The sequence below is a fragment of the Tubulanus polymorphus genome, chromosome 5 (genome assembly GCF_964204645.1).
Source record: "Tubulanus polymorphus chromosome 5, tnTubPoly1.2, whole genome shotgun sequence".
Classification (NCBI taxonomy): domain Eukaryota; kingdom Metazoa; phylum Nemertea; class Palaeonemertea; order Tubulaniformes; family Tubulanidae; genus Tubulanus; species Tubulanus polymorphus.
Genome location: NC_134029.1, coordinates 4,790,918 through 4,913,044, shown reverse-complemented (window position 1 = coordinate 4,913,044; position 122,127 = coordinate 4,790,918). Strand labels below are relative to the sequence as shown.

The 122,127-nt window shown below is 40.1% G+C and overlaps 13 protein-coding genes and 2 non-coding genes across 24 annotated transcripts in view; 9 read left to right on the top strand and 6 right to left on the bottom strand.

The window, feature by feature from the left end:
* Positions 1-4,458: 4,458 nt before the first annotated feature.
* Positions 4,459-6,029, top strand: LOC141905442 (monocarboxylate transporter 14-like). The gene is made up of 4 exons (XM_074794308.1): positions 4,459-4,670; positions 4,741-4,881; positions 4,952-5,743; positions 5,833-6,029. The coding sequence occupies exons 1-4, from the start codon at positions 4,466-4,468 to the stop codon at positions 6,027-6,029; spliced, it is 1,335 nt and encodes a 444-aa protein (XP_074650409.1). The 5' UTR covers positions 4,459-4,465.
* Positions 6,030-7,012: 983 nt separating this feature from the next.
* On the top strand, positions 7,013-8,675 carry LOC141905439 (monocarboxylate transporter 14-like). The gene is made up of 4 exons (XM_074794305.1): positions 7,013-7,316; positions 7,387-7,527; positions 7,598-8,389; positions 8,479-8,675. Exons 1-4 carry the CDS (start codon positions 7,112-7,114, stop codon positions 8,673-8,675), a joined length of 1,335 nt encoding a protein of 444 aa, XP_074650406.1. The 5' UTR covers positions 7,013-7,111.
* A 983-nt stretch (positions 8,676-9,658) lies between these two features.
* Positions 9,659-11,441, top strand: LOC141905944 (monocarboxylate transporter 14-like). The gene is made up of 4 exons (XM_074795062.1): positions 9,659-9,962; positions 10,033-10,173; positions 10,244-11,035; positions 11,125-11,441. Exons 1-4 carry the CDS (start codon positions 9,758-9,760, stop codon positions 11,319-11,321), a joined length of 1,335 nt encoding a protein of 444 aa, XP_074651163.1. The 5' UTR covers positions 9,659-9,757; the 3' UTR covers positions 11,322-11,441.
* A 303-nt stretch (positions 11,442-11,744) lies between these two features.
* Positions 11,745-11,817, bottom strand: Trnar-acg (transfer RNA arginine (anticodon ACG)). The gene has a single exon. It is a non-coding gene; the product is annotated as a tRNA-Arg (tRNA).
* Positions 11,818-12,722: 905 nt separating this feature from the next.
* Positions 12,723-17,664, bottom strand: LOC141905852 (ADAMTS-like protein 5). The gene is made up of 10 exons (XM_074794917.1): positions 17,373-17,664; positions 15,965-16,147; positions 15,757-15,865; positions 15,513-15,640; positions 15,083-15,203; positions 14,589-14,672; positions 14,303-14,466; positions 13,763-14,057; positions 13,621-13,689; positions 12,723-13,297 (listed from the first exon to the last, which is right to left on the bottom strand). Exons 1-10 carry the CDS (start codon positions 17,421-17,423, stop codon positions 12,993-12,995), a joined length of 1,509 nt encoding a protein of 502 aa, XP_074651018.1. The 5' UTR covers positions 17,424-17,664; the 3' UTR covers positions 12,723-12,992.
* On the bottom strand, positions 13,440-13,512 carry Trnak-uuu (transfer RNA lysine (anticodon UUU)). Its single transcript has one exon. It is a non-coding gene; the product is annotated as a tRNA-Lys (tRNA).
* A 300-nt stretch (positions 17,665-17,964) lies between the features above and the next one.
* Positions 17,965-19,079, bottom strand: LOC141905937 (uncharacterized). 2 transcript variants are annotated; one of them, XM_074795050.1, is made up of 2 exons: positions 18,927-19,079; positions 17,965-18,544 (listed from the first exon to the last, which is right to left on the bottom strand). In XM_074795050.1, exon 2 carries the CDS (start codon positions 18,528-18,530, stop codon positions 18,201-18,203), a length of 330 nt encoding a protein of 109 aa, XP_074651151.1. In that variant the 5' UTR covers positions 18,531-18,544; positions 18,927-19,079; the 3' UTR covers positions 17,965-18,200. The 2 variants fall into 2 exon arrangements, with proteins under 2 accessions (XP_074651151.1, XP_074651152.1); XM_074795051.1 differs by lacking the exon at positions 18,927-19,079 and adding an exon at positions 18,627-18,798.
* A 1,850-nt stretch (positions 19,080-20,929) lies between these two features.
* On the top strand, positions 20,930-32,194 carry LOC141905414 (glutamate receptor-like). The gene is made up of 18 exons (XM_074794271.1): positions 20,930-21,026; positions 25,005-25,160; positions 25,777-26,037; positions 26,552-26,748; positions 26,889-26,942; positions 27,034-27,198; positions 27,607-27,804; positions 27,985-28,092; positions 28,224-28,340; positions 28,510-28,731; positions 28,999-29,354; positions 29,635-29,833; positions 30,078-30,328; positions 30,689-30,803; positions 30,892-31,029; positions 31,123-31,239; positions 31,349-31,384; positions 31,738-32,194. The coding sequence occupies exons 1-18, from the start codon at positions 20,930-20,932 to the stop codon at positions 31,810-31,812; spliced, it is 2,862 nt and encodes a 953-aa protein (XP_074650372.1). The 3' UTR covers positions 31,813-32,194.
* A 1,722-nt stretch (positions 32,195-33,916) lies between these two features.
* LOC141905413 (uncharacterized) lies at positions 33,917-34,858 on the top strand. The gene has a single exon (XM_074794270.1). The coding sequence runs from the start codon at positions 33,917-33,919 to the stop codon at positions 34,856-34,858; it is 942 nt and encodes a 313-aa protein (XP_074650371.1).
* A 369-nt stretch (positions 34,859-35,227) lies between these two features.
* On the bottom strand, positions 35,228-41,390 carry LOC141906375 (uncharacterized). 2 transcript variants are annotated; one of them, XR_012619322.1, is made up of 3 exons: positions 41,226-41,390; positions 36,208-36,255; positions 35,228-36,050 (listed from the first exon to the last, which is right to left on the bottom strand). XR_012619322.1 is itself a non-coding variant. In XM_074795628.1 (2 exons), exons 1-2 carry the CDS (start codon positions 36,278-36,280, stop codon positions 35,755-35,757), a joined length of 369 nt encoding a protein of 122 aa, XP_074651729.1. In that variant the 5' UTR covers positions 36,281-36,388; the 3' UTR covers positions 35,228-35,754. The 2 variants fall into 2 exon arrangements, 1 of the variants encoding a protein (XP_074651729.1); XM_074795628.1 differs by lacking the exon at positions 41,226-41,390 and having other exon boundaries at positions 36,208-36,388.
* Positions 39,240-42,869, top strand: LOC141905299 (polymeric immunoglobulin receptor-like). 4 transcript variants are annotated; one of them, XM_074794133.1, is made up of 6 exons: positions 39,240-39,465; positions 40,079-40,387; positions 40,656-40,925; positions 41,359-41,676; positions 41,792-42,124; positions 42,242-42,869. In XM_074794133.1, exons 1-6 carry the CDS (start codon positions 39,255-39,257, stop codon positions 42,322-42,324), a joined length of 1,524 nt encoding a protein of 507 aa, XP_074650234.1. In that variant the 5' UTR covers positions 39,240-39,254; the 3' UTR covers positions 42,325-42,869. The 4 variants fall into 4 exon arrangements, with proteins under 4 accessions (XP_074650234.1, XP_074650232.1, XP_074650233.1 ...); XM_074794131.1 differs by having other exon boundaries at positions 42,239-42,866; XM_074794132.1 differs by having other exon boundaries at positions 40,659-40,925; positions 42,239-42,865.
* Positions 42,870-44,436: 1,567 nt separating this feature from the next.
* On the top strand, positions 44,437-46,415 carry LOC141906131 (chromaffin granule amine transporter-like). The gene has a single exon (XM_074795340.1). The coding sequence runs from the start codon at positions 44,516-44,518 to the stop codon at positions 45,629-45,631; it is 1,116 nt and encodes a 371-aa protein (XP_074651441.1). The 5' UTR covers positions 44,437-44,515; the 3' UTR covers positions 45,632-46,415.
* Positions 46,416-47,344: 929 nt separating this feature from the next.
* On the top strand, positions 47,345-49,018 carry LOC141905409 (chromaffin granule amine transporter-like). Its single transcript, XM_074794263.1, has one exon. The coding sequence runs from the start codon at positions 47,345-47,347 to the stop codon at positions 49,016-49,018; it is 1,674 nt and encodes a 557-aa protein (XP_074650364.1).
* Positions 49,019-50,865: 1,847 nt separating this feature from the next.
* LOC141905408 (neuronal acetylcholine receptor subunit alpha-10-like) lies at positions 50,866-88,029 on the bottom strand. The gene is made up of 5 exons (XM_074794262.1): positions 87,838-88,029; positions 59,877-59,921; positions 56,972-57,081; positions 54,396-54,931; positions 50,866-51,647 (listed from the first exon to the last, which is right to left on the bottom strand). The coding sequence occupies exons 1-5, from the start codon at positions 88,027-88,029 to the stop codon at positions 51,091-51,093; spliced, it is 1,440 nt and encodes a 479-aa protein (XP_074650363.1). The 3' UTR covers positions 50,866-51,090.
* A 20,143-nt stretch (positions 88,030-108,172) lies between these two features.
* Positions 108,173-122,127, top strand: part of LOC141905196 (uncharacterized) — an 18,941-nt gene continuing 4,986 nt past the window's right edge. For 2 of the 5 annotated variants that reach the window (XM_074793996.1, XM_074793994.1), the window contains exons 1-6: positions 118,116-119,166; positions 120,312-120,379; positions 120,476-120,602; positions 121,133-121,299; positions 121,512-121,585; positions 121,688-121,776. In XM_074793996.1, the coding sequence (XP_074650097.1) occupies positions 118,375-119,166; positions 120,312-120,379; positions 120,476-120,602; positions 121,133-121,299; positions 121,512-121,585; positions 121,688-121,776 (1,317 nt within the window). In that variant the 5' untranslated portion in view covers positions 118,116-118,374. Of the gene's footprint in view, positions 108,821-113,090; positions 113,221-116,733; positions 117,185-118,115; positions 119,167-119,709; positions 120,174-120,311; positions 120,380-120,475; positions 120,603-121,132; positions 121,300-121,511; positions 121,586-121,687; positions 121,777-122,127 lie in introns of those variants that run through there. The other 3 variants (XM_074793995.1, XM_074793998.1, XM_074793997.1) reach the window with 3 other exon arrangements.

The window sequence follows — 122,127 nt, the reverse complement described above, 5'->3', positions numbered from 1 at the left end:
GTGACAACCGGTCTATACTTGAAAATCATATTTTTATATCCCATCTTCGATATTTGCCAGTAAAAACGATCGATAAGAAAAATTGATTCGCAAACAATAAAAACGCTCACGACAGTGACAACCATCCGCATCACTCGCTGTTCTTTCGTGCCCGATTCTGTTTGGCTTTTCAACGTTGACGACATTTTACCGCGTGTTTTCCTCTTAATAAGTAAACTGATAATCAATGCCGCATTTGTTATGCATAACGACGTTAGTGGAATTAAAACAGCTATAATGTATTCATTCCATTGTAAGATTTTCTTATTCCATAAACTTAGGAAGGCACGGATCTGCGGATTCTTAATGAGTGGAACCCCTCTGTTTACTGTAACAGTTGGCCCATATTCACCACATGGCTTAATGAACACAAAGCGCCCCCTAGGAATAAAGTGGGGTAGATATATCGCTACTGCCAATAGGTGTATGAAGATAAGTAATGAATTGACGACATTTCTCGACCAAAATATTCGGGATTTTAGCGGAAACATTACAATTATCAACCTTTCACAACTCAACAACATAACACACCAGTTACGAGTTAGTAGGAACGTGTAATAGCCCCCGTGGGAAAACTTGATGAACGCTTTCCCAAATAACCAGTCATCCAAACGAAAAACAATGTCGCCTAAAAGCCGATAGACATGGGCTGTTCTCAGTGGGTACATGACGAACACAAACAGTGAGTAGAGCATATCATTGATAGACACGGCTTTAATCAGATAATAAGAGCGGTTTCTCATTTTATCCAAAACGGCAACAGTCAGGGCATTCGAAACGATGCCTATGATTGTTGCCGGTGCATAGAAGTAGACGTAAATGAAGACGCTGAACTGATGATTCCATCTGATAGGTTTCAATCGCCATTTGTCACAGTCGGTAAGTTTGATAAGGCTCGTCGTTGTATTTTGCATTGTTTTCTGTTACGGCTTCGTGCAAGAGGGAACGGCGTCTGAGTTGAAAAAACTACTCAACGTGTTTGAAGGAGGAGGCTGATACCCGTGCGCGGTACGAGCCAATCACAATTCAGTCCCAAAAACACTCACTCCAACCTACGAGCAATAGCTCCGACTAGCAATGGCATCATCGCTCATAGCGCTGATCATCAAATGAAAACCACCAGAATAAATCTTTAATGATCTAAACTATTAAACAAACTGCAAGAAGCAGGAATTACTATCTAGTTCCTTGCCTATTTTGCTGCATTTTGTAATTATCAAAGCTATCTTTTTTGTAGATATCTATGAAATACAATTCAGTTCAACGGTTATGAATCAAAGTTAAAAAGTTCATTTTTGAAGACGAACCAAAATGGATCTTATATCATTGCACTCGAATAAAATATTTCAGTTTGAGTTGTTTTTTTATATTTTCGTTCGACATTTTACGTTCGCTCAATGTAAGTCTAATAGATTTAATTGAGTTGATTATTTTGCTGGACCAAATTATCCACAAATTACCGATTAGATACCTGACGTGTCCTTTTCTGGAAACTGCAAAATGTGGGTCAATTTGATAAACGTTGAAATCGTCTTTTACTTTACTCGTATGGCATGACCTAGCGCGATAAAACACAAATTGGAAATACGTTTAGATTATTTTGTCAAAGGATAGAGGCTTTACAAAATAAATCATATTCTTCTTAACTGACACATATTTATACCGTAAAGCGTCGCACATACAAAATTAACAATTATGGCCGACAAACCAGTAGAAAATGAGAAATCAAACCTGTTAGAAACAGTTATCATCATATCTGCTGGTTTTGTCTCTTCGTTCCTCATCGGAGGTAATTACGTTGATGGAATTCTGGTGGCGGAATGGGTGAACTATTTTCACAAGGAAAGCGGTGTAACAGCTTGACTCGGTACGGCTATCATCGGAATCAGCTGTTGTGGGGGTAAGTTCATCTATGATGGTTAGCTATCGTGGACATATTCTCTCCTTTTGATTATTTACTTTTCATATTCAGCTCCCATCGCAAATGTATTGGTAAAAAGATTCGGTTTTCGCAAAGTGTTTTTCATCGCTTCAACGATCAACGCATCTGCCATAGCTGTGACGTCATTTACATACAATATCTACCTCGCAATAGCATTACGATTCTTAGCAGGTAAATTTCAGATAAAAGGCGTTTTTATGTAAGAAACTTGTATCAACACGGAACAAATCGTTCATTTATTTAAGCAACGCACCTACAACAACTTGCTATAAGTTGGTCGGGGTAAAATATCCATTTTAATGCATTTGCTCTCTATTTTAGGATGTGGCTTCACTATTCATTTTTGTAGTTTAGGACCATATCTAATATACAGATTTCCAAAGCAGGCAGCACTTGTGCAAGGTATAAGGGCAACTAGTGGTTCGATCGGAGTTATTTCTTTCCCGTTTATCATAAACTACTGTTTGAAACTGTACGGTTGGCGCGGATGCTGTATGATTCTTAGCGGAATAGTGGCTCAGCAATGCGCGATAGGACTCATATTTCGTCGCTGGTCCAAAAAACCGCTTCCAGAACTCGAGGAAAACCAAGAATCGCTATTGCGACAGAAGAAATGCGAGAAAACCAAAAGATTTCGCGATCTTCATCAATTGGACCTTTTTCAAAATAAGTTATTCGTAGCATTTGTTACACATATATTTTTGTTATATGGAGGATTGTCGATAGTATATGTGCATATCGTGTCTGGAACTAGAGTTTTATTGGAAATATCCCCCGAACAGGCGAGATTTACTTTATCAGCGCTTGGTCTATCGTCACTTTTTGCGCGCATCATTGTTTCACTTCTGACCAAACATCCCAGGATCGATACCTTTACCGTCTACATGATTCTGAACACGTTATTCGCGATTCAAGTCGGTGTAATACCATTTATGAAGGGTTACGCTGCAGCCCTGGCAGCTGGTGCTTGTATCCGGGTTTTATTGACTGGGTATGGTTGTTTATATATGTTGTTAATCCTGGAACAATTTGGAAGGGAATATTTGTACATGTCATATTCATATAGTGTGTTTTTTGGGGGATTTGGATATTTGCTCGGTGCTCCAGTCGCTGGTAGGTCTCACCATACGTAAAAACCTCGGTCTCATTCCAGGTCTCATTACCACCGATTAAATCTATTTTACGCATGTTTTCTTTTTCAGGTTGGATTTACGACGCAACGGGAAACTACGCGATCTCGTTCTAATTCTGCGCCGGTTTGTTTTGTATTTGCGTTGTGATACTGATTCCAGATTGGATCAAACATATCAAACAGAAACCAAAACAAACTGATGAAATTAATAACGAGAAAGATAACGCTTCTTTGAATTATGTAGCGAGTATTCAAAGTATATCATAGATACCTCACATTAGCGTTCTTTCTGGTTAATCTTTTCTAACAAAAGGCAAAGATTTACATTTGATCTTCCCATCTTATTTGTTATACAACATTTTGTCAACAGTGTCAACAGTGTAGGACAGCCGCGATAGAGTATGTTAGCCGTGTAAAGACAGGCATCGGTCTACTTGTGGATATTAGCTGGAAACAAATTACTTGATCACCATTGCATAGTGTATTTGAGTCGCCTAACAAGATTAAGATGTATCCATCTAGCCTAGTTTTATGGTGGCTGATTCGGGCCGTACTAAAAAATCCTTCTGTACGGTTAAAGCAACGACAAAAAAACTTCCACAAAAATAGCCCGTTTTTTTGGGGTTTTTTTCGCGTGAGAATACCAAACTTTTTGGAATCGCATGAAAAAAATATGCTTGTCGTGTGAAGGTAGCTTTTGGCCACGCCATGCTAAGAAATATTCCTGAATATCATTGGAGGCTACCAGTTTGTTAACCACTACAGGGCCAAGATAGAGCCATATCCTAGTGAAATTTGCGGTCAGTTTGAAGTGAAATGCATCATTTTATTTGTCATATATCTACATCACTTTTTAAGAAAATTCTACATTTTGTGCTTATCCGCGTACATGAATTTATTTCTATTGCACGGGTTCTTCTAAAATGAACTACCGGTATTATGATACCAAATTCCTTTTTTACGTCTCCAAAAGCAAAGAATCACCCACAAATTTGCCATTCGATATCTACGTTTTTCCTTCTTGGAAACTGCAAGATCACTGCGTCTATTCAATAAGCGTTGAAAAATTATCTTTGACATAACTCGTATGACGCGACCTATACAGCGTAATAAAACAGAATCAAATATACGATTAAATGAGTGTGTCAAGGTTAGCGGCTGTACATATTATACATAATACTTTGGCTTTAAAATATCCATTGGTTTTGGAGAACATTTTACATGGGACTTTTTACATAATACAAGCTTATCACCAGGACAAGAAAGTCAATAGAATTCCGATCAATCGCTCAAAGGTCGTCTTTTTATTGATCGATATATCTATACCACAATGCGACGCATAAGATTAAGTTATGGCCGACAAAGCAGTAAATAATGAGAAGTCAAACCTGTTGGAAACAGTAATCGTCTTGGCTGCTGGTTTCGCCTCTTCGTTCATCAGAGGAGGTAATTACGTTGATGGAATTCTGGTGGCGGAATGGGTGAACTATTTTCACAAGGGAAGCGGTGTAACAGCTTGGCTCGGTACGGCTATCATCGGAATCAGCTGTTGTGGGGGTAAGTTCAGGGGTAAGTGTTAGCTATCGTGGACATTCTCTTCTTTTGATTATTTACCTTTCATATTCAGCTCCGATCGCAAATTTATTGGTAAAAAGATTTGGTTTTCGCAAAGTATTTTTCATCGCTTCAACGATCAACGCATCAGCCGCAGCTGTGACGTCATTCACATACAATATCTACCTCGCAATAGCATTACGATTTTTAGCAGGTAAACTTGAAATATGGTTCCTTTGTTAGATTGAATGTTCATTTTAATGCCTTTGCTCTTAATTTTTCAGGATGTGGCTTCACTATTCATTATTGTAGTTTAGGACCATATCTAATATACCGATTTCCAAAGCAGGCGGCACTTGTACAAGGCATGAGGACAACCAGTAGTTCGATCGGCGTTCTTTCTTTCCCGTTTATCATAAACTACTGTTTGAAACTGTACGGTTGGCGCGGATGCTGTATGATTCTTAGCGGAATAGTGGCTCAGCAATGCGCGATAGGACTCATGTTTCGTCGCTGGTCCAAAAAACCGCTTCCAGAACTCGAGGAAAACCAAGAATCGCTATTGCGGCAGAAGAAATGCGAGAAAACCAAAAGATTTCGCGATCTTCATCAGTTGGACCTTTTTCAAAATAAGTTATTCGTAGCATTTGTTATACACACATTTTTGTTATGTGGTGGAATATCGATGGTATATGTGCATATCGTGTCTGGAACTAGAGTTTTATTGGAAATATCCCCCGAACAGGCGAGATTTACTTTATCAGCGCTTGGTCTATCGTCACTTTTTGCGCGCATCATTGTCTCACTTCTGGCCAAACATCCCAGGATCGATACCTTCACCTTCTACATGATTCTGAACACGTTATTCGCGATTCAAGTCGGTGTAATACCATTTATGAAGGGTTATGCAGCAGCCCTGGCAGCCGGGGCTTGTATCGGGATTTCAATCACTGGCTATGGTTGTTTACATATGTTGATAATTCTGGAACAATTCGGAAAGGAATATTTGTACATGGCATATTCGTATAGTATGTTTTTTGGGGGATTTGGATATTTGCTCGGTGCTCCAGTCGCTGGTAGGTCTCACCATACGTAAAAACCTCGGTCTCATTCCAGGTCTCATTACCACCGATTAAATTTATTTTACGCATGTTTTCTTTTTCAGGTTGGATTTACGACGCAACGGGAAACTACGCGATCTCGTTCTATTTCTGCGCCGGTTTGTTTTGTATTTGCGTTGTGATACTGATTCCAGATTGGATCAAACATATCAAACAGAAACCAAAACAAACTGATGAAATTAATAACGAGACAGATAACGCTTCTTTGAATTATGTAGCGAGTATTCAAAGTATATCATAGATACCTCACATTAGCGTTCTTTCTGGTTAATCTTTTCTAACAAAAGGCAAAGATTTACATTTGATCTACCCATCTTATTTGTTATACAACATTTTGTCAACAGTGTCAACAGTGTAGGACAGCCGCGATAGAGTATGTTAGCCGTGTAAAGACAGGCATCGGTCTACTTGTGGATATTAGCTGGAAACAAATTACTTGATCACCATTGCATAGTGTATTTGAGTCGCCTAACAAGATTAAAATGTATCCATCTAGCCTAGTTTTATGGTGGCTGATTCGGGCCGTACTAAAAAATCCTTCTGTACGGTTGGAGCAACGACAAAAAAACATCCACAAAAATAGCCCGTTTTTTTGTTTTTTCGCGTGAGAATACCAAACTTTTTGGAATCGCATGAAAAAAATATGCTTGTCGTGTGAAGGTAGCTTTTGGCCACGCCGTGCTAAGAAATATTCCTGAATATCATTGGAGGCTACCAGTTTGTTAACCACTACAGGGCCAAGATAGAGCCATATCCTAGTGAAATTTGCGGTCAGTTTGAAGTGAAATGCATCATTTTATTTGTCATATATCTACATCACTTTTTAAGAAAATTCTACATTTTGTGCTTATCCGCGTACATGAATTTATTTCTATTGCACGGGTTCTTCTAAAATGAACTACCGGTATTATAATACCAAATTCCTTTTTTACGTCTCCAAAAGCAAAGAATCACCCACAAATTTGCCATTCGATATCTACGTTTTTCCTTCTTGGAAACTGCAAGATCACTGCGTCTATTCAATAAGCGTTGAAAAATTATCTTTGACATAACTCGTATGACGCGACCTATACAGCGTAATAAAACAGAATCAAATATACGATTAAATGAGTGTGTCAAGGTTAGCGGCTGTACATATTATACATAATACTTTGGCCTTAAAATATCCATTGGTTTTGGAGAACATTTTACATGGGACTTTGTTACATAATACAAGCTTATCACCAGGACAAGAAAGTCAATAGAATTTCGATCAATCGCTCAAAGGTCGTCTTTTTATTGATCGATATATTTATACCACAATGCGACGCATAAGATTAAGTTATGGCCGACAAAGCAGTAAATAATGAGAAGTCAAACCTGTTGGAAACAGTAATCGTCTTGGCTGCTGGTTTCGCCTCTTCGTTCATCAGAGGAGGTAATTACGTTGATGGAATTCTGGTGGCGGAATGGGTGAACTATTTTCACAAGGGAAGCGGTGTAACAGCTTGGCTCGGTACGGCTATCATCGGAATCAGCTGTTGTGGGGGTAAGTTCAGGGGTAAGTGTTAGCTATCGTGGACATTCTCTTCTTTTGATTATTTACCTTTCATATTCAGCTCCGATCGCAAATCTATTGGTAAAAAGATTTGGTTTTCGCAAAGTATTTTTCATCGCTTCAACGATCAACGCATCAGCCGCAGCTGTGACGTCATTCACATACAATATCTACCTCGCAATAGCATTACGATTTTTAGCAGGTAAACTTGAAATATGGTTCCTTTGTTAGATTGAATGTTCATTTTAATGCCTTTGCTCTTAATTTTTCAGGATGTGGCTTCACTATTCATTATTGTAGTTTAGGACCATATCTAATATACCGATTTCCAAAGCAGGCGGCACTTGTACAAGGCATGAGGACAACCAGTAGTTCGATCGGCGTTCTTTCTTTCCCGTTTATCATAAACTACTGTTTGAAACTGTACGGTTGGCGCGGATGCTGTATGATTCTTAGCGGAATAGTGGCTCAGCAATGCGCGATAGGACTCATATTTCGTCGCTGGTCCAAAAAACCGCTTCCAGAACTCGAGGAAAACCAAGAATCGCTATTGCGGCAGAAGAAATGCGAGAAAACCAAAAGATTTCGCGATCTTCATCAGTTGGACCTTTTTCAAAATAAGTTATTCGTAGCATTTGTTATACACACATTTTTGTTATGTGGTGGAATATCGATGGTATATGTGCATATCGTGTCTGGAACTAGAGTTTTATTGGAAATATCCCCCGAACAGGCGAGATTTACTTTATCAGCGCTTGGTCTATCGTCACTTTTTGCGCGCATCATTGTCTCACTTCTGGCCAAACATCCCAGGATCGATACCTTCACCTTCTACATGATTCTGAACACGTTATTCGCGATTCAAGTCGGTGTAATACCATTTATGAAGGGTTATGCAGCAGCCCTGGCAGCCGGGGCTTGTATCGGGATTTCAATCACTGGCTATGGTTGTTTACATATGTTGATAATTCTGGAACAATTCGGAAAGGAATATTTGTACATGGCATATTCGTATAGTATGTTTTTGGGGGGATTTGGATATTTGCTCGGTGCTCCAGTCGCTGGTAGGTCTCACCATACGTAAAAACCTCGGTCTCATTCCAGGTCTCATTACCACCGATTAAATCTATTTTACGCATGTTTTCTTTTTCAGGTTGGATTTACGACGCAACGGGAAACTACGCGATCTCGTTCTATTTCTGCGCCGGTTTGTTTTGTATTTGCGTTGTGATACTGATTCCAGATTGGATCAAACATATCAAACAGAAACCAAAACAAACTGATGAAATTAATAACGAGACAGATAACGCTTCTTTGAATTATGTAGCGAGTATTCAAAGTATATCATAGATACCTCACATTAGCGTTCTTTCTGGTTAATCTTTTCTAACAAAAGGCAAAGATTTACATTTGATCTACCCATCTTATTTGTTATACAACATTTTGTCAACAGTGTCAACAGTGTAGGACAGCCGCGATAGAGTATGTTAGCCGTGTAAAGACAGGCATCGGTCTACTTGTGGATATTAGCTGGAAACAAATTACTTGATCACCATTGCATAGTGTATTTGAGTCGCCTAACAAGATTAAAATGTATCCATCTAGCCTAGTTTTATGGTGGCTGATTCGGGCCGTACTAAAAAATCCTTCTGTACGGTTAGAGCAACGACAAAAAAACATCCACAAAAATAGCCCGTTTTTTTGTTTTTTCGCGTGAGAATACCAAACTTTTTGGAATCGCATGAAAAAAATATGCTTGTCGTGTGAAGGTAGCTTTTGGCCACGCCGTGCTAAGAAATATTCCTGAATATCATTGGAGGCTACCAGTTTGTTAACCACTACAGGGCCAAGATAGAGCCATATCCTAGTGAAATTTGCGGTCAGTTTGAAGTGAAATGCATCATTTTATTTGTCATATATCTACATCACTTTTTAAGAAAATTCTACATTTTGTGCTTATCCGCGTACATGAATTTATTTCTATTGCACGGGTTCTTCTAAAATGAACTACCGGTATTATAATACCAAATTCCTTTTTTACGTCTCCAAAAGCAAAGAATCACCCACAAATTTGCCATTCGATATCTACGTTTTTCCTTCTTGGAAACTGCAAGATCACTGCGTCTATTCAATAAGCGTTGAAAAATTATCTTTGACATAACTCGTATGACGCGACCTATACAGCGTAATAAAACAGAATCAAATATACGATTAAATGAGTGTGTCAAGGTTAGCGGCTGTACATATTATACATAATACTTTGGCCTTAAAATATCCATTGGTTTTGGAGAACATTTTACATGGGACTTTGTTACATAATACAAGCTTATCACCAGGACAAGAAAGTCAATAGAATTTCGATCAATCGCTCAAAGGTCGTCTTTTTATTGATCGATATATTTATACCACAATGCGACGCATAAGATTAAGTTATGGCCGACAAAGCAGTAAATAATGAGAAGTCAAACCTGTTGGAAACAGTAATCGTCTTGGCTGCTGGTTTCGCCTCTTCGTTCATCAGAGGAGGTAATTACGTTGATGGAATTCTGGTGGCGGAATGGGTGAACTATTTTCACAAGGGAAGCGGTGTAACAGCTTGGCTCGGTACGGCTATCATCGGAATCAGCTGTTGTGGGGGTAAGTTCAGGGGTAAGTGTTAGCTATCGTGGACATTCTCTTCTTTTGATTATTTACCTTTCATATTCAGCTCCGATCGCAAATCTATTGGTAAAAAGATTTGGTTTTCGCAAAGTATTTTTCATCGCTTCAACGATCAACGCATCAGCCGCAGCTGTGACGTCATTCACATACAATATCTACCTCGCAATAGCATTACGATTTTTAGCAGGTAAACTTGAAATATGGTTCCTTTGTTAGATTGAATGTTCATTTTAATGCCTTTGCTCTTAATTTTTCAGGATGTGGCTTCACTATTCATTATTGTAGTTTAGGACCATATCTAATATACCGATTTCCAAAGCAGGCGGCACTTGTACAAGGCATGAGGACAACCAGTAGTTCGATCGGCGTTCTTTCTTTCCCGTTTATCATAAACTACTGTTTGAAACTGTACGGTTGGCGCGGATGCTGTATGATTCTTAGCGGAATAGTGGCTCAGCAATGCGCGATAGGACTCATATTTCGTCGCTGGTCCAAAAAACCGCTTCCAGAACTCGAGGAAAACCAAGAATCGCTATTGCGGCAGAAGAAATGCGAGAAAACCAAAAGATTTCGCGATCTTCATCAGTTGGACCTTTTTCAAAATAAGTTATTCGTAGCATTTGTTATACACACATTTTTGTTATGTGGTGGAATATCGATGGTATATGTGCATATCGTGTCTGGAACTAGAGTTTTATTGGAAATATCCCCCGAACAGGCGAGATTTACTTTATCAGCGCTTGGTCTATCGTCACTTTTTGCGCGCATCATTGTCTCACTTCTGGCCAAACATCCCAGGATCGATACCTTCACCTTCTACATGATTCTGAACACGTTATTCGCGATTCAAGTCGGTGTAATACCATTTATGAAGGGTTATGCAGCAGCCCTGGCAGCCGGGGCTTGTATCGGGATTTCAATCACTGGCTATGGTTGTTTACATATGTTGATAATTCTGGAACAATTCGGAAAGGAATATTTGTACATGGCATATTCGTATAGTATGTTTTTGGGGGGATTTGGATATTTGCTCGGTGCTCCAGTCGCTGGTAGGTCTCACCATACGTAAAAACCTCGGTCTCATTCCAGGTCTCATTACCACCGATTAAATCTATTTTACGCATGTTTTCTTTTTCAGGTTGGATTTACGACGCAACGGGAAACTACGCGATCTCGTTCTATTTCTGCGCCGGTTTGTTTTGTATTTGCGTTGTGATACTGATTCCAGATTGGATCAAACATATCAAACAGAAACCAAAACAAACTGATGAAATTAATAACGAGACAGATAACGCTTCTTTGAATTATGTAGCGAGTATTCAAAGTATATCATAGATGCAAATATAAATTACACTTACAAAAAACATTTACTTCAGATCATCGTTCTTTCTGGTTAATGTTTTCTAACAAATTGCAAAGATTTGCATTTGATTTTCCAATCTCGTTTGTTTTACTCTAGTCAACATTTTGCAAACTTTGTAGGACAACCGCGATAGAGTGTTGCGTAAAGACATCGGTCTACTTGTGGATATTAGCTGGAAACACGTGGTTGTTCAGCTTCCAGCAGTTTTTGGAGACCCAGCGCAATGAACCAATATCGTCAGATACAGTTCGGTTGCCACAGACGACGCGAACTTTGGAAGTAGCGTCAAAACAAAATGTTTGTCTTATTTACATTGTCGATAAGATATGGAGCCAAATTTAACATTAACGTCTCCAGCATTATCTTGAAAACATAAAAAAATTTTGAAAAATAGTCGATCCTGCCAGGACTCGAACCTGGAATCCCCTGATTCGTAGTCAGATGCCTTATCCATTGGGCCACAGGACCGCTGTGTTGAGTTGCACAATCACTATGTATATATAGCTAGATCTTTACATACGTTACACACGCACGCGCGGCGCTTCAGTGTGTAGAGTGCATCCACTTGCTCTATGCTTGGACTCTTTTCTTTTTCGCTCTTTGGAGAAAGACTCGCGTAGTTTTTATATAGTTTAGGGAACCGAAGTGATTCGGACTGAGTGTTATTTCTAATGATAAAGGTCAATGTAATCAAAAGAAATAAAACAAATTTCAATAAATTAATAGATAATAATAATAAATCCTTGTGATCTCTCCGTGTAGCCCACATTTCTTGTTACATTTTTTTTCACTGTATATTATATAATATCAATCATGTAGTAATATAACAACCAAATGAAAATGAATACAATACTACTACTATAAACTAAAACAGCGGCGGATCCAGAGGGGGAGGTGTCGCACAGGGTATTTTTTTATGGACTGATCTTTTCGTGAAAACGAAGGCAAGCATGTGAAAAATCCCTGAAAATGCGTAAGCTTATGTCGTCGTGTACAATTACCAGCGCTTTTATACGACAGTCCTACATCGTTCATGAAAGTTGTGAAAATCACTATTCAAATTGCGAGTTAAATCGTACTCTGACCGTGCCAAGAACGCGTCTCCGCGCGTCTAATTTTGCGTCTAATTTCAAAAAATTTTCCCCCAGACCCCCTGTTTGGATTTGCGCACCCCCTCCATGAAATCCTGGATCCGCCGCTGTAAAAAGCGTAAAATTCTCCGGTGAATGGGAGCAAACCCGGGGCTACGGTGAACGACTATTTCTGGTCGTTTTCTTAACCTGTGGGCCTGCGACGTCAGAGTAAACATTTACTTCATAAATGGATTGTAGAAAAAAACATTTATTTAATTTCTTTAAAACTAACAAAACATGTTCAAACGAATTTCTATGATACATCTATTTCAGCAGAGCTCAGTATTCTGAACCATTGTCGCCTTTTGTGAGAGACACCGGCAAAAGGTCTTACTTGTCACAGCTTAGGTTACGGGATTCATAGGTCACGCTCATATAGATAAACATTAGCGTAACCCCAGAATTGGTTCCTAGAGGTCCCCGTGACTGCAGCTGTGTTTTAAATTGAATTTCCAATCCATTATAGCTTTCGCGTGATTTACATTCTTTTAAAACTGATTCTTGCAAAAATCAACATTTAAGTCTCGTTTTTAACGCTTTGGCCAGGTTTTCGCGTCTCGATGTCCATTTCTTGGCGTAATCACTTTTTTGTAATAGAAATATACCGCGTCGTTTGCTGGTGTCTGGGCGGGACGTGCCCATGATGATGTAGTCTTTACTCTCGTGCATGTACGGCACATCGCACGATGTAGCATCGCTCCAGATGAACATTTGACGCGTCAGTTGTACCCGTGTTCGAAATATCTGCCTTACTATCACTATATATCGATACAAAGCTCCATTCGTTGTCCTCGTCATTACTGTCACTTTGATGACTGCAAAAGAAATGCCAAATGGTAGTCAACCAGGAGCCTTTTGAAACACACGGCTAAGTCAACGAACGAATTCCAAGGCATTCGGATTCCATTAGTTAGAACAATAGAAGCATAAAATAAAAAATAGTAAAAAATAGTGAAACGCCCGGTATGGGACTCGAACCCAGGACCCTCAGGTTAAAAGCCTGATGCTCTACCGACTGAGCTAACCGGGCTACGATCAATCGATTGCCATGATCGATTCGATTCGATAAAATGCGAATATTGATTTCGACCTGATGTTTGATGACGAATAAACGGTTTTCATTACAGGTTGAACCTACCAAAATCGCTCTTACAATACTGATGTTTAGCGTGTGTTCTATTACCATTCCTGCGCGAGTTACGACGACCTACAAATTATAAAGTTGAAAAGGTAAATCCAGTTTTCGGGAGATTTCATTCACAATGAAATGAAATATTAACCTGACTTAGGTGGACAGTTTCGTCGGTCTGACTTTCCCTGTTTTCTATCGTCGTTGTTACTGTTTTTTACAAATCCTCCATCCTTTTGACGTCTGTTCGTCGTATTATCACGAGGCTTCTTACGTTTTCTTTTTTCGGATTTATCCGAATTGTTTATGACCGTCACCGTCGACGTGGGTTTTACTTCTCCTGGAGCCGGCGTCTTGTTCATCATCGGATGGCCACGTCTGCTCGCGGCTTGGGAGGACCACCAATATTCGTAGTTGATCACGATCGGTCGATTACGTTGTAAAACCTTCGAAAAGGAAAGCGGGCAAATAACGATATGTGATGCGTATTGATTAGATCGCTAACTGTATGCGATATCACTACTAAAAAGACACTAAATATATCTTGTGTGATATGATTCATATAGACAAGTACATCACTTTCTTATACCGCTAACAGAACAGTCAAGATAAAAAAATCGAGTTAGTTCCATATGCTATATTGGGTTGCTCAACACGATTAAGATGCATGCGTATAGCCCATTTACCTTACCATGACTTCGAGTTCTTCCACGGTAGGTCCGATAAGAAATATGTGGCCTCTATTTTCCGGTGTCCTGTAGTATTGTAAACCAGCCTTCGAAAGATGCGGAGAAGTGTCGAAATTATTCAGTCTGTACGCGTTCAATACGAGAAATGCCCCGGAATCTTCCAACGCTGAATAAGATTATTACACCAATGACAAAATAATATGTAAAATCAAATAAGAATTTTGAATTTGCTGGTCCTGACTTAAGTTTGTATACTGGTTGAAGATTGTTGTTCATGTTGGAACTCACCAATTACGTTGATGTTAATATCTTCTATCAAAACATTGGTCGACCCCGCTGGGATTGCTGTCACCTTCGTATAACCTATCAGATCTGAATAAACAGATTATATTATAGTGTATTTTCCAATGATTTTGCAACATTTCACTGCAATAAAAAAGCGAGTTAGGCATAGTTTATGCAAACCAAGTGGATAACCTAGAAATGTATTTTCATATGGAACGGACCTTTATGTGAAAATTATCTCAAAACGTATTTGCCTTTACATAACGGAACTAAGCATCACTTCATCTCCGAGATCGCTTGCATCGTCGAAGTGGTGATGTTTCAGATCTCAGTACCAGTTTAGTCTAGTTTTTCTTTTAGAATCGTAGGTCTAACGAAAACTTTATTATCACGAAGTATTGAATAAACCAAATGTTTCTTTTTTCATTGCTGTCGGTTTGTCACATGTCTTTGATGTAGGAACTGGTAATACATAATCTCTCTCCCTATACACGTACCTGGTCTGGTAACTTGTCGGAACTGATTGCTGTAGTATGTACACGATTCGTTTCTTCCTCCGCAGACCAGGCATTTATCCAATTGTTTCGTAGACGACGTCGTACCATCACAGCCGACTGCCTGAAATTATTGCCATCGGACGTTGCAGAATACATATACGTAGAATAAAGACGAACGTTAAATTCGTGTATCTTTACATTATACCCCAAACGTATTATCACGTTTTACATCGATTACCTCAGTGTAGAAGCGAATAGGTTTGCGTTGAAGATAACGAACACATTATAACAGGTTATAAAGAACTCGCATAGGAGAACGTGGTGTTTGGTACGTAAAAAGCTTGGAAGATTCTATCCGCCAGCAGCTAGGCAAATCGCTAAATCGCCACAGAGTTTGGCTTTCGCAGTGGGACGAGGGATGTTTCCTTACCACGCACATGGCGTTAATGCATACTCCAGATTTTCTTGGCCAACACACAGTACCGTCGGATGCATTACCGAAACTCCAGAATGAATTATAACCCTGTGGACTACAGAACAAGTCACACGGTCGAAATTCTGGAAATATAGTAACATTTTGAAAATCCGTTAATATTGAGATCAAACTTGATGATCTCAGTCATTTGTTTATAAGGAGATGTGAGTACGTGAAAATTGATTTCAGTAGAATTCACCTGCAACATACGAAGTCCAACGAGTATTTTTGTGCCCGAGTTGGAAGCGGTGATTTGTTTTATTGTAACATTGATATTCGCGATCATCCTGGAACTTAGCCATACACGGCTGAAAATGTATGAATATCAGGTGTAAACAGAGAGACCTTTACCGAATATCTACTGATAAATTCTAACTATGCAACGGCCGTATTTCAGTAGATTATACCTTCAGAGAGCAAACTTGATAGACATCTTTGTGACCTGTGCATCTGTCATGGTGAACTGGCCGGATGAGATGCAAATCTCGGTGGTAACATTGACGAGTCCTGTGACGTACACCAGCTCCACATGTGCGAGAACACCCTGACCATGGATTCCACGCGCCCCACAACGACGTGCAGTCTATCGTCTGTGAAAAAGTGGGCAAAAACATGACGAAATATCAGTTTGAGAACTAGTTTCCCAAAGACCATTTATTTCTATACCAATCGAACATTTTGACGAAATTTTATTTTCAAGAAGCTATCAGCAAGCTATCAGGAGTACGTACATGTTTAAGTTACGTCCCTATTTTTCAATTCAATGCTAAACAAACCTATCTAAATAAAACTTGATTGTGAATTTCTTTTTTTAAGAACTAGGTTTTTTGTAAATAGCTTTTTCAGTTTCTCTTTACAAACTTGACACGCACCGTTATTTACCAAAGGCACAGAAATTCATTGTGCGGATTCTCTTTTTCTAATAATGAATTAACTCGATCTGCGCTGTGTATTTACTTAAGGCAATGGTTTTTTTTTTATTTTGTATATGTGACATCGGACATAATAAATGTAGCAATTGTCATTATCTTTCTCTACCCTTGACCCAACTGTTGGCAAAAGGTAAAATATTACTGTAAGATTTAGTTGTAATGTTATAAGGTTACTGTAAGGTGTATTTTGATTGCGTTTTGCTTGAAGTTATGAACGGCTTCTTCGGTAATCAAAACCAAGCGTTCGAACCACTGAAATGCAACTTTTAGAATTCAACATTTTCTCGTTACGACTGAATCGTTAACCTGAAAATTTGCTTTATCCCCGATATCCTGCGGTACCAACACACATGATGCCAACTCGAAAAACTTTTACGCATCAGTTACCCTTTCAAGTGTTAACTTGAAAGGGTAACAACAGTGACTCAATCAATAAGTCCTAAACTACCTTCTTCCAATGAAATCTACTCCACGTATTAAAAACAAAAGCGTCCGTTTTCCTGGGAAATAAATATAGGCCCCATTGAATGTTTTTTTCCGACAAAAAAAGGATATCAGACTGCTGAAACCACTATTCAATTCACGGAATTGACCTCGTAACTCTTACATACGTTTTACCAGCAGATACATACGCGCAATAGAAGAAGCGATGAATACATTGAGCCTACTTTTTATAATCGGATATATGATACAATTAATCTATGCATACATTTATAATTGCACCAGATTTGGACGGATGCCACGGTATTTGCGACTTAAACGTTTATACATCACTTTATCCAAAATATAGTCGGAAGAATCACATATTTGATTCGGAATTTACTGCCCACTTCGCGTGCTCGATATTTTTGATGACCACGTGGAATTGAGAAAATCATTTTACCTGTATTATCAGAACTAGCGTCAGAAATCCGCAGTAGTCGGCTCGATCCATTTATAAAAACGTTTATCTTTTAAGCCCTCGAGAAGTTGATATCCTAAGTATGAACGATTTAATTAAGCACGGCTGTACGATTGCTGGCATTTTGCTCGCATGTACCTCGTATTTTGAATGGGGAAAAAGCTATAACAAGTTCAACAACGAGAGTTGTGTGTAACGGTAGTAAACAAGTGAATATGCCCCGCTATAGTTATTGTGTTTTACTACGCCTACGCTCTACGTGAATTCTTTTTTCTATTTCTCTCTGCAGTACACAGCCGAGGCTGGTTTTCCCGACATTTCTATGTGGCAGTTACATATTTTTCACCGACCAATCATTCGTTACGGAAAGTTTGCAAAACATCGAAGACCTGGAATCATCCTCATAATCATCCTCAAATAGATGCGTTACCACTCTTCTAAAATACACGTGTAACTCGTGGTAAACGTAAGATATTCTTCGGTAGAGAGTTGAGGTAGTAAGTTGAACGACCATAAAAGCGTAAACGCAATAAATCTCATCTTCAAATGAGTAAGCAAATTTATTTGATACAAACGTTTCCGGAAACATTTCCCCTCTCCGGGTATATAACAAGTGACAGGCAATGGATAACAGGTATTTGTACACATACTTGATAATAAATAACAAATTATTAAACATTAGATATCATAATCATCGCAATATTGAAAATCACATACTAAATTATATTTACATCTGAGTTTTATGTCCCAACGACAATACTTTCGTTTTCAGCAGAACGTGTAACAAGTCCGTGGATATTTTTGTACAGTTTATTCATGTTTAATTTGCATCATGTAGTTCCGCGATTTCTGTTTCACGAGTTGCTTTTTCTCTGGAACGCTATCTCGAGCTTGATCTTGGTTAGGTGCGCTCTGTTGATCGGAAGGCATAATCCTGACCTGTTGTTCATATCCGGGGTTCTCGTCCGCACGTCGAGAGCTACTGGTCGCCTCTGTCACTGGACTATCCCTACTCCGATAGGGGGCGTATACGTTGTTTCCCCAACTTCGTTGACGTATAACCTGGTGGTGCTCTGCAGGTTCGCGTCCTACTCCGGTTTCATAATGCCTATCGGATTCCGTGCTAGTTTGAGCTCCCATTCTGCAAGCGAAATCTGTAAAATAATGTTTAGATTTAGCTGTATCTGTCACGGGTACAACTAGTATAGTTTGAAATATGAAAAATATTTTGTTTACCATCCTTGCTGGCCAGAGTTTAATTACCGCCCGCCGAAGCTCACACCAACACAAACCCTGGCTGCAAACCCTTCATTAGTCTAATACATTGCCTAAGATTTCTCGGGCGGACAGGCTGCCGCTCAGCGGCCACCAGTCTATGTATCAAACCAATCCGATGAGTCGTTTTCACCAATATTTGTTTTGTGAAAATTTGTGGTTATTTTCACATGAAATATATTCTATTGGCTTTTATCGGCCTTAAACCCATCGGCGCCGACAAGAACCTATCAAAGCATTTCGCTAACCGTATTTACGTACCTTGTTATAGATTCTGCGCAAATTCTCCAAAAATTGCCGGTTCTAATTTTTTTGAACGTTGCCCGTCTTCGTTCCGAGATCACCTGAAGTCTCCAGACGCGACCGCGTGTACTTCAATATACAATACACGAACTTTTTGCGTGGTAATTTAATGGCTGAAATAATAAATTTTCGTACAGAATTTTCCTTATAAAAAAAACCTCAGTCGGCATGATTTAAGTTCCTGTTTTTGAAGCCCTGTAAACAATATTCACCCCGGTTTTGAATATCCGCAATCCAGTCGATTTTCTATACAATCTGGTTCAAAAGTTTTTTGCTCATTTGCGCTCGAATGAACGTCGCTTCGACGAATGCATTTTGTGGCATGTTATGACATTTACGAGTTCAAACTGAAACCTATACAAATAAAGGTATTGAAAAACCGATCAACCATTCCTGATGATCTAGACAGTCGCATAACCGTTAAAAACTCAATTTACCATACTTTCTATATTAAGCTAGTTTTTCGTCTAAATAATATATAACATGACATGTTTTTTCGACGGAACAATTCGTTGGAATATATCATAAATTCGGTTTTCTATTTATATACATGCATATTCCAAAAATAGTGTATACTTATATACCCTACTTGTATTTTCCATATAAGAGTAACGTATTACCTATCTCCAAATTATCAACATCGATTGAAAACGAAAGCAAATTTCTATTCTTCTCCCTGTAATTCGGGATTATTTTGATCGTGCGATTTATTTATTTTCTGGTTACTTTTGTTATTTCGATGACTCGTTTTTTGAAAGGCGTGATAAACGTGGGAAAAGTTGGGGGGAATTTTACGATCGATTGATAACGATCAAAGGCGGAAAGAGAGCTGGAAATATGTTCGTAACAAAAAGGTACACGAATAATAAAACAACTTGAAAACAAGACAACAATTTTTGTCAGGCATAGAATTCTTCCGCTTTCATATTAGATTTTGTTAAGCGTGTCCAAAAAGCACTTTCGTTATCAATTCGAATGTTATGATTCAACTTGTACTTTTTTCGACCAAATAGGTCGAAAAAGTCATTTTTATCTGATTCGACCAAATATTCCATAGGTTCCATGCAGATCAATAGATTGCTGTCGTCATGGACGTACTAGATTCGTCCAGGCTATCATACATTGGGAGTTTTTCAGTAGAAAAACGTTGCTTCAGTAGAAAAATAAGTCAGTGTTGCTTTTGGTTGTATTTCAAGCATTTTCATCTTAATGTATGACAGTTCTTTAACTTTACAGCGACGATTTTAGAATTGGCGATTTATTCAAATCAATCGATGATAAGGCGACGAAGTGAATGAAATCAAACCTTCTGAAACTAATCTAAACAACATGTTATGATCATCCCATCTCCCCATCCCCCCATTGAGTAGATACCCGTAATGAAGTCAATATCTGCAGTAAATTCGACAGGATATTTTATTCAGCGATGCTCGGTTAGATGAGATTTGATAGCTATTGATTGACAGCCGGCAGTAATGGAACGCGATGCCATTACTCCATTCTGAATCTTTGATGATTCCTTTCCCAGTAGAAGCGCCATGCCAGATCGCATACACCCGTATACTGAACGCATCAGTGATGCTGCTGCTGATGCTGCTGACGCTTGATTTATAGTCGTGTGTTCACTTCAGACTGGCTTCTTCCCTTATACCGACGACTCGGTATTGACGCTAAGAACCGCTCCCCGCGGATTCTATAAAATATATTCCTTCTCATCTCGTCGACCATCTTTTAGTGGCGCATGCGCGCGCGGTATATCCACATTATATCCAGTACATCTTCGCGGTTCGTCGTTGATTTTTTTTCCGATCAGTGATTGCGAGCGTTTTATCATGGTTTGGTGACGCGTTCACGAGGCGTGGAATAAAATCTTGGGAATCGAATGGAAACGTACCGTAAACGCTGATGGATCTATCGACATATTTCATCAAATCTTATGGAACCCGGTGACGGTGAGGGATATGGCTTCGTTGAGGTTAGCGTTTTACTTCATGTGCCACTATATAATGGTCACATTGTCGACTGTCTTTGCTCAAATACCAGAGAGGATCCCGATAGGTAAATATATAAATGCATGTGTGTATTTTGTGATGATACTAGATATTTTGAAAATAAACAACTCCAAGATTTTGATGCGTCAATGCTTTAGACGTGAAATAGGTCCCACATCAAAAGGAATTCGCTATTGAGAATTCAACGTTTCGGCTACACGCTATAGAATACCTGAACCGAAATTTCGCGTCGATGAAGTCTCAATCAAATTCATTTTTGGCGTGGGAACATTTCGTTATTGATATAACCGTTTACTTTGATGTTGTCAACATCCTCACAAAAGCTGCATAAATGAGAGGGAATCAACGATATTATGTATAAAGCATTTCAAATGTCAAAGCTGTTTACGGTATCGTTCTGGGAGATTAGTTGAACAGATCCGCACTTGATTTCCGTCGTGTAGAATTTAGCTGTGCCTGATACACTACAGATGAAAGCGATGTGATGTGAAATCTATACGGCTTACCTCTGCGTCAAACTCCTATCACTCAGAGACGGGACGAACACTGCGCAACTCGAGCGCAAATATGGCACGTGAAAATGCTTAGAATACATATACCCCACCGACCCCCAATCATTAAAACTAGTATTTGAGGTATTGAACTTCCACAATTATAGATTCTTTGAAGTGATTATTGAAGTTTCGGGGATTCGAATGCAAACCTGTGTTACGTATGAAACGGTCAATTCTCGCACCAACCATCGAGTCCCATCGAGATATGATTTCACTCAAAACGGCCTGAAAATGAACCATTTTTATTTGATGCATTCTATCTTGCCGTGTGTTGGTTTTCAAAGTGCGGTAGGGAACTGTCAGTTCTTTGTAATTGGCTTTTCGACGCAATATTTTGTAACTAAACATACCGATGATGTAGTCATCGATGCCTGGTTAATGGTGTGCGGGGATTGCATTATATTCAGCTGATATCCGTGATGGCTCTCCACGTCCTCGGCATATTCGGATTAAGCAATCTAAAGATGTCATTTTCGGAGAGCCATAATGCACACAGCGAAGCTTAAGCTTAACGCCGTTATCCCTCCGATAGTCGATAACATGACGAACGTATATATGCACAAAACTGCTTGCATTTACACGTTCGTATTAGGAACTGTTGTAAAAAGAAGTATCACGATATCTAAAATACCCTGCGATTTCGTCGTCGTCTTATCCGCTAATACATACACATCATTACTAGAAAATATATGATAGGACCGTTATGCTGATATGTATCATGACCCATTCCCGACAAGCCCAAACTATAAGACAAACTTAGATGGAAGCCTTGGTAGCCAAATCGGGAGTCGGAAAACTTTCATTAGATCTAGACATAATAATTATATACACACAGGTTTGTAGTATGTTTCGAAGGGAATTACTCATCGTTGTGTCGCGTGCGCGCGAAATAAAGTTGATTAATCCCGATGGAAGGAGTTAGACTAAGTGGCACTTTGCCTCGCTAATGAGGCAATACGTCGATCTGTCGTCAATCAATATATCCACCGATACAAATCGCTTTGACGACGACGATGGAAGAACAGGTAGAACAAGTGTCGCCGTAGCCATTTTCGCAGCGAAATATTCGATTAGGATATTAAGGCACGCACTGCCAAACTCAGGTCGCGCTAGCGATGTGACTGGGAGAAAATAGATTTTGAGGAACTAGAAGCGATTTCTCGGTGACCAGTCGCCCCAGGTTGGTTGCATTGACGCGTAAATCTCGCACCTATCAACGACTCATAGCGATTAACAGCTGCTATCATGGCTATAGTTGGATCAAGGCAGTCACAAGTAGCCATTTCTAGTTCCTTAAAAGTCTTAGTCGACTCGCGATCTGATAATGATTTGGAATTAATTTGTGACCCCATTGAGACGAAATACCCAAAAATGGACACAGTCAGACTGTCGCTGACTGGAATTAGCTGGTAGAGTCAATACTATCGACGTATACCTCCTACGCTATCGACATCACTGAACACACACTACCTTGACACCGTGACGTATCATCTCTATTGGAATTTCGATTCGATATCTTCCAGACAGCAGACCAAAATGATATTTCATACGTCGCTCTTAATCCGAAATTTGATAAAGATTAGCCGGTAACGTATGTCGCGTAGCAAGCCAGTACATTCTACTTTATCATAACCGGCCATCCCAAAGTGGTTTTGCTAAGCCAATTCGTTACCATGGCAACTGTTACTGGTGGCATGTAATCAACACAAGTGCGTTTTCCAGCTACGCTTTTGAAATATTAAAAAGTAGAAGCCTCGATCGTATTCGATTTATTCGACGTTCACGAATCTCGACAGTCAATCGGCTGCCATTCTGTTCTCGTGTAGCGCACATGACCTTCATTTAAATTTTGACCTAAACGAACGCGTTACGATTGGCTGATTGCTTTCTGATCACGTGGTTGATGTGATCGCCGGAAGCTGTTTTGAAATATCAAAGGGTTGCACATGAATAAGCGAATAATCATGTGGATCGTATCAACAAATCCGTAATGTATTGAGACTGAACAACCCGATGCAAAGATAACATTCAGTGGCGTAGGTTGCTAAGTTAATCTTTTACGGACTGGTTTCGCAATCCAGCGTTCATTAAACCCGATGGTTAAGCCTCTTAAGTCTCCCCTGAAAGGGAAAAAGCAAACTAGCTCGATAGCGTGGTACAATAATAAGTGCAGGTTGGATGGACTGTGGTAGTTACGTATCTAAATCTCCGTCCTCCGGTGTTTACTACGGCTTTCCAAGCTTTTTGCAACACATCACGTGTCTGTACGTGACATACATAGCACTGAGTCGACGGCGGCGCTTGGCGAATATTGTCAATCAATATTGAGCCGCCATTAGGATTTCATTTTCTATCTCATTAGATTTTTGCGTCGTCTTAAATCAGAGCGAGTTAATTGCCCGGGGGACACGTTTTATGTTCGCCAGTTGATCAATATTGATGCGATTAATTTATCTGTAAATTGAATAAACACACACGACACGACGCCGAAAACTCTGTTTACATGTTTTCTCTCTTTTCCTAGAACTTGCGGTTGCTGGAAGCGTCATTAGAGACAGTGACCTTCTGAAGTGAACGATGCGTTGACTCGTTACATTTGGGTATTGACTATACGGGTTTTTATTCTGCTCGCGTACTGGCTGTCCGAGCAAATTTCTCCTAATTGCTTTACGGCCATGTTAACGTGTGCAAGTGATGATTTGCTGTGGGCTTACCACTATATATACTCCAATTAGAGTAACCATTAGGTTGCGGAGGGATTCTAATGGACGTCGACACTAACGTTGTCGTATTCAGTGGCAAATCGGAACCAAATCCAAACAGTGCAATTGCAGTCGTGTATTTTGTAGATCCGTTCGATCTTGGGGGTTTCGGCCACTTGCAAATATCTCAATATGCGTGAAACTATCTCTGTATACTTAACTATGTTCCATTTTTTGGATGTTTCCACCGGGTGTAGAACACATCACACTTCATATGTTATAGTTTTAAGATGTTTTCGAACTATTCTTTATAAATGGTTGACGGTCTCATCTTTCGAATGGGTCTCGTAGATATTTGTTTCGTGTTTCGATATCACATACGGAATTGATAGTGTTCATCCCTGATAAACAAATGGCCGAATTTTCATTCGGCTGTTTGGTAATACGATTATAAGTGTCGGTGTATGGCGGATTAGATTAATGTCCCTCAGCGACAATTACGTGATTCATATAACATTGTACGGATCAGTTTGTGAAAGTTAGATAGATAGATATCCTTCGCATGTCTGGTCTGGTCTATCTAACATACGCGCATGATGTACCTTTTAGCTAATCAGAATATGCACGCGACACTTTGCACTTAGAGAAATTACAGGTCATCTCTAGCCGAAAATGATCGTATAATGAATATGGACCCTGTCGAACGTAACCGCCAGCTCTAGAATTTGATATCGTAGCTATAAAAATGTATACGTTTTCTTTTCACAGGTGCCATATTTGACCCGTTGTCCGAACAGGAACACACGGCATTCCGATTCGCCGAGCACGAACACAACAGCAACGAAAGTCAGAGAAGTTACAAAGTCTACTCGAATACATGTTTTAATATTGATATCAGTGATAGTTTTGCGCTTGCCACTGAAGGTATGCTAGAACTATAAACCAAACAACACTATGCCGAATAATCGTTATTTAGATATTAATGAATCAACGACTCCCGTGAGAACGAAAACCACAACACTGTCTACGAGTTACTACGCCATCACGATCTGTTCATCGTATCATACAATATGAGCCCCTTAATTTCAATGAGATACCGGCAACAGCAGATAGCGCAACAAAACACCGGGCCATTCGTAGTGAAAATCAGTTCATTTTCAATGAAATTTGATCTTGATTTTTGGGCTTCCAAATCTGGAAATTACCAAACGGGTCATCGGATCGATAGATATAAGATTCCCTTTCTCACTCAGTGTATTATTGATTTACTTATTCGAATTCGATTAAAAGAAGAAATTGAAGCGCGGTAACCCAGTGCCATTAGCGATCCTGGCGGATTATCACTGAATCCTCACTTCCCTCAGTAGCCTTGCCGGTATCCCAATAATTTTTGGAGATTCCACCAATTCTTCCACACTTAATAATGAATATTCTTGATTTGTGGTTGAATAATCGAAAATGCAACAACAAACATGAAATGTTTTTTTCTGCAGTGCAGAATCAGTTCTCATGAATTGGTATTCATTTCTTTGTTTTACAGTATGCAGCCATTTTTCTCGGGATACGTTCGCTATGTTCGGCGAGTTGAATATAACTGCTGGGAACACGATGACATCTTATTGCGACGCCTTCCAGATGCCGTTTATTACTTATAGCACGACCGAGGCGCGTACACTACACGATGCCAGCAACAGTAATTCATACGTCATCAACATGCTACCGCCCTATACTAACGCCTTAGTCAACCGGGTCCGAGGGAAAAAGTGGACGCGATTCTTTTATATATACGACACGGACGCCGGTAAGTTCAGCGTCGGGCCATTTCCATAAACCATTGCGGAGAATAAAAGCGAGAAAACCTTGAAAAATGAAAATAAATGGAAAGCATTAAATAAGGCGAAGGCTGGTGGTGAATGTTAATGTTAATCATTGCTGACGTTTGTGCGGCAGTGCAGGTATCATTAACTTCAATAAATCCGAAGGGACTCGGCAGACTCTGCTACCAAAATGCTCGCAGTTTATCTGCGTTTGTGTCACTTGCGTAACAAAACCGACCATAATTGATGGGCCGACGACAAAGTGGCAGAGTTCCAAACGGAGGGCACTTGTCGCCCCAGGACCAGTGATCAGACCCAAAAATGCTATATAACACATTATGGCCTAGTATGGCGTGAGCTCAATGCATCAGTAAGATAAAATCATATATATCTTGATTTCGCAAACGAATCGAACACGGCGGAATTTTCAAATATCTGTGAATCGTAAAATAAATAAGTCATTTTTATGGATATATATCGATATTATCTTTTCGAAAGGTTTAATTCGGATTCAAGAAATGAGTCGGCAGTTCCAGAATAAAGAATACCACGTGACGATGGACATCCGGCGCATCGACAGCACTCACAATACAACGAAACTCTTTCACGCTATCAACAGCATGGAGCCGGAGATACCGCGGAATATCATATTTGACATTGCAACTCGTGAAGATCTCATAACAGTCATCAAAATGGTACGTTTTCCTAGTTGTATCCGCAGAAGAAGTTGATTTTCGTGCAGACTGAAAAATACGTTGAAGGCAACGTAACTTGGGAGAAGAAAGGAAAGCCAGGTTGGCCACAAATTCAATTATACGCTTATTATATATTCCAGGCAACAAGTTTTGGCTTAAACAAGCGCAACTATGAATTTATAATAGCAACATTGGTAAGTAGGCATTCGTTTGGTTATCACTTCATAATGGGGGTAATGGCGTGCGTTCTGTTTATTCAAATGAACTGTCTTTTACCTCTAAAAGGGAATCAGAGAAGTCGATCTGAAAGCATTTACCAAAGGTGGCGCATCCGTATTAGGTTTTCAGTTGGTAGATATGGGAAATAAAACTGTCATCGAATTTATAAAACGGTGGAAAGGTTTGTCGCCGGGAAGCTGGCCCGGTGCCGGCCGAAACAGTGTCTTCAAGGTAGGTGGCGATGTTATCACGGTTTGTGAAAAGTGCATTTAGTCTTTGCTATGCAAACCACAGTTAACAGACCTGACCGAACATTTCGCTTCAGTCACAGGCCTTCCCTCAGTTCGATCGTATCGTCTGAAGTCATTTGGCAGACACCAACCCAAACCTTCAGGATATTGACTCTCTCCCAGCATTCATAGGACAGCTCAAGATATTTCTGTTCAAGTATCATATCACCTGGAGAGCACATTGGATAGTTCTACTCATTACAAGGCGCTATATGAATTCATTATCCTATCTATCCTATTTAAAATGCAGCCTTTCTCTCGCACGGAAGATCCATACAAAATGGGATAGAACTTCAACGGAGTCGGTTTACTGTTATAATAACTCACTTTCTTCACGTTCATCTTGTAGTACCAGGCCGCATTGGCGTGGGATTCATTCCAAGTATTCGTCCGCGCAATAGATAAAATTCTACGTCGGGAACCGGACAAATTCCGCAACATCATCAGTCGCGATATGAACTCCGACGAACAGAAAAAAATGAAGTGCAAAAATAAATTCTACCCGATTTGGATGCACGGCAAGGCGATTCTACAGGCGATACGCGAGGTATTCAATGTTCAGTAATCAGTAATATCGAAAAGGACGACGGATAAAGCGGGTCCATATCTTTCAGAAAACTAATCTAAAATAATTCCCAATACATTTTTGGTTTTTTTTACCTAATCTTTGACACGGAATCTACTCTTCGATGTTGTAACTTGATTATGATCATCGTTTGTATTCTAGGTTCGCTTTGAAGGTTTAACGGGTCTCATAGCTTTCAATCAGTTCGGTTATCGAGATGAGTATGAACTACAGGTTTGGGAGAGTACTCATGGTAAAGCATTCCGACAGGTACGCGTAAGATTTCATTTCAGACACAACAAAACATAGTTAGTTGCACAGTCTCAAAGTGCGGTGGCTGGAACCTAATGAAATGCGGGTGATATTAAGTCTCAGCGTTAATTCATTCTTTCTTCTTTTAGATTGGCAAATGGACGACGCTTACGGGTTATATGCAACCGAGTTTGGCTTCGGCAATAAACGGCGGACGACCGACCAATGAACATTCAAATAAAACCCGCATAGTTACCAGCATCAAGGTATCAACTAGTTTTGATAGAACATAAATATCTAATTTATAAGAGATTATTCAGCTGTTAGGTCTATCTTAAGCTACACAATATGGATATCATAATAACGTTTATTTTGTATACACGTGTGTTTGATGATTGCGTGTTTTTGTGATTTCAAAGACTCTTGTGTTCACAGGTAGATCCCTTTCTCATGGACCTGGTCAATAAACCAGTGGTGGACGGAATACCGCGTATCGGCAACCAACGATTCAACGGATACTGCTTAGATCTGACGCGGAAAGTTTGCGAGAGCATCGGTTTCGATTTCATCGTTAAAGTGGTCAACGACGGTTTGTACGGTGCCCATAACAAGAAGAATAACACTTGGAATGGAATGATAGGCGAACTCGTAAGAGGGGTAAGGCTTAGTTAGTGACATGAAGTTACACGATAGAAGACCACAAACTATGATGGAAATATGAGAGCGTTCGGCTAGTCACTCATGATCTTTTTGATCTTTCCTTCCTGCGGTCGTAGAGCAGAACAACAGTCACAGGAACAGCTAAAGAAAGGAAAATATGAAATCAGCGTCTTATTTCTTTCTGAAAATCCTAATTAATTCAAAGTAAAATACTGATTCGTTTATTTTCTTTTGTGGCTAAATCACACGTTTATTCTCATTCAGGAAGCAGATATGGCGGTCGCGCCGCTCACAATCACATCAGATCGAGAGAAAGTGGTGGATTTCTCGAAGCCGTTTATGAGTCTCGGCATCAGCATCATGATCAAGAAACCGGAGGAGAGCGCTACGAACTTTTTATCGTTCATGGATCCACTATCGTATGAGATATGGATGTGTATCGTGTTTGCGTATATCGGAGTCAGTGTCGTGTTGTTTCTGGTCAGTCGTTTCAGTCCGTACGAGTGGCACGTCGAGGAGTCGTCTAACAGCCCCGTCGCGAAAAATGACTTCACCATCTTCAACAGCCTGTGGTTCATTCTGGCCGCTTTTATGCAACAAGGCTGCGAAATTTCACCGAGGTTCGTGTCGTTTTTTGTATTTATCAGATCTTTGTACGGCAATGAACCTTTTCGAAACATGTCTGAGGACGTACATATAACAAAATCGAAGTTTATCCCGAGTTGTTCAAGTCAGAATAAACAGGTTATCAAGTTTGAAGTAAACTGGCTAACTGGTTTAGATACGTTTATTCCGACTGTTATCTTACTTGGAAAAATCTCGGAAATCTTGTTATCTTACAAATTCAACCCCGGGACGTTACCGAGTCAAGTTAAAGATCTGGTATTGTTCTCGTTTCAGATCAGCTTCAGGTCGAATCGTCGGTAGCGTGTGGTGGTTTTTCACATTCATAATCATTTCGTCCTACACGGCTAACCTAGCCGCTTTCCTGACAGTGGAACGTATGTCGACACCGATCAAAAGCGCTGAGGATCTGGCAAAACAAACAGACATCAAATACGGCACTGTCAAAGACGGTACATCGATGTCATTTTTTAAGGTATGAAAAAAATAAACTGATTGGAATGACTTTGGCTAGTGAAATGCACAGGCGATGGTGCTCACGCAAGCACCACGGCTCTGCCAGCCACGAACCAGTCATTTTCAGCCTTCGACTGAGGGTTAAGCAATCCCATCTGATTTACGCGGTAATTTTAGTTTCTGGAAGTAAAATAGATTATCAAAACGTGTCAAAGTACTGTAAAGCCTGCTGAAAGAATTGCTCATTAAATTACGTTTTTCAGTCTTCCCAAATCCCCACTTACCAAAGAATGTGGCAGTTTATGAAATCCCAAGAGGAATTCAACGTGTTCACGAAGACGACTAAGGAAGGCATCGAAATGGTGCGCAAATCCAACGGAAAATACGCGCATCTGCTAGAGTCAACGATGAACGATTATACGAATAACAAGTGGCCGTGCAATACGATGAAAGTCGGCAGCAATTTGGATTCGAAAGGATATGGAATCGCTACACCGCTAGATTCTGATATAAGGTAGAGGAACCCTCAATATTGTTTCTATAGTGTAGTCTTACAGTCGTGAGCCTTTCCTGCGCGACTGCTCGGTTCAAACGCAATAGGTAATTGGCGCGAGAGACCCTGGAAGTTTGTAAAGCCCATGGACCCAGTTTTATAGAATTGTATTAACCTTAACCTAACCCAATTCATTTTCAATCGAATTAACCACTGAGCTTAGGATGGCATCAGTCTATATAACCAACTCCTGATTATCGTCTGTTATGGCATCAGCTCTCTATGATGTGGTATATAGGTTTTGTACAGATACAATCCTTTGATTCCTTATACCGTTCATAAAAAGCGAACCGACCTTATACCAGCAAAAGGTTTTTGCAGGCATGAAGTCACCCTTAAAGTTCTCGAACAAATCGAAAACGGCATTCTACACACGCTGGAAGAACGCTGGTGGAGAGGGAAAGGCGACTGCAAAAATGAACAAAGTAAAACTACCGTAAGTAGCAATTTATGGCAACATTGAACATAAGCGATAATAAAGCACTATTTGATTCGTAAGTATGAGGATATGTTCGGTATTTCAGGAACCGGCTCAGAGCGCTCTCGATTTTCGAAATGTGGCCGGAATTTTCCTGATTCTCACTGGAGGCCTCGCCGCCTCACTCGTCACCTCAGTTCTAGAGTTGCTGTACAAAGCGAAAACCGATTCCAATCGTAAAAAGGTAAGTTTAGCAAATTGAGACAATTATTTTCGAGTTTCGTTATCCGTAAAAACTGGTGAAAAGTACGGTATTCTTTTTTAATCGATTCCGCAGATTCCGTTTATGACGTCGCTAAAAGCGAAAATGCATTTAACTTTGCACGGGACGCTGGATCCGAGACGCGACACGATGGAAACGGAGATAGCCCATCATTATAAACCCATGTCAACGGTAATCATCATAACATCCGCAAGGCCCATTTCTGCCTTCCGTTGTAATATCAGGAATTTACGGCGATGATTCATAATTTCTAACTATCGCTGTTTCGTTTTTCTTACAGAATAATTGCATTTTTGACGGAAACGACGACAAAGGAGTAAGAATTTCTTAATTACAGTCATCATATATTTGCTAGCATTAAAATCCCCTCGCTGTCGTATCTTACCGAAATCAACTCAGAAATCGTTCACGTTTATTTCGGGTTAATTTCTATCGTCTTTATCAAATTCATCAATTACGATAACAAACTCAGATTTACGATAAAAACATATTAAGCGGGTTAAGTATTCTCAAATCACACTCAATAGTGAATTACGACACGGCCACGCGTAATTACAACGATAATAGAATCGATTGAAATACTGTCAGATTTTACAAAATTCAAACCTCTAGTCGTTGCAAAATGAGTTTCGTAGTTGCTTATATACTTACTTCTGTCTATATTTACAGTACACATACAGCGGTCCATCTCAACTGATAGGAGTCGACGGCTACCCGGATACGAACGCCCATACTCAAGTGTAGATATAGGTTGATAGGAACATGACAAGACTTTTATTTCAGAAATATCAACGGTTGTCGCGCTACTTACAAGACGTTAATCTTTAACGAAGAAAAACGAAATCTTCTTAAGAATCTATATAGCAGGGCGTCAAATCGAAAGGTTTATTAAGAAAAGACGTCTCAGTGAGTTCTGTAAACGAACTGGTCAATCGAGCTCAAGTTTTTTTTACACTGGAATTATTTGATACAAGACGCATATGATATTGTTGACCCGGCGAATGTTTGCTATGGAACCTTCTACAAAAGATGGCTGATTCAGCATGCGTCCATCTTTTATGGCGTGATCTATACGAAATCACATGTCGCTGGTTCAGGTTGTACATACGTATACATACATACATACATACATACATACATACATACATACATTCATTGATTTTGACATTTCAGTGATACACGATAATAATGCTATATCGTCATACCGCGCTGGATGTAGTTAGATGTATGTCAAATATAGAGACGATCACATTTTAGTTTATTATGTGTAAATGCATTTAGACGCTACACAAAATGTAACGCAGACATCTGATCGCCGTATGGAAAGATGTCAGACATTGAGTTTGGCGCCAATGAAGTAATTGAATATTATGTAAAATGGAAGCTTTAAATTGAAAAATTTGGATATTTCAACAAAATAGAAGCTTACTGGATCGGATCGCTGCCGTAGCAGATTAATCTAAACCTACGGCTAACTAGCGTAAAACTAAAAAAAATGTGATTACATTATCATATTGGGGACCGTGGGATTTCTGATTTTCATCGTAACCACATCTAACGCATCTAGATAATCTAAGAATCAAAAAATGAGCAAAGGTCGCAACACAATAACCGGGACTAGTGGGAATGTTTGAAGTAGAAATCCTTTGAATGTACTAATATTTATGATATCCCCGCTCCGTGAGAAATGGAAAACGACGAGCTTTGTTTGAAGCAAAATAAACAAGACATGTAGTCAGCGGGACACACATTCATACGGTCGTCAGTTCTTGGCCGCATCTTAAACTTGATCAAAAATCGACGACATCTCTTTTTCCGTCGAAATCAATGAATATTTATTACGTAATTTCTGTGTAATACTTTTAACCCGTGTAAATTAATTAGATGGTATTAAAATCATATATCGAATGACGCCGTTTGCTGGGTCAGAGTTCTAAACATGTAAATACTTCTGTACATACGTCAACATTAAAATGATCGTTGTTTCGTGCATTTTCTGACTTATAATCGCTTTCATCTTGAGCGAAAATAAGTCGGCTGTCATAAAATTATAATCTAACTTCCATGAAGAACTTGAGTTTAGTAGATAATCATAGTATGTGAAATTTGAAATATCATGAGCTAATTTTCAACTGCAATATTTCCGTGTACGGTATTTTAGTATATGTCTTATTAAGTCTTGCTCCTTGAAAATGTTTAAATTTCAAAATCAAATGGTTGCACACATTCAGGAGATTTGGAAAGAGAACGGGTCTATATGCATAAACCCCTATATGTACATATAGAAGGAAGGAAGGAAGGCAGACATTTGTAGATCATTAATTTCAGATTTCCAGTTTTTTTTTCTATATTCGGGTTCCTTGTACTGAATAGCGAAAACTGTGCAAATTGGTTTTATGTCTACGTGTATATTCTATATTAACATACAACATTGTGGTAATGTGGTAATATATCAATAAAATCCCATCACAGTTAGGTATACTTAAATGTTGTTTGCTTCATCATTTTTTGGCATAGGACTTACAAATGTTTTTTTCTTTCGACTATATCAGCTATCATTATGATACTCTATCCATAGTTACTGAAATCACCCGAAATTGCAGCTATTATCTACAATTATCGAGACATTATCGAGACACAGCTGGATTTCTTAAAATTACAGTTCAATAACACGTTGCAGAACTTCTTTGATCGATATAGAAATCTCAGATTAAAACTCATCTATTGCTATTCGCCGAATGCAAGCGTACGTCATTGGGCAAGACGATATCCTGTTGGTGAATTTTGAGACGCTGCTCCTTATTTGACAGTTGCCAAGACCTTTGTCGAAAAAATAATCAAATTAATGATGAATACTAGCGAGGCAGAAGTTGGGCGGCCGTACCATTTATTCTTTGCGCTCTCGTCCATTACGGGATCGTCTGGTGGCATCCGTGTATTTCTACTCGTCACTTTACCGATCATCTTCGCGTTGGGATTGTTCGGCAACGTGTCCACGTTTCTAGTGATGTCCAGCAAACAGTTCCGGCGGCTTTCCTACGCCAATTACCTAGTACTGTTATCAGTAACCGATCTGGCGCGATGCCTCAGTCTCACCGGAATTCCCGTGTTCGAGGCCATCCTCGAAAGCGGCTTTAATACCGGTATTACCTTTTCGAGTCGCGTACGCTGTATCGCTTACGAGTTTACGTTCGAACTGTCGGTGTGTTATAGCTCTTGGTTGGTCGTAGCCATCACCTTAGAAAGGCTTCTAGTCGTCTTGTTTCCGTTCACATCTCGTCTGATATGCACGCCATTCTTCGCCCGTGTCGTTATGGCCGTCATGTTTATACCGAATACGATACTGTCAAGCTATACGTTGATGATTATGCAATATTCACCAAATCTCGGCTGCTATTTTACATTCGAGAATCAGCGAATGGCGTTCGTATTCACCGTTTCGTACATTCATTTCGTGCCGGTCATTCTGATACTGTCGTTCAATTCGATAATCGCCATTGCGCTGTACAGATCGCGAAATTTCGGTACGACAAAAGCAACCGACGGTAAAACAAAAACGAAGAACCTACGAACGACGACGATGTTGGTCACCGTTTCGCTGGTGTTTGCCGCTACGAACATGCCGAATACGGTGACTTCATTCATGGTGATTCCGGCGTATTTAACCGAGCGACTGCTCACGGCTTTCACAGTCGTCATTAGCGTAAATTACGCTATCAATTTTTACATCTATCTTTTATTGGGTAACGAAGTTCGAGTTTATTTCTTCAAGAAAATTCGCTGTAAGTAATACAGTGTATAAGATATACCGATGATATACCGATACACTGAACATAAAAAAATAAATATCTGGGTATGATTGAGTCATTGTATGTGCGTTTCATGTTTTCAAAACAGTGTATTCGGTAAACTAATCCATGTCAAGGTCATTGTTTGTAATCTGGTCCTCACGCAGAAATCATTTCCCGTATTCACTGATACGCGAATGCACGATCGAATCGATCTTTTCCAATACGAAATACATTTTTCTAAAATTCATTGGATAAAATGGCCACTACACTTCCAAAATCGAACTTAATGATGAATTATCATGTACATTGACCGAAAAGAAAAAAAAATGAAAAGGAATATCCTAAAATACATAACACGTTTTTCTTTTATTATCTCGCCTTTGACCTTGATTAACATTGTACCACACGAAGTATAAACCAAACATTTGATTTAAATTCCTGAACGATTGAAAAATCGCTCCTCGCGCCCTATTCATTATGCACCGAAAATTAACTGATAAATTACGATTTTGATAGATTAGAATAGCTCAAACTGTACACAGAACATCAATATAATATGTAAAACATCGAGATCGATAACAAGCCTCAGTGCTACTGTGACAGTGAGACGTTCCTCATCTGTTGAACCACACGATTGGTTCACATACACACGTTGATTTGATTACGACAATATGATAAAATTGCGTTTGAGAAACCAGTGTCAGATTATCTTAGACACAGAAAGAGGCCTAATCGACTAGAAAATGTGATGACCCAGATTGTCATTGCTACCTTGGTCTGACTTTGTAACACATAGATCGATAAATACTATACTTGTATACATTAAACATATCGAAGAATAAAACGAAAAAAATATCGTTCTCGATCTCCTGCACGATAATGAATATGAACTCTTTCACATTCTTTCGCAAATTACCTTTAGATAATAATCTCTGTTATCAGATTTGATCGAAATCATTCCCTTCGCAATTTCGTCGGGAATATCATTTTGTAACGTCGACGTGTCTTCTTGTGCGTTGTATATCAAATACGTCGCTCCGTTCGCTCCGTTCTTCAAATCGTCCAGCTGCTCGTCTGGAATGACGTAGATCTTTTTCGAACGACCGACGGTTGTGGTGATGAAAGCCGCGTGTATTATGGAATTGGAGTATTGCAAAAGGTTGAAGACGGCGTAGTCACCGATAGGCGCTCCTAAAGATGAATAAAGAAAATTCATGAATTACAGTCAAAACACGCTATAAACATGGTGAATATAGGGTATAAAACTGGCCTTAAAACATATTAATATCAAGAACAACATGCATAAAAATCTTAGCAGCTCAACAAAGTAGTAGGGCCTAGTACTTGCCTTTTTGCTCGTTTTCCCCGCATTGTCGGCTGGAGTTATCTGTAATCCCTGAAAATTTGAGTATTTTCTCCATTAGATAACGCAAGTTATTCTATTATGGTAGATTGAAATCTATTATTAACTGATCGACTCTTAACTGAATGACGAGATGTAGCATGAAAAAGTCTTCGTACAAATTATGGATTTTGAAGTTGAAAATACATAAAGAAAGAAAAGATGATGGACGATGTCTGGGAATTAATATCTGCACAACAACAAATGCACACACTGAAATTCGAACCCCTTTCATCCAAATTATGCAAAACACTTTGAGACATAATCATACTAGATACGCCGCGACCGTGAGGAGGCATCGACGAAGGTCTGCCCTGATGCTGACTTTAAGAGAATTTGAGCATTAAAGTTCACTATTTGGTGACACTTTTCCATTATTTCTTGTTCAAAATATGTTTCTAAACTAACTTGATTGGAGGTCAAATTGCAGAAATGTACGTAGCAAACCTTTCTCCGTTTTCACTCAAAATATGTCAGGAACCGTAGCATTACTCGCATTTGCATATAATTTCTATAAGCCTTCCGGGGAGCACTTTCAAATTACATGCATCACGAGAACCTTTCAAAAAGTCTTCTTTCGTAAAAATGCCTGCTAAGAAAACTTGTACAAACAACAATGTTGCCACGAGCACTATCTTTACCTCATCCTAGCAATATCGGGATTGTGAATGAATTCAAGAATTCCACGATACATTAAAAAAAACTAGCGTTGAACATAGGGTAAAAGGATAATGATGACATTTGAAACATCGAACAGACGAAGAGACACGATACATGAATTCGAAAGTAATAACACAACACATTACAGTACTCACAAAATCCAAGTGAAGCGTTGACGAGACACAATGCAAACAGTGTACGATACATCCTGAAATCTTTTCGACCGTGTCGTCCAGCAGTCACCAACTTAAACTATTGCACTACATCGCTTACCGGTTATTTATTGACAGAAACTGAACGCGGCTAAATTTAGCCCGTTAAAACAACGGTTAAAAGTTCATTAATTTCATATCTCGATGAATTAAGTGAGTTACAACATCCCACGTTTGTTTCAAAATACTCACAGCGACTTCGGCCTTTTTATGGCTTCCTCAAAGTAGTCAATTCGTCTCATTGTCGTGTCGTGTCATTTCTTCATATTTATAAGTGTGGAGCCACTCCCTCCACTTTCACGCGAAGATTCATTAATGATATTTGTGATAGATATTCAAAATAAGAAACTGTTGATGAAAGTCCAGACGAACAGCGTAACAAGTGTTATTTTAGTAAAACTGAAATTCAATGGTTTCGTCTCACATCACGTCTGATTCAGTTGGAAAGGTGTATTTATATATTTGCGCACAATATTTTTTTGGGAGTGACGTAAAACTGAAATATCCATAGTGAAGTTTGAGTAAACAAATATTTTTTCCAATTTCTAAGACTAAGACAATCGGAAATCGAAAGCGATGATTGGAAAATCGAATACAATTCTAGCAAAGATATCTCGAGCGGGTAAAATAAGTTTTTTTATTTTTCATTTTGTTTTCGTCGATTCGGCTTTCTATGCCTGTACATGTGAAATAAAGTTGTTAGTTGTTTAGTTATCAAGATAAGATCGATAGAAACCTCAAAAATACTTTGTTTATTGCTCCTGATTTTGAAGAAAAGTTAGATTTTCTCAAGGTAAGAACTATACAAATGAAAACGCGCCAGTTAGTGCCACGAATAAACTTATTGGCTAAATCGCTTTTATTTGCAGTTTATTTTACTTATCAAGAATTAAAATCGGATAAAAACCTTTCCCAACTCATTGTATATCTAAGATAAAAACCCACTATTTACAAATAAAAATAATTTGATGATCTCTAGGGTGAGATCGAAACGTCGCATTTTATATATTTCAGATTGTTCGAATAGATAAATTTCTTGATTTTAAAATACTTTTAATCTGTAGATAGTGGGTTTTTATCGTATTATCCGTTCACCACGTTTGAGTGTGGTTATCGTTCTATCATTGTATATCTATTTTGAATGAGACAATTTTCAAATCGACAACTGAACTATGAAGAGCTAAGTAGTTTCTTTCCTTCCATTTGATATAAGGAGATCAAGGAACTTTGATAAGACACTTAAGATAGAAAAAATGGCCATATCTAAATGATCTATTAGTTTCATTTTCAAATAGATGGAAATCAACGTATTTTTTTCTTCAACACGCGGCTGGGGAAAACGAGAACCGTCTGATATTTGATGAATTTAGTTGCGGTGTAATTTTGCAGTGGGATATCCCTCGAGCAAAAGCGTGTGTATTTTCATCGTGTATTTTTGGTAACGCTGTACAGACTATATTAATCACTTAGCGGCGAGGAAAAGCCAGACCCGGAAAAACCAACATCGAGATTCTTGGCAACTCGGTCGGTACTTAATCGTGTCGGGTTAATTTTCGATGAATTTCAAGAGTATGTGACTAATACATAGATTAAGATTACTATTAAGAGTTTAATTTCTAGCAGAGATGAAACTGCCCACGTCCATTGGTCCGATCCGTCCTTGAATAGTGGCCCAAGTGTTCAATAAATTGTACTAAGTGGATTGTTGTTATATAGTTAGTTTTTAAAAAGGTTCTCAAAATATCATTTATTACGATCTATAATACTTATTCCAATTTCACCAGAAACTGCGCTGACTAGTCAGTCTTATGCTTTGAAAAAAGACATTTGAACACATCGTGTATTTTTTCTAAGCACTCGACAAAGCTGGTCAATGAGGAGATGATTCGCTGTTCCCATTGAGTCCACTGCGGTTTTCTTAGCAACCCGGCAGCATGGCGGGGGTTTATTTAGGGTGCTCGAAATACGCTCATTCATTCACTCATTCATTCGGGTGACGAGGGGTCACCGAAATCGCGTGCGTTAGTCACGCATTAACTAAAATATGTGTGTCGTCGCGGAAAACCCAGACAGTCTATTTTCGGCGCTGCATCAATATAAATATCGCTTTATCGCCGAGAGATGGGCCAAAAAGCGAAGAACGGCGCAGAACTCGCAAGAAGAAGAGAACATTCTAAACAGCCGATAGTAAACTACAGAGTATTCGATCACAAAGAAGAAGCTATATTTCATATACAACGAGTGATGGAGACTACACAACAGTACATGTTATTTCTACTGGTGGCAGCAATGGTATCTACACGTCTGGTCACAAGCGCAGCCTCTATTCCTGGTAAGTTCAGCATTATATTTCATCGATTTTGCTTATTTCCGATCCGTCTAAGCTATCCTGACGATTCTAACGCATATTCAATAAAAACGTTTGCCATTTTCGTCGGCCGCGCTTTACTCTCATAATTGAACGGGAACTTTGAGCTTATCATAATCAACGAATATAGTTCAAAGTTCACCCAAATATACCGATAAATACTCGATAACTTTCGCAGTTATTGCTGTGTCATAAATGCGCAATCAGAAAGTAGTCATGAGCAAATAGTTTGATATTAACGGTCAAGGTTAAGAGGATGTTTATGAAGTGGCGGTATTTAGGCTATGCTGACTGATTTTTTTTTCATTTCTTCTAACACATTAACACACTATTGATGTGTTACCCAACCACCTAAAATTTAGAGGTATAGATTTATCTAGTAACAACTTTAGCCATTTCTTCCCAGATAATCGTTTGTTATGGTAGAATATGTTGTCATGTATGCTTGCTTTTATCCGTTAGTACTAGTTACTACATGTCATGTATAAAAACATCGAAATGATGGTAGTTTGAAGTTAAATGTTTTTGTTTTCCTTTTTCTGAGTTCCGTTATTTTTTTACTTTTACCGGTTTTCAGACAATATTAAAATGACCATATCGAGAACATCGGCCGGTAGAGGTGACAGTGTAGATATACTCTGCGAATCGGCGATGAGCAACTCGTTTTCACTGCTGTTAGAACACGGCGACGATATGATTTTATCCGGTCCTGATTTCGGGAATACCTACGGCAATCGCGTATCAAACCTGGCAATAACCGCCAGTAATCAGTGTACCCGTCCATCGTCCTGTATACACGTGCGATTATCGAATCTCCAATTGAAAGATGCCGGTGCTTATAAGTGCAGCCAAGGCCGATATTCTCAAATCAAACATCTGAAAATCGGTAAAAACTAACTCTATTTACTTTATATTTACCGAAATGTATTGTATCGTATTGAATGTATTGTATTTGTAGAAATTTATTGTAATGAAATTAAGCACAATGATGGTCTATTTGAAATTAACTTAAACTTAAACTTTCTTGAAAAAAGTTTTCTTGAACTTTGTATCATTTCAATAATCATTGCTTTAAGGAGATTTTTTAGTTAATTCTAATTTAATTCCGTATCCGATCATCGAAAAAACTGTCAAAATTCCGTTTTCTTTCTAAGTAGATTCGGTGCTGATTCACGGGCCGGATTCAGCTATTCCCGAAGGCGGAACTATCCGTATCAGATGCGAGATCCACGAACCAGTCATCTCGAAATACGTCATTCTCATGGGCAAGAACGGCATGGTACAAAATCGTCCAATAGATGTCACTAGCGATGATCGCCGAGTAGATGTTGAATTCAAAATTCCCAACGCCAAGCTAAACGATGCTGGTTCATACCAGTGTTTCCATAATAACCACTACAGCGGGAAAATTAGCGTACAAGTTGGTGAGTTTTATAGCGCTATTTGTTTCACGAACTATCGTAAATATAAACTAATTCTTATCGTTCGTAATGTATTTACCATGAAACCGGTAACAGTGATGTATTGCGTCTAGACTACTAGACTGACATTGAAAACAATTATCAGTCAATAACAACGAATACTTACCATAACTACGCATAAAATGAGTCACATCTTCTATGACAATGACAGGTTAAATTACTACTTCTTATTACTTACATTTATTTCATTCTGCCTGAAAAATGTTTTTTTTAAAATATGACCACTACTTACATACTACCTACTTTATAATTGTCAGCGTTGTAACTTCAAGTTGGTCAATGAAGTTAGAAATTATGTTGACATTCAATTGTGCTATTCTGATTACACCGTTGGGTTTGGTTATTATTCTAAAATGTCTTCTTTATTTCATTATAGGTATGTTCGTAGTCAGTGCCAATTATCTAGCTCCCCCTATCGGCGGTGCCGTAGATATATCCTGTACGAGGGTTGCAAATGGCCCCATAGACACGACGAGCAAGTCGTTGATGCTAGTCGGACCTTCCGGAAACCTGGTAGTTGACGGAACGTCCTGTATGACTTCAGATCCACGTGTAAACGGCGTTAGATGCGTCGCGGGGATGTATTTGCACGTGCAGATACGACAGTTCTCAGCCGCCGATCAAGGAGAATATTCGTGTCATTTCGGTAGATTCAAATCCGAGCCGTTGTCTCTTTCAGTCGGAAAACCAATAGGTAGGTTATTTTGATTCCGGTTATTACCCGAGTTCTCATATCGAGCGTTCGTACTCTAAAAGTTCTCGATTTAGCGTAATCTTTCTTTCTAAGACAGTTGTTATTCGCATTACAGCCGAGGTGACAATTGAATCCGACAGTAGGGTGGTCGAAGAAGGCGACAGCCTTGGTCTGAAGTGTAGACAGATCTCAGCGATGGTGAGCCCTGGACATCGTGAAAAATCGCCTATCGCCTTGTGGAGAAAAGACGGACAAAGCAAACAGCCATCTGCGACGATGTTCGCGTACGGTTGCAACCCGACCAAATTACGAGACGGTGTTCGCGTCACTAAATGCAACCATAAAAGCTTAGACCTTACAATTAATCACGTGACCCCGGATGACGCTGGCTGGTATTTCTGTAATGTTAATTCGCAGAAGGCGTGGACATACGTACACGTAATCAAAAGTAAGTTTAGCGTATAGCGACAGATTTTATTTCAGGCGTTTTAAATTCGATGAAGTAAAGTTTCACGTGTCAAAAATGTGCTTATGAGTTTTACGACTTATCTATTTTTTTTAGAAGATTTACAACAGCGCACTACTGAACCCACAACGACGAAGAACAGTGCAAGTTCCGCAACGGCCAGCGTATCCATCGCCAAGTGAGCGAAAAGCAGCTACGATTCATGACAATGAACGTCATATTTCCTTCCGATCTCTTGCATTTTCCTCGCATTTTCTCATTCTTTTAACATTGCCCTGATCTCTGTCTATGTGATGTAGGTTTGTTTGTGTTTTCTCTATATCACGTTGTATATAATCGGTATTCTTCTTCTCGATAGTAAACAGATCTCAGATCATATACTATTATATGATATGTATACTATCTTTAAGCGAAACTACCCCCACATCTTCTATGCTCTCACTGTTACGTCATCTGGAGGTCATGGCATTTTGTAAATAACTATTCTTGTAGGTTAATCATAAGATGTAACTTAATTTATTTCAACACATTACGAATATAATAATCTATTATACCGCTTACAATATGTATAGATATATAGAAATGATATCATAATTCAAATAAGACCATTTAATCTAAAACTTTATTGTATCAATGTATATAACGAATATCGTACGCAATTTAAATGCATTTCTTTCTAGTCTGTAAATATTTCAAATTATACATAAATTATATGTGTGTTTAAATAAATACATGGTTTTTTCAAGAAATTTCTATTAGTCTGATGTTGTTGATAAGTTTTGATACGACATAGTCTCTCGGTCTTACAAAGAAAACAATTTCCAACTTAAAATCGGACAAATCGGAAGAGGATTTCTCGTACTGACTGTCACTCCTCGAAGCCAAAGATCCTCAGGAAATATCGTATGGAAGAGTTACATTTGGAAATTCGATGCTTGAGAGGGACGTTTTTCTGGAAATTCTAAGGCAAAACACTGGTGAAATTCCGTAGATAGTGCATTAACTCAATTGATTTCCCTTCATTTTGTACTACGCAAAGCAGTCGAGGATCTTGCGCTGTCGGCCCTATACACGGCACATAAAGAACTTAAACCCCTTGTAGGTTAAGTTTAGTTTGTAGTTTAAAATTTGATAAGTGAGTTGGGAATCGTGAAAATTTTGTCAAAACGACGAAGAACGAAAGTCTAGACTATTCCCGGAAATAATTTCAAAATGAATGAATAAAACATCGTCATTTAATATCTATATAGCTCTGAATCATGGTCGCTTCTTGCAATACTATCATCACGAGCGTTCTCGAGTTTTCACCAAGGTGTTGACCAGTTAATCTGAAGACCTGTTGACTCAGCTCGATCGTAGAGCAGCAGCTGGACTCATTTTTTCGTTCGTTTTCTGGCGTTAAGCACATAAATTTGCCAGGTCGTGAAAATATATCGGCAATAACACTTACTTCCGTGGCAACATTTGTTCGGAATCGCTGCGAAATTCACGAGCGCGTGACTCACTGATGTTGGTAAAATTGCGACACGTAGCACAACTGTTAGATATTCCAGCTTTGCATTTCATCGGGAAAAGAGTGATATCTCGATTGGCTGCAGTTGAAATTCCATTTTGAGGATTTGATTTCGATTTCGCCGATCAACCTCGCTTAAAGAACGATAAGGTAGGCTAAGCTTTTTCACTTTTGTATCTAAAGGCCTTTGTTTCATTAAAACAAGGACGTGAAACAGTTTTTCGAAAAATATCATACAAATTTTCTGATTTCGTAGATGGTCAGACGTGAAACCGTCTTTCGAAAAATATCATACAAATTTTCTGATTTCGTAGATGGTCAGATATACATAAGTCTTGTATACACACGCCATGTACATTTCTAGATGCCGTGCTTTTGTGAACTAGCCCCTGTATATATTGTTCAATGCTAAATTGTGGCGTTGCATGTGAACAACAGTGGTAAAACAATCACCCGTATCATAATCGTTTCAGACTTTGCAATAAATTGGGTTCTAGTCGTTAGATGCGAAAATGGTGAGACATGTAATACTGAAGATTCGCAAGTCTCCATTGCTCGTTGTAGCGGTGACTTTCATCGCAATGTGCTTACATACGATGATCGACTCAACTTTGGTTCCTCTGTTGCCCGTTATTTTGCGCAAGTTCGAACTAGGCGAGACGAACCGATCGATTTTTGATTCGATCACCGAGGATGAGTTCCATAATAAAACGAACAACGGCATCAATGATTCAATAACGGACAGCGCCAACAAAATATCGACGCAATTGGGTTACGTCATAGCCGCTCGGCCGGCCGCTGAGGTATTCTTCAACGTAATAACGGGCTTCGTCGTTGATCGTCTAGGCAATCGTTGGCCTATGTTAATCGGAATGATTTTCAACGCCGGAGCCGTGGTTGGATTCGCTTTCGTACCGAATTTCGCCTGGTTGATCGTACTACGCGTGGTTGAAGCTATCGGGTCTAGTCTATCGGTCGTCTCGTGTCTGGCGCTGGTAGCTAGGACCTTTCCCGACGACGGCAAACGAACAAAAGCCCTGAGCACGGCGTATATCGGCTACTCTATCGGACTCATTCTCGGGTACCCGTTGGGACCGGTGGCTTTTGCTTTATCCAGTTTATCTACTCCATTTCTTATCTTGGCCGTGGTTACATTACTGGATGGAGCCATGCGACTGGTTATCATACAACCCGACATCGACCGAACTTCTTCAGAAAAAATCAAGTTCACCTACTATTTCTCGCTGATAAAAGACCCGTATTTCGTCAGCGCGTTGCTGTGCTGTTTTTGTCTGTATGTCGGGGGTGGTATATTTATGGCGACTGGACCGAATTGGATGATCGAAACGCTGAACGCCGAAATGTGGCAGATGGGTGTAATAATGTGCGTCAGTTTATGTTTCATGCTCATTGGTGAAGTCATAGTAGGTATATGTGGTACTAAATACCGCTGGCAGTTCACCTTAGCTGGAATGTGGCTGTGCGTGGTTGGGATGGCTTTATATCCCGAATGCAAAATGATCTGGGTTGTTATCGCTCCAGAATGTCTGTTCAGACTGGGAGCTGGTATCGTTATTTGCTGTGTCGGCACGGCTCTCAGTTATATTACCGATATACGCCATAAACCAGGTATTTACGGACCAACATTCGGTCTGCTTACTGCGTCTAATGACTTGGGATTCGTTTTGGGTCCGATCCTCGGCGGGGTTTTGGTAGATATCATATCGTTCGCGTGGCTCTACAGAGCGGAAGCCATGTTTATCTTTATCATTTCACTATTCGCACTGTCTCTTCGCAATATTCCGGAAAGAGTCAAACTTCCCGTGACAAATGTTGACGTTACCGGGGTTCAGATAACCAGTGAACCAGCATTAGATGAGGTTGCTTTGAATGACTCTGCACTGTTGAAACCCACATCAGACGAGGTTGCTTTGAATGAATCTGTACCATCGGAAGAAAATGCATTGGCCATTTGAAAAATAATAGAAGCGTCCGCTTACACTTCTATAGAAAAATATGACCGTCGTAATGTTTGTAAATGAATTAGATAAACACGGTCCATATACCAATAAATGTCAACAGTAAAAATATAACATATGAGACATTCTGTTCCGCCTGTAATTAGAGTATTACATAGGTTTTGATATTTACATGGATATGAGCGATGTTATTCGTAGGTTTTTCATTTTTTTCACAAATCACTTCACAACTAACTAATGAACTTAAGTTCCAGTAAATTTGTTACAGCTTTCCAATTAACGTATTCGTTTACGCAGAAAAGCGCACTCCTTTTTCTAAATTGTGCGTCTATTCTTGATTTGTACTGTTATTTCTTAAGTGATATAGATTCTTACGTATTTTGCGATCGGCTCTGTATACTTACATTTTGCAAAATTTTGTACGTTTTGACAAAAATACATATCTCTTTCTATCACGTATTGTTGGTTGACACGAAACAGTTTACAAGTGATATGAATTCTTACATATCATGCAATCGGTTAGATGAAGTTACATTCTGCAAAATCGTGTACGTTGAGACAGACATAATGTATATTCACTTTCTTTTATGTATATTTGGTTGAAACGAAATAATTTATATGTTTCTTACGCTCTATGTTGTGGTTTTCGTTTTTACGTGTGCCTATATCTCGATATGGTCATAACTTCAATCGAAAATTAATGGTAGTTTTTATGTGTTATATATCATGCATTTATTATGTAATATGTATTACGTATATTCTTTGTTTATTGTGCATAATTTCGTCACAAAATTTGATAATGAATTGATCCAACCGGCCAATTTTGGCATATAAGAGCGCATAAAATATCCATACGTAATCTATGTTTAAGTTCATTTAAACGTTTGTATGTTGTTACATTTCTTGTTCAATCGAGACGAAAAATAAAGGTATATTCATATTTATCCAGGTTTTATTCAAGAAAGTTACGTTTGCTTTGCTTTTAATTGTACGTTTCATTTTAAGGATTCGTTTTCGATTTCGTGGATCGAATTCCTCGCAGAAGGAGCGATAAAGAAGGCCACTTCAACTCTGTATCCACAGGCCTTTTTTAACAATAGAAAATAAGGAAAATATAAAACTATTTGTTCTAAGTGCTGATTTCGGCCACATTTTGGACGCAAGTCGAATATCTTCATACCTGCATCTACCCCTTTAAATGTCAAGCATAGACATGAGGCTTAACAAAATATCGGATAGTGTCAAACTCCACATAAATAGCAGATTTTGACAAAAGAACACACAATTTGGATTGTCAGTTTTATACATACAATTACAGTTACAGTTTCTCCACGTAAATAACATTCGCACAGAACAAAAAACAGGTTTTTTATTTACGCAGTCAATTCAGAAACGCAAACGGGTGATTCATGAACTTCAACTGGTCTGTCATTCATTGTATCTGACCACTGATGTGACGCAGCCACGTGCTAAGCGCAAAACTTCAAGACCGGTCATTAGGGTCACACGTGAAATTACCATGACTAAGTTATATTTTAGCTCGGTCTGGTTAACACACTAGGCGTTTTGTTTTGTACAAGCCACAGTACGTTCTATGCATGGTGAAAGATAGTGTTGCTCGTGTACAGCAGTTGTAAAAAACCTATGCTTATATCATTATCATTTGAGACTAATTGACGACAAAATTGGGTTCTAGTCGTTAATGCGAAAATGGTGAGACACGTAATATTGAAGATTCGCAAGTCTCCATTGCTTGTTGTATCGGTGACTTTCATCGCAATGTGCTTACATACGTTGATCGACTCGACTTTAGTTCCTCTGTTGCCCGTTATTTTGCGCAAGTTCGAACTAGGCGAGACGAACCGATCGATTTTTGATTCGATCACCGAGGATGAGTTCCACGATAAAACGGACAACTTTTCTACAACGGACAGCGCCAACGAAATATCGACACAAATAGGATACGTCATAGCCGCTCGACCGGCCGCTGAGGTACTCTTCAACGTTATAACGGGCTTCGTCGTTGATCGTCTAGGCAATCGTTGGCCTATGTTAATCGGAATGATTTTCAACGCCGGAGCCGTAGTTGGATTCGCTTTCGTACCGAATTTCGCCTGGTTGATCGTACTACGCGTGGTTGAAGCTATCGGGTCTAGTCTATCGGTCATCTCGTGTCTGGCACTGGTAGCTAGGACTTTTCCCGATAATGGCAAACGAACCAAAGCCCTGAGCACGGCGTATATCGGCTACTCTATCGGACTCATTCTCGGGTACCCGTTGGGACCGGTGGCTTTTGCTTTATCCAGTTTATCTACTCCATTTCTTATATTGGCCGTGATTACATTACTGGATGGAGCCATGCGACTGGTTATCATACAACCCGACATCGACCGAACTTCTTCAGAAAAAATCAAGTTCACCTACTATTTCTCGCTGATAAAAGACCCGTATTTCGTCAGCGCGTTGCTGTGCTGTTTTTGTCTGTATGTCGGGGGTGGTATATTTATGGCGACTGGACCGAATTGGATGATCGAAACGCTGAACGCCGAAATGTGGCAGATGGGTGTAATAATGTGCGTCAGTTTATGTTTCATGCTCATTGGTGAAGCCATCGTAGGTATATGTGGTACCAAATACCGCTGGCAGTTCATCATAGCTGGAATGTGGCTGTGCGTGGTTGGGATGGCTTTATATCCCGAATGCAAAATGATCTGGGTTGTTATCGCTCCAGAATGTCTGTTCAGACTGGGAGCTGGTATCGTTATTTGCTGTGTCGGCACGGCTCTCAGTTTTATTAACGATATACGCCATAAACCAGGTATTTACGGACCAACATTCGGTTTGCTTACTGCGTCTAATGACTTGGGATTCGTTCTGGGTCCGATCCTCGGTGGGGTTTTGGTAGATATTATATCGTTCGCATGGCTCTACAGAGCGGAAGCCATATTTGTTTTTGTCATTTCTCTATTTGCACTGGCTCTTCGCAACATTCCAGAAAAAGTCAAACTTCCCTTGGCAAATGTCGTGGTTACCGGGGTTCAGAGTAAACCCGCATTAAACGAGGTTGTTTTGAACGAGCCTGCTCCGCCGGAACCCACATTAGACGAGGTTGTTTTGAATGACTCTGCTCCGCCGGAACCCACATTAGACGAGGTTGTTTTGAATGACTCTGCTCCGCCGGAACCCACATTAGATGTGGTTGTTTTGGATGACTCTGCTCCGCCCGAACCCACATTAGATGAGGTTGTTTTGGATGACTCTGCTCCGTCGGAACCCGCATTAGATGAGGTTGTTTTGGATGACTCTGCTCCGTCGGAACCCGCATTAGACGAGGTTGTTTTGAATAAGTCTGCTCTGTCGGAAGAGAATGCATTGGCCATTTAGAAATATGGTCGTCATTTTTGTGTGCAATTGAATTAGACAAACACGGCCCATATGCCAATAAATGTAAAATATAACACATTATGAAAGTATCACATTTTGAATGGATATTAGTGATTTCACTTATAAAAATTTATCTGGAAATCAAGAAGTAACTATTCAACTTAAGTTGGAGTAAGTCCAGTAAAAGTTTGCAATCAATGCATGTCGTTTTTGCAAACTGTATTTCCTTGATTTGTATTGTGATGTCTGAAGTGATATGGGCTCTTATTTATTCTGCTATCTGTGTATACTTACATTTTGCTAAATGCTGTACGGCGAGACAGACATGCATATCAACGTTTGGTTGAAACGGAATAATATGGTATTGATATAGATTAATTACATATTCTGCAATCGGCTCGATAAACTTACATTTTGCAGCATTTTGGACGTTGAGACAAAATGCATATCCACACTCTTTTATGTATATTGGATTGAAACGAAATAGTTTATGTTTCTTACGCTATATGTTGTTGTTGTTGTTGTTGTTTCTACGTTTGCCTATATCTTGATATTGTCTAGACCTTAATCGATAATGAATGGTTGTTTTTATACATTATCCTCAATGCATTTATGTATTATGTATTTTGTATATTGTTACATTTCAAGTTCAATCGAGATGAAAAATAAAGGTATATTCATAATGTACAGGTTTTATTCAAGAACGTTACGTTTGTTTTGCTGTTTTTTACGTTTTGTTTTACTGTGAATCTGAATATGGCTATTAGAATGAAAAACGGCAAGGTGTAAGTAAGTAATAAATGATAGATTTAGAGGACAGCAAGGTCAGAGGTTCTAATTCCGTTCATCGGGTCAAACTACGTACCACTGCTGGTTCCTGAACAAATAAAATTTGTTAAGGAGTGGCAGTGTTCTGTGACGAAATACAAATAATAGATTTACTTTTCCAGTTCTATGTATTGATATCAACAGACCCTGAACATAAAGCTTAAGTCACTGACGAGCAAAGGATTTGTGAGGGCCATAAATTGAACCAGGTTATCAAATGATATACGGTTCGTTTTCCGTAGAAACAAATTAGCCGAGATCACACGAGCATTTTTGGTCCGGGCCAAATTTGGCCCGGAACAACTGTTCACACGGGTGCCAAATGGGCCCGAGTCTGTTTGGCCCGGGCCAAATTTGGCCCGACCAATAACGTCGGATCAGGCCTGAGCCAAATTTTAGCACCAGACAAATGATTGCATTTGAATTTCAATTTGGCACCGGAAATGATCCACTTCGCTTTGTCTGAGCATTGTTTAGTAACGAATGAATGGTTTGCGTGTGAAAGCACTCTCTAATTAGGCACGGGCTAAATTTGGCCCGAGCCTGATCCGTGTCAATTTGGCCCGGGGCAAATCGTGTCCGTGTGATCGCAGCTTATGTTCCGACGAAACGTTGGTTGTTTTGTCAGACTCATCCGCCATCTTGTGACCAACGGGTTCGTAAATGGTACCGCTGTCGTCTGCAGTCGTCGCGCGCATTTTGAGAAATCCAGATAGTTTAGCGCTGCAATTTCGATGAACATCATATCATTTTATTTTAAAAAGGCAATAAAGATAATTTCACGAATTTTTACATTAATCCTTTCACAATATTTACATTATTACAGGGCGTTTCGGCCCGATATATATTACTAACACACACGACGAACACGTCGAGTTATTCGTCGTTGTTTTGTGGCTTGTAACGTTCAAATCGACCATAGGAAATAAATATTTTGCAATTTCAAAATCATCATTATTATACGAAGAATTGATAGTTGCGAGTAGTATGTACAAATCGGGAAACAAATACAAACACGGTGCCAATGAATTGCGTATTTACACGTCAGTCACTTTTGATTGCGTATTTACACGTTGTCACTCGATGATGCGGTTTTTTGAAATAAGGCATTTCTACAATTTTCTATTTCATAAACGACTGTAACGTGCGTATTTTATCTTTAAAAGGCGTTTTCGTAGATGATACCTCTACTCTATACTAGGGATGATGCGGTGCGTGGATAGGCAGAAAGGAGGAGGCTGGAGTTATTGCGGTTTCATTAACGGCCGGATGACGAGGATGGCTATCGAAGACATGAACGCCGTCAACAGAAATATCCAAAATAAAAATCGATCCATCACGTGAGCTACGAGTCTCCAGTCATTGGTTATCTCCTGGAACGTGTCGTCATAGTTTTGTTTGGCGACTAACAGCTTCAAATGTTTCGATATCTTATCGAAAGTGACGCTGCCCGGTTCGGTACCGTTTTCTACTCTGTCGTAAGACAGTCGGATCGGACTGACGCGCCCGTTACAGTTGTCGACGACGACCGGTTCTCTGAACGTCGTCAGGCAAATATCCTCGCGCACACGACCATCAGTGTGGTCCCGGTATTCTTTCACGCTCGAGCGATGGTACCCCGGCGCACAGGCGCGCGTGTTTAGTTTTATGAACAACATTTTAGCGAGGATTTTGAACATGAAGAACCGCACCCACTTCGGCACCGGTTTCTGATGCGGCCCGACGTGATGCAACTGCAGTACGAACACCGTTAAGATAATCGACAGCGACGTCATAGCCATCGTTGTTGTCAAATATATCCCTGAAAAATAGAAAAAATAGAATGTAGGAAATACATGTTGATAAAGTGATCTAGTCGTTTTCGACTATTCGAACTCACAGATGTAACCTTCCACATGGAATTGACACATGTTAAATGTATCTCGTATTCCGAATGTGTCTTTTCTACGACTATATATCTTTTTAATATCGCATTACACTCAGAGAATTATCCCGATTCATTTATTACACGTGCACACAGTCATCCAGAATTACGATTCGAAATCGAATCCCGCTGATTTATAGTAACCTGTTCGCTTTTATTACTATAACAACCACGATCTTCATCGCTCTTTAGATCCAGGGCCCAGCTGCACAGTTTTAACTTCAAAGTCCAAACGTGGTGTCTCGACGAGCAAACGGCTTTTCTCGCGCCGAACGACGTTTTCGGGCTGAAATGTGCTTTTGCCGTCGATTTGAGGGATTTTGCATATCGACGTTTTCATTTTTCCGATCGAACGACTTGGTTTAAATTGTTAGATTGACTACAGAGCTTAGTTGGTCTTGGACTTGTAGCCTGGCTGTGTAAGCTGAGCTCAGAGGTTTGACTGTCACTGGGTGTCTGCCAACAGTCAACGACAATAAAACATTTATTCATAAGTTGTATAAGACTTTCTCACTTTCGAAAATGACACAGACATTTTATTTGATCCGTCGGTCATCGCGTAAAATTACTGGGATTCGCTATTCACTCGTTACTTTCAATTTTATTGAAGATCCTTCTTTCGTTCTTGATGTGATTATCGACTGTATGGATTTACGTTAGAAAAATAAATACTTCATGAAAGAATCTTAGAGGCATCCTCCAATTAGTACGGGATAAACAGGGCAGTGTAACGAGTATCCTCTGATCATAGGCGACATAGAATATGTCACCAGGGACTGGTGTCAAAGACGACGAAAGCGTAGAATATATCGACGTTTTGAGAGAACGTCTGCGAACTAAATGTGTAAGTTGCGAACCTATTGTTGAAATCAGTTGATAGACGTTAGCAATACTGACGCATCGGTGACCCGACTGACCGATCCGACTCCAAGCTGACAGGCTGATTGACCGATAGATATTTGCTGTCAACTTTGCAAGATGACAATAATTGGCAAAGGGCAACTTCGGGCTAATACGATTTGACTGTTACTGCGTCGATTGGGGTAAATATCTCACGAAGTTTTACAAGTCGGATTAGCGTGTGATCAGTACTACTTGTTAAGTCGTTGGGTAGGGAGGAGTTGAACGCGTGGTAACCTTCGATGTGCCGCATTTAATGAAATAACGTCATATTAAGCCGGCCGTGGACGTGCGATGAACTTTATTTTCAACACATCTCAATCAAAATACTGTCAGAAAAAATTCAGATATCATCTTTTTAAAATGCATCTATTTCATATAATGTTGGTCATCATGCATCACGCACGATTTCGATCAGACAACTAGATACTCGGGGAAAACTTCAGTTGCTAAGCGTAAACCATTTTGAATATGTTTCGCGTCATTCATCGATATCCAAGATGGCCGCTTAACATGAAGGGAATAGCTGTTAATTCCTTAGAAAGTGTTGTGAATATGCATCAAATCCGTAGGTCTCGGGAGACAGATTAATGATGAAAAAGAGGATTCCAAGCATGGGGGATTCCCTGCAATTTTTAGCTACGATGTGAACTGGATACCTGTATTGGGATACCACTCCTCCATAAATACTAGATTATTTCAAAAGTTTGGTTGGGTATACGTGGGGCGGAATTCACTTCGACGTGTAGCTAAGATGCTGCCCTAATAGGATAATCCACCGATTTCGCGCTTTTATGAACTAAACTTAATTTCTAACGTTCACGATGGGACACATCGCATTAGAATAGCATCGGAATAGTGGTCAAAGCTCATAATACCAGAAAAAATGCAGACTTCCTACGGCGCCAGATTCTCCGATGCATTTTGTAAAATTCAAACCGTTGTCGGGAGATGAACGTGGATTGTAACATGCCGCTGGTAGCGATTACACGCTGAGATATGTCTTGTTTTGATGAACAGTTAATGGAAGTTGGATGTTTAAATACTCAACAGGGACGACGTGAACTGACGACGGCAAATTGAGTCTTTAATCAAACTCTCTCTTTTTCCCATCCTCATCATCGCCGAGGTAATTCGTCACGAATAACAGAATGAGATTTGTCGAGTTCGTCTTCGCAGCGGTTTGTTGGTATCCTGATAATCTCTATTATAATCCAATCGTTTGTTTTGGACTTGTCAATGTCAAGGTCAAGTAATCGGCGTAGACTGGACGTAAGACACATCGAACAGCTGAGGGAAACTTACGTAGTCTCGAGCTAAGTGGTTGGTCGGAACGAATAACGAAATGCACTATCATTGGGTCGTAACGCGTTCCACAGTGTCGGCCATTGTATAGCGACCGTGCTCAATCCCGTGGTCGACTATTTTCGGACTATAGTTCCGACTCACTGAAATTCGGTTTAACTTAGTTCATAAGATATATGAACTTCGTTACCAACCCTTTTCTTACTTTGTCACCTAGAGCCAGTTTCAACCGGTTAAAATCTTGAAAACTTAGGCCTAAATATATACCTCAGATTTTTTTATGTGGATCCCGTTTTTTTAATCGCTAAGATATAAAGGAACTCTTTTTGACAAGTTGACTCTTGTTGTGCAAGGACTTATTTCCAAACCAACGTTGTGTTATTGTTTGAAATGGAAAGCACGGTCGATAACGATACATACCTATTAATGGCACGAATTCCGATGTAGCGGGCATACTTTCAGCTATGAGTAACATAAACACAGAAAACGCGAGCAGCACGGTAATTCCTAGTGTGATCTTTTCACCGGAATCTGGCGGTAACCAGAACGAAAGCAGCGATAAAACTGTTAACCACAAACACGGGAATATGATATTGAACAGGTAGTACAAGGTTCGACGCCGAATAACCACGGTGAAGGTTACATCTGGGTAAGGCTCCTCGCAGCAGGCGTATTTCACTTCGTTTCTTATCACTTTAATGTTTAATAGTTCCCACTCGCCGCTAAACACATAGTTAGACAAGTCTACATCTTGAGACCGGTTCGTCACGTCCACTTGGAATCCGTCGTACGTCCAGGATCCGAATTTCATTTTACATTTCTGGTCGTCGAACGGAAAATAGGTGATGTCGATTTTACAGGAGCTGCGTAGTTTGGCCGGAGGAGGCCAAAACACGTTACCTTCAGACGTCACCATAGCTTTACTTTGCATGTAGCCATTGGTGAAATCATCAGCGCTGAAAAAAAGAGAATCTTCACTGAAAGTACAGGAATTTATTAGATGTTGAAATTAAAAATAAATCGTATACGTGCGCAGAATCCTTTTCTGAGATCTGACGAATCGACAAGATAAACATTTTCTAGCAACACTTAACCAGTCCTGTCTCTCTTTAGCACCCGATTCCGCAGCTGTTAAGGAGTAGAAATCAGGGCCCGTTTTTACAGACCGACATACGTAAAATGTCGTTATTCCTGAGAATGCAATGGTACTTTAAGGAAGCTTAGGAAGTGGCCACGGGATCCTTACCAATTACTTAAACACCTTAGAGTTCATTCTTTCTCGACTCAAAAACTGGTAGCAGTTAGGTAAAGGGAAGTCAACATTTTGATTAAAACAGAAAAACCAATTGGCACTCACTCAAATTAATTATATGGTTACGATATGCCCGGTAGAAATGCAGACAATCTGTGATCAAAATCTCATTTCGCGCCGTGTATCTTATTAGAAAATTACGTCGTAAAAATTATCCATATGGTTATCGGATTGAGTTATAGTAATTACGGCTTTTCTCGTCTATTAAGTCTACACATAAAACACGACTGACTTTGTCTATAATTGCAGACGTCGTCGGGGTGTTTTATACGAGGCAACAGAACGCCGTTGAGAGATTATCATAAATCATAACTGGTGGAACCAATCTGCGCTAGTCTCTAATCGTCTTCAATTATTGCATCGATCATAGTTATAGATCGCGGGCGAGAAAATATACGTATAGGCGGAAATAATAGTTATCTATTCGCTAGGACCCAGTTCCACGACTGTTCATTGTAACGATTTGAACAATTGGAGATGAACACATTTCTTTCTCTATGGTGAAATCCTAAGCCCAACGCAGACGTCACATGGAAACACGGAAACAGGAGACTGTAAAACATGTTTCCGAGCGTTCCCCGCGTCACGTGCGCTTACCGGAAACGAGAAACATGGTTTTGGGAAAAACGTGTCCGAGATCCAACGAGTTGTTCACGTGTTATGCCGTGTCGTCTTCGTTGGACTTAACTGTCATGATTTATTTCAAGATTTGATTTCTTGAGGGCTCGTATAGAGGAGCCGTGTTAACGTGATGACAAATTAGTAAATGTGACGACTGGCAGTACTTTGTAGATTAACTTGGTTTTATTTGAACTACGAGTTCTCGTAGCTAGTGAGTGCATCGGGTGAATCAGTCACTTTTTACTCGATGAAGCTACTACGCAAGGAGTATAACGAAAACGGGCATTTTTGATGAAATCAAAATACCCTATACTAAGGCTTCGTTGCCAGTCTTCACGTTTATTGATTCTATTTGAAAATGCATAATGAACAGTCACCAAATCATAACTTTCTGACCTCAAGATGCCAAAATGTGAACAGGGTTGCCTTCAATTCATATACTTCAATTGTTTTGGAGTTATCCGCCAGTGAGAGAATGTCCAGTGTAGCATTTAGTACAATAACAATTATTCCGGTCCTTTGCGATCAGCAAGGTTAGTGTAGGGATAAAGCTGATAAATCAGTGCCATGACGACGATGATCAAGGGTTTATCGGCAAACATTCAGATGATAAAGGCTGAATGTCTGTACAGGGAAAAATCAGCCTATTGTCCGGAGAACTGCTATCAACAAATAATGGCCACAATAAACTAGTATTAGGAGTGATTTATCCGCAAGAGACGCCAGTATTATATCATCACATTACAAAGGAAGCGTAGGCTGACTGGAGATCTAAGTTGATCGAGGTTTGGGCATTTATGGGCTGGTTTGATTACTTAGTCAACCTCGCACCGCCCGTCGGGCTGGGCTCCAGTGCGCAGCGGTAAGATAGCCAACCGATCCAATTAGACCGGAATCACGCGTACAATACCCGCTTCTGATGACATACCATTTTTCCATGAAATCATACTTGTTTACCTTCCTCAAGTTCCTTGTAGTCACGAATGACGATTGTCACTATATGTAACGAAGACACCAGGCAACGCGATACTAATTAATAACAACCGCATGAATCTACAATTACCTGTTATAAAGCACAATATCTGGAAGCCATATTTTGTTGCATGGAACTCGTAAAACACGCAATCCATTGTAATCAGCCGGATCCCATTTCAATCTTTCATCTATCCATTCCTGCAAGATAAAGAGACACGACGGATATTTCTAAATAATGACCATCGAAATTCGAGATGATTTCACCTTATTACACTGATGACGGTGTATATACACATGTAGGTATCATTCCGCCATGGAATACATCGTCAAAAAGCAGAGCAGAAAACATATGAAAGTTTCCGAGTTCGGGTCGAAATTTCGCGCGATCTTTTCCAACCCTTATGAGATCATTGCTCTTAATACTTTCTAACATTATTCATGTTTTTCTCCTATCTATTAAACATTTCGTGGTGTTCGAATTAGTGGAATTGGGTTATGCGGCCAGTGATGTTAAATAAAAACGAAGATGGATGACGTGACGGATATTACTTCGTAGTAGTTAACTGCGTGAGATTGGATATCAATTTTACGCTGAAAATGTTGGTATATACGCGGCGCGCGGAAATGACAACAGATTTAAGCCTCCTGGGGACAGGTTATATATAGTTTATCGTTCACGTATAGCCCGCCGGGAGAAATAAAGATTGAATCAGTCAAACAAACAAATCTAATAAGAATGTCGTCCAGTTTGCGCACTGCAGTCGGATCTACAGTCGTTAGTGATATTATCAATCGGTAAGACACAGTGACGAGTTGATTCAATATAAAACAAACACCATCAGAGAAAAACCTCGCCCCCGTTAGTGATAAACGCATTACAAAAACGTGAAAAAACGAGAGTAAAGCGTTTCAGAAACTAGTCAGGTCTGACCACTAATTATTGTACAGTTCTTAATGGAAGGTGGAGGTCGAGTTGAAGTGGCAGATTGGCAGACAGGTACAGATTGGCAAAAAGGCAGATGGGTAGACAGACAGATGGGCAGAGAGACCCGACTGACTGACAGGCACACAGGCAGACAAACAGACAGACAGACAGACAGACAGACAGACAGACGGACAGACGGACAGACGGACAGACGGACAGACGGACAGACGGACAGACGGACAGACGGACGGACGGACAGACGGACAGACGGACAGACGGACAGACGGACAGACAGACAGACAGACAGACAGACAGACAGACAGACAGCTCCAATTCTGTTGCATTCAAGCAAATTTTCATACGAAAAACAATTCTTTATTTCTCCCGTTTACTGTCTATGTTGAACTTTCGATAGTTGAAAGAGATTAAATTCTAATCCTCAGGAAAATGCGTCATGTTTTTCCTTGTTTGTACGTGACATGTTCCAACGGGGTAACGTGGCAACGGTTCAGTGCAGGGACAACCTAGAATCGGGGCCCGTGACGTAATTGACAATATTATCCACCGTTCAAGGACATGCGGCAGTTCGTTGGCAAATATGGCTAATTTTTCCACCAGATTCCCCTTGAACGAAGGACGTCTCCAGACGTGACACTGATCTGTCCATCGGGATACAACCACAGGACATTCCGAAAGGGTTGGCCAGGAATACCAAAATGTCTTAAAGATTTCCCTGGTGTAGAAATTAAGGACTATAATATGAAAGTTAAACCTGTAGATTATGCAAATGTTTTATGAACTTAAGACTTCACATATATGATTTAGTTTCACTAGCACATCTACTTTTTGGACGGCACGACCTCGTCATCGACCAACTCAGACATACTGGCGACCCATACTATATCAAGGTACAGAAGATCGTTTTACAAACACATATGCCCAGCCTATAAAAAGATAGACTCCGTATCGAGAATGACGGATGGCATTTCACACCATAGAATTCCGTTATAGTTCTATGCTCACACCAGCTCTTCTGTTCACACCAATCGAACACTGTTATCGTCAATACGAACCGCTACAAATTCTTAATCTTAACTTCTGATATTGGAAGTAAGATTTGATAGATAGACGAAGAGACTAGAAGGCAAACGTTTCATTAGCCTTAACTTTCTACCTACGACACACGTGGAAATGTAAGGTTAAGATTATCATTACGAGCGATTTTGTGCGATATCTGATAAATTGCATGTAATTTTGCATTAATCCCCAATCAGTAAGCAATTGGCCTTACACCCTCCATTCCCTAATCCCCCTATCATTCACTAGTTCTTCGCAACGTCGAATAGAAATCATTAATTGCTCGGTGGTGCCGTTGATTAAGCTGTGTTGGCCCACGCTCTTCTCATATTGCGGTAAAGTGGAGCCAAGCAAGTAACAAGTAATGACTTATCATGTACGGGGAAATATCAAGCTTTCGAAAAGAGGAAAAACAAGTCAACCTATCGTTACCCATCGTATAGAATTGTTGATCAAAATTTAGTAAGAAATATAGCTGCAAAGCAGCTATAACGGGTTTTCTGGATGCATGTGATCGAAAGGAAAAATTAATAACCGGGTATTCGATGGAAAAAATAAAATGAGATGATTTGGATATTATCAGAGCATTCCTCTTTTTGGTTGAATGGTCTAACCCAGTATAGTCTCCCGTGATTTGGAAATTCTCGGAGCCCTCCTTTATTTACTTACTAAATGACGTCACAAACTGTTATTTCGTCGGTGCTTGTTGTCTAACAATTCAATTCAATTCTTTATTTACAGTAACCTAATAAGTAATTTTAAGTTTCAAATAGGATGGAAAGTACATTCAGACAATCTGTTGGTTCAGAGAGACCGTTATTACAGTATCAATTTATACATTCCGTTTCGAAGCTGTCAGTTGCCGAATCTGAATGAAGATGAATTTTATTTGACGAAATCGGCGGAAAATATATAATAATAATAATCAACAGAATTTCAAGAGGGTTTTCGACGAAAGTCAGAAAACCCTAATTAGTTATAACGTACTAACCTGTTCCAACCAAACATTTGTCGTGAGAACTTGATTCACTTCATCCTAAAAATCAGAAAAATATTTCAAAGACATTAACAGAATTACATCCAATTACTTTCCAGAAAAAAATGCCTCCACCAATCACCCCCCTCCCCCGTAAATGCCACAGGGACTTCAAATTGACGATTAAATCCTTGTTTTCTTCGACGGTCGATGTAATTTTGTGAATGGGAAATCATTATCTTGAAGGTTCTGTAGTAGTGAAGTAATTGAGCTGATAGTAGTAGCAGGGTATTGTGGTATTGTTCCGATATTTCAACCAGTATTCATCGCCACAAACTAAAGTAAATGCAATAAAAAAAGTCCAACGCAGTTACGAGTTTACAACGTGTGCGCAGTGCTATTTCTTTTCAACTGGCGTCAATACGCCGTGGCACCGTTATTGTTGTCGTATCGAAGGTATTCTTTGCGGGTGCAGTTTCATATTCGTATCTCGTAATCAACTCTGGCCTTTTACTGATTGCTTCACACTATTTTCTATAAGCGATTCGATTCTATACGATTTAATATCGAATAGGTTATTAGATTTATTGCGTCGGGTGGCCGCTGTTGGTTGGATGGAAATTGGAGGCATCGAAAATGATTTGTATCAATCTATGTCTCGCCTTCAATTTCTACCTGCAACATTGAAAGGAATGAAACTTTATATCATTTGAATGTACATTACGTATAAGAGGGTCGCATAGTCGTTTTATTCACCAGTCAGAATTAAGTTATAAAAAGTTGCGCTGAGTTCTCATGGCTCGGAAGCACATCTGAAATAAAGTCTCAAATGCCTTGCTTGAAGTGAACGGTATTTTTCGTCACGATTTTTCTTAATCGCAAATGGATTTTTCGAACTAGAAAATCCTCTAGTTCAAAGAGCGGAAGCTATAAGAAAACATCTTAACTTCATAAGAGTAATCCGAGACAGGTATTCCACATCTAGATTTACAGGATATACTGCATTCTTTGGCTTTTCTCTTCTACATTTGCTCACGACAAGTTTAATCCATTTGTATTGTATGTAACTCTGCCACTTACCTGAGATGTCTTGTGACATCTAGTGAATTTCATTTACAGAAATAAAGAATAACTTCACATCACGTAGTAAACATAACTGTGACGTCATCATATCGGGAAGTAGATGTACAACGTCTGCTGAAGTTTTCAATTGTTGAAAGAAAGCTGTTAAAAGTCATTATCGCAGTAGCGTCTGAGCCGGAAAATTAACTAATTCAATAAGGCACCGATGCTTTATTTAAATAGGACTTAATGAATTATATTTAAAACACTGTGTTATCAACATTCCGCTGTACGACGAAGCAATCAAGCCAATCAACCAGAAATATCGCTGTTGGGGTCTTTCTTTTTCTCGCTTAGAATACCGACTAATTTCAAAACGCGTCTTTATTAAATTCAAAGCACCTGCAGCAACAAAATGAGGAGATGATGTAAATTCTAATCCGAAGGTTTGCACTCAACATCCAGCCAGAAAACTGTCGATGAGGTTTATGTTTAATAATTCAGTCACGTCGAACCGATCGAATGGAAATTTTCTGTGGCAACTGCCTGGATAATTGTCGCTAAGTGTAAATACACCGTTGCCATCTGATCCGATCAGACAAATCATGACGCGGTGTACCCGATCTCTCCCGAAAACTTACTGCTAATCAGAAAAAGGTCACAACATTAAAATCTCGTAACAGTTCAAAAACTATACGTATTTCTCGTTCTTGATAGAAATCTGTGAATCTATCAATAGAAATCTGTGCGTTCTGAACATATTTATTTACGTTGTACCTTTACAAGTGTATCAGGTAACTGTGGTGTGCGTATAGGGGCTAGAACGCGAGTGTATGTAGTGAGGGATTGAGACTAGCGTAAGCTTTTTTGTTTTTTCCCAAATTTCTCCAATAAATCATTGTGACACCGAATACAACGTTTTGTCATTTATAATCTCTGTAGCAATTATTTGTGCAAATATATCAAATCAATTCAAAAACATTTAATAAACAAATAGATAATTTGGTCAGTTCTCCGAGGCCTTAAGGTTGAGTTATTTTGATACCGACGATAGGGAACGTTCAAAGCACAAAGAACCGTCTTGAAAACGCAGTTTGGAGCAGAAGGCGGTTAACTGTGGTAATATATTCAGCCTATTGAGAAGCTCAACGGTTTTCCGTCTGACATCTAGGAAAATTAGTTACATCCATGGAGTACGGTAGGACTAAGTAAGGCCTGTTTAGTAGACTAATATAAACATGTCGTTTTGTGTTTGTACTTATTCCAATTGAAGCTAAATCAAAACGTTCCAAATGCACTTAAGACCAATCTTTCTTCTCATTTCATTGAGAATCTGTTGATCGCAACTCGACTTAAAAAGAAAAGTAACGCACTTTTTCTTATGATCATTAACTAAAGTTCTTAGTGACAAATAGAAGATCAAAAGACGTGTAGATCGCATTGATGTTGTGCAACCTCTTACTTTAAACGGAAGATAGCGATTGCTTCATTCTATATTCTATTAATACAGCAACCTAAGGTTTTATCAGCCATTATACACGGGATGAAATACGATGTACGGAGATAACTAAGTATCTGGTCCGAATCCGTAGGTTACGTCATAAACAATGGTGGCATAGCGAGACAATCCCTGTCAGACCGGCCATGCATCACTATCATAAGCAAGTTAGTTTTTACTTAAATTCAACGTTTGCTAGTCAGCTAAAGTTTTTGGTGATTCTTGTTTCGTTCTGTAGCGTTGGCATTCTATTGGTAACGCTAGACAAGAGACTAAAAGTAGTGAGTATTCGTCGATAAACTTGACGACACTTGCCAGACTGCTATTACTTCCCTTTCACCACCACATAATCTTTTATCCGATGGATGTTCATTCACGATAACTGCAACAAGCGGCCTCGTTGAATGGAGCGTTCTACGCGTCTTAGTCAGCCGAACGAGCCTTAATTTGAATAAAGCACTACGCGAAATTATCGGTGTTCCATCGAAGGTAACTGTTTTCTAGCGCATTTTACAGTGAGTCAGTCATGTGCGTTTGACGTAAGAAAAAAAATCAACATTCGAATTCATCTGACATCGTCAGTGATTGTCGAGGTAGTGTGGTGTAGGCTTCGTCTGAGCGAATCGGCGAAACCTTTTAAAGATTCTAAATGCAAAAATCCTTTTCGATTCCAGACGATGAGAAATAGCATTTAGAAATTGCTGAAGCAATAGGGAAGCTCCAACGTTAGTGTCGCAATCGACGATTCCACTTATGGCAAGCGAGGATGCACCAGGTTCGCTAGTAGTATCTCGGTCTTCCGTGTTCAATTCATTCCACATTTTACGGAGGCCCGGAGGTGACATATTCAGAAATAACTATATTTTCGGTGTGGTGAAACCTTAAACGAAATGTTTTTAGTTCAAAGTAGTTTCAAAACGAATTAATTTTGACAACATCACGTCTGAGTGCTCGTCACGACCTCTGGCGGGACAGCTAGCGTCGCGGCTCCCGGGTTTTTCTTTAAAATCTAAATTTTATTCTTATATCACCAGAGGGCGTTCTCTTCGAGCTTTCGAATTGCAATTGCCGGTTAAGTTATTTGTATAAGAAACCCATTCGGTGTTACGACCTGTAGACAGGAACACGGAAAGATAGAAAATTGATCACGATCACGACATGATCAACTATCGATACTGTATTTACAACTTAGTGGTGTGTGACTAAATAGGTCACCATTACCGCGTGGCCGATCAATACAGGCGATATCATAGTTACTACTGATAGCAGCGATAAAAAAGTTAATGAAATGCTGGGATACTTTTTCTGACCATAATAGTGCTCTACCTCCTCGATCAGTTATCGCACATCTCACGCAAACTCGATCCCGCTATCGAAGATTGCGTTCACCGCTCATCATACCATCGGGTAGGATAACCAATCATATATTATTAGTCGAAGCGGTGAAGGAAATGTCCATCTTTCCGAGTTTGACTTGTTCGATCGATGCTACCACGCACCCGAACGGCTCATATACGACGGAGTAACCGTCAATAACCATCAATGATTGCATCCCTCTCACCTGGAAATCACTGACGCTATTTATCACCTAACCACTTAACAGTCAACACAGTTTTTTTCGCTCGTGTCTTATTTCCACCATATCTTCAATAAGCCAAATTATGCTTCTTTCAACCTGACGCTTAAAAGCACCGCGTGATTTGATGATCGGGTCAAGGATTAGATTATTTTTACAAATACCGAGATCAAATAGACTCAGCCTCTTCAAGGACGTCACCTTTTTGACCGGTGGCTGAATTATTTACATAATCATCGAGATCCTCGATATGGGGGCGCATTTGGTCGGCTAAAGAAGCACTTACGGAGTATCGTCAAGTCGTGGGGTTCCGCAAGCCACCCACTTCATGGACATACGTCGAATATCTAAATGGCCGATGAATAAATACGTAGATTTGGGTTTCTTGGATTGAATTGTTATTTGGACATTTACGATTTATAGGGTGCAAAGGATTCTTGTTTGAAGATGTGTATTTTTCTATCGAAACTGCCATTTCCCTATGCATAAATGATCCTGCTCGTCGGATACCCGCAACGAGGATCTCAGAAATACTTAATTTCAAAATGACGTCGATGCACGAGACATTAAGGTCAATACAAATACATCTACTTAGGACTTATTTTCGACTCTTTTTAATTACGTTCTATATGTATGAAAATAAGCAATTATCCGAAATCGATAGAATACGACCAGAAACACGTGTTCGGGACGCAATCAGAAATCAATTCGTCGCCAATTTACCGAGAAAAAGATAATCGTAAGTGAACAAATGGAGGTTAGATTTCCAGCGCCAAACGAAAATAATGGACAACAGTGAAATCGATAAGTACAAATTAATTGGACGTGTATTCATCGATTTTCGGCGAATAGTTTGAGAAAGGGATAATTTGCGACTTCAACCCGAAGCTTTTGAAAGCACGTAGTGGCCGAGACCTTTGGATAAATGGAGTGCTTTATTCGTCGACAAGAATTTTAAAGAACAAGTCAGTTTATTCCTGATTCTCTGGAGCCAAGATAGCGAGCTTTCGAATGGTACCAAATGTTCCGTGATGGCATATTCGTTGGACGGAACATTCTAGCGTACTTTTTTTTACACTTTTCCCCCGAATATGACGAAATTGCAATCAGTTTTTATAGGCTAATGAGGTGTGATAGAGGACAGAATCAGAGGTGCTAATACTCGGTCAAATAGTCTTTCAATAACACACTCTGGATGGAAAACGATCGCTACTGAGTGTACTATACTAGTATGTGGTCGTCCCGTATAAAGTACCATTCAACAATTGGCTTTCTCGAATTAATTGGCAGAATTCATCGGTTTTTACGAAAGCAAACGAGCACCGTGTAACCTTTTTCATAGACACCTCACGTATATACATGTACAACGAGGTTAGCGACTTATAACACACCTGACTTCCACGTCGTCCTCGAAACGATCTTCCATCGCAAAATCAGACACCGCAATGGCCAAGGATGACGCCCCAGGTCATAACGGTATGTACACACCTGATGAGAAGACCTGCGGCAATCTTAGAGTCTCTCCCTCTTTTCTCCTTTCATCAACGCTACTGGAATTGCCGTGTGTCTTTTTAACGTTGTCAGTTTTATATTGCACAGTAACACGTCTATCATCCATTAGTTCCAACGGCGGTCGTCAACCAATTGACAGTCGGAAGGTGTGTGAACCCATCTAATGGTCTATTAACCGATATTCAGGCGACACCCAAGTTTCAAAAGATTTTCCCTGCGTATAAACTGACGAGGCTGTGTCTAATTTACGTGCAGACATAACTAACCAAGAGATCCGCCATTTTGAATTCAAACAGATTCGTATTTCATGTTATGTATACATCATCATGTAGATGATATATGACCACAACCTTTTCGTCGAAATCTGAAGAACATCTTCCTCATTGTTGTAAACATCATTCGAACGTCGTGGTTTTGAAATATAGTTTGCCGGAAATGAATAAATGTATTTGGAACCAAACGATTAATCAAAAATTTTGTCATGGCGCGCGATGAAACCGCAGTAAACCAGCTAGGAAAGCGGAACAGAACCATATAAGATAAATGAAGACAAACCATGATCCCGCCTTCATGTCTGGAATCATCTGAACAAAGTCGAAATGAGTTCCTTATTTTTTTCCTTCTGATTTATTTCCCTTTCGAACGTAAAATCTTCTAGAATTTCCCAGAACGACGCTCAATTTACAAAATGGGTCAAAGTGCCACGCAGTATGTAACGCCGGTTTTGGTCTGATTATCACAGGGATCGGCCCCTGGCATGTGGAAGCGTCGGTGCGGTAGTGGTTAATCCCGATCGTATAATCAGAATCGTGTAGTCGCTGATTTGATCACTTTGGCAGAAGCCATTTTATATGAACGATGACATCCGGGTATCTGCACAACGACATTTCCTACTCCTACATCGGGCATATAGACTCGTCGCTAGTCTCGTTATAAAGCAGCGATATGACTAACGCGTTCTTCTGGCGTCAGGGATAAACACCTTAAACCTTTAGGGAACTCTTTCACGACGCCAGACCAAACAGAACCCTTACCGATGACCGGAAGTGTATTGGTTGACCGGAAATTGCGCTAAGCTTCGGCGAGAAAGAAATCATCTTCGTATTTTACCGTACAATTAGTGAGTAGCGGTGAATACACACGCGGGTAATACTGATAAAATGTCAATTTCCGTCAAGCAAAGTATTGAAGAGGAAGCTCACTAGTTCATAATTACTGATCCGGAGTACGGCACTTGTGCACGGTCAGTTCGATCTGCCAAATGCCACGAATAATCTTCAACCAAATCTGAACGTTAAATTGAATATATGAATGTGTGTTAGACACCAGAATTAATCAAATGCCAATCCTTTGAAAATCGTGTCTGAATAGTCTGTGCGAGCGCCGGCGAAACGAAGCGATGTACAAATTCGTGAAAAGAATTATTAAGATTATCGTCAGATCGCTATCTCAATTGAACTTTCGTTGTTCGCATGTTTCAAGGTTTCTTCGCTAGGTTTGAACTATAAAGTAGATGGAAATTAATTTCCAATCGACAACCGGATAATATGAATTCTAAAGATTGCGATCCCCAGGCAATTGGAGTACGAGAAAGAGTGAAGTTCGTCACCATCGGCGTCGCGACGACTCAATACAATCTGTTGTCAATTTTCGAAACGAGAATTTGTGTATAATACCAGGAAAATCTCGGCTATCTTTCTAAAGGATTTTACGTTCTAAATCGATTGTTATTCTATATAGAATTTATGCCCGTGAATAACCTGATCCAACGAGAGTCACCAGTGACTGAGCCTGACCATTTGAAATGCTTGATACCATATTGACCAGGTTTCAGCCAAACAGAGTTTGATTCTACGCCTATTTTTCTCCTGAGCATTTTTTCACTGTTTCAGAAGGATGAATTCGATTTCTGATGCCAAATCACCCGGATTAAAAGGACTGGTCGTGGCGCCATAATTGGCGGTAAAAGTCGGTGTCCGTCATGGCGAAAAATGACGTCCGGGTTTGCACAAGATTGATCGATGTTCACACACGGATGATAAGCACGCCTCGTTAATCAAGGTTCCCCTAATTCACAATCATGTCCTTAGTTAATTGGCTAAATAACACCAAATCAGACGAGGCGTCCAGCACATGTATATGTGTATAGTCTGTGTGATTTACGTCGAGTAGACCCTACGCGGACTCGTATCGATTCGATTGGGAATCAATGTTGTATTTCTGTGTCCGTCATGGTTATAACATTATTGATGTGTACATACATCACACTTTCCGCCATCGAAATGGGGGAATCGACATATAGTCGAAAAGTTACCATCTTATCGTCGTTCCGTTACTTCAGTCTTCTCTTATTCGATGTTTCGTTTTTACCCGGTTATGGCGGGTCAGACTTTCGCAAACATTTCATACGAATACATAAACAGAAATCATTGTAACCAGGAAGCAGTTATGACAGCAAAGCCAATCTTTTACCGCATTTCGTGATAAATTGAGAAAATAAACTGTGACTAAAAGTCATTCAGAAGCAAACTTCGTGTACTGCAATGACAAGAAAGCCGGTGTAATGACTAGTTCACACGCGTGCGAGACCCGTTTAGATGGTCACGGAGTATATCATTCAGAATATCGACAAGTCAATTCTCACGGGTTGAATATTGTTAGTAATTCTCGATTACCATTCATAGGAATTAATCCATCATCTGACATCATGTACACGGATCCGTATCCCCATCGGGATAGCTACACATACATAGGTTGTAATGTGCCGGTTACCTAGAATAAAACGCACTAGGTAAATCCTAGAGCGAATAAATCAACACCGTTTTCATGTTAGATCGACTTTTTTCTCGAACAGACCGACCAGACATTCATTTATCAAATGGGCAATCGAAATAAGCGAGAAAATAACGCCCGGTCGAAGCGAACGCCATTTTCTCATCGAGTAAATGAAATAAAAAGTCTCCCTCATCTATCGGACCATATTTTGATATTTCAGATGCCAATCTGTCAAAGTGTTATCACCGGTTTCTAGGTGGTGCATGTCTCACCGATACCTGACTCCGTTGGAATAAGACGACTCTAATCGTCAATCTTAGTCAGCTTATAACGACCGAGAACAGTTAAACATTCAAAGCACCAAAACACCATCTGTTTCTATAGTATTTCATAAACCCATGACTGAAAAAACAATTTGGAAATTAAGCCAAGGCGTGCAACTGAATCCAGAGATTGCTCCACATTTTCTCTGACCATGTCAGATCACTGATCCGCGAGTGTTTGTTATTGCAATCAGGGATGAAGGGGGCTACGAGGCAAAGGTAAGACAAGACGAGATAAGAGGCAAATGTATTATGAATGTTGTTTATCATGTCGGTCCGTGTTTGTGAACTGTCAAGTCAGTCGGCTAGAACGGAAATTACCATAAATGCGACTGCTCCATATACGACTAAGTATTCCAGCACAAGAACAAATTGCTGTCAAAATTCTGAGCCAAACGCAAAGCGATGTTGTACATGTAATACGGCTCGGGTATCTTTCTCGTTGTTCTTGAAAAAAGTGCGTTATGGTTTTCACCTCTTGCAATCGTCAATCTACTTCAGCCATTGCAAATTCCACGATGAAAAATTGGGAAAACATCAAATCATTCATATTATATTCAATTTGGCTCAAGTTTCTTTTTGGAATCAGAATTACACATTTCTAGCATTCTTTTCGGAGGGTAGTTTCCACTGGTATAAGCAAATTTGTTGCATGCTTCAAAGCAATTCGTGGTCTACACTAATGCATTTTAATGCGTGTACTGTTTATCCATCAATTTTGTAAAATCTTCATATAAAAGTGAATGAAATCATTCAGTATTCCTGAAGATGACTATCAGGATAAAGTCGAAAGGTTGAAATAACCTATCGACTCAAAGAAATCTTTCGCCACTCTTTGTTAGTGTGGGATTTTAGATTAAAACGTACACAGCGTTTCGTTATATCAACCTCGCTAATCGAGATTCTTTTAGACCAACAATGTCAGTGATAACTCTATGCATGAAATTTATATTTGATATTTCGTTAGTGAATTGAGATTCGACGCATTGATCGGGCGCTTTTGAGATTGCGACGTGTGCTGTTTTTTTTTTCTATGTGATGAGGCGCGTGCGCGCTGATAAACAGCTGTCAATGCGGAATACGACGAACTATGAAATCATTTATTCTTCCGTAATTGAATTTATTCGCCATCTAATGAGTAGTAGTTCATCACACAAGCAGAAGTCGCGAGTCAATCGAGTTTTGTGCGCAATATGCCGCACGCAAAATAAGCACCACCGACTACTACAGGCAAAACATGCGCTTATCCCATATACAAGTCTATGGAACGCCATCCAGGCAAAGTAGTTCAACAATCCGTTCACAATCGTACAAAAAAATCAACAATCTTACACAGTTAGTTTTTGGTTCTGAAACCGATGCGAGATTTTCAGCAACTAGTTTTAAATTCTGTAAGCAATTATTTTCGTCATGCCGTCAGGTGGCACTGAGGTAGTTTCTTTTAGTCTGGTGTCTGATGAGCGCATGACTAAAAAGGCGATTGGATACAGAATTTAAAACTAGCCGTAGGCCATTCGTATTTTAGTCAGATGTTGTCTGATGGTGACTGATGACGGCATGACTGAAAATACCTCAGCACCATCTGTTGTCTGATTTAGTCACGAATAAAAAAAGAACTACTGGTTTCAGTATCCGAAATTAACGTTGTAAGATTTTGAATACGTTGTTGAAATACCATCGAATTTTTTCTAGGATGGCGTTACATAAAAAGTAATTGCAATTGGCCCGTATACAAAGCATTTATTTAGCGATTCTCAAATAGAAACAAATAATTATATTTCGATAGCACCAGTATCCGAAATCCAAGATGATTCTCATAAGATGGAAATTGAGAAGGACACAAAACAATACGCTTTAGGCGTGTGGTGAGGTGGTATGAGGGAACTCCGAGTAATCCGGTTGAACCCACGTTGAAGCACGTAGACGACGCATCCCCTAGACACAGTTCCTAAAACACAGACTGTCTATACAATTAATGAATTTACGTATAAAGGATTTTACGCACGTGGCACTAATGGCTTTCAATTCGATTTAGACTTCTTAAATTAACTCACTGAACGACTTCACTCGGATCAAGAACGTATTGTAAAGCGTGCTTCAAGATGAAAGAAAGCGTTTGCAAAGTAACTCGAGTCCGTGTAACAGGAAGAGTCCTTCTGGTATGTCGTAATCTTTGATGACATCTTCGTGTTCTAAATGATGTCGGACACGTCCTCTATGTGAATTACGTATAACCAATAAACAGAAACAGATGAAATAACATTTTCAAAGCATCGTTTTTCGAAGTAACCAATCGATGGAGTTTTTTCTTCATTTCACGCGATGCCTGATTCAATTTGTTCGCAAATATTGCCACAAATTGACAAATGCCTTTGGTAGAAATATACCTTCGTGCTATATACGGTATGCTACAAATTGCATATATTTGAACAAATATATCGCTATCGTTTTATCGGAGCTAAATATGGCGACAAAGGTGCAATAATGTTATCTGGATGTTTAGCGTAAATGAGGATATACGAAAATAGTGCGTGTGTTGTGGTGGATAGGGACTGGTTGGCGGAATGGATTTAGCTAGTGTCAACTGCGGGTGGATAAGTCATTTTTCCTGCGACGACTGCGGGTGTTCTGATTCCGAGTGTAAGATGGTAATTCTGGGGATGAGATGAGAATGGCGGAAGAGAACGAATGTCTTCCTTCGCCGTCGTCTACGAGATGTTCAGCTATAATTGCTTTATTTCCCTTCAGGGGAAACACTGGTCAGGCGGTGACTGCTGCGCTCTTCACCGGCAAATATTGCCGGCCACGCATTTTTCGCTCATCTTTGCTCGACAAATAACAAGTAATTCGCGTGTCCAGAAAAGTCACGCCACAAACAACTACCTTTAACGGTTGATGAACACAAACGGATCACTCTCCTACGAGAACAAGACGTAGGTAATGCAACTTACAATGGCCATTCGTGTGCGTACGATAAAAACATTACTCCTTCTACGACGAAATCAGGCGATCGTCAGACTGGCGTAAATATACAGACAGTCTATCATTCGGTGTCGCCAATGAATATTGATTAAAACTAAGTCTAAAAAAATATGCCTGTCCCTGCGATAATTCCTCTCGTGGCAAGCGAGTTTTAGGTCGATACTGCGGCTAGCCTCGGTGCTTACGGAAATCACATGGGAATTCCTCGGCAATGGTCATCGGTCAGGATGGTTAATAATGCATTAAATGATCCTTTTTACACAGCGTTAGGCCTAGTTGATAATCAGCACCAGTACATACGGCGCCGTTTCTTTCTCGTGAAAAAACAAAATTTTTCCACCATGAAAACTACCATTTTTTCACCACGAAAAACAAGCAAGATCGTTTTGTACCCTCTTGGCGAACAGTTCCTTTTTGTGACCGATCTTAATGTTTAATATAATTCTCTCATACAAATAATGAATTCGGCCAATATTCTCTGCAAACCGCTGACTATGACATTAATCAACGAGATAAAATAAAACGAACGCAGGATTAACATGAGCCTCAGGTAACGGCTATATTTCATCACTAATCCAATGCGTCTATGATGGTATTTTCTACTTCAGCTTTTCCCTGTACAATTGACGGTGTAAGTGACAGTGGGACTAATACCCAAATACCCGGACTCAATTTTTAAAATCCAGATAACAACTTAGAAATTCAAATCGTTTGAAACCACCCGATGGCGATAGAACATCAACTAGGTCACTGAACGAACGGTTGTTTCTTTCAAACCGGGAAAGTGAGTATCTAAAACCCAAACGCTTCAACGCTGTTTTTTTTTGTGTTCTGTGCAAATGTCTTTTTTGTAGGGGAAATACAATAATTGCAATTGTTAAGTCGAAGATGGCTTTCGAGAACCACATAGGATTGTAAACTAGCTCGCTGTGCGGAATAATAGAAATATGGGTTGACGATTTCCGTAATGAAAACTTTCTGAAAAAAATGTCTGCTGAATTTTAAACAACCCTGAAGCTGATGTAATTGTCACTCGACGTAGAGACATTCTTTATGCGATCACGCAGTTTTATAGCGGGACCTCTTTGATCAGCTACAGCCTACTCACCTCCTTCTGTCGAAGCCGACAGCCAGAGCTAAGGTACAGATTTAAAAACACATTTCAAACGATCTGCTTCGGGCTTCAAGCGCTCGTCAAATATTTAAAAACGATTTGACAATAATGCAAACAACTAAAAAGTATAATTCAATTTGGTGAAGGTAAATGTTTTGAAGACGCTCAAGAAATTACTGAATCTGTCGATTGGTTCATCGACTGTAATACAAACTGAATTATTGATATTAAGTTGCTACTTTATCAATACAAGTCTACGACTAATTCGAGCACACAGATAATCGCTACTTTCAGCAAAACATCAGGGAAATATAGAAGGATACTTTTCTTCATGTGTATGTGTTTCTGTTCTGTAATGATTTCGCTAGAAATCGCGTGCGTTTCAAAATTGCCTCGGGAATTATAAAGACATCAATCTTTTACAGCGTGTGAACTGTCTTATCAGTCACTAGTCTTATCTCTCACAGTAACCTATCGGTTTGAGTTTCGGAAGTAAATTAGTTTTTTATCGCCAGCAAGCCGACACCTGCAGACAAGCCGACAACGCGACGTCACAAACCCCTACCGGTATGTGGACCTTTTATCGTCTGCTATTAGACACGCTCCCGCCGTACGAAAATGGAGGCAATTTCCTCTAAGGATAAAACACATAGTATAAGATGACCAAACGTTCATAGAAGTCCGTATTTGAAGAGAATTGATGATGACAGAAACCAAATCAAAGAAGCGGTTGAAATAATATTCCCGTGATTTTCTTTTACCATGCTATAATGAACTCGGTGAAGTAATGAAGTAATAGTCGTGCCAAGGTCACTGATAGTTCTCGGTAAAATCATCTGGATATTGGATGATTTGTAAGAGCCATTGGCCTTCGGTTTGACTTGACTGCATCGATAGTTAAAACGTTTATTACAGCGATGATTATGTTTGTTTAATCCGTCAAAACGCTCGGAAACATCGCAGAGACGTTAACGCATCGCTGGTGACGTCTTACCTGACGTTTTATCTTCGTTTTCAACGTCGTTCACGTCAAAACGCATTGTACAAACAACGATAGCGACGTAAATAGAGCCGGGTTCCGCTTTCACGGCGGCAAAGACACTCGGAAAGTGAAATAAATCAGGTATGCGCGTTAAGTGAGTGCACGAACGCTGTTTTCAGGGAGCGTTTTATTTCACAGACTTAGCAACTATTTCCAATTAGACGGAACCAAATGGAATGATATCATGTATCTTTGAGGCATGTAATATCGGGTGGTGTTTGTGCGTATTAAAGGGTAGAATATGTCTTACGACGGCTGATATTTTTCCGGTTTTAAGGCGGTTTACGTGTTATATTGACGGCAAACGGTTCCATGATATTTTATTAGATTTGTGATTGATATGAAGTGATAAATATTGTATGAAGCCTATATATATACACACGTCGAGGGTGTTTTGCGTGAGATGATTGCAGGAATGATGAAAGTCAAACTAAATTAAAGGCAAGGTAATAACTGGTACGTGTGGCTATGATTTTGTATTCGGATGAAGTTCACGACGGGGGCACTTATTAAATTACCAAGTCTTACTCATTTGACAACAAGCAGTAATTCGATTTTGTTTTGCCGCCCACTATACCGAAACCAATCTCGTTTTTTTTCAACAAAAATTTGCATAAATCAAGCGCATATCGACGTCGACACGTTTGCCACGAATCACAAAATATGTATCTACAGACGGAGTTTCGATGCCGGGAAAACAACAATTTCTTTCATTTTCCTATAAATCCACGAATATGGCATATTTCCGATTTTCAGGCTGTTTTGATTGGATCTAGACGACGGTGTGATGCTATTCACGAAAATTCAGATTGACTGATATCCGCTGTTGGAATAACAACTTCGTTTACGCTAAATTTCTCTACAACGATACTACTACATATTTGAATATGAATTGCATTCCATCGTTTGCGTAATAATGACGTTGCCCGAAGGCACGGGAATGAAGTACGCATATTTCTACCTACGAAATTCGAGCGAGGTGCTTTTTGTCACGACTCGGAATCGACAAGCAGCAAAAGGTCATAGGTTATATATATATCAACCATTGGTGCACACTGACCCAACTCCGACTAGTGAACCCAGTAACTTACCTATGATGGTATTAACAAAATCGATATAGTTGTCTCGTCCGTCGGATAAAACTTGATTACTTAAGAAATTAATACGAATCAATTATAATTACGGCTGTTTAGTCGACGCGCCTTGCAAATTTATTGATAACGACTCTCAATATCCAAACGGTGACGATTATGTTGTTATATACGATTTGCGAATAACTGCTCGGGGCTAGTTATTAACCCACAAGGACAACCCATTCTAGAGCCCAGACAGGCATTTGATAACAGCAAAGAGCTATCTTCGTAGTATATCTGCGAACCCTTGAACTAGTCTGTCTTTTCATCCTCGTTCGGAACTTAATCCCGCGCAATATTGGCGAAAAATACCACGGCCGACAAACAACAATCATTTTCGCTTTAAAAGTACATCAGCAAACAGACAAGATGAACCGAAAGCGTCAGTCCTCCCAATAACTGTCCACTCTACTGTACAAGGTTAGTTAACTGGGGATTTGTGGCGAAGATGTTTGATAGAAATCGCCATAGCGTAAGAGACTAGGCTAATCCTTAAACATCCAAACTGTGCTGGTTCGCTAGTATCAGCACCGTATATGCGTATATATGCGCGGATGAAAGTAAAGACAAACTAACCATGATCGCAGGATCAGTGAAGCTCTGTCAGTTCTGAGAAACGAGAAATTATTCAATATATCACGCACTCATCGCTTGGTCTTCTGCAACTTTCATCTGATCATCTATACATAATTGCACCAAACGTGACGGAACTAATGTCGTGTTTTTTTTTCGCAAAAAGAATTTAGTTATCTAGGTTTTCTTCGTTTCAGCTGGGACCTACAGAGGTTGTGCGGCAGTCATGCATAAAGGGAACCTGATTATTTACCCGACAGATCCCGAAATTTTGAAACGACCGTATTGCGAAATCTCTCGTCGCTATGTATGGAAAGTCTCGCAACCAGCAGTAGACAAGTAAACACAAATGGATGTTCCAGATATTGGTCCTTAGTGTTGACGGTCGGATATCGCTCGGTGGTTTCCATTCATAATTGTATACTTATGTACATCACGATGATCCAATATTTTAGTAAACGAAATACTAAGAAGTGTCCCTTTGATAATACTCGAATTACTAGCATCAATTACGAAGGCGTAATACAACCTCGAATACCTTAGTTTCTCCCGACCTCCTCATAGTACAAAGTCACCCTCTGGCCTCGGCATCTCTCCCTCCCTCGGTGTACATTAATTAGATGCTTATTGTGTAGTATCCCGATATCCGTAGATAAATAACCTCAATTCCTTTTTAATTAGAAATATGCATTGCTATAAAATTGATCGAATAGTTTGGCATTCACTTGACTATCACGCTAATGCCGCATCCCCGCGCATTCAATAGCCTGAAATTGTTGTTCATATGGAAAACCATGAACATCAAATTGACTTCAGATTGTAATAGTTGACGATGACGTTCGAAATTCGAATCGAAGACGTGTTAGGAATTTCTAGCACCATCGCGTGGTGGTTCTGGTTCAGTCGGAAATCAACGAAATTTCAGTCGGGGTCATTATAATTTAGATGCATTTCAAAACGGAGCCTGATTCTTATTCAACGCTGGATTGTTGAATGAACACCCCTAAAGCGTGGAGGATGTGGTGATGAATAATGGAAAATCTCCCAGTAGGAAATCAGAAAATGTCGATCTCTCAAAAGCTTGTTCAATGGAATTTCAACATCGTGGCTGTTGACGAAGTACCATTTTTCCATGAAACTGTTTTCAATGTCCAGTAAAGTGCGATATTTTCTACTCGACGTCCTTCCAGCTGACTCGAATGTCTTTTTTTTCAAACTAACAGCTGTGATAGAAAACCATCCAGAATTCTACCAATAAAATCATATAAAACAATGAATTTTCTCTTTTCTTATCCCTCCAATTTTTTTCCTAAAAAATTCGTACTCCGAATGATTAAAAAAGGACCTATCCAGACTTCTGTATGTTTGCGATGAGAATGGGCGATATGGACATCAGACTGACGCTGACGCGTTACCAAAAATAGATCGTTCGGTAACTAATTTGGCTAATAATACGTCGATATATCGTTTCCATGTAATCGCACACGCAGAAAAAAAATGTGAAGAATCTCTACTTCGTCCGAGCTGAAGTGAGATGAAAATTATTGCACAACGAAACTGAAGTGTGCATCTTTCCCCGTCTGCAAGTTGTGAGATGATTATGGTGTTCAGTGATGGAATAACGTTCACTACGCTGTTGAGTTAGATTGAAACCGGCCGATAAAAGACAGGAAAACATGACGCGCTCTTCCGATTCCGCCGGTGAAGAACTCACTCGGCGACACATCAAGACCTTATCAATTTTCATTTCGATTTTTAATCACGTCGATCGATTCTTTAAACGAACAGACGTCTGCTAACGGGATCTGATTGGTGCGACAATAATAGCAATCATACGTGAACGAATTTTCATACATGGAAATGTCTGATGAAGTCGTGGTCCGATCGTCGGAGATGGTTCTTACATTTACCGCATTTCCTACTGGCGTACGTGACCTCCGGGGTGGACGTTTAAATCACTCTGAACTGTTTACCCAATTATCAAAGAATTCATTCAAGTTTACCAATTTTGAATTACTATACTTTATATTGACATCAGCCAGAATTAGATTTTATATAATGCCTAATGCTGCAGTGACCGCTGAAGAATTCGGATTCGAATGTACCATTAGCTATGTGACGGTGTAAACGGCTTCAGATGCGGTGATTTGAAAAGTTCACCTCGCATCTGCTGATATATAAACTAATCCCTGTGGTGGTTAACCTAACAGGAGAATTCACTCGACTGATAAAACAAATTACAGGCAATTTACACCGAGATATCCGCAGAGGGTGCAGGGCAGACAGTGTAATTAGAGGTTCATTTTAAGCGTCACATTTGTCAGTCTCTCCCAGGGTCTATGATTTCACTAAAAAAAGAAAAGAGAGTGGAGTGTAAAACGAAGAAGGTTTTTCTTAATTCGCCCAAGTTTGTTTGTCTGATACTCTTCGATGAATCGTTTTCAGTTGCTAGCCAACATTTTGTTCGGGACATTTTGTTCTTCGATTGTGAAAATTGTATATGACGCCTGTTCTCGCACATTTCACCGGTCCTTAGATGAATTGCGACATCTTTGGCAACATTCTAACCGCGTGAATCTCTAGTTCTCAATTATGTAAAGTTCGTTTCTTAAATGTGCAACAGTGCGACATGATAAAAAACTGTGGCCAAAAGTAGTTCGAACCCACCCTGTGGAGTAAAGCAGCAACAGGAAACCTAAAAATGACTCAAGATGAATTTGAAGGCCGACTCTGAAGAATTTCCGGGTATAGACCATAACCACGATATTTGATTAATCGAATTTCGTTCTATGAGCGCGGATTGAATTCACAGCGATATCGTATAACTGAGTGATCGTCAGGTAGAGAATCAACTAGATTAAAATATATTATGAAATCGGAAGCAGATTTACGATAAGATCACCGCAGTTTGAATGCTGCCGCGCTCATAGCTGGAGGCTGGATTCAGAATCTCTATAAACGTGCGCCTCTCTCGTAGAGAGATATCAATATACACTACACGCGTGCGCGAGTTAACTCTAAACTCTAAAGTATCAAATTATTTCAAACATTTTTTTTCACTTTTTTTTCGACGGGGCGACGTGTGAACCGACAGAACATATTCGTCTAATAACAAAATGTTATCAGCTCTGATGAAAGCGACGCCCGCGGGACAGGAATTTCGATGGAAAAAATGATTTTCCGTTAGAAGTGACGATAGTATAAAAAAAACGTGCGCTTTGACTTCTCTGAGAATTATTTTGCTATCTTAGTTATGTATATACAGGCTTCAATGTCTTAATTCTGTGTACAGCATGTCGGCTAGTGGATTCCTCGGAACCGTACGATGTCATTTCAAAATAATTGATCATTCATTATAATATTGTATAATGTATCATGTATCATATTGTACGGAAAATACTTAAACATAACAATGATATTTCAAGGAGAGTCTGACAGAGCTCTGTAAATCTCACACTATTTGCTGTTTAACTAGTGATATTCTAGCTTGAAACCTACTACATGGTTTGATTTCATTTTCATTCGCCTTCCCCCGTTCAACCACTGCAACACACTCGCTTTCAGATACAGGGAACGACTCTTCATCAAAATTGGTTAATGGGAAAACTCGCCCAAGGAGAGCAAAGCTCTTCAAATATCCAATTTTCTCAGCCGTAATTGTAGAAAATTATTTCCAAAGATTAAACATCGGTTGTTGTAACCGTTACAACAGTTTATATCAAAGCCAGATGGCTATAGTGCGCGTGGACCTGGTTACCACCGAGATCCCGTGTGAACTCGCGTTTCATAATCTATAACACGTGTATTATTTTGTTTCTAACTAGTTTAAGACTGTGCCTGTTCTCTCGTTTGTATATTTTAATCCTTTTTATAGTAACATTTTGACAGTTTGTAACATTCTCAACAGATTGTAATCATAATTAGTTCCCAGCCTGATTTTGTATAAAAGCCGCAACAAATATCCTGTAAAATCAGTTCATCTATGCAAGCCTGACTGTACACATCTCTCCGCTAAATAAATCGCTATAGTCTGAAGAAAGTCTTAAAGTTAGTCATTTCATGACGAAAGGAACGGCTGCTTCAAGGGACAGGACGACGACTCTGCCTTGCTGCTTCAACCAGGGAACGTGACTCTGGCCGACTCGCTAAATTTGCTTCTGTCTGGTGACCCGCCTGGCTTTGCTTCTGCCTTGTCGACCCGCCTGGCTTCTGCTTCTGCCCGGCCTTTGCTTTGCTTCTGTCCGAGAACCTATACAGTCCTCCTCGCTCGCTTCCTCACTCCCATCGCCTGTCAGTGGAGTGAGCCCGAAACCCCGTGGTGTTGGACCGAGAACTCTCCCAACATTAACTGGTCCCTCGAACCGGATAGAAGACAACGAAGATGACCGAAGAAAGCAGAAAACTGAAGACCACCAGAGGCTGCAAAAAAGCAACGTTTACCCGGATCTGCAACCAAGTGACCACGCTGATCGAAGTTCGAGGCAGCCGAACCCAGTTGGTGTCGCTGGTCCAGAAGTTAGCAGACGCCTTAGAAAATGTCGCGATAGCCAACGACACGTACGTCGATAGCCTCAACGATGAAACTGAGACAGCCGCCGCAGAGAAATACGTCACCGAAATCGAAGAGACGCACACACAGATGGTCGCTAGCATTAAGACCTATCTGCAGTCAAGAGCTGACGACGCCTCATCCGTCATGTCAAAGGCCTCGTCAGCGGCGTCACGAGCAACCACCGTACGTGCGCAGAAGAAGGCCCTTGAAGTAAAACAACTGAGACGTCGCCTCGAAATAGAACGTCAACAAGATGAACTCACTCGTCAAGCCAAGCTAGCCCAGGCTCAAGACGAAGCCGACGCCGCCGCGCTAGAAGCCAGCCTCCAAGACGCAGATGTCTTAAACGCTGATCGCCTACGTGACTTCGACGACGAAATCCTGCCTATGCCGCGGCCCGATAGAATCCTGCCGATGTCGCAGCCCGATAGAATCCTGCCGATGTCGCAGCCCGATAGAATCCTGCCGATGTCGCAGCTCGATAGAATCCTGCCGATGTCGCAGCCCGATAGAATCCTGCCGATGTCGCAGCCCGACAGAATCCTGCCGATGTCGCAGACCGATAGAATCATGCCGATGTCGCAGCCCGATAGAATCCTGCCGATGTCACAGCCCGATAGAACTCTGCCGCCGATGCAGCCCGTTATACCGCCGCCTGACTGGTCCATGTCGTATCAACCCGAATATCAGCCGAACCGAAACCAACCAACCAATCAAAGCAGAAGATCGAACCATCTATTCTCAAAGTCCGTACCGAAGATACATTTGCACAAGTTTGACGGTGATCCAAGCGATTGGCCGAAATGGTATGGTTTGTTTAAGGCGCTGATCGACGACCAACCAGATCTTACAAACACAGAGAAAATCACGCACTTGCAGTCAGCCGTGACCGGTGTCGCACAGCAGACGATTGCCGGTATGATGTACGAAGGTCGACTATATCACCAAGCTCTGAGATCACTCGAAGAAAGATTCGGCCGAGAAGAAGACGTCGTGAAAGCGTGCCTCAAGAAAGTTTTCACACAGCCCCCGCTGAAGAATTGTGATGCAGGACCGCTCGAAAGATTTCAAGCTAGCCTTCACTGTGCCGTGACGACCCTTGAGAATCTCGGCTATCAGGGTGACCTAGCAAGCGTAGAGAATCTTCGCCGAATCGTAATGAAGCTACCGCCAGAACTCAACCGTGAATGGGGCAAGAAAGTATTTGAGATTGAACCACGCCGCCCAAACCTGTCTGACTTGAGTAGATGGTTGACGCAGCAAGTGAAGATATCATTGAACTGTCCAGCCACGCGGACTGAAACAAGAGAAACTCGAAGTTTCGACCGACCACGACCGAATACTAGATCGATGTTCACGACCCAGAATCAAGCTAAATGTCCACTCTGCAACGAAGACCATAAGCTCGCTGTATGTCGAACGTTTAAGCTGAAGTCTGTCAACGAGAGATCAGCGTACATTGCAGTGTCAAAGAGATGTTTCTGCTGCTTGGGAGAAGGTCATCGTGTGAGATTCTGTCCTGGCAAGAAAACGTGTACCCAGCCAAACTGCAAGGGGAAACATCACCCCCTGCTACACGGGAGTCAACGAGTGTACCCGAAGAGAGAAGTCGCTGCAGTGTGTCTATCAGATGAATCATCCGTCAACAACCAAGAATACTACGAGACTGAAGCCGAAATCAACACTACTAGCCGCCAGAAGCATAACGTGTCAAACGCCATACTGCAAGTCGTTCCAGTCAGACTTTATGGCGACGGAGGTCAGCACCAAGATACCTATGCGCTACTCGACTCAGGCGCACAAACGTCACTGTGCTGTAGCAGACTTGTTGATCGACTCGGTATCAGCGGCGAGAGAAAATTTCTGAAGTTGAGCAATGTCGAAAATGACGGTGAACGGTACAAGACGCTTAAATTTAAGATGAAAATCAAACCGCTCGGACCCGAAGCCGTCAACAACGTCATAGAAGTCAACGAGGCATGGGCTGTACCCAGATTGAACGTTTCGATGCCGAAGATAAAGAAAACGATAATTGAAAATTACTTCGGTGACATTTGTATACCAGAAACGTCATCCGGGCAAGTAGAAGTTCTGCTGGGAGCCAACGTCATCGAAGCCATCATCCAGCACGAAGTCAGAACAGCAGGGCCCGGCCGACCGATTGCCGTAAGAACCGATTTTGGCTGGTCCGTTACCGGCAATATGGCGAATACCGAACAGACGACTGAAAGAAACGTATTGTGCCTCGGGAAGTCGACCGATAATATCCACGAGACGCTTGATGCATGGTGGTCAACGGAGTCTTTCGGAACGAAGTACGACAAGCCCGTAGCCGAATCCCGAGAAGATATCAGAGCCGATAAGATCCTGCGAGAGAGAACGAGATGTCTCGGTGACAGATACGAGACGAGCCTGCTGTGGAAGAACGACGACGTGCAGTTACCGAATAATCGCCCTATGGCCTACCGCCGATTAGAAACGACCGAGAAGTCCTTGATTCGTGACCCGGCGAAAGCAGAAGCATATAAGCAGACATTCGCAGCTTACATCGCCGATGGCTACGCCCGTAAACTTACGCCACTTGAAGCTGCCTCTAACCAGAAGAAGAGATGGTATTTGCCGCATCACGCCGTCGTAAACCCAAACAAGAAGAAGATCAGAGTAGTATTTGACGCTGCTGCCACTTACCAGGGAGTGTCACTGAATAACCAACTCATAACCGGCCCAGATCTGCTCCAAAGCCTACCAGGAATCCTGCTAAGATTCAGAGAAGAGCCGATTGCTATAACGGCCGATATCGAGCAGATGTATCACCAAGTAAAAGTTCGAGAAGAGGACCGACCAGCCCTCAGTTTTCTGTGGAGAGACTTAGATACCACGAGACCGCCAGACGTCTACGAAATGCAAGTCACAATCTTCGGCGCCCGGTGTTCTCCAGCCATGGCGAATTACGTCTTAAGAAAGACAGCAGAAGACAATGAATCAGAAGTAGACGCAGAAACCGCCGCAGCCATTAGAAAACATTTCTACATGGACGATTTTCTGAAGTCCGAAAATTCGACCGCCAAAGCTATTCAACGCGCAAAAGATGTAACGATGCTGGTGAAACGTGGTGGATTCAGACTGACGAAATGGACGAGCAACAGTCGTGAAGTCCTGCAAGCATTACCACCATCCGAAGTCAGCTGCCAGTCGATCGATTTGATGGCCGACCAGCTACCCGCTGAACGTACCCTCGGGGTGATATGGGATCCAGAGTCAGACACGATTGGTTTCAAGGTCCGAGAAGCAATGACGCCGGCTACCAAACGGGGAGTGCTAAGCAAAGTTTCATCAGTTTTTGACCCGTTTGGCATTGCTGCACCATTCACAGTTAAGGCGAAAATCCTGATGCAACGTCTTTGGTGTCAAAAACTCGACTGGAACGATGAACTAACTGGTGGGGACCTAGAAAATTGGCAGATCTGGCTCGAAGAATTGATCAAACTTGAGATGCTGAAAATTCCGAGATGTTACCGAGCACCAGATGTGCCGTCGACCGGGCGACAACTACATGTCTTCTGTGACGCATCCGATAAAGCCTTCGGTGCCGTGGCTTACCTTCGCACGCAACACGCTGATGGCAACGTCCGAGTCGCATTCGTCATGAGCAGATGTCGCGTCGCCCCGCTGAAGAAACTATCAATAGTTAGGTTAGAGATGCAAGCAGCAGTCCTGGCCGTGAGACTAGCCGACACCATTCGCAAAGAAATCAGCTATGTAATCGATGAGACGATATTCTGGTCGGACAGCGAAATTGTGCTGAAGTATATCGCAAATGAAACGAAACGATTCCACATCTTCATCGCCAATCGGGTAGCTGAAATCCACGACTCCTCGCATCCAAACCAATGGCGACACATCCCAGGAAGTCTGAACCCAGCTGACATCGTGTCGAGAGGTGCCACCGTCACAGAACTCAAGTCCAGCGTCTGGCTAGAAGGACCTGAATTCCTCAAACTTGATGACACAAACTGGCCGAAGTCGAAGCTAGTCGACTCAATGCTGCAAGACGATCCCGAAGTTAAGAAAGTCAACACACTGTCCGTCGCAGAAGTGTCAACCACGCTTCCAGACCCTGCTAGATGGTCCTCGTGGATGAAATACAAACGAGTCGTCGCGACAGTAGTCAGGGCTAAGTCAATCCTGATGAAGCGAGACGTCGCGAACACCGAGCCGCTGAAAGTTTCAGAGCTCGAAGAGGCGGAAATGCTGATTTTCAAAGCGGCACAAGAAGCAGCGTACGGCGAGGAAATAGCTGATTTACGAAGCCACCGACCAATCTCGAGAACTAGCAAGATACTGCCGCTAACTCCGAAGCTTGATGAGAACGGTGTCTTGAGAGTTGGTGGTCGCTTAAAAAACGCACCGATCGCAGAAGCCGCGAAACATCCGATACTGCTGCCGAAGAACCACGAAGTGACGAGACTAATCATCCACCACTATCACCACCAAATGTTCCACGGTGGTCTAGCAGTAACGATGAACGAAATCCGGCAGAAGTTCTGGATCCCCGAATGTCGTTCGACCGTGAAGAAACTCGTTCGCCGATGCGCCTACTGCATTAAAAGAAGAGCGAAGCCACAGCCGCCGATGTTCCACGGTGGTCTAGCAGTAACGATGAACGAAATCCGGCAGAAGTTCTGGATCCCCGAATGTCGTTCGACCGTGAAGAAACTCGTTCGCCGATGCGCCTACTGCATTAAAAGAAGAGCGAAGCCACAGCCGCCGATAATGGCCGACCTACCTGCTGCCAGATTCGACACCGCGAGCCCGTTCAGCAGTGTCGGTATCGACTACTTCGGACCGCTCCAAGTGAGAAAGTTCCGTAAGACGGAGAAAAGATACGGGCTGCTGGTAACGTGTCTGGCCACCAGAGCTGTGCACTTGGAAGTTGCGTACTCATTAGACACGGACAGCTTCATAATGGCACTTAGGCGATTCATCGCTAGACGCGGAAAACCAAAGAGAATCTACTCGGACAATGGGACCAATTTTACTGGTGGCGAGAAGGAACTTCGAGACCAGTTGACGAAGCTGAACCAGACGAAAATCGCCGATGCAACGTCACAAGATCACATCCAGTGGTATTTCAACCCACCTGCCGCTAGCCATATGGGTGGAGTTTGGGAACGTCTGGTCCAGTCCGTTAAAAGAAACTTGAAAGTTGTCCTGGGAAAACAAATTGTCACCGATGAAGTGCTGCACACCGTGTTTACCGAAGTCGAAGCCGTCGTGAATTCGAGGCCACTGACGTACGTCAACTCCAGCCACGACGAACCGGAGGCGATAACACCGAGCCATTTTCTACTCGGCAAGACGAACCCGAACCTACCACCCGGAGTGTTTGATGCTGATGATTTGAACGCCAGAAAACGATGGCGACAGGCCCAGGCACTCACTAATCAGTACTGGGCTCGCTGGACGCGGGAATATCTGCCGACACTTGTCCAGCGAACCAAATGGAAGACCGCAAGCCGAGACCTACAAATCGACGATGTGGTACTACTCGCCGATGACAACCTGCCACGTGGTCAGTGGCCGCTCGGACGTATCATCAATGTCCATCCCGGAAGCGATGGACATGTCCGCTCAGTGGAACTCAAGACGACAAGCGGAGTCTACAGGCGACCGGCGACGAAAGTTTGTCGACTCGATGCCTGAACTGTTTGCGACACGCCGACATCTTATTGCGAACTCTCGATGTTGGACCGATCATCTATTCGCCGCCGATTATCAATGTTTTCGTGAAAGAACAATTACGCGTGTTCGTGTATTTTCGTGATTTACCGTATTTGGACTATACCGGACTTTGGCGCGGGAGGATGTTGTAACCGTTACAACAGTTTATATCAAAGCCAGATGGCTATAGTGCGCGTGGACCTGGTTACCACCGAGATCCCGTGTGAACTCGCGTTTCATAATCTATAACACGTGTATTATTTTGTTTCTAACTAGTTTAAGACTGTGCCTGTTCTCTCGTTTGTATATTTTAATCCTTTTTATAGTAACATTTTGACAGTTTGTAACATTCTCAACAGATTGTAATCATAATTAGTTCCCAGCCTGATTTTGTATAAAAGCCGCAACAAATATCCTGTAAAATCAGTTCATCTATGCAAGCCTGACTGTACACATCTCTCCGCTAAATAAATCGCTATAGTCTGAAGAAAGTCTTAAAGTTAGTCATTTCATGACGAAAGGAACGGCTGCTTCAAGGGACAGGACGACGACTCTGCCTTGCTGCTTCAACCAGGGAACGTGACTCTGGCCGACTCGCTAAATTTGCTTCTGTCTGGTGACCCGCCTGGCTTTGCTTCTGCCTTGTCGACCCGCCTGGCTTCTGCTTCTGCCCGGCCTTTGCTTTGCTTCTGTCCGAGAACCTATACAGTCCTCCTCGCTCGCTTCCTCACTCCCATCGCCTGTCAGTGGAGTGAGCCCGAAACCCCGTGGTGTTGGACCGAGAACTCTCCCAACATCGGTTGTGAGTGAGCGCGTCTCGAAATGGTTTCTGTTGCGGCAGAAAATGGGGAGCGCGGTCATTTATTAAACGCCGACGATCATCAGAGAGTTGGAATTCACCAGGCGTACAGACGACATACTACTTCTCAATATTCAAAATAACGACCGAAATAACGACGCATTATGAAAAAGGGCATTTGCGTGGAAACGACTATAATCCATTTTGATGAATACTTTTGCTGCTGCTGTTGCTGCTGCTGCCTTTCTAAGCAGATAGTCGATAGGCGCCCACTGGAAGCGACTTAGAAGTCTCCTAAATCCGGTCGTCACGGGACCGGAAGATGCAATGACGTGCTACTGAAAAGCCTTATGTAATACCTGATCAGAAACGACTTTTTGTAATTTGCTCTTGTTTTTTTCTAACCCTAAAATTCTGCTATTGGGAAGAGGGTTGATTTTCTAGCGGGCGCTTCGTGGAAATCTAGAAACTTCCAATGCAGCCACCATTTGAAATTCAAAGCAATCGGATTTCGAATTTAATAAACACTGATACGATCCGATGCCGAATGATATGATCTTAAGTCTGTCACCGGTTGACGTTTTAATGAACTGTCTGATAGCGTGCGTCCTACCGTTTTTAAGCTTGATTACACAGTTTTTAATTGACTTTTAAATTAAAAAAGATGAAGTCATTTCCGCTTAAGGGATTACCGTTTAACCCTGGCCTTGAGAGTCCAGAGTTCAACGCTTCATCTTCGCCGTTGAAATGATAGTCACGTGATGTGCAAAAACACTACAAGACAGTCGATATTTCACATGAAAAATATTTTCAGTATTTTAAAAATCACTCGTGTGAAATACTTCGATATCGAAGTTGAACTAAACCGGTCATACGCTCGATAAGAAATTAGTTTATGTAACCTTGATCACGAGTACGGAAGATTAGAAATAGTAAATTCCCCGATAAAAAGGACCCCGATGTTGACGTCACTGCGCTGTCGTCACAAGTGACGTCACGCGTATTACATGATCAAAATGCCCGGGGAACTGAAACTTTGTTTTCGTTTTTTCTAGATTAACATACCATATCAGCTATTTGGGTCATAGTGAGTCCGAAACGGACCCGCACCGTATCGCTAGCGTTATAAACCGGTCTCGCCGCCGTATCGTAGTTTCTCAGCACACGCATCAGCAATCTCTGCTCGTCGGGGATCTTATGTTTCCGTTTAACGGCGTGGTGCTTATGAACCGACGGACTTTCGTTCGGTTTGTGTTTTTCGATTTCTGAAACGAAGAGAAACAACAACACGTAAACGACTATACATCGACTTACCATATCTGAGATTTGCGTCATGGTAATTCCGAATTTGATGAGCACGGTACTGGAGGCGTTGTAAACCGGCCTGGACGCCGGTTCGTAATTTCTGAACAACATCGACATCAGTCGCTGCTCGTCCGGTATATAAGCGCCGAACAGACTGGACCCGTTGAGAAGTATTAGCAAAACTAAATACACGGCTAACATGATGGATAATAATTCATGAATATTCAGTCGTTTAGATATTCAAGCGCGTAAATGAAATAAATGATATTCTAAATAATAACGTAATCCAAAATCAAGCGTTAAAACATTTTAAATTCCGACAATGATGTATTCCGAAATTGTTTTTTTTTCAAATCTAACATATTCCTGTATAAAAACGCGTTATCATATTATAATTCTACAAAGAAATCCATATTCCTTTTTCGTCTTTTGTTGTTATTTTTCTCGTATCAAATTTCCTTTTTTATCGCGGTTTTTCGGATTTGTCCCGTCTCTATTTCTTCGATAGAAACCGTCTGCGATAAACGTGTTTGAAGATTTTGCGTAATTTGAAAATGACGATGAAGATTTTCAGACGTATCGAAAGATCTTTACGACGAGGAGGCATGTTCGCCCGCGCCAGTGGAAGTCATCACTTCCGGTGAAAGCGAAGATTCAAAATGGCATACGCAAATACTTAGCGAATGAAAAACGACGACGATTTTCAACGCGATAAATTTTGCGTATCGCGCACTCTATTCATCACATCGAGTGGAGTTGTTAACTGAAGAACTTCTGATGTTGTGATTGTGATGCGATAGTGATTACTGGTTGAGACGCCTCAGTACTGCCGCCTGTGTCTTTAGACCCGCTCCGTGTGTTATTGCGGCGCGAGCTGCTTTCAGCCGCCGCCAGCCGTGCGTCGTTTCCCGAGCGAGCGAGAGAACGCAACACGCTGTGTAATCATATTTCAACCGTAAATATGTATTCATTAACCATTCACAAATTTCCGATATCAATTTCATCCTTATATGGCCTGAATTTCTCCCATTTTTCCTTTTTCCTTATTTTTTTTGTAACAAGTTCTTCGTCTATTTTCAATTTTCTTTTAAATTCTTATCTACTTACTTATTATAGTGATATGGACAATTATCTATGAATTATGAATTAGTGTCCAACCCTGACTTAGAATTATGAATTGCTTGAAATGGAATAGTTGTAATGATTTAATATGGACGGTTCTGTTCTTGGCAGTTTAAATTGAACTCTTGACATTGTACTGCATGCCATTTGAAATTGTAAGTGTAAGTGTAAGCACGTTATAGTAATTAACATCGAGGTCATAGCGACGATTGCCGAGCGACGAGCTATTCCAAAACGATGAACACTATCCTGTGTCCATAATTCATAGTTCTTCGGCCAAAATATGTTTACCTTCATTACTGCGCTTGGGTGAACTTTGTCAAAGCTTTGATTTCCGTTGATAAGTAATTAAACCATACCATGGCAAAATACATTTTTATGAAGGGCTGAATGTTGATGGAGGCCAGATGTACGACAAACACGGGCACAAGAAGCGGGTAATCTCGCTCCGAATTAGGAAAGCATTGCACGGGATGACAGTGCTGCAGCTATGAAAGTACATGTACATCCATTTCATTTCAATTTGCCGAGGGATGGGACGTTAAATGTCACAGTTTTATTACGCAGTAAAAAAGTATTATAATTCACATAGGCATTGAGCGTGGGATACTTTTTTCCTCTTATTTATCTGTGTATCTATCATAGAACGCCTGCCTGACGTGCACGCGCTCGTCATTTACAAGCGTAATAATCCCTGAACGCTGAAAGCGATGTTATAATGCGAATTTAATCGTCGGTTTTTATTTGCGCCGCAGTGTGTGCCCTGCATAAGCAGGTTGTTAATTAATTAACTCGTTGACAAGCGCAGACGAAGGGAGAGAATGTCTTCGATTTAATCCGACAGTGATCGGTGAGCGTTGCGGCGTGTCGGTTTTTCTTTCCGTATAGGCGAGTATAGAAGCTTAGGCCTACCGCTGAACACTGTCCATAAATCCCTATCAATTAAATCAGTCGCTAATCTATTGAAAGCGACTTTTTCAAAACGAATAGACCCGTGTAAGGGCGCACGTTAGATTAGACGTACTGTATACGTATCTATGATATTAGAATCGCTTCACTCAGACCATGGACGTATAAACTAGATTTATACGTCCATGCTCAGACTCACTGTGCTTGCTTGTAGTAGCGGCAATTTGGCTTGGCCCTCATAAGAGAGCCTTTCTCCGTCAACTTTGTTCTTTTTTTGTAAATGATTTTCTTCAAAATGGATTACTGTATATTCATGCATTTTATGTCATATTTTCTTATGAAATAATTTGAAATTTAATTGAATTGAGAATAGGTAAATATAGGACAGACTAAAAACGAAATCTATTGGTCAAAGAATTGAAATCAAAAGACTCAACCCAACGGACTCTCTTTTGAGGCCATCGTGACTTTTACTATTTTAGTTTCTACATGTGCTGTAATCACTCTGGGGCATGCAAACCTCGAATGAATCTTTAGCGGGATCCCCTGGCCGTTTCAATAACGACCAACCGATATTGAACAAATCGCTAAGTAATGTACAATTAGGCTTACAATTCACAGGGCGACGGGAGTAAAAGAAACTCGTGCAATTTCTCATCGAAAATTGATGTATAAATTCACGCGGTGCTGATTAAGTAATTTCACGGCTTATTTCCTACATCGGGTGCTGTATAGAGACGTTAACCTTATTGGCGTGTGACAATTCGCGATCGATAATCGAACGTATATCGATCAGGGTTTTATTGTCTGTTATGACCTGTTATTGGTTCTATGATTGAGCGAGTACCGAGTAATTTATGCATATCGCCGATTCTCGTTCGCGATTCACGCGCTTTCGACGTTCGATCTAAGCATTTTCGTTTGCATAGACAAGTGACTTCTGATATCGATAAAGCGAAAAACCCATGATAAGATGAAAAAAACTAGGAGTGAGTCTGACGTTTGGACTCAAATCTATGAGCCATTTTCAAAATCTGATTTTGAAATTAAAATTTTCTTATGACATTCTTGAAAATGTCTTTTTGTAGATTTCTTCGCTTTAAGTATAAGCATAATTTCAATGTGTAGTGTTAACGCAATGGTGTACCGTATTTCATTTCTTATTTTTAGTTTAGTTCAAGGTGGAAATTTGGGATATAAGGTTCCGTACGTTGTTATAATCATGATCTTAAATCACAACTGAACGAAACGAATAACGAGCAAATTGTCTTCTAACATGAGTAGACCGACCTCCTGCAGGCTAGGTGGGCATTTTATATTTTTACGCTTGTGACATCAAATGCCAGTGATTGGCAATAAGAGCCCTCTCCCCTAGTTAGCAGCGCGTCAAATGGCGTTACAACTAAAGTAGCCATTATTCGCCAAGGGTTCTGGCTTCCATTCGTTCGCGGGTTGGTCATATTCGATCGAATAATATGTGCCAGGCACAAACAATAGCAATTTCATCATCTGCGTGCGTGAACGCGGGCGGCTTCAGATTTATCAGCTATCCACGAAACGGCTGTTCTAATGATTGGAAGATTGTGATAGATTGTCATTTAGAATCGTACGCAATGCGTAGAAAGTGTAAGGTACACGTAAAAATGGAGGTGATAAATCTTCGAGCGATTTGACGTTTTTGATACTTCGAGATAGCGCGTATAGAAATATAATATTTTCATTCGCCCGAACAACGACGCATTTGATAAATCAGATTTCGACGAATATCATCAGTTGAATCGGATTGTTACGCGGGTTCAAATAGTTTCGTTTCATCAAAAACCAATTCGAAATCCCACTTATCGCGTAAATCGTGCAAATTACGTTAGCAATACGAGAACAAGCTTGAGTGACGTGAATTAGATTTGTTCCATGCAATATGCACGGGGAATTGAAAATGCTCAAAAAGGCATATAGATTTTAATGTGTCTATTCTAAATCAACATCATTCGTTAAACAGACATATTTTCATTCTAAACCATGAATGCGCATGAATCTTATTTCACTGTTTGTACGATATGGAATTTCATTATAGTTTGTCTTTAAACTCGGCACTAAATATTTCGCGATTTTTCTGATGTTTTCGCTCTAAAGCCTGTGGCTCAGGTGCGCATGAAATAGAATAGTTTACCCAGGTGATTGTTTGATGCGATACAAACAAAAGGCTATACGCAATACGCACGGAAATCACGTGCTAAAACTAACTTAAAACTGTTCGTTGTTAGTCATTTCAAAAAATCTTTTTGCACTGGTTTATACTGGGGGTATTAGAATTACGTGCAAGATCAGAGTATAAGCGGTATATGAGTTGAAAATAATCGAAAGTGAACCAAATCTTACTCTTAGAGAGATTATTCACAACAGTGAACCGGGTTCAAGCACAGGCATATACGGGATGTGTTGATAGTGATGAATGAATAAATCCCGTTAACTTTGGATAAGAATAATATGGAATGTTCTCACAATAAAACTGCGCCGGGATTTGGGTGTCAGAAGCGGTACACAGCGGTGATGTCGTGAGCGATAGTTTTTAAAAGCACACAAATTACACGCATATACATTTAGCAAACACAAATACAAGACCAAGAAAAGCTGTAATGACGAACGATAGATTCTCAGTAATTTGACATGCACGCCATATCATTTTAATTGGTGGAAATCTGACAATCTGTCTGGTAAAATGATTGCCGTCGCAGTAACAAGCTCATGCTCAGAATGCCTTCATTTGGAAGCCGATCCGAACACGTTACATCCAAACACATTACTCAATTCAATCATAAATCCTTTTTGCATAGAAGATTCTAGGTATTTGAAATGATTCAATTGCAAACAAAGGGGAAATAAGCAGCCAGTGAAAGCCGGGGTCTTTAGTATAAGGTTATCCGGAGAGCGTCATGCAAGCACATATTATATCTACTTACGGCTTGGGTCCACATCCTGGTCAAAACGACCTGAAAATTACTTCTTCAAGTTTTATTTGATTTTCATTCATTCGGACATTCGTGAGTTCTTTTTGTAGTTACCTATTTCCTCTTTGATTGTGCTAAATTAATACGTAGTTTTTTTAATCAGTTTATTCAGTCAAAAAAATCGTTTTCTAACTGGACAAGTTTAAGGTCGAACGCGAGTCATGTTTCTATGTCAAAATCCATATTCGCATAAACCGTCGTTTCAAACCGTATGTACAAGCAATATAGGTCTTGCAAATTTTTTTTTTCTAAACATTGAAGATGAATATATGGGCATCGATCTAGCAATCGACGAATACATAGAAGGCGGCTTATTTTTGTACTAGAAAGAGAATGCGTGGTTTTCAATAATCTCAAAAAGAAAAGAAGCGATTGGAGATCTATATCAGTAACAGCTGTTGACGGGGGCCTGTACGGTCAATGCGTTCACATCATTGCCAACTGTGAATCGCTATAGATTATACACAACCGATAAAAACGGTACAAAGGTTCGCGAATATTTCCCGATAAATAATTACTACACGAAAACCGAAAAAGCTGATGCACATAGTGTGCGAAGATTAATCTAAAATCACTTTTCTGATTTATATTAGAATTGAATATCGACATCTTATAAGTAAATGGTTTGTAATCGTAATACTAGTTATTGAAATGGAAATAGAAAATGTCTACCCGTGATTCGTAGGAGTCCTCTAGGTAAGGCATTTCGAGTCACTTCTATTCGTCAAACTGTGTTTAGTAAAAGCTAAAAATCAGGCAAACCTGTTTAGCCTTATTCTCAATCGACTAAAGTTAAAATGTATTTCTTAAGTCTCTACAGGGGGAACTTATATAGTGGCCACGATCTGAAAATCGGCAGATTTTATTTCAGAATGATTAAAATCTAGATGATAGAACGGATATTAGTACGCGATGTGTTTGGGATATAGTTACCCTAGCGGATATGAGTGATTTGCTCGAGTCACGTTGTCAATATCAGACAAGACACATGTTGCCATATTTATTGGATTCATGAAAGTCCTAGATTCCAACAATACAAATCTCATTCTAATTCTCAAAATTATCAGCCTGATAATTGATTTTTAGCATTCCGAGGGACCCGCATTTAGAGGACGTTGTGTTCCACGACAGCTGGCTATGGGATGATAATGATGGGATCATTTTGGTTATATCCGACTTACCATGATAACTTTGACAATACACCAGATATGCGGTGCAGATCACTCCAAAAATTCGCTCGATTACCAACCGCACCTTCATTTCGCTGCAAATACATAAAACAAAATACATTTAAACGATTTCTCATACGAAAATTTGTCATTTTCTCATCCAACGAACGAAAATAAATATCGAATGTGGATTTCGAATTGTTTTTCACTTGGTTTAAGATCTATGTCGTTCATTCTTGCAGAAACCACGCGTTGAAAAATCACCTAGGTGACAAACACCGACGACGTCACCGAGTTATATTTTCTATATTGAGTCGTCGTATAGTTTATTTGTTTATGCAGCAGTGTCAGCCCGCAGTCATATAATCTGCTAGCGCCTCCAGAGAAAAAGAGAGAAAATATTTTAAAGCCATATTTGTATAAAAACCGACGTCAGATTTAGATAAACATCGGCGCTGACGCTCAGAGAAACGCGTATGTTAAGGTGACAAGACAGAGCTATACCGAAAATGATGTATGCGCGTACGTTGAAATGTCTTATTTCTTGCCGTTCATAAATCGACAATATTGTCTACACTATTGTCGGATTGGAGTGATATAAAGCCCGAATAAAAATACAAGATTGATATACAATTTTTTTTTTACAAATCGATGAACGAATTAGATCAGCCAATGCACGCGAACTATCCATCAATACTATCCCTGGGTGGGAACAAACAAAACTCAAAATAGCTTAGAAGATATTGGCATATTCAAGTTCATTTAGCCTACACTGGTTCTTCTCGAATACAGTGTCTCTCCGTCGGCATGTATCGTTTGTCAGTTCGCGGAAGGATGTCATTCCGATGTATGCAGACTACTTTATCTTATGAATAAACATCGCGTCGACCTTCTTTTTTGTGACAGGGACCGAACGGAAAACGGAACAAAAAACAATGAATACATCGGAATATTATGATAACGACGAGGAACGATGGTCAGAAGGTCACTGTACTTCAATCAGTCATGTGCTTGTCAGTGGGAAAGATGTACATATCGCCGGTAACAAGAAAGTAAAATGACTAGTTTACGCCGGCATCGACAGAAGCAAATATCATGTTCGGTCGGTTAGATACAAACATGATGACGGTGGCTTCAATCAAATCGGATATCGAAGCCATACGTGATCTTATATTTATATCACCTGTCTCTTAATGCAATAGATAGTTTGCAAATCCGCCACACTTTCTCCCAACCACGCGATGAGAAAAAAAAACAATAAAAAGTTATTTTCGGTGAGAAAGCCTAATCTATAATCTATAATTGAGTATGATAATAACTACGTTTTCGAAACAGACAAAAATCCGCCTCGTGGGAAGGTTGTCTTCCAGTCGTTATTCCTGATTGTGTTATCCGCGCATCGCACTTAACTAAGCCGAGCTAAACTTCTAAGGCCTCTAGTAATGTGACGCCTGCATAGGATTCTCTACAGCATTATTTTCTATCCGGATATGACATTCCCCGTGATAGGAATCATGTATTTATATATAGCCACTTCAGCAGTCATCGGCGTCTCGAGATCTGCTCTCGACAAAACCAATCTTTTCAGCCGTGATATATATAGAATATACGGTTATTAATCATTTTGCCTCTATATATCGGTTCTACTGAGGTAAACAAGATTAAAGACGTGTAGTTAACTTATTCCTTTATATGTCGTATCTAATTTCAATTAAAAGCTCGGATCCAATGCTAGAAATGTGCGTTAGCTAACTCTATTTGGTCAAATGTTCAATTCACAAATATCAAGAAGTTGAAAATGAACCAAAGACTGAGTTGAATGCAACTCAAAATTGTGGAACGAATGATATCAACATTTATCTCAGTGACGGATGATGTAAGTTATTTTTTTCTGCGTGGCAGTATAGATATACATATATATATTCCTAAGTTACACGCGAAGAATGGACGTCTGTCAGGGCAGAATGACATATATAATATAGAATCACACACAGTAGATACGTAATTTACCAGTTATCTTAGCGTTGGTCAATGCGACGACCATAATACTCGATGGTAAATTTAGTCAAATGATCAATAAACTTTGGCCTGATAAATGTTGCATAAATGTCATGTAAATTGATTATATCGTTCGCAACACTGTCTTATATATAATACCGCTAGTATATGAGCGCTTAATCGCAGTCGTATTAACGAATAGAAGGATCGACAAGAGATTGTGAGAATCTTGTATTCTATTGACACGTTTCCGCTGATTTGTTCGTTGTAAACTTAAAGTGGTCAATAAAGCGAATTTGATTTGGGAACTCGCAACACCAACTATCCCACCAGATGGCGTGATGAATACTCGGCCATAGTAAATATACAAAACCTACTAAATATACAATTAATTCATTTTCTACTCAGATATCGGTATAGTTTTCATGAATAATTGAAGTTCATTCAGTTTGAAGTGAAAAGTAGAGGAAATCGCACGCGGAAGACCGTTTAACTACTAGCGAATCTGGCGGATCCTCGCCTGCCGTACGTGGAATCCTCGATTGCCACAGAAGCGGTGCGGGTGTCCCAATGTATGCGCCTAGACGGGTTTGAATTCGAAGTCCTGACCTTGACCTGTTCACACGTAATTAATAAGGCGTCTTAACGATGTTTTCCTCCGCTACGAATGACTCATTAGTCTCAGCCCCTGTCATCAGTAGCCGCTAGGTATAATACGAGCAATATGCGTTAATGAGAAATTTCTGACACGTCACTTATTGTTTTCACTGCGGTATTTTACGCGTCATTTTGGCGGCGCGTTTCGCCGGATGCAGCGATCACGACTACCAGCCGTGAGCGCGATGAACGGATGGCGAACTCCAAACCCGTACTTTGAACAAAGCCATGTCCATTTATAGTTCGTTTCTTTCATATCCGAGGCTGATCTTTGACTGCGCACTAACAACATTCTACACAGGCCTCTTTAATTACTTTTTGAATTTTTCAGTACGGATCCCCTGCCCAGAATTGAGAAAAAAAACACCAAACTAAAAATGCTCTGTCTAAGTCTAGTCATCCGGCTTGTTTTCGTCATAACAAAAAAAGAATTCCTCGATATTTCCGTCTTAATTTCCGAACTAATTTCCTCCTATCATTTGTATTAATTTTCACTAATTTCTAAAGTCCTTCCCAGATTTATGTGGATCAAAAAACAAACAACAAAAAACAATTTTCCTCCCTGTTCCATTCGAATTTTTTTCTTCAAAAACTTCGCGCTACAATAATGATTGAAAAGGCCTTAGAATGTTTTGGAATTCTAATATTATAAAGAGCGAAATTTGACTTTAATTTGCGAAACTTCAAACAATTAAACTTACAATATCATTTATCTGAATCTGGATTCAGATAAGCGACGAAGAATAGAACATAGGCCATAGATTATGATTAGACAACTTCGCAATATTGTAGCAAATATTGGGTTGAAATAATGAATTCAACGTTGATGGACGACACTTCCTGAATCCCGAATGGCTAAGAATCATCATACCAGAACGATATTATTCAATGCCTTGATTAACATTCGTAAGGTCAAACAATCTTCAATTCCACGATTCCTACATCAAAAGTCTGGATGGAAAAGTTGCTGTCCGACAAGTTTCTCAACGTGATTTCTTTCGGGCGGGTTCGGCTCGTTAATTTGCAGTTGTGCATAATTTCGCGACAACTTCGCGTCACTTTAAATGGACGAGTGCGAACGGCGAGCAATTTTGCGCCTCTTCAAACATTCTCATAGATTGAACTGCTTTCAATCGCTGCAGACGACACTCGCAAAATCATCAGCGAGTTGCTTTTATAATTGACAACCGCCACACTGTCACAGTTAATATCAACGTCTACAGCAGCTATCACGTCATCGGCGTTCAGAGAATTCGTTTTCTATTCGTATTGACCCAAATTCGTTGTTTTTTTGTAGTTTTTGCGATGGTCTTCACGAATCAGAAAATAGCGACCAAAACAGTCGGAATTCACCCCTATACATAGATAATGATGAAGAACAATATTTTTTTCAAAATCCTGGTCTAGAGTCTATGCGACGAAACGATCGATTACAAATGTCTCAACACTGACGCGTAGCAAAAATCGAAAAATCTTATTTCATCTAAATCCTATATTCGTGTTTTTACGGATTCGGTCGGCGATTTAGGCGGATATACGAGTTGTTTATATAACGGTAGCGACATTGATTGTACACTGTCGTTGGCGCAGTGGAAACTCTGTGATCGGTTTATCACAATTACAGATACCGATAAAACTAGGTAATCAACTGAGGATTTATATATCACGACGTTATTACAATCTGATGTCATTTTCAGCCCCCCAGCCACGACACACGCAAACCGGTGTTATCTCCGACAATCGGTTTTTTTTTGTATTCGATCGAAAAAGGCCCATCGGTGCATTACACGGAGCGACTTCCCCTATCTTCATTTAACCTTTGATTGATTTGACGTTTTGGGAAATCGGCAGTCGATCTGGAAACAACGGATTAATACACGTCGACTTGAAACAGGTTTTATTCGAAGACTTTACAAAGATTAATCAAAACGTAATAAGGATTAAAAATTGTTCATTTGAATAGAGAATTGAGCGAATGGAGAAAAAAAAGCGTTCAATACGAATTCATTCGATCAGAAATTGATTGAGTAAAAGGTCGATAATGCTGTCTAGGAAACGAGGGTCCAGTAAGTCGAACTAGTTATGCCCAGGAATGCTATTTCAAATGTCAAATGAATCTCAATAAGATATAGCTGTAAACGTTAGTCTGAAATATTGAGTCTGGTTGTAGGATTTTTATTGATGCTGACGAGAAGTGTGTATAACCAGCTTTAGTTAGTTTCAATCAATTATTGTATCACTTTCAACACTGTACACAAGTGAACATAATGTCAATGCGCGGAAATTAGATTTCTGTTTGATTTCAGTAAAGTCCTCGGCGCGGCAGCTGTTAGATTACAACATTTTCGGGCCCGTTGTAGATAGACTGCAGTGACTTTAATTTACATTGGAATGGTAGCAATGTGCTCCTCGGCGAAGAGGTGACGTGGTTGAAACTGAAGCTACAGGTCTCTGGAGCTCAATTGATTTGAAATGAACTAAATCTTATCACCGGATGAGAGCGATTTTTGTGTGGGCGGCTAGTAGAATCGATGGTGCTGCCGTCAAGAAGCCGATTTTCTAGCAGGTCGTTCATCTGAAGTACCCTTCTGCCGATTCTTAAAATTTAGAATGCATAGCTTTCTTTCGAACGACTTGTCCTACACCCGAAATTGATAGCCCTGATGGTTATGCCTGTCTATTGATAGAGCGGTATCGCTTTCAAGCAAATTACAAACAAGATTTGAAATTTTGAAGAATTGTACTGTATACATAATGATATTTGCTTCTATTCAAATTTAAATTCTATGCTTTGACGTAGATCAACTTAACCGATTTAAAACGACAAAACCCAGAATCGAATTCCGATTTGCTTGTCTATTTTGCGAGATGTCCAGATATGAGATCCCGCCGACAGACGCTTATAGAAAATTCAGATATTCGCGCTGCTGAATAATAAAGATTGAAATAATAGCACCAGCTTTCCAGGCATAATCCATGGTGAACAACGATATGAGTTTTTTTTCATTGGTTTCGAATTCCTGCAATCATTCAACCTATATGCTATGCTAAACAACTGAATTAGCGATCTTGTGCATAACTACTGATGATGCGAGCGTTCTGAACTATTCGCTTCTATGAGTGACTGAGTGTCCAGCGCTATATTTGTGGTCATCTCTGACCAATAAGTGACCCATACATCATCATACACATCGTCCTTATACCGAGCGTTCGTTCGATTATATTTTGTGTCACTTTATCAGCGAACGTCAATCCATAAAAAAAACATGAAAATATGCCGGCGCCCGGATCGCTGCGCGGCTAATCGAAAGCTCTGCGATAAGGGAATGATGGGTCTAAGCTCCTCCGTTTTGAAAATACTTTCGAGCGCGTTGTTAACCCGTGTAGCTGGTTTTGATTCAATACCATTGGTAAAAATTACATCAAAATAACAGAAAACAGCTGCCAAGACTTTGCCAACTTGCCCTAAGCTCATGAAACGCTACATGGTTATCTTTTTCAGCAAGTGGTTTTTCGATATGAAAACGTACCTATATAATCCGCATTCACGATTCCGATGAATGAATCAAAAATATTGGCTGAAACTACACAGCTTTTAGACAGGCAATATACATTTGGAATTTGTTATGTTGTGGGCTTGGCGAAAAACTAATGATTATATACCACTGTAAAACTAGATGAATTAAGAGCAATACAAAAATTTGTAAATTTCTTTTCAAAGTTCCACAAAGGAACATAAACTAAAATCGATAATTCAGAAATCAGCGATGGATAATTCATTAACATCGCAATATACTACTTTTCAAGATGTCGACGTTTTTTTTTTACAACGAAAAACTTCTTAATCAAATATCGTGAAAAAACCTGAATGGAAATCCATTTTTTGTTTCTGATTTTCAAACGATTTTTGACCCTATTTTCATCATTCTTTTATGCTTGTTAATCGGCGTAAAATGGATGTTTTCGAAACGCGTTATCAGCAGCAGCGATGTCTGATGCGGCTTTGTGTGCGGTTGATCGGTGAAGCTGAAAATTACATCGTCCAGCGATTCGGTTTCGTACGAGAAACAAATACAAACATTGCAGTAAAACGAGATGTTTACTGTGCAATTCTCAAGTATAAACGCCGCTGAAATAGACTTATAAAAAATACGAAACGAATAGCGTTTCCTATCACGGAAAATGATTTTCTAGAGCCCTCCTTGACAGCTTCAAATTGCTGAATTATTTGTTCTGAAACCCTATAAAACATGGCTGTCTTCTAAACCTTTACGACAACAATAACAAATTTCTAGCTTCTAGGTGCCATTTTGTCGTCGTCCCTCGAGGTCCCCATTGTTGCGATAATTTTCGCTCTTTTTGAAACATAAGTTTTGATTGAATATCAATTAGCTCTGCAGTGCCTTGCTTGAAAAATGTAACTTTTAAATCATTTTAAAGGAAATGAAACGCAGATTTTCGCAGGTGATTATCGGGTTTTTCGAACGCAACAACTGAGAACAGTGATGAATGTGAAATCAAGGACCGGACAATCTAAACGCGCGCCAAAAGATCGCAATTCTAATCCATTTTGAAATATCTAATTATCGGTTACAGCTACAGTAATTTCAACCACGTTTTCTGGAAGCTCATTTTAGGCAATCAGATGATGTCATAAGGGGAATTCAGAGGACTCCATCTTTGATTGGAAGTGTTCTATAAAGCTGGTCCAATGACTCATGGAGTGGGGCAAGGATAAACACCCCGTCTCTATAAAACATATCTGTGATGTCGTTACGGCACTAAATATTTCATGCGTTGCAATCAATTTTATCTCTTTATAAAGCATTAAGGCAATATTTCTGAAATGATTTCAGAGCCCTGGAGGCCCGTCATCGCGGATAATAGAGGACACATTTTATGGATGAGACACGCAAACTCGTCCTCAATTACGGTTGGAAGGTAACATTTCAGCGCGGCGGAGTTGAATACGACGCAAGTGATATCACGCGAGAAACATATGTATATAAGACAAAGGAGTAATAACGAATCTGTCCTTTGACAATGATTAACCCGATGTGACTTGCATACTTCACTTTATCAACGCCAAATATCACACGTCCTCTATATAATGCCCTTCAACGATGAATATGAATTCATGTCACATCTTTTCAGCGCAAAAAGAATTTAAGATTGCTCATTATCTGTATATTATCAGATTTTGTATCTTCATATCTGAAACGAGGTCAAGGTTATCGGTTTACGTGTCCTGGTGGCTTTGTTTTGAACACCTCTTGTTATTATCATAACACATAGTTTATATACGTATAGATGAAGAGTTTTAGATATTGATTATTGATATATACGTTTGTCCATATTTGAATATTCGGAAATCATATGAATGAACAGCATATTATGATCGGATGTTAAGCTCATATTTACACGTTATTTCAATGAAATACTTTTTTCTTAAATCCCAGAACCCAGCCGATATAAAACGGACAATCAAGGTTTAATCTTGAGTTATTTTATCTGAGAACTATGACACTGGCGTCAGGATCGACAATATTGAATTGGGTCTGAGGTTTTAGATCGCTGTTCTACGAAAAAAATCAAACCCCTTCATTTGTGTTGGCGTTTCACATTTAGTGGATGGAGCGCGCGTTTGCGACGGAAATTATACGCAAATCCAATAAAGGTGCCATTACAAAGAAATTAGATTTAATGAAACAATGTCGACAACTGAAGACAGCCGTGAGGGTCAATGCCACTAATGCACCGAGTTGTCGGCTACAATGATTGCGTGGAATTGATAAAGTCTCTGTTAACAAACAATCAGTTAATAAACCTTAAAAGAAAACGAAAAATATTTCATGTGGAATTATTTCCACGATTTTATACTAATATGGCTGCGTGGTGCATCAAAGCATTGACTGAATCAATGATATTCGTAACCATTAAAAAAAAATTCCATCATCAATTTGATACAAAAAAAGAATCAGATGCGTTTTGAATATCTAAACAAATTATCTAGCGATATGTTTCGATGGAATAGTTATAACTATCGCTATAATCTTACCTTCGGCCTCTGGATGTATCTATCTATCCGGTAGTCTGTAGAATATGCGCAGTCCACTCCGTGCGTATCGAAAATATCCCGAACAATCGTATGTATGTATTTATTTGCTGCTTGTTCGAATGTGATGCGTTTGAAGAAAAACGTGTGAAATATCAAAAGAAAATACTACGCGAAGGATATATACTAAATTTTACAAAACCGTAGCGGTCTCGGAAGCGAAGCGAACGAAACAATAACGGGATTCGAACACGAACTGGCGCTCCTGCAAAAACGAGTACGGGCGAATACACTCGCGCCGATTACGTAAGTAAGCTGAACATTAAAAGATCGACATTCGAAGAAGGTCGACGGATTTTCACGCGAAAACTACAATCCTAAAGCGTGAAAAGCGCGTAATCTCGGCACGAATAGGCGATAATTACATGAAATACGTGGATAATCGAGCGACCGTGGCGCATTCTCGATCCAGGCCAAGTAGGCATCTGGTAATATCATGTATCCGATCAGTGGTTCTGTTGGTGCTACTTCGCGTACAGCCATATCGGCGCATTCGGTATAATCGATATATATGAAAATCGAAGCCCAAGTTCCTAAATTGAATAGAGTTTGATCGGATTGACCGATTTGAAATTGCGAAAACTTATTCAATCACATTTACAGTTTAATTGTTATGTTCCCTTTTAGTATTTCAGAAATCTAGTTTATAATTGTGGAACTGGTTCTTGTTACCGTTAGGTCATTTTTTATCATTGGTTTGAGTACGGAACCGCCGCTGAAATTTCCGATTCTAGGTATAAATTTCAATTTTATTTTTTCCCACCACCACCTCATTTGAATGGATATGAAAATGAAAATAAACATTTATTATCTTTTTCCACTGCCGACATCATCTTTTAACATCACACATAAAAACAATCGCGGTGGAAAATGGTGTTCTAATAGATCTATTTGTCGTTTATGCCATAAAAATGGCCTTAGGATTTTTAGAAAAATGCTGGACGGAGTATGGCCCAGCAAAATCATAACTTGAGGGATAGAAAAGTCGTACGTCATATTTAACCTGCAGGTTCCGAGCCATTAGTTCATTGTGCTCATGAGAGTGATGTTGAATCTTCACCCGTGAAATCTAGGCGGTAAGATTTTGTGAAAGAAATCGTGAAAAGTATTCTTTTGCCGACAAATAACCAAAGGCGCACGAACTGCTGTAAAAATATACGGTTTTCTTCTTTCCAGCCTTAAAGCAACGTTAATCCATATATTGTATTTATGCGTTTAAAGACAAGACATGCGACAGGCGCCTTCTAGCTGAAGACTACGTATGATATAAAGGTCAGAAGAAAAGGAAATGTATCTAACTGAAGGATATTTACGAAGAAAAATCATTCCGCTTAATTGTTTCCGTGATGAATGCACAAAAATGAACGTAGTCTTTAAAGATAAAGAATGAACACGTATCTAAATGAGTCAAGCTTTAGGAACCGATGTTGCAGTGATGTACGGATTCTGGGGTGATAATGATACGGATATAATATTTTACACCTAACCGATTAGGCTGCGCAAAAGGTTTATTTTGTATGACACCAGTAAGAGAGCATGGACCTCGTTAAAGGGGAACTGCAGTCAAAAAATTATAATTGGCCATTCATTTCTACTCCTGTTGTTGTTTAGCATAATGCTAGTTGAAATTTTCAATTCTTCCTTATTAACTTGTATACAAAAAATTTTTATACTGTTATCATCAGATTTTACGGCAGATGAGAGCCGCCATATTTGAATTCCAAAGTGAGGCATGCAAACAGATGACCTATCCCGGCCCATCACACACTCCAGTGTGTACACAAATAGATACACTCATCGAAGATCTCAGTTGAAAATTGCGATTAAAATACTCCTGCTGGGCTGCCAGTGGGGTCTTTACTTTTATTTATCCAGTCACTGTGTGAAACATATCCAAATAATTGCTGATGTGGCATTATGCTGCAGTTTAGAACTATTATTGGTGAAAACACTATAATTAGCAGCAGTAACACGTATCGCAGTGGGCCGAAATACGTCACAGCCGAGAGAGAAAAGCGTCTGCTACGTGGAGAAACGGCGGCGGCCAGGCACTCTACAAAACACTCTTTTTTGGATAAAGTATTAGATGAAATGTTTTTCTGCTGTTTTGAAAATGTATTTATAAAGGTTTCTAACAGATATATATACAAAAAATTGTTCATTGCAATTCCCCTTTAATGTGTAATACCAGTGTTTGACCGCCCAATATGGTGTGGTCACTGCGTAACTGATGCTTATGGCTGCGTGACCTGATTGACATTTTTTGAACAGTTGCAGCAGTGCCAGCTCGCTCCGATCGGGAGCAATCGAATGCAATTGTGCCGATGCAAAACGAGCCTCGTTTTATCTCAATAAGCAGCAATACGCAATAGAGTAATTTATGATACACGTCTGAAACCGATTTGGTCAAAAACCATAAAATTCCAATTCACTCCCAAACGAATAAAACGTTAATTTAATCTTATCCGCATCTAATGAAGCGAACGTATTTTATATCAGCCTTGAATATTAAATCACCACCAGCACATGAACGCGTCCAGTATTTCTGCGTGTCAGTTATTTTCGTTTCAATTCGCTTCTAAAATTCGTAAAAAGTCTACTCTTTCCAACAATATCACCTCGAACCGAAGCTATCGGATTTACAAATGTATGACTTGACGAAATGACATTTTTGCTCCCTCGCTGCACCGTGCAACCTCTGATGTGTATTACGCAAATGCGGTTGCTTCTTTCGAACGCGAACAAGTCGAAATTTCATCTATTTTTCTACCGTGTATATTAATCGCATAAAATGACGGCAGCTGTTGACGCTTCGATAACAGTTTTATATCCCTTTAAACCGGTTTTTCATATCGTCGAAATCTATTCAAAAACAAAGTGACGTTCGTCGAACGGTGATCGGTACAGAAAAATCACATTTCTCTCTCCGTACGCGGGAACAGCTGCCACGCGCCATAATCGGGGTTTTCCGTACAATCTAAATTCCAAGATATAATTGCAAAACTGATCGCACGGTCACTGAGTCGATAAGATTTTTGATTTATAAGTATATCGTTATTTTCAAAATCAGCATTTTTGCTTGAATTACGTACGAAGACCTACGTATGATATTCTGACAAAGGTGCAATTGCGTAACAACTAGCTTATGATACCTTGCATGATTAAATGAAATCGGGGTTTCGAAGCTAAGCGGGTTAAGGGTGAAAAAATTACATGAAATTATTAGTGTATTTTGACAGTTATTTTGAACCTATTCTGACATTGTCTCTGCGCTCAGGAGGGGAGGATTGAAAATGACGTGGCCTTGGTGACAGCTTGGAGTAACTCCAAGGTGACCGCTGACCTACCCACCACGAAGAGGTGATCGGCGACCTTCAATTGGATTCGCGTGTGAGCAAGGACTACTACTACGAAACGATGTAAAAGCTTCTAGATTAGATCGGAATAGAACATAAGTCCTCTACTTAATGATGTAGTGCTACTCTGGGGCCGAAGATACGCATAACTTGACATTTTGGTTACTCTATAATACACGGATCAGCTTTGAAACGACACTGTCCTCAGCGACAGTGAAATACAGCGCGTAACCGTATTCAATACGATCAACTACAAATCGTTAGAGAGAAATCACTTCTGAATTATCGGTGATTTATTAGATTATCGTCGAGGAAAGGGCCACAGACCGGGGGCTAAGTGTTTACGCACTAATGAGTTCGTAAGCGAGCAATTGAATGTCTAAACTCGTGAAGCGCCCTCTAGGGATCAGTCGATTATCTGTTAATTAATCGTATTAGGTACTAATTACGATAAGAGCATCAAATCTATATCCATCACGTCGAGGGTTTACGAGTGATCTCCGTAAAGACGGCGGTATAACTTTGATTAATCAAATTATATTAACCAACGGCACGATGAATTTCATTCGATTTAACCGACAGATGGCGAATCAGTAGAGTATACCCGCGATCATCCTCATGCAAATTATGCATTTCCATAACACATTTCCAGGAATGAATCAATCAGAAAATAAATCGCTAATCGGATAATTCAATATGTTTCGCAAACATATGAAATTCCGCGCAGTGTTTGTCTTGTATCTTCCGGTTAGAAACCATGGCAACGCTCTAAATACAATTTCCCGCCACATTGTCGACTTCCGGTGTGTTCTATTACAGTTCCGGGGATGTGTTTGATGAGAAAATTCGAATACAAAGATGGAATTTCAGGTAATTAACCGACGAACACGATAGGGAACTACGACAGAGTACAAAGAACAGTATCAGTGAAATAACCGCGCAGGACGCAGGAGCTGCTAAAATGTTCCCAGGTAATGATAATTTTCTCAATTTGTATTCTATCAGCATGCTATCCCGATATGAATGAAAACAAATTTATCTAGTTAATGATATTCGTCGGCTGGTTCCACGGTTCTAGACTAAATCTCGAAGTCACAGCTAGATTTAACCAACTGTAAACTTGGTCAAGATTTCTGGAACCGTTAGAGTCGATTTTCTAATTTGCTTCCTCACGTTCCTGGTATAACAGATTTGTTTCTATTTCATTTTTCTCAGTCATACGGATTGTCCAAAGGCGTAGCACAATATCGGGCATTTTGACGTCTCAACAGGTACAATATCTACAATGTACGGATGACAAATTACCGAAGATCCTCGATACACTATACTCTGCAAACAGGTATTTAAATCTCTAGACGAGCTCAAACTTGATGTGTATTTTTCATTGAATTTTGGAAGCAGTGAATGAAAATTAAGTATGCGCGATGAATCAAATTTGGCAGCGTTTGTGGCACAACACAATCGTTTTATTTGTGATCGAATCTATAGGTTCTATAGGCGAACTGGTGCTGCCTTCCTTTTTACAATCGAACTTCTTTATCGCAAATTTCAATGCCACCTGTTTTTCACGCACGATAAAAAGACATTCGACATTATGACATATGACTTATAATAAAACAATATTCAAGCGTTGAAAGAATGACTGACACAGTGCCGAAGATTAAGCACCCCTCTAATGAATAAACTGATATACGTTTTCGAAGGTTATTTATTATCATTGACACATAGTCCAACAAAAAGAAGGTAACAGCAAAGGTACAATCTAAACAATCTTATATTCAGTCGGCTTAGGTATTTTACGGTTCCCTGCTGTGCCCCCTGAAAGGAGACAGTCCTGAAAATATCGAGAAGATTTCGTAGATATCATCAATATCTTTTCTTCTATTGTTGCTATACCGGATAGGTTTTCAGCAAATATTTCTATCTTATCTCGCCGAAAAAGGACAATTATATTCTCTACTATTATGTAAGATATGGCAGGCATAATAATAACGCTGGGAACTATGATCCCGATCGTAATATCGCAGTGACGACCATAGCGATTAAGGGTTCATCAGAATATAATCACGAGTTTTTTATTGACTACATTCGTCATTTGGAACCTTGAAACAATATGGATGTACCTCGCAAGGACTCGGTGTTCAATAACGACTCGACGAACGAAGGATTCGCTTTATTAAAACCGGCATATACGCAACTAGCTTCTATAGTTCCGATCGGTGTACAGACGATACAACAACCCGTATTCAACGTACCAAATCACAACCAATTCCTATCGCAAATGAGGACTCGAGATCTGTCTCCGATACCACCACTACCAGTGCCGAAAGTGGATAGACAATTTTTGGGACCGGAGGCTTCGCGCGAAGTCAGTTCCCTGCCCGTGGTGCTAAGCAAGGAACAGTCGGCATCGAGCGAGGATAGCAAGGAGAAACTACGCGTGAAGAATAACAAGCGGTTGCATCAAAGACGCCTCAGTGAGCTGGTTGACGCCGTGAAAGCAGCGGCTGCCGCAAGGGGGCGTGATAACCGAGCTGACGCGTTGATATCCTCGGGTCCCGAGAGCGAAGTGAATTCACGCATTTCTACGCATACCAGGTTCAGGAGGAAAGAGTCACGTGATAATGAAGCCGATGGCGACCCGGGTTCAGACAGCAGGTAGGACTGGTACTGTACTGACTCAATAATCCGTAGTCGTCGCGTCCCATAAGGCCGACCTACGCCCGGTTTAAAGACAAGCTATATAGATCGTACGATATAGGCGCTAAAATATACCTATGCTAAAAGATTTAAGAGATAATTTAGCGTTTTCTATCGCAATATACATTTACACTATTACCAAACAGCTTAATACACATCCTTACCACGATAAAACTTGAATAAAAAGTCTAATCAAATCTCTTTATTTCGGTTAGACCTCTTAATAGGGGATTTTTTACTACGAGTTGAAAAAATTCGCTTTGATAAGATTGATTAAGCTAACAGAGTGCGGACTACACGTTCATATAAGAAAGGCTTCCCCATGGGTCTGTCTGGCAGGGGGCATAGTTTAACGACCTATTAAGCTTTATAATTGCGCGAATTAACAGCCGTTTTTCATGGGACAATTCACCTTTTCCCCGGGCTATAAAGAGTTCGAGACATTGGCGATTTTAGGATTAATGAAGTATTGTTCATGTTTATTTAAAGCGTACGCTTTGATATTAGAAGAATCATTTCGCTTCAAGCAGAAATTACTATAGGTGATCTGTTGCGAGTGAAATTATAGGACTCTTCTAAAAACCTTGGATAAAACAAGGATAATAAGGCTGTCTGTGTTTTGTGAAATATCTGCAGGTGATATAAATGATCATATGAAATACTATCGGATATACTTGTATTCCTGATTAGCCGGACCACACAGAGTTCGCTGAAAATCGGATACTGTTATGATGTTAAAAAATGAAGGTAGTTTTGCTTTGACATTCGTTTCGCCGAAAGTTTGTTCAGCTATTCGATCGCAAGGAGATGGTCGACGGCCTTCTGACACCTCAAGGTAACTTGAACTGTTCTTATCTAACCACATCCACGCAGAATGGGGAATAAGAAACCTCGAACATGTCTTAAGCGGCGCCGAATCTATGTCGAAATTTAACTGAACTTAGATTAAAAAGAATATCTCAAGCATATCGTGTTTTGCAGATGTTAAATGTTTATAGTTTTTGCTGTAGGTTTTCAAAGTGTAGGTTGTTCGGTGTTTGTGGTTTTTCTTATAAACAAGAGTTGAAAATCTTCATTTTCTCCTGTTCCGATACGCACCACGGCTATTCCAGAAACGAATATGCGTATACACGTGTCTTTTCGACAAGAATATCTACGATGTTGACTTTTTTTATTATAGGCCTTTTTCGTGTTTGAAGTCCGTTGTGACGCTTTTCAGAATCAGTCGCCCATAAAGTAGCTAAAATGCGTTTAAAGGTTAGATGCCATTAATGGGGTTTCTAAATCTAGACCAGTACCGTCCTCTACGAGTAGGCTAAGAAAGTACGCGAAACCGTGAAAACATGGTCGACCACTTAGCGTATACAATGAGCTTTTTGAAAATATACTTTGGCACGAGCGGAAACTGCTAACTGCAGTTACTTAGCCCGTGACAAGACTGAATAGTGTTTCTTATGATTTCCGGGCGACGCTATTTAGTCTGGGCAAATGTAGCAGAGAGTAGTAACAATCATTATGGTATAGCGCTACTGCTCGGCACGACTTCGAGTCCAGCCGAGGGCTACATCACTGTGGATCTACCGGTATACATGGAACCTATTGATGGACTTAAATCAAGATCATCGTGATTTGCGATATTTGAAATATGATATTCGCTGCTGTGATATTTCTGGTGTTGTTGACACATTCGCGAAACTAACATGGTATTGTAGAAAACTCAGCCGTACGTGTTAAGCTCTTTTTTTCGAAGAATCGTTTCAGCTTTTATTGAGATTAGATGACAACGGGCAATTCTTGTTACGTGTGGGTCTTTTCTTCCTCGATAATAGAAAAACCGAACCCAATTTTTTGTCCCTGTGTGAAGCTAATAAGTACTTCAATGATAAAGACTTCTCAGCAAGACCCTCAAAGTCAATACTAACCATGATTTTCCAAGCGAGAATGTACACTATTTCGCATAAGACATCAGGGTGCGCGCGTAAAAGGTAACTTTCCCAGGCTTTTCAATTACTTAATGTGATTTAAACAAAGGAGACATTTTTTTCGACCGATTTTTTTGTGTATAAGAAAACCATAAATCTAGCGATCATGCTATCTCATCATAGACAACAGTTCGAAATTCGTGCTTTGACGCTCGGTGAGACTAAAAGTTCGGCGGAGAGCAGCGAAGTATCGATCGTGTCAAAATCGCCGAAATCTCGGAAAAGTTCGACGGCAACATCGACGGCGACGCCGAAAATCGAACTTTTACGCAAGAAGCTGATTCGTTTACAAGCTAATCAATCGTTCGCTAAAATCGGCGGAGGTTTAGATGTTGGATTATCCCATCGATCCAAGTGGGGAATGTTGGGCAAAGTTTTAGGAATCGTTAAACAAAAAGATGGCGAACAGAGGCTGGGCAGGCGACCTTCTGTGACGTTCGCACTGCCCCCTGTCGGTGGCGGGGCTGAGTTAACCCCCAGGTGGGGCGTGATAAAAGGCGCCGCGGCTTTTAAAGAAAGGTAATAGTGATTTTAGTAGTAAATTATTTTAGACCTGATTTTATTATTTCAAACGTTCGTTTTCCTATTCGTTTTGTCCTATCTTTATTGGAGCTTAGAAAAAAGTTGAGCCCTATCACCAACTCGCGAACATGTTGGATCCTCACTTGCCACAAGTGGAATACTCGATTGCCACAGTAGGGTTGCGGGAGCCAAATCTTGTCCTGTCGTACCTATATATGATTCAATTACACAGCGTGAAAACAGAAATAACGCACTGCTAGAAATTTACGCCGTGATTTAAAGATTCACTTTTAATTCTCGTATATTTGATAATGTAATACGCGTTGAATAGCGATTAAGCCACGACATTAAAAACACTAACCGTTCGTAGAGATTGTGTCAAAAATAGACCTCGCCGCATAAAAGCTCAGATTTCTGAAAGGAAAGTCTGTTAATAGTAAATTGCGGAGAGATAATAGTAACTGGTATTCTAGAATAAAAGCGTAAGTGAATCAGGTCTCGTCTTTCTCAACGAGTGGTTTGATATGGAATCTATTGCTTTGATTTGACAAACTAAAACCGTATAGCACGACACGTCGATCAAAACGAAATATGATATTCTTCATATACGTGATGAAAAAATAATCTAAGAACCGGATAAAAGATGATATAAGATATACTAAGAATAAAATGTTATTTATTGTATATTGATAAAGTGAATTTTCTACACAAACAGCCAGGATCCGGATCTGTTTTTTTATTGCAGGGAATTATCAAGAACCAGGGCCAAGTTCCATAGTCATGGCTTAGACTTAAGACCAATTTACGACCATCTTACTTCTATAACCAATCTAACAACTTGAGACAAGTCTTAAGGTTGAAGACCTTTTTCGGACTTAAGTCTCAACTAAGGAACCAGCCCCAGGAGCCAGTTCTATCTAGGCTATCACCTATCCAAAATACAACATAATTTTGCCTCTGATATTGTCCTGATATTGTATTGATATTGTATTGTATTGACATTCATGTTGTATTGTCTTTTTGCTCTAAGAAATATACTTTTGTGAGCAATGAAATATATTCTATTCTACATTGCCAAGGCTTAGATTTAGACATGTGTTTGTCCATCGGGAAGGTACAACAACTTAAGACCAGTTTTAGATTTAAGACCATATTTTACTCCAACCTCTCTTTGCAACTTGGTCCCGAGTTAAATCTATCTCACTGAATTTAACTATGTTCCAATCATTAAGTATGACGACGTCAAAACCGTCACAATAATGTTTATATACATTGATAACTACTATAAGTTATTTAAGGGGGTTCTCCGTGAGTCGATGAATATTCTACGTCATCAGTATTTAAATGTGATATCCCGTTTTAAAATGAGAATTACATTTGTGAACTTTGGCGTTCATTTTGTAATTGAATATATTCCATGATTTTTTTTTCTATTTGATGAATTTTCGTGTCTTTTGATATTGTCATTTGAGTGGAATCTGCCCTACGTCATAAGCATTGGGGCTTGACTGGTTCCCGGTCAATTCAATTCAATTGTCGATATATTCAAATTCAAAATAATTTCATTGATGTATATATATCATATTACCATGTATTACCAATATCATATAATATTGTCAATAATATAATTCTATGTGTTATTTTTCTGCAAGGGGGTCAATAAACTTTCTAGTTGATTTGTTTGTTATATAATGTCTAAGCGCCATGTTTCAATATATTTTCAGGCTTAAAAATCGAAATGACAAGGGAGACGGAGCGGTCAGGTTACCAAAATTAGGGGCGTGGAGACGAAGGCTTCTGGCTGCGGCCACTCATCACATCGAAGATAAAGAACGTCACATTGTCCATATACCGGTTAGTATCCCCCAGGACCCGGTCCCATGAATTGGAATTCTGGCTCAATTTTCATAAACCAATTTGAAATTCTAGTTTATTCGAATCAAACTTACGATACATCTGTTCCTGGGTCTAGTAATAATGTGTGCATGTCTTTTTTGAAAAACATTTTCAAATATATAAGTAATACTTAAGACGAATCATTTATTTGTTGGTAGGCCTATTCAAAATAATATCAGTGAAGCTTTCCTGTGACTCCTTCTATACATACCCCCAGCGGGAATTACGTGTCATTTTTAGATCACTTTACGTGCTTTTATAAAATGTAAGGCGCTTTCTAAGTGGCCACGCCATACACGCATCGTGGACTTTTCTTCATAGGGCTACGAGGTAGTCCGTGCGTAGACCAAATGAATACTAAGTGGGGAAGAAATAGATTCATTCTTTTCACCTATTAGTTTATTGCAGTGTATGAAAATTGTATTTTTCCCTATCGAGATCTTGGAATAATTACCGATACAGGCTACAGGCTATAAACGCTTACGTTGCGTCAACTTGAGGATCTACGGATTAAGTGATTATCGCTTAGAAAGACAGCATTGACTGTTCTTAAAGTCAGCAAGCCTATACATACATACATAAGTGTAGGAAATTTCGTGGCGAATTCCGTAACCACACGTCTAACACCGTAATTGAGAAAATGACATTTTGCACGCACACGAAAGATTAATTCGCGATTATTTCTCTCCAGAAGAGTTCAAACATCGCGTTATGACGCTGTAATTGCTAGGAAATAATCATATTCCGCTTCAAAATAGACCGCAATTTAAAAACGGGCAGGTAAATAGAAGTGAGAAGTCATTATGGATTTTAATGATGAATTTCAAGAGGACTCCTACGAGGAGTCAAGGGATATACTGGCCAGCGTTATACAAGCGAAGGGTATCGGGCTGAAATGGGCGGCCAAGGCTCGCGAGAAGACGCAACAACTGCCGTCGGTTCGAACAACTGGAAATTCAAAAAAGGAACGTTATCGACTTTATTCCGTGTACCGGAGCGAGGAGTCGCGGAATAACTCGTCTGCCAGAGCGGACCGTCATCAGAATCCCGAATCTATGAAACATGCTAGAACAGGCGCGCAGAGAAGGCGACCAACGACGAATCACGGATTGAGTTTATACGCCGCATCTCAGAGAAAGAAAGTTGTCGCGCAGTTCAGAAATTTTACCCTCGATAAACAAAAACACCGGAATATTTCTCGAGGATTTCAGGTAAATTAACACCGCTTTTAAACGCATGAGAAAATGTGGCCATAAAGATATTCGGTGGCAGGCATTGTATGTTTAGTTTAAGTAATATAAGGACCAATGCATCCGATGGCGTACAATCTACGTAAGCGTCCTGTGGATATATTTGTAGAAAAAGATCGAGGTTTATTCCGAGTTAGCTAAGTCGGAATGAACTTCTCGGTTTGTTTGTTTGTTTGTTTTGCTTTTCAACGTTCAGATCTTGGTTTCTAAAGACTAGCCCTGTTGGATTTTCGACGTTTATTCCGGGTTGGCCGAGTCGGAATAAACGACTGTCAGACATTATTACATCGTCGTGTCCGGGGACGATCACGTTTTACCCGTAAAGGTAATGATTATTTCATTACGCGGGTGCCCATGAAACTGTCTATATATTCACTACTGATATACATAAAGATCCTGGAATAAACGATTCGAGTCTGGTGCAATAAAGTCGAATTTCTTACGTAGGAATCAACATAAGAATATCTAAGAGCGCTATAAAATAGATCAAGCGAAATGTAAACGCTAAATACGATTATATTTACTTGAATTGAATACGTAATCAAAAAGTCTACGTACGAATAACTTATGACGTAAGAGTCTAGATCTTTAAATAGACGAAATAGGTTTAAGCTTACAATTTCGTATTCATAGTTAACAACAGATCGTCGTAATACAAGGTAATGCAGTTTACAAGTATTACGTCTCGTTGAAAATATTTTTATCGCGTTTCAAATATTACGACACTGTCTCTGTGGGTAGTACTGGAAAACACTGCAAGCGGTTTCAATTAAATCTTGTCGACGCCTCTGGGCGCTCAGGGTTGTCCTCATTACGAACACAAAACAAGCGCATTGAACTATAATCTTAAAATACACATTCGCACACGAAAGCACTTTTTCCCTGCGTTGTTGATTTTCTTATTTATTTCATATATCTTTGAATTCGACGTTGCTCGTGTCGTGTATCGTGTATCACTAGTGTTTGTTTACAGTGTCAAATGCTCGTCACTGCGTATTATCAAATTAATTGGTCGACGTCTGCAATTGCCGTCTTATTATGCCGTGGTTGAGGCCAGCGAGATTAGCGCTTTGAATCGGGATTAATAACCGTGACTTAATCCCTAACTGACCCCTCGTCGTCACTGTTAATCCTGCATGATTCCGACATAAAAGCTTACATTGTACGGCTATAACTTACACGCATTTAGATCATTAAACGAAAACCCGCGGAAACGCCAACGTCGTTTTTGAGCTTCGACAGATGAAATTCTTTACTTAAAAGGTTTCGTAAGAGAGAGTACGAAAGAAATTCATCCGGATTCTAGCTATCAGACAATTTGGTTTTCGCCAGCGTGTGCATGAGTGTTGGAGCGGCTACGAGGCGCGCACTTTCTCCGGTGTCCCATAGCGGTCGTGTCCTGTCAGCGGGGGACGCGAGTGACGGACACAACTTTCGAGCGGACGCAATTTCCACCACTCCAGACAATATTAGAATACAGAATACAGCAGAGCGGGAAAATGATGATTAGAATTTCAGCGCTTGAAACTGTGTGGATCATAATATCATATCATATCACATACATATAACATATACCTGTATGATGTTTGATTAATAATTGATAACGCAATTACCCGTGCGTGGTAATAAAATTCGGATTTTATGACTAATTAAACCAGCTCGAATCAACTCACGAACAACCGGCGAAGGTATAGTTTCGATTACGAAATATGTGCCGTAAAGGCATCTACGGTTCTGATCAGTTTTAGTATGTCGAACTAGAAGGACTAGGGGCTGGAAGAGCGTTTTCTTAACTGTCAGTGGATTCTTGCGTAATCCTATTGACGGTTTGGAATTTCTGTATAATTGTATTTGATATCTGCCAATACACGATGGATTTCGCTCTTGAGAGAAAAGCCCAAGAGTTTCTAGCCAATACTCAGGAGGAGGCAACCCTTTCGCTGGCTCCATCCGTCAAAAATATAAACGCTAAAACTGTGAACAACAATTCTAGTGCGGAGGCGACGAGGGCTAACGAAAAATGGAGCGTGCTGAAAAACTATACGAAAGGACAGTTTCTAATACGGGTTCTCAACGATCCAGTACCGGTAAGAGCATTGTCACCGACCAGCGGCAAGTATCTACAACGTCGCTATTCGGAAGTATTTCAACAGAAGACGATTGACGACGCCTTAAACGACGATGGAAGTAAGGTTCAATCCGGTATGGCGAGGAAGAAAATCGTCATCAACAGCTGGAAGGCTAAAATAGGTCCGGCAGCTAAAGAAGCCCATCGTTTGGACTTATCAGAGAAAGAAACGAAGGTAAAGCGAGCTACAATTGCTCACTCGCCGTACGAAGCGGATAGAAAGCTTTGCGAAGAGGATGAACAGCCATCGACCGCGACCCCTTCCCCACGTCGAGGTAAAGGCCGAAGTGGTGAGTTGAAGAAACTGTTGAGAATGCATTCGAGGAATATCATTGACGAGAATAAACAGAACAGGAATGTGACGGCCAGATACCCACGCGGCTCGCTGACTGGGCCATCGTCTGCTGTTACCCCACGACGGAGGGGCAGACGGATCGGCGTCATCGAGGTGGGTGATAACATCGGGTCCAGAAGTCAAACAGCAGGCGTGCTGAGTCGCAGGACATCATTCGCATCGGGATATCACTACGATAACAACAACTGGGTAAGTTAGGAGCAAGGGAATCTAACCAAGCTCTGGAAATATTGTTCACAGCGCGCTAATGGTTTCTTAATCACTTTATGGGGAACGTCAAGTCGTAATAATGATTGGAGACCTTGCTATGTATTCAGAATAATCGTTTTGCTTGCAGTAAACACTATTATGAACTAATAATATGGAACTAAACCACCTGTTCAGTCTAATGTTACTGTTCCGTTTTATTAATTCAAGTGTGTACTTCATTTTTGTCGACCAGAGAAGTGTGCATGCTAGGGCTCACAACGCTTTGTATTAGGATTAGACAAAAACTATAAAACGACGCCACTTGGAAACGTTCATAGAATAGTCCAAACATTCCTCGAAACCACGCTCATAAATTCCTTTTCCCCAGGCGTGGATTGTTTATTGGTTATTCAGACGATGACGTAAACGAAAATTCTAATTCAGACTCGATTACACCTCATAAAACCGCCATTTTCAGCTTCAATCGAATCTAAGTGAAATGAAATTCTTAAATGAGCAAATTTATAAATAGCACCAGAATGAAGTTCGGTGGAAAATGTGCTATTTTCAATGAATATTATTAAGCCAGATTTCTATCTTCAACAATGCCTAGTCTCTAATGGCTATAAATAGAGAAAGCATTAGCTTTCATATAAAGAACTGTATTCCAAGAGAACTTTATTATCGTATATTCTAAATACAAATGAACTCGATATTGTAATTGAAAATCTAAATACTCATATATCATACACTCGTCTTGGCTTTTTGTCCGTTGTAAATGGAGACGTAGACTTTATTACTAGCGAATAAATCAACATAGCTGTCATGTATATAGAAGTAACGATTTCGACAGAAAAACAGGTGCTATTATTAGGGTGAAAAAAAATTCATAGAAATGTAATAAAGAAACCTGCTGCAAGTCGCACTCAAAGGAACCAATAAACGGTGACTGTTGAATCAGTGTGGTTGATACTGATATTATCAAAACGGTTTCAGATACCGTAAACGAGATCAACTAATTGCCGCATTAGCTTCATTTTAAACTCTCATTCGGAACTTTTAATCCTAACTAAACATGATTTTCGCGCTGCTGAGTTGACGAATTCATGCTCGCATAGATATTTCAGCTAGGGCAGTTTCGAAGAAGCGAGAAAAGTAATATTTCTATACGTCAAACCTGATATTGAACTATGGATGATAAGCTCATGACTTCGAGCGATCGCCTCGGAAAAAGGCATCGGATATTCTATTGCGCCGACGGACAGGCCTTGCGGACGCGACGGGAACAGGCGGAGTACAGCGTAAAACGCGGAGATAAACTTTTCAAACCGATCATTACCGTCAACAACGAGAACAAATTACGAAAATCGAACGAAGGATACAAAGCTAGGTATATTCACAGGATCCTCGAAGAATATGAAGATCACTACGCTAAATCGAAGAGCAAATACGGATTGACGAGGTACATCCATTCGGCTCCCCTCGATAAGCAACGAGCCAGAAAACAACAGGGAGATCAGTTACTGTTAACACTGTTCAATAAATTAGAAGAACTCGATTTATTCGAACCTGTTAAGGAAGAAAATGGACCCGATAATCAGATAGAGTGCTCACCAGAGGAAGTGCCTCGAGAACGTAGAATGAGTACGGTCACTCCACCGGCCGTTTCTAGCGGTCGTAGATCCAGCGTCCAGTTTAATATTAATCCGGCGAACCGACCTGGCAGTCGTCGAGGCTCGGTAGTAGGCGCTGCAGCTGCTGCAGCCGCTGCCGCTTCCGGTCACAGCAGATCGATGGAACTATGGACGTTACTCGCTCGCCAGAGACGCAGTTCGATGGATACGTCACGACGTCGATCGAGACGCAGTCAAGTGCGCCGTAACGTCGTCGGCGTCGGCGGCGACGATACGGATTTGGTGGATGATCACGATCATAACGATTCATCGGACAAAAATCAAAGCAAACGCAGGTCATCAATACAGGTGAGTCGATCGAACGAGGACGGTTCAGATCGGTGCTGCGTCTACGTGGTTTCTTCCATCCATTCTTTCTTCGCTCCAAACAACGCCGCATTTCAACGGCGATAAACTGAATTTTCCCAGAGCCATAAAACCGACAGTGACGTACTCTTTGACTTTCATGTATTTCCAGATGGCTGAACTTAAACAACACAAAACCCTGTAATTTTCCAATACAATTGTTCGTCCTCTGTCACGTTAAATGATCGAATAAAACGTATTGTGTCTTGAAGCAATTTAGCCATCATGAATATCATTTACCCCTATAAGGCAATAGAAAATAGATTTAATTGCAACGTGTGTTTACAAATGGATTAAAACTTACCGATATTTATGGCTTTATTCGTGAGAAATTCATTTCTGAATCATTCATTTCTCGCGGTATCGCATAAAACGATATGTTCACTAAATCAGGTAGACACTGATTCGGAATTACCCTACACTTAACATCGTGAGAGTTCCTCGATTAGAATTTAGTCATTTCATGTGGGGCTGAAATTCAACCGCACCGGATTCAACAACAGCTTTTCCTTCATAAACTATTACCTTGGATTATAGGAGTATCATGTGCTATACTTCTACCGTTGAACGAATCTGAATGTTGGAAAATCAGAATTTATAACCATCGCCTCATTTCTAGAATAACAGTATTGACGATTTGAGGCTGGTAACAACCTTTCTAATACGTATTCGATTTCGGTGAAACGATTTTTTTTCGTGATATGCCTGGCGATTCGCCGTCCAGTTTCTTCCCGCCGATAAGTCCGATCGAGAGACGTCAGACTGTCGTCTATCAGTCGTACGACTTCAACCGATGCCACGACATAAGACCTTCGACAAAGGACAACGACAAGAAATATATCGTGAAGTACAAACATCGACTCAATATGAATAGTTTCCCTTCGTTACGCGTGCATCGTTTATTCCGTAGACATCGACGACCGTCGTTCCATAAGTTAACAGTTGTCGAGGTAGTCAAATAGGGATTTTGACTTGAGCTCTTGATTATCAATTTGATATGAATAAGTTTCAGCTTTCGAACTAGAAGAGCCGTCAGAGATTGGAATCAACAACAAATCGTTATCTTGATTTCATTTCATATTTTGTAGCCGTTGGTCAGATTTAGAAGAGCCGCAAAATTGATCCACATTATTTTAGTCGCCATCAGCTCAACCAGGTAAACATTATACATTCCATTTAACTTCAAGTATGTATAGATAAGTAAGTTTAAACGTGATGTTCATCTACTGCTTTTGCTTTTTTTCGTTCTTAGGCGAGAAAATAAACGGCAGGAGGCGAAGTTGATGTCATTCAGTCAACTTCAGGATGAGATAAATCAGCGAACGGTTTACGGGGATGACCTAGAATTCGACCCTGCTCATTTCAAAGCTTGCAAAGAGGTAAAAACACTTTGAAAATAAAAACGATCAGCATTCATTAATGAACCGAACGGCTAGGTAATGGATGATCGATTTAAAAGCGAATTCTCCGTTATGGTAATATTTGTGCGCTATGGCAGATGGCGACAGATGTTGACTGAATCTAACGTTTCTTTTCATAACTTGCTGTCTATATTTTTACCAGCTCATTCACAATTAACATGTTTACTAAATCCAGAGCTGCCAACTGTTCCTGATTTTCAGTTGTCGTTACTATTTTATAACAAGAATTACTGATATGATTCGTTTGATGCATACAAAAATATGAAATATGTTACTAAGTGTCTTACTGTTGATTACTGATTTATTTTGACATTTTCTTTCATATTTCTATGAAATGTTACTGGAAAAATTCAATTCGTTACATTAGTAGCATTTTCAGAGGTTGGCAACCCTGCAAATCATCATTCTAATGAAAATCTAATCAGAAAAAAATGTTCGTGTTAATTGATAGATGTTGATTGTCAGTGTTTCATTCGTCGTCTTCACAGTTGCAAATCAGTCACGAGGCGAAAACGATCATGTCGATGGATCCGAAAGAACGAACGGAAGACCAGCTCCACACGGCTCTGGTGTCGCTCAATCAAGCCGTCGAAGCTTTCGGCGAGTTTCCAATAAAAATGCAGCAATCTTTAGTCAGACGTGGTTGGTATGAACAGTAAGTATCGTCAAGAACGAAATCTCATGAGTTTCAACAATTGACGTAAAGTAACATATCATCGCTTACCTGTCAAAGATATTCAAATATCGGACTTAGATTTTCTAAATTATTGTCAGCCTCTTTTCTGTGTCCGTAAATGATCTCCAAATCAGAATATAAACTCGCTTTCTCGGAAATTATCCTTTTAAATCATTTGTTTTCGTTTTCAGTTTCGAAGCTAAAAGGGTTATCATCAGACAAGGTCATTATGCCGACAATTTTTATTTCATACTCTCAGGAACAGGTGAATAAAGAGCGACCGCGAGACGAACATTCTCGCCAGTTACTGCGTGACGTGACAATATTGAATGAATCGTTAACGAATCTATTATCGTTTCGTTTTCAGCTGTCGTTACGATTTTGACAACGAATCCGAAAACAGGCGAATCGTTTCAAAACACGGTCGCATTCTTGAAAAAGGGCAACAGTTTTGGAGTAAGTTGAACGGATATCTCACCATTGAAATTTCGATTTAAAACTTAGATAAATATTTGACTGAAAACTGTAAATGTGGGCCGTATCACGTATAACGTATAACTACGCCCCCTCCCCCCACATTAGAAATGCCATTAGGTAATGGAACTTCATTGATGAGCCAAGAGGGTTGATTACGTGTCTGAATCAGATATGCAGAAAATCTGTAAAAAACTAAAGTTAAATTTTCAAATATCTGATTTCATAAATAGATAAAAAGAGGTTTTCTTCAAATCTCATCCTACAAAACGGCTGCATCACGACGGGTTATTAAAAAAGAAAAGCAACCTTCGGAGATTACATCGAGCAAGA

Coding starts and splice junctions, on each gene's coding strand:
- LOC141905937 (XM_074795050.1), bottom strand. CDS start 18,530: ATGGGAGCTCAAACTAGCACGGAATCCGATAGGCATTATGAAACCGGA.
- LOC141905852 (XM_074794917.1), bottom strand. CDS start 17,423: ATGGATCGAGCCGACTACTGCGGATTTCTGACGCTAGTTCTGATAATA. Junction 16,148..17,372: donor CGCTAGTTCTGATAATACAG/GTAAAATGATTT, acceptor ACTTTTTCACAG/ACGATAGACTGCACGTCGTT. Junction 14,058..14,302: donor TGGAAGAACTCGAAGTCATG/GTAAGGTAAATG, acceptor TCCTTTTCGAAG/GTTTTACAACGTAATCGACC.
- LOC141905299 (XM_074794131.1), top strand. CDS start 39,255: ATGGGCCAAAAAGCGAAGAACGGCGCAGAACTCGCAAGAAGAAGAGAA. Junction 39,466..40,078: donor AAGCGCAGCCTCTATTCCTG/GTAAGTTCAGCA, acceptor ACCGGTTTTCAG/ACAATATTAAAATGACCATA. Junction 42,125..42,238: donor ATACGTACACGTAATCAAAA/GTAAGTTTAGCG, acceptor TATTTTTTTTAG/AAGATTTACAACAGCGCACT.
- LOC141905944 (XM_074795062.1), top strand. CDS start 9,758: ATGGCCGACAAAGCAGTAAATAATGAGAAGTCAAACCTGTTGGAAACA. Junction 10,174..10,243: donor AGCATTACGATTTTTAGCAG/GTAAACTTGAAA, acceptor TTAATTTTTCAG/GATGTGGCTTCACTATTCAT. Junction 11,036..11,124: donor GCTCGGTGCTCCAGTCGCTG/GTAGGTCTCACC, acceptor TTTCTTTTTCAG/GTTGGATTTACGACGCAACG.
- LOC141905409 (XM_074794263.1), top strand. CDS start 47,345: ATGGTGAGACACGTAATATTGAAGATTCGCAAGTCTCCATTGCTTGTT.
- LOC141906131 (XM_074795340.1), top strand. CDS start 44,516: ATGTTAATCGGAATGATTTTCAACGCCGGAGCCGTGGTTGGATTCGCT.
- LOC141905442 (XM_074794308.1), top strand. CDS start 4,466: ATGGCCGACAAAGCAGTAAATAATGAGAAGTCAAACCTGTTGGAAACA. Junction 4,671..4,740: donor CGGAATCAGCTGTTGTGGGG/GTAAGTTCAGGG, acceptor TTTCATATTCAG/CTCCGATCGCAAATTTATTG. Junction 4,882..4,951: donor AGCATTACGATTTTTAGCAG/GTAAACTTGAAA, acceptor TTAATTTTTCAG/GATGTGGCTTCACTATTCAT.
- LOC141905414 (XM_074794271.1), top strand. CDS start 20,930: ATGGCTTCGTTGAGGTTAGCGTTTTACTTCATGTGCCACTATATAATG. Junction 28,093..28,223: donor ATGGTAAAGCATTCCGACAG/GTACGCGTAAGA, acceptor TTCTTCTTTTAG/ATTGGCAAATGGACGACGCT. Junction 31,030..31,122: donor CCGATTCCAATCGTAAAAAG/GTAAGTTTAGCA, acceptor TCGATTCCGCAG/ATTCCGTTTATGACGTCGCT.
- LOC141906375 (XM_074795628.1), bottom strand. CDS start 36,280: ATGGAGAAAATACTCAAATTTTCAGGGATTACAGATAACTCCAGCCGA. Junction 36,051..36,207: donor CGGGGAAAACGAGCAAAAAG/GCAAGTACTAGG, acceptor ATTCATCTTTAG/GAGCGCCTATCGGTGACTAC.
- LOC141905408 (XM_074794262.1), bottom strand. CDS start 88,029: ATGTTAGCCGTGTATTTAGTTTTGCTAATACTTCTCAACGGGTCCAGT. Junction 57,082..59,876: donor CAAATGTTTGGTTGGAACAG/GTTAGTACGTTA, acceptor TTTATCTTGCAG/GAATGGATAGATGAAAGATT. Junction 51,648..54,395: donor GGAATTCGTGCCATTAATAG/GTATGTATCGTT, acceptor TCTATTTTTCAG/GGATATATTTGACAACAACG.
- LOC141905413 (XM_074794270.1), top strand. CDS start 33,917: ATGAATACTAGCGAGGCAGAAGTTGGGCGGCCGTACCATTTATTCTTT.
- LOC141905439 (XM_074794305.1), top strand. CDS start 7,112: ATGGCCGACAAAGCAGTAAATAATGAGAAGTCAAACCTGTTGGAAACA. Junction 7,317..7,386: donor CGGAATCAGCTGTTGTGGGG/GTAAGTTCAGGG, acceptor TTTCATATTCAG/CTCCGATCGCAAATCTATTG. Junction 7,528..7,597: donor AGCATTACGATTTTTAGCAG/GTAAACTTGAAA, acceptor TTAATTTTTCAG/GATGTGGCTTCACTATTCAT.